The sequence below is a fragment of the Salmo trutta genome, chromosome 7 (assembly GCF_901001165.1).
Source record: "Salmo trutta chromosome 7, fSalTru1.1, whole genome shotgun sequence".
NCBI classification, from domain to species: domain Eukaryota; kingdom Metazoa; phylum Chordata; class Actinopteri; order Salmoniformes; family Salmonidae; genus Salmo; species Salmo trutta.
In genome coordinates, this window is record NC_042963.1 from 14,231,742 (window position 1) to 14,375,920 (window position 144,179).

The 144,179-nt window shown below is 42.5% G+C and overlaps 2 protein-coding genes across 2 annotated transcripts; both read right to left on the reverse strand.

Moving 5' to 3' along the window:
* Window positions 1-1,781: 1,781 nt before the first annotated feature.
* On the reverse strand, window positions 1,782-57,428 carry LOC115196979 (protein phosphatase 1H). The gene is made up of 10 exons (XM_029758064.1): window positions 56,775-57,428; window positions 38,992-39,163; window positions 32,964-33,323; window positions 27,923-28,035; window positions 27,755-27,839; window positions 27,150-27,268; window positions 14,792-14,855; window positions 12,646-12,753; window positions 3,542-3,693; window positions 1,782-3,046 (listed from the first exon to the last, which is right to left on the reverse strand). Exons 1-10 carry the CDS (start codon window positions 57,005-57,007, stop codon window positions 2,899-2,901), a joined length of 1,554 nt encoding a protein of 517 aa, XP_029613924.1. The 5' UTR covers window positions 57,008-57,428; the 3' UTR covers window positions 1,782-2,898.
* A 24,627-nt stretch (window positions 57,429-82,055) lies between these two features.
* Window positions 82,056-85,349, reverse strand: LOC115196981 (arg8-vasotocin receptor). The gene is made up of 2 exons (XM_029758065.1): window positions 84,300-85,349; window positions 82,056-83,609 (listed from the first exon to the last, which is right to left on the reverse strand). The coding sequence occupies exons 1-2, from the start codon at window positions 85,234-85,236 to the stop codon at window positions 83,314-83,316; spliced, it is 1,233 nt and encodes a 410-aa protein (XP_029613925.1). The 5' UTR covers window positions 85,237-85,349; the 3' UTR covers window positions 82,056-83,313.
* Between the last annotated feature and the right edge of the window lie 58,830 nt (window positions 85,350-144,179).

Below are 144,179 nucleotides of genomic sequence, written 5' to 3' on the forward strand. Positions count from 1 at the left end.
GCTGACATGTATTTGACATTCAGAAAAAATGCACAGGTGAAATAGGGACAAGGGATTGGATCTCTTGTTTAAAACAAACCAAAAGCATGAGGTAGATGTTTCACTATTCTGTATCAAATGTAGGGTTGCAAAGCTACCAGTAATTTACCAAAGTTACCACAATCTTCAGTAATTTTGATAATTCACAGAAAATCTTTCACAATCTATCATAACTTTGGTAATTGATACTAGAACTGTAAAAAAATATATCATATAGTATTAATTTATTTTATCTGTGTCCATATTGTGCAAGGGTTTCTAGTAGATAGATGTTATGGTTCAAGAGAAAATAGCCTAATTAATGAAAAAAAAGCATCTAATCAACAACAGAATTTTTTTCAATTATAAACTGGGCGGTTGAGCCCTGAATGCTGACTGGCTGGACGCTGTGGTATATCAGACCGTATACCATGGGTATGATTAAAAATAAATATTTTCTCTTCTAATTACTTTGGTAACCAATTTATAATAGCAATAAGGCCCGGTAGTGCTTTGTGGTAGAGTATATGGCCAAAATACCATGGCTAAGGGCTGTATCCAGACACTCTGCGCTGCGTTGTGCTTAAGAACAGCCATTAGCTGTGGCATATTGGCCATATACCACATCCCCTTGGGTCTTATTGCTTAACAATACCATGGCATTGTTGAATACTTGTTTCTGATTGGCATTCTAGAGCATGCGTCATTTCCCTATAAAAGCACGGTATATCAACACCGTAAAATTCAATGGCTATAGTTCACTCTTACATGTTGTTTTGTTTGAGCTGCTTTTGAAAGCAAAAGTCGAATTGAAAACATTATTGGCATTGTTGAATTCGATTTTCATAATAGCAAGCTAGGACTGATGGTTTGGTTAGCTAAACAAACAAGTCTGTTTGGTTATCACGGCAACTTGAACACATTTCTACCAGCAAATTAACACATTTCTGGCAAATGTGTTAAAGTATAGCTATGGTATAAAACGGATAATCAACTCGGGGCTCTATGCGTTGTCTGGGAAATAATCCAACTCCTTGGAAGGTCAGTTTACTCCGCTATCGCGTCGTGGACCACACCTTCCACGTTGTTCATTATTTTGCATAGAACGCATAGCCCTTCGTTGATTATCCCTCTGCAACTCTTCCAACTGACTTTTTTTCACAACTGACACCAGTTTGAAGCCAATAAATACATAGTAATTAAAATAAAAGTTTGTAAAATATTTTATAAAAATAAAGATATTTAATGCTGAAACCCTCATTAAAACACCAATGGTATTCTCCAAATGTATATTTAGGATAATGTTTTTACAGCTTTTTCATTCTATACTTTATCTTATTCAATTATTTTATATATTGTACATGTGATAAAGCCACACAGAGGGCCAGAGATTATTACAGACCCCTGTGATAATCAGATGTACCCAAAATGGCCACTTAATGTCTTGTGATGGATAGGATAAAATCCTTGAAAGATACCAAAAAACATAGAAAGTTCCCAGTAATATACATGCCGTTTGCAACCCTAATCGAGTGTGAAGATGTGTCCCTTCATATCCTTTAAGTAAATTCAGATTCAGGAGTACAGCAATGACAATAAAAATACAAACCGATCAAAATGGAGAAAAGGTAAACAGTCACTGGCAATAAAACCAGTCTGACTTCATTCATTTTACACTTGGAGAGGTACACCCAAACCATGGTTCTGAAAGCCATAGTATGTTTGTGGTAGGATTGTACAGTCTAGGTCAGAAGAATCAGTCATTTTGCTAGTCATTATTTTTTTTTAATTATTTCCTAGCTGTCAAAATGTGGTTCAAAAAAATTGTCCTCTATCCATCGTTTTTGGAATTTGATGCTCCCTGACTGTCTAGCTTTCATTTAGGTGATTATTAGCAAGTTGAACACAGTCAAGAAACTGTATAAAATGTAGGTCCATTATCATTTCTAAACATAAAACCGATTTTTACTAAAACCACCCTTAGGCCAGATTGTATGTTTGACACCCTTAGTCTAGGTCAGTGACTTATGGATGGTTGACCTTAGTCAGAAAAGACACACGGAACATCATAGGAACAAAACCGGTTCCATAACGTATACTGTACACACAACTCAAACAGGGTATATAACTGAAATCTAGATCTAAAATCCATTCATGTTTAAGCTTATTTACATGTTCATAATCAGTAATACATTAACAATACCTCATCTAAATAGGCTAAAAACCAACACCATAAAGCACTGCACTTCGAAAGACGGTTCCTTTGCCCTTCATTTAAAATTGTCCTATGCGATATCCAAACGAGTAGGATCACCTTTGTGAAAGCTATAGCCTTCCATTGTAACAGAAAATATTTGGCTATGCAGAAACCATAGCCTACTCAAAAGTTTCAAATACATGGCCCTTATAGGTCTTTGACTCCAGAATTGTCAATTTTTCATTTGCAGCACAGAAACAAAAGAAGAAACTGAAGGTACTGTATATTGTAACATCCTGAGAATTTCCTTTCACAAGAGAGAAGCACAATCACGCTACCCTGTACTGTACAACAACCAGGTGCCATTTTGCTTCCCCAGGAAAACAATCCAGGATTAAGCACTGTGTGAGAACCAGGGCATTGATTTAAGGAAAGGGGGGTTAGGATAGATGGGAGAGGGGGAGCAGCCTGTCTAGAGTCCCATGGTGGGTGGTTAGCTGGGCCTCAGCTAGGTCTGCCACTTGGGCAAGTGCCTAAAATTGCATCCTATACCCTATATAGTGCACTACTTTTTATGGACTTGGCTAAAAGTAGTGCAGTGCACTATATAGGGAATAGGGTGCCATTTCGGACACAGCCTATGTCTTGAGTCCCATGGTGGGTGCTGGCGAGCTGGGCCTGGGCTAGGTCTGCCGGTTTCCGTACATCAGAGGGATGATGTAGACAGAGATGTCATCTCCAGAGCCCAGCCGGTCGTTGGCTATCCTCCAGCCTCGGTCCTTCAGAACCCCCCGCGCCCTCATGACCAGGTCCTGAGCTGCCATTGTGTACCTGGGGCACAATGGAAGAGACAAAGGACAGTATACAGAGACATAAAGCAGACAGCTAGTTGTGTTAATCTCCAGTGTGTGTACAAATAGCAAGAGAATAATGACATGGCAACCTACCATTCAGAAAGTCTTTAAACGCTTCCACTAGCCACCTGAAGCGAACTTACTAATCCCCAAAATAAGAAAGCCTTGAAGGGGTAGGACATTTCGGAAACGATTTGAATGTTTTTCCTGTTTTGATTACTTAAATCAACCCCCATGCCATGGCATCCTCAAGAAAGGAATCTTTCCATTACTAGTCTCACAAGCTCTTCATCAACTTCAGAAAGTACTTATCCAAATGTTTAGAAAAGTGTGTAATTACGACAAGATAACAACATTCATCCTCTCCAAATAAGAGCAGGGTGAGTGGAAGTTCAGGCTTGTGACTACAATATTTATCTGTCTATCTGACTGGGGGCAGCAGCTGTGCTGCAGTAGAATGAACGCAACATGCCTATGCTGGTCATCAGGGTCACAGTTGGCCAGGAAGCAGGTGACTGCCTCGGCAACCTCCTGGTTGGAGAGAACGTCCCACAGCCCGTCTGTCCCCATCACCAGGACGTCATCCGCCCCGTGTTCGTACTGAGTCAGAGGGTAAACTTTGACCTGTGGATGGGCATAGAGGGAGGTAATGGTTATGTTATTCCAGAGAGAGGGTCACAGAGGCACATCCTGTCTGTAAATCATTTGTAACATGTCTCTACCACTATAAAATCAAAGTTTATTGGTCACGTACACAGTTCAGCAGATGATGTTGCGGGTCCAGCGAAATGCTTATGTTACTAGCTCCTAACAATGCAGTAAAATGTCACAGTACGCAATATTAAAACGTATACAAAAAAATTATCAAAATGTCAGAATAAATTCAATTAACAACTAAATAGCACTGTAACAGTAATCCAAATGCAATCTATACATACGATGTACTAAGAATAATATGTACAGCAGTAGATAGAGTGGGTTATGAATTCAGTACAGAAATAAATATGCAGTGTGTACAAACAGTGTAACTCAAATGCAAAGTACAGTAGTAGAAACATTAGAATGAGCTACAGTTGAAGAAGTCAGAAGTTTACAATACACCTTAGCCAAATACATTTAAACTCAGTTTTTCACAATTCCTGATAATTAATCCTAGTAAAAATTTTGTTGAGAACAAGTACTCATTTACAACTGCGACCTGGCCAAAATAAAGCAAAGCAGTGCGACACAAACAACAGCAGAGTTACACATGGAATAAACAAACACACAGTCAATAACACAACAGGAAAAAAGTATATGTACAGTGTGTGCAAATGAGGTAAGATAAGGGCAATAAATAAGCCATAGTGGCAAAATAATTACAATTTAGCAATTAAACACTTGAGTGATAGATGTGCAGAAGATGAATGTGCAAGTAGAGATACTGGGGTGCAAAAAACTGTATGGGGATGAGGTTGTTGGATGGGCTAATTACAGGTGCAGTGATCTGTGAGCTGCTCTGACAGCTGGTGCTTAAAGTTAGTGAAGGAGATATGAGTCTCCAGCTTCAGTGATTTTTGATCCAGTCATTTGTTCCAGTCATTGGCAGCAGAAAACTGGAAGGAAAGGCGACCAAAGGAGGAATTGGCTTTGGGGGTGACCAGTGAAATATACCTGCTGGAGCCCCTGCTACGGATTGGTGCTGCTATGGTGACCAATGAGCTGAGATAAGGCGGGGCTTTACCTAGCAAAGACAGGTCAGCTAGGATCACCACTTTATTTTAAGAATGTGAAATGTCAGAATAATAGTAGAGAGAAATATTAATTTCAGCTTTTATTTATTTCATCACATTCCCAGTGGGTCAGAAGTTTACATACACTCAATTAGTATTTGGTAGCATTGCCTTTAAATTGTTTAACTTGGGTCAAACATTTCAGGTAGCCTTCCACAAGCTTCCCACAATAAGTTGGGTAAATTTTGGCCAATTCCTCCTGACAGAGCTGGTGTAACTGAGTCAGGTTTGTGGGCCTCCTTGCTCGCATACGCCTTTTCAGTTCTGCCTACAAATTATCTATAGAATTGAGGTCAGGGCTCTGTGATGGCCACTCCAATACCTTGACTTTGATGTCCTTAAGCCATTTTTCCACAACTTTGGAAGTATGCTTGGGGTCATTGTCCATTTGGAAGACCCATTTGCAACTGATGTCTTGAGATGTTGCTTCAATATATCCACATAATTTTTCTTCCTCATGATGCCATCTATTTTATGAAGTGCACCAGTCCCTCCTGCAGCAAAGCACTCCGCACAACATGATGCTGCCACCCCCCTGCTTCACGGTTGGGATGATGTTCTTCGGCTTGCAAGCATCCACCTTTTTCCTCCAAACATAACAATGGTCATTATAGCCAAACAGTTATATTTTTGTTTCATCAGACCAGAGGACATTTCTCCAAAAAGTATGATCTTTGTCTCCATGTGTAGTTGCAAACCGTAGTCTGGCTTTTTTTAATGGTGGTATTGGAGCAGGGGCTTCTTCCTTGCTAAGCGGCCTTTCAGGTTATGTCGATATGGGACTCGTTTTACTGTGGATATAGATACTTTGTACCTGTTTCCTCCAGCATCGTCACAAGGTCCTTTGCTGTTGTTCTGGGATTTATTTGCACTTTTCGCACCAAAGTACGTTCATCTCTAGGAGACAGAACGGGACTCCTTCCAGAGCGGTATGACGGCTGCGTGGTCCCATGGTGTTTATACTTGTGTACTATTGTTTGTACAGATGAACGTGGTACCTTCAGGCGTTTGGTTGCTCCCAAGGATGATCCAGACTTGTGGAGGTCTACAATTTTTCTGAGGTCTTGGTTTATTTCTTTTGATTTTCCCATGATGTCAAGCAAAGATGCACTGAGTTTTAAGGTAGGCCTTGAAATACATCCACAGGTACACCTCCAATTGACTCAAATTATGTCAATTAGCTTAGCAGAAGCTTCTAAAGCCATGACATCATTTTCTGGAATTTTCCAAGCTGTTTAAAGGCACAGTCAACTTAGTGTATGCAAACCTCTGACCCACTGGAATTGTGATACAGTGAATTATAAGTGAAATAATCTGTCTTGAAACAATTGTTGAAAAATGACTTGTGTCATGCACACAGTAGATGTCCTAACTGACTTGCCAAAACAATAGTTTGTTAACAAGAAATGTGTGGAGTGGTTGAAAAACGAGTTTTAACGACTCCAACTTAAGTGTATGTAAACTTCGAAAACACATTTACTGGATGAACTAACAGAATTTTGGCAAAATCTTTTTTTATGTCCACATTTTCCAAAAACTCAAGATTCAATGATGTCTGCAGAAAAAAATGGGATGTCAGCTATGACATCAGCTAACAACTTTGAAAAAATATATTTTGGTTATTGAACTACAATAAGTGAAGTGGATGCTACTCTACACACTGACTATTATTTTAATGAGCTCTGCCCCCAAACAAGACCAAATTTGGTTGGTCCAGACCAAATCTGAACCATTCATAGATGTCCAAGTTTCACAAGTTTGGACATCAAAGTACAGCACAGTAGAGCTCAGTAGAGTACAGTAGAGTACAATATAGTGTACTCAACTCATGTGCTCTACTGTGCAGTACTATACTTAACTGAACTACACTCTACTGCGCTGTCTAAACTTGTGAACCCAAATGTGGTTTGTCGCTACTATGATTTCCCATTGTAGCCATTTCAATTGCATGAATTTTGGGAAATTCCATTACAGATTTGGTAAAGGAAGTGAGTTTTAAATCACTTAATGGTTGAAAAAAGTATATATGCCTTCATTTCTCACAAATATAGACTCTTAGCTTTCATTTGACACCCAATTTGAGATGCTCCTATGAACTTCACGTTGGTGCTCATGGGTCCTTTTACATGGAAATGACCATATGGTCTTCCTTTCCTTGAGCTTGATCTCATCTTTTATGATAAGACAGCTAGAGCCTGCAGGTTCCACAAAGAGGTCTTCTAACTGTATAGATCAGTGTTACTGTGCCCATTACCTCTGCTAAAGCACACTCTTTATGCATCTTCTGGAAAATATGGCGCTGACAGAGAGGGCTGCCTCGCTTCAAGTCCTTAGGAAACTTTGCAGTATTTCGTTTTTTGATGTATACATTGTTAGCCCAGAAAATCTTAAGTGTTATTACGTACAGCCAGGAAGAACCGTTGGATATCAGAGCGACGTCAACTTACCAGCACTACGAGCAGGAATACGACTTTCCCGAAGCGGATCCTTTCTCCGAACCACGCAGGGCATTTGAACTGATTCCAGAGGCTGACCCAAAACAACGCCGCCGAAGAAGAGGCCGACGGAGTGGTCATCTGGCCAGACTTCGGAGGCGCGCACACTACCCACCGCTTCCAAGTATATTACTCGCTAATATCCAGTCACCAGATAACAAGGCCAACGAAATTAAGGCAAGGGTTGCTTTCCAGAGAGACATCAGAGATTGTAGCATACTCTGTTTCACGGAAACATGGCTCTCTCGGGATATGCTGTCGGAGTCAGTACAGCCACCTTGATTCTTTGTGCATCGCGCCGACAGGAATAAACAGTAGGGCGGGGATGTATGTTTCATGATTAATGTCTCATGGTGTAATTGTAACAACATACAGGAACTCAAGTCCTTTTGTTCACCTGACCTAGAATTCCTCACAATCAAATGCCGACCATATTATTTCCCAAGGGAATTCTCCTCGGTTATTGTCACAACCGTGTATATCCCCCCTCAAGCCGATACCACGACGGCCCTCAAGGAACTTCACTGGACTTTATGCAATCTGGAAACTATATATCCTGAGGCTGTATTTATTGTAGCTGGGGATTTTAACAAAGCAAATTTGAGAACAAGGCTAACTCAATTCTATCAGCATACTGACTGTAGCACTCGCACTTGTAAAATACTGGATCACTGACACTAACTTCCGCAATATATACAAGACCCTCCCCCGCCCTCCTTTCTGAAAATCTGACCCCGACTGCATTTTGCTCCTCCCTTCCTATAGGCAGAAACTCAAACAGGATGTACCTGTGCTAAGGACTATTCAACGCAGATCTGACCAATCGGAATCCACACTTAAAGATTGTTTTGATCACGCGGACTGGGACATGTTCACGGGTAGCCTCAGAGATTAATATTGACATATACGCTGATTCGGTGAGTGAGTTTATAAGGAAGTGCATTGGATTATTAAAACGTACCCTAACCAGAAACCGTGGATAGATGGCAGCATTAGTACAAAACTGAAAGCGCGAACCACCGCATTTAACTATGGAAAGGTGACTGGGAATATGGCCGAATACAAACAGTGTAGTTATTCCCCCCCGCAAGGCAATCAAACAAGCAAAATGTCAGTATAGAGACAAAGTGGAGTCGCAATTCAACGGCTCAGACATGAGATACATGCGGCAGGGTCTACAGACAATCACGGACTACAAAAGGAAAACCAACCTCGTCACGGAACCTACGTCTTGCTTCCAGACAGCACGCTTTGAGAATAATACAGTGCCACCCGACGAGGCCCGCTACCAAGGACTGTGGGCTCTCCTTCTCCGTGGCAGACGTGAGTAAGACATTTAAGCGTGTTAACCCTCGCAAGGCTGCCGGCCCAGACAGCATCCCTAGCCGCGTCCTCAGAGCATGCACAGACCAGCTGGCTGGTGTGTTTACAGACATATTAAATCGCTCCCTATCACAGTCTGCTGTCCGCACATGCTTCAAGTTGGCAACCATTGTTCCTGTACCCAAGAAGGAAAAGGTAACTGAACTAAATTACTATCACCCCGTAGCACTCACTTCTGTCATCATGAAGTGCTTTGAGAGACTAGTCAAGGATCATATCATCTCTACGTAACCGGTCACACTAGACCCACTTCAATTTGCTTACCGCCCCAGTACTGTAGATCCACAGATGATGCAGTCACAATCACACTGCCCGATCCCATCTGGACAAGAAGAATACCTATGTAAGAATGCTGTTCATTGACTAAAGCTCAGCATTCAACACCATAGTACACACCAAGCTCATCATTAAGCTTGAGACCCTGGGTCTCAACCCCGCCCTGTGCAATTGGATCATGGACTTCCTGACGGGCCGCTCTCAGGTGGTGAAGGTAGGAAACAACACCTCCACTTCATTGATCCTCAACACTGGGACCCCCCACAAGGGTGCGTGCTCAGCCCCCTCCTGTACTTCCTATTCACCCATGACTGCCTGGCCATGCATGCCTCCAACTCAATCATCAAGTTTGCAGACGACACAACAGTAGTGGGCTTGATTACCAACAATGACGAGACAGCCTACAGGGAGGTGAGCTCACTGAGTGTGGTGTCAGGAAAACAACCTCTCACTCAACGTCAACAAAACAAAGGAGATGATCGTGGACTTCAGGAAACAGCAGAGGGAGCACCACATCGACAGGACAGCAGTGGAGAAGGTGGAAAGTTAAGTTCCTCGGCGTACACGTCACGTCACGACAAACTGAAATGGTCCACACAGACAGTGTGGTGAAGAAGGCGCAACTGCACCTCTTCAACCTCAGGAGGCTGAAGAAATTTGGCTTGTCACCTAAAACCCTCAAACTTTTAAATACACAATTGAGAGCATCCTGTTGGGCTATATCACCGCCTGGTACAGCAACTGCACCGCCCACAATCGCAAGGCTCTCCAGAGGGTGGTTCAGTCGGCACAAAGCATCACCAGGGGCACACTACCTGCTCTCTAGGACACCTACAGCACCCCATGTCACAGGAAGGCCAAAAAGATCATCAAGGACAACAACCACCTGAGCCACTGCCTGTTCACCCCGCTACCATCCAGAAGGCGAGGTCAGTACAGGTGCATCAAAGCTGGGACCGAGAGACTGAAAAACAGTTTCGATCTCGAGGCCATCAGACTGTTAAACAGCCATCACTAACACAGAGAGGCTGCAGCCTACATACAGACTTGAAATCATTGGCCAATTTAATATATGGATTCACTAATCACTTTAATAATGCCACTTTAATAATGTTTATATATCTTGCATCACTCATCTCATATGTATATACTGTATTTTATACCATCTATTGCATCTTGCCTATGCCGCTCTGTCATTGCTCATCCATATATTAATATGGATATATTCTTATTCCATTCCTTTACTTAGATTGTGTATTAGGTAGTTGTGGAATTGTTAGATATTGCTGCAGTGTTGGAAGCAGAAGCATTTTGCTACACTCGCAATAAGATCTGCTAACCATGTGTATGTGACCAATAAAATGTGATTTGATCTGGTATAATAAAAAAGGCATCCTGCTGCATGTCACACTCCGAGAGCACCAAGTAATGCCCCTGGCTTTGGTCTCCGGACAAAGTGCCATGGTTTTGATGTATTGTTGTTTCATGTGCTGGTAGAGGGAGGACTGTAATGGCAATGACCAGGGGCATTTTGCTATGTTGTTACTCCATAAGAGGCACGTCCTTCACCTCACAAATAGAGTACGAGTCAGTCAATGAACAAACACTGCATGATGACAGTGTTGTAAAAGTGGTTGTGAAAGAATCAAAGACTTATCGCTAATGTATCAATGGTCATCCGTGACATGTTGTTGACCTTATGATCACAAGTCAAAAAGCTATCGGCAGAAAAATAATGCCTCTGTCTGACTGGAATAACAACCAGTGGGAGAAACAATAAAGAATCTATTTCACAATATAAAAGAGAGACTCCGACATTGAGATGCCTTACTGTAAAACAATGATGACACTCCCACTAACCGCATCTTACTTTTGACCTACAAGCACCACTGTTTGAAAATATGATCAACAGGAAATGCCTTGAACTTGGGTTCACTGAGTCTGAAACTGCAGAAACCACTGATGACCGGATTCCATAGCAATTTACAACCTCCATCTTATATACAGTGCATTCGGAATATTCAGAGCCCTTTACTTTTTCCACATGTTATGTTATAGCCTTATGCTAAAATGGATTAAATCGCCCCCCCCCCAATCATCATCAATCTACACCAATAACCCATATTGACAAAGCAAAAACAGGTTTAGAAATTTTCGCAAATGTATAAAAATGTATATATATATAAAAAAAAACAGAAATATCACATTTATGTAAGAATTCAGACCCTTTACTCAGTACTTTGTTGAAGCACCTTTGGCAGCGATTACAGCCTTGAGTCTTCTTGGGTATGATGCTACAAGCTTGGCACACCTGTATATGGGGAGTTTCTCTCCTTATTCTTTGCAGATCCTCTCAAGCTCTGTCAGATTGGATGGGGAGCGTCGCTGCACAGCTATTTTCAGGTCTCTCCAGAGATGTTCGATCAGGTTTCAAGTCCAGGCTCTGGCTAGGCCACTCAAGGACATTCAGAGACTTGCTTCGAAACCACTCCTGCGTTGTCTTGGATGTGTGCTTAGGGTCGTTGTCCTGTTGGAAGGTGAACCTTCGCCCCAGTCTGAGGTCCTGAGCGCTCTGGAGCAGGTTTTTCATTAAGGATCTCTATACTTTGATTGGTTCATCTTTCCACCCCATGATGACTAGTCTCCCAGTCCCTGCCGCTTAAAAACATCCCCATAGCATGATGCTGCCACCACCATGCTTCACCGTAGTGATGGTGCCAGGTTTCCTCCAGACGTGATGCTAGGCATTCAGTCCAAAGAGTTCAATCTTGGTTTCATCAGACCAGAGAATCTTCTCATGGTCAGAGTCTTTAGGTGCATTTTGGCAAATTCCAAGCAGGCTGGCATGTGCCTTTTACTGAGGAGTGGCTTCCGTCTGGCCACTCTACCATAAAGGCCTGATTGCTGGAGTGCTGCAGAGATGGTTGTCCTTCTGGAAGTTTCTCCCATCTCCACAGAGGAACTCTGGAGCTCTGTCAGAGTGACCATCGGCTTCTTGGTCACCTCCCTGACCAAGACCCTTCTTCCCCGATTGCCAAGCTGAGCAAAGGCGGCCAGCTCTAGGAAGAATTTTGGTGGTTCCAAAGAATGATGGAGGCCACTATGTTCTTGGAGACCTTCAATGCTGTACAAATGTTTAGGTACCCTTCCCCAGAACTGTGCCTCAATACAATCCTGTCTCAGAGGCCAGTTGGTGGTTTTATTTGGCAAAAAAAATTTTTGTGAAATTTTAATTGTTGCACATAAGAAACTGTAAAAAAAACTAAGAAATCAGCTCCAAGTTATTTTAATTTAAGAAATCTATTCCCAAGTTATCCCATAAGAGAGACACACGACGTGACCGTATTCAAATGTAAGCAAGGTTTGAAATGATTATGTTTTAGTCAAACTGTTTGGGCTTTTTGTGGTCAATTTGCAGTCTACAAATGATTTGTAATTATGTTCCAGCCCCCCGACCAGCTGGCTGAATCTAGTTCATGATCCCTGATATAGAATAGTGAATAGGCTGCCCTTTGGAACACAGACGCAGTTTCCTGTCATTTGATCATGATGGTCTTGGTCAATAAGGTCTGATGCACTGTTATGGCACTATTACGCTCTCCAGGTTATTGATAGACAGGAAATAGAGAATAAGTAGTACTGTACTCTACCTCTGGGCAGCAGGACAAAAAGGGCTTGATGTAGATGTTGGAGTCATGCACTTTGAGCTCGTGGTCTCCCAGGCCCCTGGTGACCCCGATGGTAGCCAACACACGTGCCTGTGGAGGGATGAGACCATCAAAGAGAGGAACTATAAACATCACCTCCCTCTGACCCTATGATCCTCACTTCCCGACTGTTTTGGCAACAAGTATTATTTCAAACCAACGTTTGGGTTAATTTGATCCATTGAAGTCCTTTGATGTGTGTGGACCTCAGGGTCAGAGTCAATTCTACCGGTTTTTCAATTCTGTCAACTTCACGGCAGAGGGAATTTAAATTCCAACCATGAATTGAAAGAATCCTCTTTGAAAAAAATCTCCCTATTAAATACATGGAATGAATTTCAATTCACTGCTAGAATCGACTGAGTTTAAATTATATTTACCCTGGCCCAGATGAACACTACTCCCCGCTGTCATTTAGGGAAACATTTAAACTGGACCAATGATGGCCTCATGACTTTAATAATGATGACCCCCAATGATATCTCCCTGGAGACTGCTCTATGCTACAAGATACAGGACTACAAATCTTATCTTCATAAACACACACACACCCTAGAGGTTAGAGAGGCGAGTCAGCAACCGGAAGGTTGCCAGTTCGAATCCCGGGAAGTGAGCTGACAACCAGAGGGTTGTTGATATCTAATCCTAGATGCCATTGCCTGCTGTTGTGCCCTTGAGCAAGGTACTTAACCCCCCGCAACAACAGCTCCCTGGGCACCCAGTGTGGCAGCCCTCCGCACCTCTAAAAAAAAAAAATGTGTGTGTGTGTTTAGAAGGGGTTGGGTTAAAATTGGAAGTAAAATTACAGCTGGATCTTGTGTGCAATTGACCAATAAAGTAATTTTAATCTTCACACACAAACACCATTTAAAAATATAAAGGCAAATAAACACAAGCACCGCTGCATAATCCAAGTTGCCACCTCGAATGCAATGGAAGTGATTGTTCATTGTACAATGAAGCAAAGCACAACATCACGACATGTTCCGGTTCTGTGAATCCTTAATGATCTCTCTCCTCTCTACCTAGTCTGAGACACCGACGTTGTCTACGGTCTCCCTCATTTGTACACTGTGTGAAATTCCTTTTGATTCCTACTGTCTGCACATATCGCCTCTGCCTCTGAAAAGGGCTAGCTGCTTGGAGCTGGGGAGCAGTGCTAATTGTATAAGGAGCCATGTGAGGAGGAGAGAGAGAGAGGAAGGAGGGGGCGAGAGAGGAGAGAGGAAAAGGAAAGAGAGGAGGGAAGACAGAGGGGGCGAAAGAGTATAAAGGGGGCGAGGGGAGAGAGAGGAGAGAGGGGGGCGAGGAGGCAGTCGTACAGTCAGTTGGGCTGAACTGGGATCAGTATGCAGTGCAGATGCCGCAACAAGAGCGAGATGAGAGAGAGGGAGGAGGAGAAAAAGAGGAAGAGTCTAAGGGGTAAAGACAGAGATAAAGCTCCTCGGGCGGTGGAGAAACATCCTGGGATTAATTGTTGAGCGTAGGTACGGCCCCGACAGGCTGTGCCGGTCTTTGAAGTGCGGTGGTGTTTCTCCAGCACAACCCAATCCTCTCCCCTATCACTCTATATCGCTCTCCCCCTCACTTCAAAAGGAAGGACTCAGCTTGGCCTTCACTTGATGTCGTGGGCACAGCCGACTGTGATAGGAGGCTTACTGTGGTGTGGTAACAGACTGCACTTGGGTGACATCTGCCTGGTCCTCATCTAACGACACAGCCGACTACTGCCTGCATGTCAGATGAGTGGCAGAGGCCCTAATATGCAGGGTAGCATACGCTGATAACCAGACTTTGGCTTTGCATCTCAGGAACTACATTAACATGATATAGGCTAGCTATCTTATTGTGTGATCAGTGATACTGTTATAAAGATGGTCTGGAATGCCACCACAGTGAGCCTTCCTGCAGACAAAGACTGCTCCTTCCTCCACAGAGTGACAGTGGGCTGACTAATGGTGCCTTGGTGGAGCTGTGATTATAGCTCCTCAAAACAAGGCCGTGGGAGTAGCCCCGTCAACAGGCTGGGTCCGAGGCGGCTGGGTCCGGGGCGGCTGGGTCCAAGGCTAACAGGTGAGAGCAGTCTTACCTTCTTCCCTTCGCCATAGATTAGGGGAAACTTCAGGTCGTCGTCCTCAATGGTTTTATATGCCCTGCACACAGGAGAGGAGAGAAGACTAATGTTTTTGTTTGTTTTATGACAGCCAGGCAGGGAGGCAGGCAGAGGGTTCGTATGCAGTGTGCTATGGAGATACACCGCCTCATAGCCTCCCTCAGGGCCTGCAGCCTAGACGAGTGAGGAGACAGAGATGGGAAGAAAGGATCAGAGAAAAAAAACACACAGACAATACAGAAAAGGAGCGACGGATGGATTACTTAGCATATTTTTCTAGTTGATATTGTGAAAATATCCCCTTGTTACAAAATGGTAATTGCCAATGAATGTATGAGATGAGGTGTTACCGTTTCAGATTGTTTTGATATATATATATATATATATAGGGAGGGGTGATCTACCACCCTTGTATATTCCCCCATATTCTCATTCTGTGGGAGTCGATGAAGGTGCTACGGAAAGGTCCCAACATTCACATTCCATTTGAATCTGGGTATCTATAGTACATTAAATGTTAAAAAGTCCATACTGTCTCCAATGTACTTGTGAGTCATGAACACGACACTTACTTCCCATAATTTTTCAATGTAAACCTTCCACCTTCCTTGCTTAGCAGCAGTTATGACCATATCGGAAATAACCACCCGATTGCCACAAATATCACACCGTTATACTGACTAAAATGATTCTGGGTTTCCTACTCTAAATTCACACCTGCGTGTTAATGTGAAAAACACCGGCTTGGTAATGGAAGCAGTCTCTCCATACCTTGTCAGATGCATTTCAGCTGTGCTGGTGTAGAGAGAAGAGGGTTAGACAAGACTGGAATGGTTTTCGGATTACAGGTTCCACTCGGGGAGGGTAGACCATATGTTTCCACCCTAGGCCAGCAAGTTTCACACACTCAGCACTTTCTGCAGAGTGCAGAGCTAGAGCTGAGGCCAGGTTATCCAAATCATCCATTTGGCATTACATGAACTCTGCATGTAAGGCTGTGCACAGAAATGCTGTCATGCGCTTTAGCCCTTCAATCTATGGTCCTTTATGACTCTGCTGAACCAAAACTAGAATAGAGAATAACTATTATAGTATCATGCTGTAGTTCTTTTCATTCAAACATTTCATTCAACATTTTACCTGAATAAAATGCCTAATAATTAAAGAAAAACAGTGTAATTTTGAATTCTGTACAGTTAGCGTGGGAGAAGTGGAAAAATGATTGTTGTCCATCAATAGAGAGAAACCACATGGTATTGACAACTTAGATGGAAAACTACTGAGGATGGTAGTGGACTATATTGTCACTCCTGTTCGTCATATCTTTAATCTGAGCCTCGAGAAAAGTGATTGTCCTCAGACCTGGAGGGAAGCTAAAGTTATTCTGTTACCCAAGAAAGGTAAAGTGCTCTTTACTGGTTCTAACAGCCGACCAATCAGTTTGCTGCCAGGTCTTGGCAACAAAAAAAACAAACAAAAAAAAATGTTGGGACCAGATACAATGCTATTTCTCTGTGAACATATTAAACAGACTTCCAGCATGATTATAGAGAAGGGCACTCAACATGTACTGCACTGACACAAATGACTGATGATTGGCTGAAACGAATTGATAAGAATATTGCGGGAGCTGTATTGTTAGACTTTAGTGCAGCATTTGATGTTATTGACCTTCATCTGTTATTGGTAAAACGTACACTACCATGCAAAAGTTTAGGGTCACTTAGAAATGTCCTTGTTTTTTAAAGAAAAGCACATTTCTCGTCCATTAAAATAACATCAAATTTATCAAAAATACAGTGTAGACACTGTTAATGTTGTAAATGACTATTGTAGCTGGAAACAGATTATTTTTAATGGAATATCTACTTAGATGAACATAGGCCCATTATCAGTAACCATCACTCCGGTGTTCCAATGGCACGTTGTGTTAGCTAATCCAAGTTTATAATTTTAAAAGGCTAACTGATTAGAAAACCATTTTGCAATTATGTTATCACAGTTGAAAACTGTTGTCCTGATTCAAGAAGCAATAAAACTGTACTTCTTTAGACTAGTTGAGTATCTGGAAAATTAGCATTTGTGGGTTTGATTACAGGCTCAAAATGGCCAGAAACAAAGATCTTACTTCTGAAACTCGTCAGTCTATTCTTGTTCTGAGAAATGAAGGCTATTCCATGTGAGAAATTGCCAAGAAACTGAATATCTCGTACAACGCTGTGTACTACTCCCTTCACAGACCAGCGCAAACTGTCTCTAACCAGAATAGAAAGAGGAGTGGGAGGCCCCGGGGGCACAACTGAGCAAGAGGACAGGTACATTAGCGTGTCTAGTTTGAGAAACAGACGCCTCACAAGTCCTCAACTGGCAGCTTCATTAAATAGTACCCGCAAAACACCAGTCTCAACGTCAACAGTGAAGAGGCGACTCCGGGATGCTGGCCTTCTAGGCAAAGTTGCAAAGAAAAAGCCATATGTCAGACTGGCCAATAAAATTAAAAGATTAAGATGGGCAAAAGAACACTGGACAGAGGAAGATTGGAAAAAAAAGTGTTATGGACAGACGACTCCAAGTTTGAGGTGTTCGGATCACAAAGAAGAACATTCGTGAGACGCAGAAAAAATGAAAGATGCTGGAGGAGTGCTTGACGCCATCTGTCAAGCATGGTGGAGGCAATGTGATGGTCTGGGGGTGCTTTGGTGGTGGTAAAGTGGGAGATTTGTACAGGGTAAAAGGGATCTTGAAGAAGGAAGGCTATCACTCCATTTTGCAATGCTATGCCATACCCTGTGGACGGCGCTTAATTGGAGCTAATTTCCTCCTACAACAGGACAATGACTCAAAGCATAGCTTTAAACTATGCAATAACTATTTAGGGAAGAAGCAGTCAGCTGATATTCTGTCTATAATGGAGTGGCCAGCAGTCACCGGATCTCAACCCTATTGAGCTGTTGTGGGAGCAGCTTGACCGTATGGTACGTAAAAAGTGGCCATCAAGCCAATCCAACTTGTGGGAGGTGCATCAGGAAGCATGGGGTGAAATCTCTTCAGATTACCTCGACAAATTGACAACTAGAATGCCAGAGGTCTGCAAGGCTGGAATTGCTGCAAATGGAGGATTCTTTGACGAAAGCAAAGTTTGAAGGACACAATTATTACTTAAATGAAAAATCATTATTTATAACCTTGTCAATGTCTTGACTATATTTCCTATTCATTTTGCATCTCATTTCATGTATGTCCATTTTCCATTTTCATGGAAAGCAAGGACATTTCTAAGTGACCACAAACTTTTGAATGGTAGTGTGTGTTAAGGCTTTACATCCTCTCCCAACACCATGGGTTGAGAGCTATCTATCCAAAACAACAGAGGGTTTTCTTTAATGGAAGCTTCTCTAATGTAGTGTCCCAATCCTATCTATAGGCTAATCACGCTATCCTAAGGGGCCCCCGTGTTGAAGGTCAGCGTGGCGGATGTGTTGTTGCCTACCCTCACCACCTGGGGGCGTCCCGTCAGGACATCCAGGATCCAGTTGCAGAGGGAGGTGTTCAGTCCCAGGTTCCTTAGCTTAGTGATGAGCTTGGAGGACACTATGCTGTAGTTAACGAACAACATTCTCACATAGGTGTTCCCTTTGTCCAGGTGGGAAAGGGCAGTGTGGAGTGCAATAAACATTGCGTCATCTGTGGATCTGTTGGGGGCGATATGCGAATTGGAGTGGGTCCGGGATGATGGTGTTGATGTGAGCCGTGACCAGCTTTTCAAAGCATCTCATGGCTACAGATGCGAGTGCTACGCAGCGATAGTCATTTAGACAGGTTACCGTGGCGTTCTGTAGCACAGGGACTATGGAGGTCTGCTTGAACCATTACAGAATGGGTCAGGGAGAGGTTGAAAATGACACCCAGTGAAGTTAGTGTTTAGCGTGAACTCCCCCCGTCTCGGAGCTCGGTCTATCTCTGTCTTGCTGGAGATAAAGCATCTGTGACAACGTGACATACACACAGTCCTATTCTAATATCTGCTCCCACTCACACCTCTGGGACCGTCAGGAACAACACTTTAGTTGCTGCAAACAGCACCAGACATTCACAGGCTCATTTTCCGGACAAAGACACAGTTTGGCGTCAAAACGATGTCTGACTAACCAACCCCCCGGAGCATATACCAGTGTGTGGATTTATTTTCTGTCTGTCATTATTAGTTAAAGTAGACTGTTTTATTCATAGGATTTTTTACAACCACCACAGTGTGGTGTGTGACTGAGGGAGGGGAGGTAAGGTGGTGGGTGTAGCTGCTTGTCTGTATGCTCTCTGCTCTGCTGATGATGAGAGATGGGCAGGAGTGCAGTGATCTCAACTCTTATGAGCGAGCAGGGCCACACTCAGTGCAGAGGTGTGAAAGAGACATTAGCTCTGCGTGCTTAGAATCCTAACCACACACAATTTCTTACCTGGGCCACGCCAATCGTCGGTTGAAGGTGTTTTTTAGGACGCTAAAGGCGCGTTACGGGTACGGGGGTGGTAAGATAGAAAGGGGTGTTGTCACTGATACTAGGTGTCTAGCAGCCTGATCATCATGGTACTTTTTGGTAGTAAGTGAACAGGCATATATTATGGTAAGTATAATTTAAACTTGTATCTCATTATGGTAAGTGGTGAAATAAGTACAGCTAGTTATAATTGTAATGGCTTAGCAAATAAATAAAAAAAATACAAAATCAGTCTTTACATGGCTAAAAGGGAAGGAATATAATGTATATTGTTTAAAGGAAACTCACTCTACAATTACAGATGAAGTTGTATGGGAAAAAGGACTGAACACATTAGAACAAGTGGATGTATGTAGGCTTACAAATCCAGACATTCCACTAGATGTTGTAACATTGCTGTGGGGACTTGTTTCCATTCAGCCACAAGAGCATTAGTGAGATTGGGCACTGATGTTGGGCGATTAGACCTGGCTTGCAGTCGGAGTTCCAATTGATCCCAAAGGTGTTTGATGGGGTTGAGATCAGGGCTCTGTGCAGGCCAGTCAAGTTCTTCCACACCGATCTCAACATACCATTTCTGTATGGACCTCGCTTTGTGCCCGGGGGCATTGTCATGCTAAAACAGGAAAGGGCCTTCCCCAAACTGTTGCCACAAAGTTGGAAGCACAGAAATGTCTAGAATGTCATTGCTGTAGCATTAAGATTTCCCTTTAATGGAACTAAGGGGCCTAGCCCGAACCCAGGCCATTATTCCTCCTCCACCAAACTTTACAGTTGGCACTATTGAGGCAGGTAGCGTTCTCCTGTCATCCGCCAAACCCAGATTTGTCCGTCGGACTGCTAGATGGTAAAGATTGATTCATCACTCCAGAGAACGCATTTCCACTGCTCCAGGGTCAAATGACAGCAAGCTTTACGCCACTCCAGCCGACACTTGGCATTGCACATGGTGATCTTAGGCTTGTGTGCGGCTGCTCGGCCATGGAAACCCATTTCATTAAGCTCCCGACTAACAATTATTGTGCTGATGTTGCTTCCAGAGTGTTGCAAACAGGAACAAATTATTTTTATGCGCTACAACACTCAGCGGTCCCGTTCTGTGAGTTTGTATGGCTTACCACTTTGCGGCTGAGCAGTTGTTGCTCCTAGATGTTTCCACTTCACAATAACAGCACTTACAGTTGACCTGGGCAGCTCTAGCAGGGCAGAAAGTTGACAAACTTACTTGTTGGAAAGGTGGCATTCTATGACGGTGCCACGTTGAAAGTCACTGAGCCCTTCAGTAAGGCCATTCTACTGCCAATGTTTGTATATAGACATTGCATGGCTTTGTGCTCGATTTTATCTCTGCGGGTGTGACCGAATCCACTAATTTGAAGGGGAGTCCACATACTTTTGTATATATAGTGTACATGGAGAAGGCTTAATCAAGCTAGTGGTCTTGATTACTTTCTCGTATCATTTGCACTGGCACCAAAAGTAAAACAAGTTTTGATAGCGGTCAGAATGCAGTCGGACCATCAAATAATTGGCATCCACATTACTTTTACAGAATTTCCACGTGGGTGCAGATATTGACAACATGTTTTTAACCAAGACAAAGGATTTTATGTAGAGGTCGACCGATTAAATCGGAATGGCCGATTAATTAGGGCCGATTTCAAGTTTTCATAACAATCGTAAATCGGTATTTTTGGACGCCGATTTGGACGATTTCTTTTTTACACCTTTATTTAACTAGGCAAGTCAGTTAAGAACACATTCTTATTTTTAATGACGACCTAGGAACGGTGGGTTAACTGCCTTGTTCAGGGGCGGAACAACAGATTTTTATCTTGTCAGCTCGGGGATTCAATCTTGCAACCTTACGGTAAACTAGTCCAACGCTCTAACCACCTGCTTTACATTGCACTCCACGACGAGCCTGCCTGTTACGCGAATGCAGAAAGAAGCCAAGGTAAGTTGCTAGCTAGCATTAAACTTATCTTATAAAAAAACAATCAATAATAATCACTAGTTAACTACACATGGTTGATGATATTACTAGTTTATCTAGCCTGTCCTGCGTTGCATATAATCGCTTAGGTACACGTTGCTCCAACGTGTACCTAACCATAAACATCAATGCCTTTCTTAAAATCAATACAAGTATATATTTTTAAACCTGTATATTTAGTTAATATTGCCTGCTAACATGAATTTCTTTTAACTAGGGAAAATGTGTCACTTCTCTTGCAACAGAGTCAGGGTATATGCAGCAGTTTGGGCCGCCTGGCTCGTTGCGAGCTGCGAAGACTATTTCTTCCTAACAAAGACAGCCGACTTCGCCAAACGGGATGATTTACCAAAAGCGCATTTGCAAAAAAAGCACAATCGTTGCACGACTGTACCTAACCATAAACATCAATGCCTTACTTAAAATCAATACACAGAAGTATATATTTTTAAACCTGCATATTTAGCTAAAAGAAATCCAGGTTAGCAGGCAATATTAACCAGGTGAAATTGTGTCACTTCTCCTGCGTTCATTGCACGCAGAGTCAGGGTATATGCAACAGTTTGGGCCGCCTGGCACGTTGCGAACTAATTTGCCAGAATTTTACGTAATTATGACATAGCATTGAAGGTTGTGCAATGTAACAGGAATATTTAGACTTCGGGATGCCACCCGTTAGATAAAATATGGAACGGTTCCGTATTTCACTGAAAGGAAAAACGTTTTGTTTTCGAGATGATAGTTTCCGGATTCGACCATATTAATGACCTAAGGCTCGTATTTCTGTGTGTTTATTATATTATAATTAAGTCTATGATTTGATAGAGCAGTCTGACTGAGCGGTGGTAGGCAGCAGCAGGCTCGTAAGCATTCATTCAAACAGCACTTTTGTGCGTTTTGCCAGCAGCTCTTCGCTGTGCTTCAAGCCTATCAACTCCCGAGATTAGGCTGGTGTAACCGATGTGAAATGGCTAGCTAGTTAGCGGGTGCGCGCTAATAGCGTTTCAAACGTCACTCGCTCTGAGACTTGGAGTAGTTGTTCCCCTTGCTCTGCATGGGTAACGCTGCTTCGAGGGCTGCTGTTGTCGATGTGTTCCTGGTTCGAGCCCAGGTAGGAGCGAGGAGAGGGACGGAAGCTATACTGTTACACTGGCAATACTAAAATGCCTATAAGAACATCCAATAGTCAAAGGTATATGAAATACAAATCGTATAGAGAGAAATAGTCCTATAATTCCTATAATAACTACAACCTAAAACTTCTTACCTGGGAATATTGAAGACTCATGTTAAAAGGAACCACCAGCTTTCATATGTTCTCATGTTCTGAGCAAGGAACTTAAACGTTAGCTTTCTTACATGGCACATACTGCACTTTTACTTTCTTCTCCAACACTTTGTTTTTGCATTATTTAAACCAAACTGAACATGTTTCATTATTTATTTGAGGCTAAATTGATTTTATTGATGTATTATATTAAGGTAAAATAAGTGTTCATTCAGTATTGTTGTAATTGTCATTATTACAAATAAAATATATATATTTTTAAATAAAGAAATAAAATTAATGTTATTTTTTATTATTATTATTCTACATTTTATTTTTTGTATTTTTTTTTAACCCTTTTTTAAAATATTTTTTTTATTAAATCGGCTGATTAATCGGTATCGGGGTTTTGCTTTTTGGTCCTCCAATAATCGGCATCGGTGTTGAAAAATCATAATCGGTCGACCTCTAATTTTATGAGTGACTTTTTCCTACATAACGTAAGTAGAGCAGATCCAATTATTGTATGGGACACTTTGAGGTCATGCAATTCAACAATTATCTTTAAAACAAAAACTATTTAGGTAAAAATAGTTACAATCAAGTATAATCTATTATAGAAAATAAAGCGAATTGGATGGAAAATTATGAAAAATGTATCAAATTCCTTTTGAATCTTGAACATAGAAATGCTACCAAAAAGAGTCATCCATGATTCACCTAATTATGCTTTGAAAGATGAAGCAAAGTACTTTAAGCATACGTTCCCTTTTCAGTCTCCTCCATTTCCACTACTTGAAGGTAACTGTAAGGATTTTCCCCCCAAATAATAGTGTAAAATTAACAGGTGTACAAAAAGACTTGTGTGAGGGCCAAATTGCAGAGGAGGAACTTCTTGACGCAATTAAAGCCTTTAGGCCAGGGACAACTCCAGGGCTGGATAGCATACCAGTTGAGGTACAGTTGAAGTCGGAAGTTTACATAAACGAGTTTTAATGACACCAACCTAAGTGTTTCAACCACTCCACAAATTTCTTGTTAACAAACTATAGTTTTGGCAAGTCGGTTAGGTCATCTACTTTGTGCATGAAACAAGTAATTTTTCCAACAATGTTTTACAGACAGATTATTTCACTTATAATTCACTGTATCACAATTCCAGTGGGTCAGAAGTTTACATACACTGTGCCTTTAAACAGCTTGGAAAATTTCAGAAAATTATTTCATGGCTTTAGAAGCTTCTGATAGGCTAACTGACATAATTTGAGTCAATTGGAGGTGTACCTGTGGATGTATTCCAAGGCCTACCTTCAAACTCAGTGTGTCTTTGCTTGACATTATGGGAAAATCAAAAGAAATCACCCAAGACCTCAGAAGAAAAAAAATTATAACCTCCACAAGTCTGGTTCATCCTTGGGAGCAATTTCCAAATGCCTGAAGGTACCACTGTTCATCTGTACAAACAATAGTACGCAAGTATAAACACCATGGGACCACGCAGCCGTCATAGAGATGAACGTCGTAGAGATCAACGTACTTTGGTGCGAAAAGTGCAAATCAATCCCAGAACAACAGCAAAGGACCTTGTGAAGATGCTGGAGGAAACAGGTACAAAAGTATCTATATCCACAGTAAAACTAGTCCTATATCGACATAACCTGAAAGGCCGCTCAGCAAGGAAGAAGCCACTGCTAAAAAACAGCCATAAAAAAGCCAGACTACGGTTTGCAACTGCACATAGGGACAAAGATCACATTTTTTAAAGAAATGTCCTCTGGTCTGATGAAACAAAAATATAACTATTTGGTCATAATGACCATCGTTATGTTTGGAGGAAAAAGGGGGAGCCTTGCAAGCTGAAGAACACCACCCCAACCGTGAAGCATGGGGGTGGCAGCATCATGTTGTGGGGGTGCTTTGCTGCAGGAGGGACTGGTGCACTTCACAAAATAGATGGCATCATGAGGTAGGAAAATGATGTGGATATATTGAAGCAACATCAAGACATCAGTCAGGAAGTTAAAGCTTGGTTGCAAATGGGTTTCCAAATGGACAATTACCCCAAGCATACTTCCAAAGTTGTGGCAAAATGGCTTAAGGACAACAAAGTCAAGGTATTGGAGTGGCCATCACAAAGCCCTGACATCAATCCTATAGAAGATTTGTGGGCAGAACTGAAAAAGTGTGTGCGAGTAAGGAGGTCTACAAACCTGACTCAGTTACACCAGCTCTGTCAGGAGGAATGGGCCAAAATTCACCCAACTTATTGTGGGAAGGTTGTGGAAGGCTACCCAAAACGTTTGACCCAAGTTAAACAATTTAAAGGCAATGCTACCAAATACTAATTGAGTGTATGTAAAGTTCTGACCCACTGGTATTGTGATGAAAGAAAGTAAAGCTGAAATAAATAAATCACTCTCTACTATTATTCTGACATTTCACATTCTTAAAATAAAGTGGTGATCCTAACTGACCTAAGACAGGGCATTGGTACTAGGATTAAATGTCAGGAATTGTAAAAACTGAGTTTAAATGTATTTGGCTAAGGTCTATGTAAATTGCCGACTTCAACTCTACGTGTAACATTTTATGATCTACTCAAAGATCAACATGTTTTAACCACTCCTATAAAAATGGTCAACTATCAGGTACTCAGCAAGAAGGTTTGACTTCACTACTACTGAAACAGGACCCAGGTGGTAAATATAATATATACAGTCCATAAAAAAAAAAAAACTGGTGGCCCCTTACACTTCAGTGTTGTGATGCAAAAATTGTCAGATATTATTCATCCTAACCAGATATATATATATATTTTTTTTACATAGACAATAGTACTTGAAACAATAAAACACTATGAAAAATCTGGAAACCAGGCCTGGTATTCATAGCTGACTTTGAAAAGGATTTTGAAAAAATACGATTGGAATTTATATATAAATGCCTGGAATATTTTAATTTTGGAAAATCTCTTATACAATAGGTTAAAGTTAAGTATAGTAACCCCAGGTGCAAAATAGTCAATAATGGCTCCTTCTCAGACAGTATTGAACGGCCATTGAAATGTTAGCTATTAAAATCAGATCCAACAATAATATCAAGGGCCTAGAAATTCAGGGCTTAAAAACAAAAGGTGTCATATGCTGACGATTCATGTTATTTTAAATCCACAATTTGGATCCTTCCACAGTCTCATAGAGGATCTAGATACTTTTTCTAACAGTCAATTAAACCAGCCCAGAATCACTGTTCCCCATTCTCCACCCACCTTTTCTTTTTTCTCGCTTTATTTCTTCATTGCTGGCTGGTGTGCCTGCCTGGCAGCTGGGGCGTTTGAACATGCAGAACAGGCACGCTGCTAAACATTCATCAATTGAACACGACCCTAAAACACCACCGCCTCCCATGCTTAACAACCCCCCCATCTGCACTGTCAAGTCACAGCCCAGCTCACTGCCAACTAGGCGTGTGTGTGTGTGTGTGTGTGTGTGTGTGCGACAGAGAGCGCGACACAGAGAGCGTGACAGAGAGCCAGAGCGAGGCGGCGACACAGAGCGAGAGCAGAGCGACACAGAGCGAGAGCGACACAGAGCGAGAGCAGAGCGACACAGAGCGAGAGCAGAGCGACAGACACAGAGCGAGAGCGACAGACACAGAGCGAGAGCGACAGACACAGAGCGAGAGCAACAGACACAGAGCGAGAGCGACACAGAATACTGTAGTTATTGTTTGCTTTTCTAAAGTCGATCAACCTTGCCAGCTAATATACTGTAGTTAGAAAAGCTAGCTACTCTAACTTGAAATTACTTCTTGGTAGCAAGTTATGAGGTTGGGAACCTACAGTGTTTCTGGGCTAGCTAAAACCAACACCATGAATGTGGCTAGTAGTATTCTGAGGGGGCATGTGTCCCTGTGCCCCATATGGGCATGACAACACGCACACACATCTATTTTTCTCTGTACGCTCAGAGGCCAGTACTAAGAAAGGCCCACTTCACTGTAATATCAGTTCTGTTCCGAGTTCTGGACTAGTGAGCAGCACTGCCCTGTCCTACATCGGCACATCTGAACAGCACAGACAGAGAAAGAGCCAGCACTGATACATCTCCCCTTAATCACCACCACCGTCTCTGTCCCTCTCCTCAGTCTGCCTCGGTTCTCTATGCAGTGAATCAAAGACGCTATGATGGGCCCTAGTTATGTCCAGGGATCACTGATGAGCTGAACTGTCCCAGTCATTCACACAGATGACACAGAATGTCTGGGTCTATCAGAGCACTTCCTGTCAATCAGCTGGCACTCAGTACATTGATAAGAATGGGGGGGTTCAGATAGACAAAATGATTGAGGACAAAGGACATTATTTCAATAGCGGAGCGTAGTTGCGATAATGTGAAATTTCAATGACAAATCATGCAAAGATGCCTAACCTTGATTATCTCATGATTATGGTAAAATGGTAGGGGTATGATACATTCCTCAATGCAGCACCTGTCTGTAACTTATCACAATGAGAGGTCCAAGGCCCGTCATTAGTTGAGTAGCAGTAATCAAACAGATAGATGGATGGATACCCACCAGCCAGACATAGTGAAGTCCCTATAGAGCATCCTCTTCCCCACCTCCTTCCTCTGTACTCGTCTGGGGAACTCCAGATGTGTAAACTCTCCCCCTAACAGGTGTGGCTGCATGTAGGCCTTCACATAGAAAGAGGAGAGAGAGGAGCGTGAAGAGATTGTCTTCCTATCCCCTGGGAATGCCAGTCAATTAAACCAGCGTAGACACCAGGCAAAAGAGCAAAGCTTAGTAACTGTCAGTGAGAAACTGAGCAGACCTGGGTTCAAATACTATTTGAAATCTTAAAAATAGTAGTTTCTCTACTCTGATGAGATAAGTGGGGTTTGCTCTTTTTTGTCTATTGGTTCCATTGTGCCAGTCAGGCTCAATCAAGGCCAGCTAAAATATTTGAAATGATTTCAAATACTATTTGAACCCAGGTCTGGGACAGAGAACAGCCCAGGTTCACTGTGATTCAGGGGGTTGTGGTAGAGTTCATCCTCTTGCCAGGAACTGTGGGCATTATTTCACCAGCAGAGACCAGAAAAGCTAAGCATAGTGAATGTCTGAACAGGGAGGGGAGGTCATGCATTATGATACAGCGTCTGTTGAGTTCCTCCTCTTACCAGGAACTGCAAGCGCTGCCTCTCTGACTCGGGTGTGAACTCTGTAGACATGGGGATAACCTCTCCACCTCGGATAATGATTGCTCTGTGCAGGACAAAGCAATCCGTGTTAATTCAAACAGTTTGAGTGTTTATTGCAGTGTGGGCGTGTGTGTCTGTGTGTCTCACCTGCTGTCCCCGGCATTTCCAACGTAGAGCTTTCTGAGTAAAAAGAGCGCACACAGAGCAGTACAGCCTCCTGAGACGTTAAACACAGCCTTGTCTCTCTCAATCTGGGCATCCTGAAAACCAAACACAACACATAAATACACATATACACTGAGAGTACAAAACATTAGGAACACCTACCTAATAGTTCCACCCCCTTTTTGTCTCAGAACAGCCTCTATTTGTTGGGGCAGGGACTCTACAAGGTATCAAAAGCTTTCCACAGGGATGCGGGCCCATGTTGACTCCAATGCTTCCCACAGTTGTGTCAAGTTGTCTGGATGTTCGTTGGTGGGGGACCATTCTTGATGCACACGGATTCACCTGGTCAGTCTATGTCATGGTAAAGAGCAGGTGTTCCTAATGTTTTGTACACTCAGTGTACATATACACGTCATAATAACGCAACAACACATACATATATCATAAATACACATGAAAACATACACTACCAATCATAAAAGGAAACACTTTCCCCCCCACTACAATATAGCACATTAAGGACCTGCTATGGATCAAAATCCTTGCTACAGTAACGTACTGTACATAACATGAGCAGAATACGTCAAAAAGCGATAAAAAGAAATGGAAACCTAAAGACGAGGTGAAGTTTGAGGGAGTAATCCTTATTACACGGCTTAATTAGGTCGATTATTTTAGCAGTAATTAAACCAAGAGAATTATTTTAAAAAATAAAAAAATCTATGATATTAATTAGATGAATAATTCATCGGTCACTGAATTAATCAAAAAGCCAATATAAAAAAAGTTAAACCAACCAAGCTATAGCTCTCTACCTATACATTATGTACGCTCACTAGTTCACAAGTTAACCCTTCGTTATCTAAAACTATTGTAAAAGTGTCGCGGAAGAGTTGAATTGGTTTGAAGCGCAGCCGGAGCCTCTCTCATATTTCTGTAGCGTGAAGCAGCTTGATGTACAAGTACACCCCCTGGACAGGACGCTCGTCTATCAGGGTCAACAATCCTACTCTGAGACGTTGGCTGTATAAATACAGGCAGAGACCAGGAGGCGATGAGTAAAAACGTGTGTATCTTGGGTTATAGCAATGTCATGAGTCTCTAGCACAATGTTAAGAGTGACAAAATAATGTCTGCTAATTTACTCTGTCCCTAGCTTGTAGTCCCCTGTGGAAAACACACTCACGCTAGAGCACTCTGCCTTGCGCTCTTCTGCTGGCTATCAACTATCTGATGAAGCACACTGTGTGTGTTTCTGTGTAACAAGGCCCTAGCGACACCCCAGCACCCTCTACCCTGGCCCCACCACTGCTGTCACCTTGGAGGAGAAACACATTGCTCAGGAATGTGTGTGTGTGTTAGGGAGGGGGAACTTAGTGAACAAAATGTGTCCTTCACCGAGGGTAAGTTATGACTCTGTAGCAGTGCATACCTACGCATCCTGCTATCAAACGCCTGTGGCTGCAGGGGTAAGTTATGACTCTGTAGCAGTGCATACCTACGCATCCTGCTATCAAACGCCTGTGGCTGCAGGATTAAGTTATGACTCTGTAGCAGTGCATACCTACGCATCCTGCTATCAAACGCCTGTGGCTGCAGGGGTAAGTTATGACTCTGTAGCAGTGCATACCTACGTATCCTGCTATCAAACGCCTGTGGCTGCAGGGGTAAGTTATGACTCTGTAGCAGTGCATACCTACGTATCCTGCTATCAGACGCCTGTGGCTGCAGGGGTAAGTTATGACTCTGTAGCAGTGCATACCTACGTATCCTGCTATCAAACGCCTGTGGCTGCAGGGAGGAAAGGCTTCAATAATGAAAATGTCTGCATAAACAACTAGCTACACCCCCCGCCCTTACAAAAAATGTTTTTAACACCCTTGCCTATCTTGCACTAACACTCGCACTTGTCTCATCTCATAGCGCTGATTTAATGAGGACATTTTTGTTGTTTACTATGACTGGGATATGTAGTTGTCTCACCTAGCCACCTTAAGACGAATGAACTGTAATACAATGTAAATCAAAGTTCATGTGTCACGTGCACAGGATACAGGGTGTAAATGATACAGTGAAACGCTTACCGCAAGCTCTCCTCAACAGTGCAGTACACATTCAAATTGCTCTCATCTGCTAAATGATTAAAATAGGTGAATGCAAGACAACAGTTAGGATTATGGTTTGCACCCTATTGCAGGTTCATTTGACTACAGCTTTAGTAGGGTCTATACACAGTACGTGTCTTTACAGGGCGGGAGACTAGGCCAAAAATCGGATCTCCCCCAGTAATTTATGTCCTTCGCAATGTAAACAGTGTCGTCATCGTGAGCCACGTTTCTTTTTTATGTTTACACATCTCCGTGTTTATTAGGCTCTGGCAGCCTCCTCCAGAAACGGCCCGTGGGGGTGATTCATGTCAACCTGAGAACTACAATCAGAGCCAGTGGTTATCTCAGATGAGATAAGAGAGGGGTAAAACTAGTCTGAATTATGCACCACCATCACCCAAATCAGTGACAGATTTCACTTGAGAATGAGGTTCATTAAAAATAAGAAGCGAGATTAACGAAGAGATGGGGAGCAAAGCTCCAGACAAGAGCCAGAGGGGATGAGGAACAAAAAAAAAAAAAAAGGATGGGAGGGAGGGAGGGATACGAATTGCCTTGTGCCTGTGAAATAGAGTGAAGAGAGAGAGAGAGAGAGGCAGAGAATAGCTTTATCACGCTATGAAATCAAGTATAGGAATGAGCTGAATATACTGTGGAATATTATGGTGAAGGTTTTTGACTCTATAACAGACTGCTATTAGATCAAAAGGCAAAAATCTGCATGACATACACTCAACTGCATCGACGCGACAGTGAATGGCTTTTTGATGAAATTGTGCATTTATATATAGACGTTTAATCTTAAATCCTTGTACGTCACACAGTCATTACAACACAATCGTTAAGCATCGACAGTCTGAAATGTGCACAGGTGCATGGGAAATGGTGCATTATTACAGTTGATAGTTTGGGTTGACAGTCTAGACTTGGAAAATTACACCAACTCACTCAATGGATGGCCGCACACTGCCATCTAGTGGTGATGACGAGGAAAACAACAGCTACTGCTGCAGTACCCAGGTTTGTCTGAAGTTAAGCGAGTTATTGTAAGGAGTTGTGTGAAACAGATGAGACTAAAATGCAGTTGGCACTCTAAGTGATCAGCATTTCAGACTTAGATTGTATCAGTGGACTAGACACCAGGTGGTGAACTCTCTTAGCTCTCAAGAAAGGAAACACAACAGCAGAATTTAGCGAGTGCCAAAATTTGTCTTGAAGCCAAAGCCAGAATCCTCAATAACAAGATGAAACAATGAGGCTAATAACCAATGACCTTTCTGACTCCTCATTGGCCAAAGCCTGTCAAGACCACACTCTTTTGATTAGCTGTGTGTCCGACCACTGGGCCACTCAGTGAGCTAAGTCGAAGCCCACACATCCTCTTACAGCACCACAACCAGATGGTGAGCAGCTCTGAAACCTTTTTGGCCCTGCGGGTTAGAAGGGGAAAAAGTCCATAAATCATGCGGCTGTGGACTGACTGGCACCATATGCTGCTGATTTGAGGAACAGTCACAGATAATGGATTAGAGAGACTGGGAGGGGGGCAACATGCTGACGCTAAACGCAGCCTTATCACTGGCAGCCAGCTGTTAGACGCCACTCAACTCTGTGCCAAAGAGCTGCTGAGGAAAGCAGACACAGCTAAAGATCGAGTTAATTCAAATCAAACCTGGAGCTACGACCCATTAATCTATTTCAGACATACAGTTGAAGTCGGACGTTTACATACACCTTAGCCAAATACATTTAAATTCCGTTTTTCACAATTCCTGACATTTAATCCTAGTAACAATTCCCTGTCTTAGGTCAGTTAGGATCACCACTTTATTTTAAGAATGTGAAATGTCAGAATAATAGTAGAGAGAATAATTTATTTCATGACATTCCCAGTGGGTCAGAAGTTTACATACACTCAATTGCCTTTAAATTGTTTAACTTGGGTCAAACGATGATGTTTTGAGATGTTGCTTCAATATATCCACAATTTTCCTGCCTCATGATGCCATCTATTTTGGGAAGTGCACCAGTCCCTCCTGCAGCAATGCACCCCCACAACATGATGCTGCCACCCCCATGCTTCATGGTTGGGATGGTGTTCTTCGGGTTGCAAGCATCCACTTTTTCCTCCAAACATAACAATGGTCCTTATTGTCAAACAGTTCTATTTTTGTTTCATCAGACCAGAGGACATTTCTCCAAAAAGTACGATCTTTGTCCACATGTGCAGTTACAAACCGTAGTCTGGCTTTTTTATGGCGGTTTTGCAGCAGTGGCTCCTTCCTTGCTGAGCGGCCTTTCAGGTTATGTCGATAGAATTGTGTGGCCCATGGTGTTTAGACTTGTGTACTATTGTTTGTACAGATGAACGTGGTACTTTCAGGCGTTTGGAAATTGCTCCCAATGATGAACCAGACTTGTGGAGGTCTACAATTGGTTTTCTGAGGGCTTGGCGGAGTTCTTTTGATTTTCCCATGATGTCAAGCAAAGAGGCACTGAGTTTGAAGGTAGGCCTTGAAATACATCCACAGGTACACCTCCAATTGCATATCTTCAGAAAAAAAAAAATGTAATTGCCAAGATGCCGCTGATCAATGCATATCGGCTAAGCAGACAATGATGGGAATGAGGGGAGCGCTGCAATGTCTCTTACAATGAATGTGCAGTAATTAAATCGATGCTGCAGTGTCCCTTATATACTGTAATTAACGCATGATGGTTAGTATGTTCTTTCAGACCAGGGCTGAATTCACCAGGGCACAACATAGTGGAACGTTCAGATAGAAATAGATAATGTACAACAGACATGCCTGTCTCAGATGTAGAACAGGGAATCACATCGACTCTATTCATGACATTTCTATCTGCAACAATCCACAATGTTAACCTACTGAACATGGCAATGAACTCACCATCTCTTTGAAGGCATTCTCGATGGCTCCCATCACCAGGCTCTCATGATGGACCTTCTTCTCTGTGAAGAACCTGGTGGAAGGGGGGTGACTGGGGGAGCCGGGTGCCCCTGCGGCCCCCCGCAGTGAGGCTGTCCTGGTGATGCCCCTGTGGGTGGTGGGGGTGAGGTTGTGGTTGGTGGGCTCTTCCCCGTGGATGATGGGGACCAGCTGGGCCGGGTTCCTCAGGACATCCAGGACCTCTCGGAGGTGTTCTACGATGTGGTGCTGGAGCAGCTTAGACGCCACCACCGCCGCCCCTGAGCCCGCATGGCCGTCAAACAGCCCCCAGTAGTGGAAGGTCAGTCCGGGCACTGCATCCTGGACACACAAACACAGACATTTTGCAATGTCAAAAGCTGGCACGCAAAGACACACACAGGAGAATAAGTAGAACAAAACACAAACAATTAGCCAAACCAAAAAATATTTAATTTACAATGTTATATATAAACTCAGCAAAAAAAGAAACGTCCCTTTTCAAGATCCTGTCTTTAATAGATAATTCGTAAAAATCCAAATAACTTCACAGATCTTCATTGTAAAGGGTTTAAACACTGTTTCCATGCTTGTTCAATGAACCATAAACAATTAATGAACATGCCCCTGTGGAACGGTCGTTAAGACACTAACAGCTTACAGACGGTAGGCAATTAAGGTCACAACTTAGGACACTAAAGAGGCCTCTCCGAAAAACACCAAAAGAGAGATGCCCAGGGTCCCTGCTCATCTGCGTGAACGTGCCTTAGGCATGCTGCAAGGAGGCATGAGGACTGCAGCTGTGGCCAGGGCAATAAATTGCAATGTCCGTACTGTGAGACGCCGAAGACAGCCCTACAGGGAAACAGGATGGACAGCTGATCGTCCTCGCAGTGGCAGACCACGTGTAACAACACCTGCACAGGATCGGTACATCCGAACATCACACCTGCGGGACAGGTATAGGACGGCAACAACAACTGCCCGAGATACACCAGGAACGCACAATCCCTCCATCAGTGCTCAGACTGTCCGCAATAGGCTGAGAGAGGCTGGATTGAGGGCTTGTAGGCCTGTTGTAAGGCAGGTCCTCACCAGACATCACCGGCAACAATGTCCCCTATGGGCACAAACCCACCGTCACTGGACCAGAAATGAATGGCAAAAATTGCTCTTCACTGACGAGTCGCGGTTTTGTCTCACCAGGGGTGATGGTCGGATTCGCATTTATCGTCGAAGGAATAAGCGTTACACCGAAGCCTGTACTCTGGAGCGGGATCGATTTGGAGGTGGAGGGTCCGTCATGGTCTGGGGCGGTGTGTCACAGCATGACCCGACAGAGCTTGTTGTCATTGCAGGCTAACACTGTGTGTTACAGGGAAGACATCCTCCTCCCTCATGTGGTACCCTCCAGCATGACAATGCCACCAGCCATACTGCTTGTTCTGTGCGTGATTTCCTGCAAGACAGGAATGTCAGTCTTCTGCCATGGCCAGCAAAGAGCCCGGGTCTCAATCCCATTGAGCGAGTCTGGGACCTGTTGGATCGGAGGGTGAGGGCTAGGGCCACTCCCCCCAGAAATGTCCGAGAACTTGCAGGTGCCTTGAGAGTGGGGTAACATCTCGCAGCAAGAACAGGAAAATCTGGTGCAGTCCATGAGGAGGAGATGCACTGCAGTACTTAATGCAGCTGGTTGCCACACCAGATACTGACTGTTACTTTAGATTTTGACCTCCCCTTTGTTCAATTTCTGTTAGACACATGTCTGTGGAACTTGTTCAGTGTATGTCTCAGTTGTTGAATCTTATGTTCATACAAATATTTACACATGTTAAGTTTGCTGAAAATAAACGCAGTTGACAGTGAGAGGACGTTTCTTTTCTTGCTGAGTATATAGAGTTGAAGTTGGAAGGTTATAAACACCTTACTTTAAATGTATTTGGCTAAGTTTCACAATTCCTGACATTTAATCCTAGTAAAAATTCCCTGTCATATGTCAGTTAGGATCACCACTTTATTTTAAGAATGCGAAATGTCAGAATAATAGTAGAGAGAATGATTTATTTCATCTTTTATTTCTTGCATCACATTCCCAGTGGGTCAGAAGTTAACACACACTCAATTAGTATTTGGTAGCATTGCTTTTAAAATTGTTTAACTTGGGTCAAACATTTTGGGTAACCTTCCACAAGCTTGGGGGAATTTTGGCCCATTCCTCCTGACAGAGCTGATGTAACTGTGTCAGGTTTGTAGGCCTCCTTGCTCACACACACTTTTTCAGTTCTGCCCACAAATTTTCTATTGGATTGAGGTCAGGGCTTTGTGATGGCCACTCCAAAACCTTGACTTTGTTGTCCTTAAGCCATTTTGTCACAACTTTGGAAGTATGCTTGGGGTAATTGTCCATTTGGAAGACCCATTTGCGACCAAGCTTTAACTTCCTGACTGATGTCTTGAGATATTCCTTCAATATATCCACATAATTTTCCTTCCTCACGATGCCATCTATTTTGTGAAGGGCTCCAGTCCCTCCTGCAGCAAAGCACCCCCACAACATGATGCTGCCACCCCCGTGCTTCACATTTGGGATGGTGTTCTTCGGCTTACAAGCCTCCCCCTTTTTCCTCCAAACATAACGATGGTCCTTATGGCCAAACAGTTCCATTTTTGTTTCATCAGACCAAAGGACATTTCTAAAAAAAGTACGATCTTTGTCCACATGTGCAGTTGCAAACCGTAGTCTGGCTTTTTTATGGCGTTTTTTTAGCAGTGGCTTCTTCCTTGCTGAACGGCCTTTCAGGTTATGTCGATATAAGACTTGTTTTACTGTGGATATAGATACTTTTGTACCTGTTTCCTCTAGCATCTTCACAAGGTCCTTTGCTGTTGTTCTGGGATCGATTTGCAATTTTTGCACCAAAGTATGTTCATCTCTAGGAGACAGAACGCATCTCCTTCCTGAGCGGTACGATGGCTGCATGGTCCCATGGTGTTTATACTTGCGTACTATTGTTTGTACAGATGAACGTGGTGCCCTCAGGCATTTGGAAATTACTCCCAAGGATGAACCAGACTTGTGGAGGTCTACCATTTTTTTCTGAGGTCTTGGCTGATTTCTTTTGATTTTACCACAATGTCAAGCAAAGAGACACGGAGTTTGAAGGTAGGCCTTGAAATACATCCACAGGTACACCTCCAATTGACTCAAATGATGTCAATTAGCCTATCAGAAGCTTCTAAAGCCATGACATAATATTCTGGAATTTTCCAAGCTGTTTAAAAGGCACAGTCAACTTAGTGTATGTAAACTTCTAACCCACTGGAATTGTGATACAGTGAATTATAAAAGTGAAACAATCTGTCTGTAAACAATTGTTGAAAAAATTACTTGTGTCATGCACAAAGTAGATATCCTAACCGACTTGCCAAAACTATAGTTTGTTTTCAAGAAATTTGTGGAGTGGTTGAAAAACGAGTTTTAAATGACTCCAACCTAAGTGTATGTAAACTTCCAAGTTTAACTGTATATATCTGATCCAAACATAAATTCATACATTGTGCCTCTGACCTGAGAGGATGGAAGTTCAATATGTAGCTAGATGTAGTAGGCTAATGTTAAGTAGCTGGCTAAACATTGCCCATTAAAGGAAGTTAGGCTAGGGAGCAAGCATTTTAACCAGGTAGCCTAGGACAACAGAAACTAAAAGCGTGTACTGTATGACAGAATCATAGACCATTTCAGCAACATGAAAGCGAAGATGGCATTGGCGTTTCTCTACAAGTTTTTTTCTACTTACGTGCACACATACTATAGTTTACGTTGATTGGAATAAATTGTTTTTGGGATCGTTTAGTTGTCACTGTATTCGACTAAGCAAAGGTGATTTGATGATGTTGAAATGTTGAAGTTGAAATGGTACTGGAATAGCGGAGGAAGCACCTGTTTTCTTTGCCACTTGTGGTAACTCTCCGGTGTTCTAAGTCAATAGTCGTTTAGTTATCCGAAAATGTCGGAAACATTAACTTCATTGACCATGCTGTACGTCATGTAACTGTTTATTACACGCAACATGGTTTGTCAACTCCACCGGACGGCTGTTTCTCTCCGGTTTAGTGATGAAACAAAGCTGTGGTTGAATTTATTCTGCCACCGTATCTTGTAATTGTCGCAGCCTTAGGTTTATATATCACGGTGGAAAGGCACATGACCTAACAGGGTATAGAGCAAACAACGCAATTATCACAACATATCTTCTAATATGCCCCCCCCCCCGGCTTGGCTTCCCCAGTGATTGTGCCCACGCACCGCTATTGATGGTCAAGTGTGTTAGCACTGGGCTAGAATAACAGTCTACCCTGTGTGTTAACGCTGGGCTGGAAGGGATCTCAAAACTGGGCACACCGCACCCTGCAGCTCTCTTCAGAACCAGGGTTAGTGAACATTGCTGTAGCTGGAAGGCAGAGGACAGCAGCCTCAGCCTTGTTTACCAGGCTTATATGCCAGGCTGGGTAAAAGACTATGGGCTCTATTTTAACAAACCTAACACAACGGTCAATCTAAGTGCTGGCGGTAGTGCTATACAGTGCCTTCGGAAAGTCCCCTTGACTTTTTCCACTTTGTTACTTTACAGCCTACTTCTAAAATGTTAAAAATATATATTTTCCTCAATCTACACACCCATAATGATAAAGTGAAAACAGAACTTCTTCAGAAGTTGCATTGCATGCGTGCCATGGACATTCTCGCCATAAAACCAGGACAGTGAATCATTGTAGTAAGTTTGGGTTTAATAAAATTCTATGAAAAACAAGCAAACAATAAATACATGTAAAATGTAATGATATAAAATCTCCGGCATAAAAAAAAGAGACACGAAGCATTGCTGTTGAACCAGCCTTCGTTGTAGTAGGCCTAGGGTAAGGGTAGCCTACGGCGGGCTTGGGTTTTAAAAATGTGAAACGGAAAACCAAAAATTGTGATGAGGTTCACCAGTATTCACATCTCATGATGGGCATGGACGCATGTAGCCTACATCATGGAGGGGGTTTTAAGCACATCCAAAGCATGGCTAAAATAATGTAGGCCTGCCTACAATACATAGATTAAAAAGGGAAGGTCAGCTCACTGTTTTGCTCCTCTAAAAATTGATATTTTAATAAAGCCTTGGTGATGAAGATCTATTTTCAAGCCGTCTCACAAGCCAAACACTTTATCAACAGTCTTGACTAGCCTACTTGATTACATTGAGCAGGACAAAAATAAAACAGCCTTCATTGAGAGGAGGGGAGGCTATGCTTAGTTTTTAATCAAATTAAAAAAATTAAAAAATAGGAAAAAAAACAGTGTTTTATGTTTCCAAATACGATGTATACAGGCACCAAATCAGATCTTGTTTCATGCGCATATGGGCAGTATGCGTCACGGTTGGATAGACTGTTTCCGTTGTAAAATTCATGCCATAACCAACTGTGTTACCGCTATAACCAGCTTTTGGTTGGTCTTAAATATCCCTACCAGCATTGCCTAAAATTAGCATTTTGGATCATCTTTTTAAGGACACCCCTCAAATATTTCCACCCCTCTCATCTGAGCGCAAGCCTGCTGATGTTAGACAGGTAAATTGCCAAACCTGGCATTAGGGTTGGAAAATGCCAGTGAGACAGTTTTTACATGACAAAATTGCAAACTAAAGTGCATTTGACTCTAGTGCCGCCATAACGCTAGACGAAAATAGAATCCTATGACAGATGTGAGGCTGGGGAATAAGGGTTAGGTTGGTGACCACTACAGTAGCTGAAAGGCAGTACTGTAGCCTGACACTTGTTTACCAGGCTTATAGGCTGTGCTGGGGAATAAACTATGACTGATATGAGGGAAGAGAAGAATCGACAGGTCCTGATGTGACAGAATGGGTGGGGGGGGGGGGCCCAAGGGGTTAAGACTAGGTCTGGAGTGTGTGTGTGTGTGTGTGTGTGTGTGTGTGTGTGTGTGTGTGTGTGGGGTACTCACAGCTTCCTCCCTGAGCCCCAGTCCCTCTCCATTGGGCAGGGAGGACCTCCTCCGTGTGGTGGGGGTCATGTTGGGGGTGGAGTTGCCCCCAGCATTGGGTCTCCTCCTCACTACCACCACCTCACAGCATGCCTGGTCCTCGTTCAGAAGGCTCTTCCCTGCATTGATCACCCTATAGAAGGAGAGAAGAGCACAAGAATGTGAGGAGCAGAACCAGACACACGCTGTGGGAAAGGTATAGCAGATTTCAATGTAACAATGTGTGGTTTGTGACACCCTACTACAGAATTTCCCAAACTCATCATTAAGCTTTGATTATTTTAATCAGATGTGTATGTGTGGCAAAAAAACGAAAACATGCACCCCTCGAGTTTGGGAAACGCTGCCCTAACATATACAGTGCATACGGAAAGTATTCAGACCCCTTGACTGTTTCCACATTGTTACGTTACGGACTTATTCTAAAATGGATTAAAGTGTTTGTTTTTCCCTCATCAATCTACACACAATACCCCATAATGACAAAGCAAAAACAGGTTTAAAAACTGAAATATCACATTTATATAAGTATTCAGAACCTTTACTCAGTACTTTGTTGAAGCACCTTTGGCAGAGATTACAGCGTCAAGTCTTCTTGGGTATGACGCTACAACCTTGGCACACCTGTATTTGGGGAGATTCTCCCATTCTTCTCTGCAGATCCTCTCAAGCTCTGTCTGGTTGGTTTGGGGGCGTCTCTGCATAGCTATTTTCAGGTCTTTCCAGAGATGTTCAAATGGGTTTTAGTCCGTGCTCTGGCTGAGCCACTCAAGGACATTCAGACTTGTCCCAAAGCCACTCATGCGTTGTCTTGGCTGTGTGCGTAGGATCGGAAGGTGAACCTTCAACCCAGTCTGAGGTCCTGAGCGTTCTAGAGCAAGTTTTCAGCAAGGATCTCTCTGTACTTTGCTCTGTTCATATTTCCCCTAGATCCTGACTAGTTTCTCAGTCCCTGCCGCTGAAAAACATCCCCAAAGCATGATGCTGCCACCACCATACTTCACCGTAGGCATGGTGCCAGGTTTCCTCCAGACGTGAGGCTTGGCATTCAGGCCAAAGAGTTCAATCTTGGTTTCAACAGATCAGAGAATCATGTTTCTCATGGTTTGAGAGTCTTTAGGTGCAATTTCGCAAACTCCAAGCATGCAGTCATGTGCCTTTTACTGAGGAGTGGCTTCCGTCAGGCCACTCTACCACAAAGGCCTGATTGGTGGAGTGCTGCAGAGATGGTTGTCCTGGAAGGTTCTCCCATCTCCACAGAGGAACTCTGGAGCTCTCGCAGAGTGACCATTGGGTTCTTGGTCACCTCCCTGACCAAGGCCCTTCTCCCCCGATTGCTCAGTTTGGCCGGGCGACCAGCTCTAGGAAGAGTCTTGGTGGTTCTAAACGTCTTCCATTTAAGAATGATGGAGGCCACTGTGTTCTTGGGGAACTTCAATGCTGCAGACATTTTTTGGTACCCTTCCCCAGATCTGTGCCTCGCTTCAAGAAAAAATAAAAAGAACATCTAATGCTATAGACCATAGCAGGAAGCAGAAAGCATCAACTGAATGTTAAATGTGTTTCCTGTCAAGTATTTTAAAATTGTCTGTATTGTCTACTTGTTGAATGTTTGTGAAGTCTTGATTTGTGGTTGTTTGTAATATCTTGTTAATTGGTGTTGGACCCCAGGAAGATTAGCTAGCGTTACAGCATTAGCTAATGGGGATACTAATAAAAATGACAATCCTGTCTCGGAGCACTACGGAAAATTCCTTCGATCCAATAGCATGGTTTTTGCACTGACATGCACTGTCAACTGTGGGACCTTATATAAACAGGTGTGTGCCTTTCCAAATCATGTCCAGCAATTGAATTTACCACAGGTGGACTCCAAGTTGTAGAAACATCTCAAGAATGATCAATGGAAACAGGATGCACCAGAGATCAATTGAGTCTCATAGCAAAAGGTCTAAATACTTAAAGTATTTGTTTTTTTGTTTTTAAATGAATTTGCAAACATTTCTAAAAACCTGTTTTCGTTTTGTCATTATTGTGTGTAGATTGATGAAAAAAATAATTTTTAATCCATTTTAGAATAAGGCTGTAACATAACAAAATGTGGAAAAGGTCTGAATACTTTCCAAATGCACTGTACATATACAAGACCTGGGCAAATAATTTCCCTCGTACATGAAGGACTGGGCCGCAGGCAAATCTGAACTAATGGATACATTTTGTCTGCTTTTGTCCAGTCTAGACTCCAGTGTTACAAAATATGAACATTTATTTTTCACATGCACTAGCCTCGGCTTCCATTGCAAATGGAAATGAAAACATTCATGCCAGGGTATGTACATTAGTTGTTAGATAATCTGTACTTGAGGGTTTGTTATAATGAACTGACTGATAGGAGAGACAAAGCAGGGCTCCACTCTCAAGTCTCCAGCTGAGTACAGACACACTGGAGTTAACAGGACATTGCCAGGCAATTGGCAGGAAGAGAAGCTGAAATTCACACAGTCAGATCACTGATAATTGGATAATTAGACTCAAATCATAGAGCCCTCACAGTGGCAACAGACCTGTAGTAAAGTGAGAATTGGAGCACTAACTGTTTTCATTGGTAAGCACTGGTGCGCTCCCAATTTAAAAAGGCGAAGAGCACCAAACAGTATAGGAGCAAGAGACTAGGCTTAAAATATTAATCCTACCTCTGAAACAAATATCCTAGCTATCCAATTATTTTCTTTCAGTGCCATTTTAAACCATACTGGTGTAGCTCCCTCCAGTAACCACGAGCACAACCGTTCCTTGATTTTAACTGCCGGCTTTATTCTGTAGTTTTAGTCAGAATGATCACCTTCCGTGAGAACTATAAAGTAAATGAAAAGACAGTTAAGCACACTCTTACAACCTTCTTGTCTTACGAGTGATTTATTAGCTTGATATAACTCTGAAGTGCTTACATGCATAAACAGTTTAGCCTGAGCTATAACAGTATGAGATTAAACACATGAAAAGGAAAAATACCTAAACGGCTGCTTATTATAGAAGGGAGAAAATCAAAAATTGACATTTAATATTCCTGGCATGAATTCACGCTTCATCCTTAATTATTATAACGTTACCATCCTAACATACACACTTCAACCTTTACTAACTACACCCGAAGACAAGAAAATGTAGCTAACACAGCGCGGGATCGCCTTCACTCCAAAGGTGTGTTGCTACGATAATGATCCCCGTTACAACAGTTATTAGCCACGTAGTTCCGCTTGTCTTATCATTTCCCCCGCATAGCGAACACGTAAACAATTCAAACAAAAAACATAGACTTACAGGTTAATTGTCAGTTACACTGGGCAAGTTACCATGTTGTTAGAGCCCATGATACTAGGTTTGAATAGCTAAGTTGGTGCGCAGAGCTTGATTCAATGGTTTAATTATTGTATGGGCCATATACAGTGTAGGGTTTAAGTGTTTGCTAAATTACCATACACCTGTTTCACATTGAAACTCACCCAACACCTTCATCAAAGTGACACTGGTCTGATACTTGCAATAAAAGGCCTAACCTTTCGTTAGTCTGAAAATCAGTTTAACCAGAAACTGTCCTATTGTCAGACAGACACACAGACATGTTTGGCATTGAACTGACATCCACCTCAGCAGAGTTTCCCATAGCGGAATAGAGAATATACGGTAATGAATGATCCCTTTGTGTTTGAGCCCAGACTGTCTGAGGATGAGCCGGAACCCCGACCACAACAAGTGTTACACTTGAGCGTTAAGAAGTCTTTAATCTCTGATCTGAGTGGAATGGGCAACCATGCCCTGGCCTAAGAGATGAAGCGTTTCAAGTTTATTCATCACACGCGCAGGATATAACAGGTGTAAAACAGTAGTGCCATTTTTACCTTAAGAGCTCTTTCCCTAACAATGCAAAGATAATAATAATAAAATTAAAGAAACATGAGAACGCAAGTATATAAAAAGGTAAGTGCCAGTACTTTATTCCATGTGCAGGGGTACTGGAGAGGTTGAGGTGGGTTTATACATAAAAAATAAATACAAACTGGCAGTAGAATATACAAATAAACAGGGCTGAAAAGTGACTGGTAACAGGAAAATATACATTTTGATGGTAATATAGTAAATGGTAATATATACACTACCGGTCAGAAGTTTTAGAACACCTACTTATTCAAACTTTTTTCTTTATTTTTTGTATTTTCCACATTGCAGAATAATAGTGAAGACATCAAAACTATGAAATAACACATATGGAATCATGTAGTAAGCAAAAGAAGTGTTTAACAAATCAAAATATTTGAGATTCTTCAAATAGCCACCCTTTGCCTTGTTGACAGCTTTGCACACTTGGCATTCTCTCAACCAGCTTCACCTGGAATGCTTTTCCAACAGTCTTGAAGGAGTTCCCAAAAAGCAGCAATTGTTGGCTGCTTTTCCTTCACTCTGCGGTCCAACTCATCCCAAACCATCTCAATTGGGTTGAGGTCGGGGGATGGTGGAGGCCAGGTCATCTGATGCAGCACTCCATCATTCTCCTTCTTGGTCAAATAGCCCTTACACAGCCTGGAGGTGTGTTGGGTCATTGTCCTGTTGAAAAACAAATGATAGGCCCACTAAGTCCAAACCAGATGGGATGGCGTATCGCTGCAGAATGCTGTGGTAGTTATGCAGGTTAAGTGTGCCTTGAATTCGAAATAAATCACAGACAGTGTCACCAGCAAAGCACAACCACACCATATATTTTAATTTGTTAAACACTTTTTTGGTTACTACATGATTCCATATGTGGTATTTCATAGTTTTGATGTCTTCACTATTATTCTACAATGTAGAAAATAGTAAAAATAAAGAAAAACGCTTGAATGAGTAGGTGTCATAAAACTTTTGACAAGTAGTGTACATGTAAACAGGTGTAATAGTGACCAGTAGCAGGATAAATAGTTAATAACGAATGGCAATGACAATCAATAATCATTGGACAGCAGCGTAATGGAGTAATACATCTAATCAATATTCATTTTAGCAGCAGCATAGGTTGTGTCTGAGTGGGTAGAGACCTATAGATGGGCATAGTAGAGTCAGTCAGTGTGGATAGACTGTAGGAGAGGAAGAGCAATAGTTGTTAGCCATTTAATAGCCTTATGGCCAGGGGAAATTATTTAGGTGTCTGTTGGTCTGAGCCTTGGCCTTGATGCACCGGTACCGCCTGCCAGACGGGAGCATGGAGAACAACCTTTTGTTAGACGGCGCCAGAGAAGATGGCTGACGTTTTACGTGCTCCTAACCGATTGTGTTTTTATGTTTGCTTTTTTGTGTTGTTTGTAATTATTATTATTTATTTTTTTATACATATTTTGTACATTAGGTTGCTGCTACCATCTCTTATGAACAAAAATAACTTCTGGACAGCGATTACTCACCACAAACTGGCAGAAGCTTTTTTTTCCATTAACGAGTCTGACGAGCCCGATGTGAACGACATACTCCTTTCCCCCGAACAGGCCCAAATCCCCGTCATTTGCTTCAAGACGATGAGAAGATAAAAACGAGGTCAAATCAAATTTATTTGTCACATACACATGGTTAGCAGGTGCTAATGCAAGTGTAGCGAAATGCTTGTGCCTCTAGTTCCGACCATGCAGTAATATCTAACAAGTAATCTAACCTAACAATTTCACAACAACTACCTTATACACACAAGTGTAAAGGAATGAATACAAATATGTACTTAAAAATATATAAATGAGTGATGGCCGAACGGCTTAGGCAAGATGCAGTAGATGGTATAGAGTACAGTATATACATATGAGATGAGCAATGTAGGGTATGAGAACATTATATAAAGTGGCATTGTTTAAAGTGGCTAGTGATACATTGAATTACTTCAGATGGCAAGATGCCGTAAATGGTATAGCGTACAGTATATACATGAGATGAGTAATGTACGATAAGTAAACATTATATAATATAAAGTGGCTAGTGATTAATTGATTACATCAATTTTTCCATTATTAAAGTGGGTGGAGTTGAGTCAGTATGTTGACAGCAGCCACTCAATGTTAGTGATGGCTGTTTAACAGTCTGATGGCCTTGAGATAGAAGCTGTTTTTCAGTCTCTCGGTCCCCGCTTTGATGCACCTGTACTGACCTCGCCTTCTGGATGATAGCGGGGTGAACAGGCAGTGGCTCGGGTGGTTGTTGTCCTTGATGATCTTTTTGGCCTTCCTATGACATCGGGTGGTGTAGGTGTCCTGGAGGGCAGGTAGTTTGCACCCGGTGATGCGTTGTGCAGACCTCACTACCCTCTGGAGAGCCTTCCGGTTATGGGCGGAGCAGCTGCCGTAACAGGCGGTGATACAGCCCGACAGGATGCTCTCGATTGTGCATCTGTAAAAGTTTGTAAGTGTTTTTGGTGACAAGCCGAATTTCTTCAGCCTCCTGAGGTTGAAGAAGCGCTGCTGTGCCTTCTTCACCACGCTGTCTGTGTGGGTGGACCATTTCAGTTTGTCCGTGATGTGTACGCCGAGGAACTTAAAACTCTCCACCCTCTCCACTACTGTCCCCTCGATGTGGATAGGGGGCTGCTCCCTCTGCCGTTTCCTGAAGTCCACGATCATCTCATTTGTTTTGTTGACATTGAGTGTGAGGTTATTTTCCTGACACTACACTCCGAGGGCCCTCACCTCCTCCCTGTAGGCCGTCTCATCGTTGTTGGTAATCAAGCCTACCACTGTAGTGTCGTCTGCAAACTTGATGATTGAGTTGGAGGCGTGCATGGCCACGCAGTCATGGGTGAACAAGGAGTACAGTAGAGGGCTGAGAACGCACCCTTGTGGGGACCCAGTGTTGAGGATCAGCGGGGTGGAGATGTTGTTACCTACCCTCACCACCTGGGGGTGGCCCGTCAGGAAGTCCAGGACCCAGTTGCACAGGGCGGGGTCGAGACCCAGGGTCTCGAGCTTAATGACGAGTTTGGAGGGTACTATGGTGTTAAATGCTGAGCTATAATTGATGAACAGCATTCTTACATAGGTATTCCTCTTGTCCAGATGGGTTAGGGCAGTGTGCAGTGTGATGGCAATTGCGTCGTCTGTGGACCTATTGTGGCGGTAAGCAAATTGGAGTGGGTCTAGGGTGTCAGGTAGAGTGGAGGTGATATGGTCCTTGACTAGTCTCTCAAAGCACTTCATGATGACGGAAGTGAGTGCTACAGGGCGGTAGTCATTTAGCTCAGTTACCTTAGCTTTCTTGGGAAAAGGAACAATGGTGGCCCTCTTGAAGCATGTGGGGACAGCAGACTGGGATAAGGATTGATTGAATATGTCTGTAAACACACCAGCCAGCTGGTCTGCGCATGCTCTGAGGACGCGGCCGGGGATGCCGTCTGGGCCTGCAGCCTTGCGAGGGTTAACACGTTTAAATGTTTTACTCACGTTGGCTGCAGTGAAGGAGAGCACGCAGGTTTTGGTAGCAGGCAGTGTCAGTGGCACTGTATTGTCCTCAAAGCGAGCAAAAAAGTTGTTCAGTCTGTCTGGGAGCAAGGCATCGTGATCCGCGACGGGGCTGGTTTTTCTTTTGTAGTCCAAGATTGACTGTATACCCTGCCACATACCTCTCGTGTCTGAGCCGTTGAATTGCAACTCTACTTTGTCTCTGTACTGACGCTTAGCTTGTTTGATTGCCTTGCGGAGGGAATAGCTACACTGTTCGTATTCGGTCATGTTTCCGGTCACCTTGCCCTGATTAAAAGCAGTGGTTCGCGCGTTCAGTTTTGCGCAAAAGCTGCCATCAATCCACGGTTTCTGGTTGGGGAATGTTTTAATAGATGCTGTGGGTACAACATCACCGATGCACTTGTTAATGAACTCGGACACCGAATCAGCGTATTCGTCAATGTTGTTGTTCGCCGCAATGCGGAACGTATCCCAGTCCACGTGATCGAAGCAATCTTGAAGTGTGGAATCCGATTGGTCGGACCAGCGTTGAACAGACCTGAGGGCGAGAGCTTCCTGTTTTAGTTTCTGTCTATAGGCTGGGAGCAACAAAATGGAGTCGTGGTCAGCTATTCCAGCTGCCTTCTGAGAATTCGTAGGCGACCGAATAAACCCCCCTCCTTCCGTTCTACTAGCTAACGTGTAATCATTGGGAAATAAAATCAACGACCTACGAGGAAGATTAAACTACCAAAGGCACATTCAAAACTGTAATATCTTATGCTTCACGGAGTCTTGGCTGAACGACAACATAATCAACATACAGCTGGCAGGTTATACGATGTATCGGCAGGATAGAACAGCGGCGTCTGGTAAGACAAGGGGTGGCGGAAAATGCATATCTATAAACAACAGCTGGTGCATGATATCTAAGGAAGTCTCGAGGTTTTGCTCGCCTGAGGTAGAGTATCTCATGATAAGGTGTAGAACACACTATCTACCTAGAGAGTCATCTGCATTTTTAGTAGCTGTCTACATACCACCACAGACCGATGCTGGCGCTAAAGACTGCACTCAATGAGCTGTATTCCGCCATAAGCAAAAAGGAAAACGCTCATCCAGAGGTGGCGCTCCTTGTGGCCGGGGACTTTAATGCAGGGAAACAAATCTGTTTTACCAAATTTGTATCAGCATGTTAAAATGTGCAACCACTGGGGGGGGAAAGCTCTCGACCACCTTTACTCCACACACAGAGACGCGTACAAAGCTCTCCCTCGCCCTCCATTTGGCAAATCTGACCATAATTCTATGCTCCTGATTCCTTCTTACAAGCAAAAATTAAAGCAGGAAGCACCAGTGACTCCGGCAATAAAAAAAAGTGGTCAGATGAAGCAGATGCTAAGCTACATGACTGTTTTGCTAGCACAGAATGGAATCTGTTCCGGGATTCTTCCGATGGCATTGAGGAGTACACCACATCTGTCATTGGCTTCATCAATAAGTGCATTGATGACGTCGTCCCCACAGTGACCATGCGTACATATCCCAACCAGAAGCCATGGATTACTGGCAACATCCGCACTGAGCTAAAAGGCTAGAGCTGCAGCTTTCAAGGACAGGGACTCTAACCCGGAAGCTTATAAGAAATCCCGCTATGCCCTCCGACGAACCATCAAACAGGCAAAGCGTCAATACAGGACTAAGATAGTTGTACTACACCGGCTCTGATGCTCATTGGATGTGGAAGGGTCTGTAAACCATTACAGACTACAAAGGTAAGCACAGCCGAGAGATGCCCAGTGACACGAGCCTACCAGACGATCTAAACTACTTCTATGCTCACTTCGAGGCAAATAACACTAAAACATGCATGAGAGCACCAGCTGTTCCAGAGGACTGTGTGATCATGCTCTCCGCAGTCGATGTGAGTAAGACCTTTAAACAGATCAACATTCACAAGGCCGCAAGGCCAGACGGATTACAAGGAAGTGTACTGCGAGCATGCGCTGACCAACTGGCAAGTGTCTTCACTGACATTTTCAACACCTCCCTGTACGAGTCTGTAATACCAACATGTTTTAAGCAGACCACCATAATGCCTGTGCCCAAGAACACGAAGGTAACTTGCCTAAATGACTACTGACCCGTTGCACTCACATCTGTAGCCATTAAGTACTTTGAAAGGCTGGTCATGGCTCACATCAACACCATTATCCCAGAAACCCTAGACCCACTCCAATTTCCATACCGCCCTAACAAATCCACAGATGATGCAATTTCTATTGCACTCCACACTGCCCTTTCCCACCCGGATAAAAGGAACACCTATGTGAGAATGCTATTCATTGACTACAGCTCAGCGTTCAACACAATAGTTCCCTCAAAGCTCATCAATAAGCTAAGGACCCTGGGACTAAACACCTCCCTCTGCAACTCGATCCTGGACTTCTTGATGGGCCACCCCCAGGTGGTATGGGTAGGTAACAACACATCCGCCACACTGATCCTCAACACAGGGGCCCCTCAGGGTGCATGCTCAGTCCCCTCCTGTACTCCCTGTTCACTCATGACTGCATGGCCAGGCACGACTCCAACACCATCTTTAAGTTTGCCGATGACACAACAGTGTCATCTGATCACAAACAACGATGAGACAGCCTATAGGGAGGTCAGAGACCTATCCGTGTGGTGCCAGGACATCAACCTCTCCCTCAACGTGATCAAGACAAAGGAGATGATTGTGGACTACAGGAAAAGGAGTACCGAGCACACCCCCATTCTCATCGACAGGGCTGCAGTGGAGCTGGTTGAGAGCTTCAAGTTCCTTGGTGTTCACATCACCAACAAACTAACATTTTTATTTATTTAACTAGGCAAGTCAGTTAAGAACAAACTCATTTACAATGACAGCCTACCGGGGAAGAGTGGGTTAACTGCTTTGTTCAGGGGCAGAACGATAGATGTTTACCTTGTCAGCTCGGGGATTCGATCCAGCAACCTTTCGGTTACTGGCCCAAAAGCTCTAACCACCAGGATACCTGCATTTGGAACCGTCCGTGTCCTTTCACACCAAGACAGTCGTGAAAAGGGTACGACAAAACCTATTCCCCCTCAGGAGACTGCAAAGATTTGGCATGGGTCCTCAGATCCTCAAAAGGTTCTACAGCTGCACCATGGAGAGCATCCTGACTGGTTGCATCACTGTCTGGTATGGCAACTGCTCGGCCTCTGACCGCAAGGCTCTACAGAGGTAGTGCGTACGGCCCAGTACATCACTGGGGCCAAGCTTCCTGTCATCCAGGACCTCTATACCAGGCGGTGTCTGAGGAAGGCCCTAAAAATTGTCCAAGACCTCAGCCACTCTAGTCATAGACTGTTCTCTCTGCTACTACACGGCAAGTGGTACCGGAGCGCCAAGGCTAGGTCCAAGAGGCTTCTAAACAGCTTCTACCCCCAAGCCATAACACTCCTGAACATCTTATTAAATGGCTACTCTGACAATTTGCATTGCTCCCCCTCCCTTCTTTTACACTGTTGCTATTATCTGTTACCTATGCATAGCCACTTTAATAACTCCACCTACATGTACATATTACATCAATTACCTCGACTGGCCGGTGCCCCCGCAAATTGGCTCTGCACCGGTACCGCCTGTATATAGTCTCGCTATTGTTATTTTACTGCTGCTCTTTAAACTACTTGTTACTTTTATTTCTTATTCGTATTTTTTTTAACTGCATTGTTGGTTAGGGGCTTGTAAGTAAGTATTTCACTGCAAGGTCTTCACCTGTTGTATTCGGCGCATGTGACTAATACAATTTGACGTCTCGGGTGGCTGGAGTCTTTGGTAATTTTTCAGGCCTTTCTCAGACACCGCCTGGCACGCGATTGTTGCATTTGGTTTGTTACCTCGTTCCACTTCCTCTACATTTGGGCCTCACTTGCTCTGTCTGACCTTAATAGATCCTAATGCATTTGGAACCGTTCAGTGTCCTTTTGCTTGGTCCTAATAACGGGACATTGGATCTGTTCCAATATCCACAGTCCACACTAGCATAGCAGTAGCACTTAGAAACAAGTCAATGTATTGGACACTGCTAAGTGGTGCGCTAGTGCGGATATGGGAACGTAGCCAGTGATGCTCGGGCCTTGACAGTTAGGCAATAGAATACTACAACCAATGTGCCTGTGAAGGGTGTGATTATTGTGCAACCACAGTCATTGTCAGAAGCCAGCCAATACAGTGCAGAGAAGAGCAAATCACCAGCCCTGAAATTTCCATCTGAGGAGAAGTATGATTCTCTCATCACCAGTAATCTTACCTCACAAGCAGACATTGATCATTAATCAGAATAGACATCTCTTACAAGTCCTCTCTTATAGACGCGGTAAAGAGGACAATGGAACGTAGACTGTGGGGGAAAGAAGGAGGATGCCAGATTAGGGTTGGGCGGTATCCAGATGTTCATACCATCCTTCTCTCATCCCTGGATTTACGGTATTTGGGCTCCTCCAAAAAAAATCTAAAGCCTATTGGGTTGCATGAAACTAAGAAAATTAGCAGAAGTAATAGAGAATTTCTATGGAGGCTGCTAGCTAAATATGCTAAAGAGTGCAAATGAAAATAAAAACAAATTCATAAAGCTAGACATATAGGTAGGAGCTACCGAAAGTCATTTTTGGTGACTTTGGACATTTACAATCGAATGTGAATGAGAGACATTCTGCAAATGAACAAAGTTCAAGCATGCTTGTCTTAAAATTAAGGAAGAACAGTAATAGCTCTGAAGCAGCATGTGTACATGCTGTGTCTGTGTGGAGTCTGGAGCCGCAGCTTCGGAGAAGAGGGGGTAGGAGATCAGAGAAGAGAAAAAAAACAAGGAAATCAAGATAGCTGTGACAGCTGCACAGATAACTCATCCAAAAGGCTTTGACTTCTCAAAGATGACAGAAAGATAACACTATATGATGCCTCGTCTCCTTGTTAATTCAGCAACTTACTTAGATAACTAGCAAGTTAAACTTAGGGGTCGCGTTAAAACCTTAGGAAATGTAGCTGGATTCATTCTATAATAAACATTAGAAACACCCCGTGTATACAAAACATTAGGAACACCTTAATTTATTATTATTTATATTAGTTTTTTTGGGGGGGTAGATCAGCTTTAATATTGCAGATTGTGGCTTCTATCAATCTATGTAATCATCTGCCTCATTTCCAATCCCCCATTTATATATTCTCCTTTATTATTTTCCCCTAAAACTAAAACCCCTCACCTAATTGGGGTAAACTAGAGGGGTTGGGTTAAATGCGGAAGACACGTTTCAGTTGAAGGCATTCAGTTGTATAACTGACTAGGTATCCCCCTTTCCACTTCCAGCTTATACATACATTTCACAGACAGTATATTTTACATTAGTTATCTTTTGTTTGTTTTTAGTCCCAGACTTGAGCTACCCTCAGCCCCTCCCATCTATCTCTGAAGACCATCCATTTCTAGCTGCCATATATTTTCCACTGTGCTGTTTCACAAAAGTCGTTTCTATTCTCAGAGTTACTACAGATTCTAAATTAAAGAAACACCTGCTCTTTCCATGACAGACTGGCCAGGTGAATTCAGATAAAAGTTATGATCCATTATTGATGTCACTTGTTAAATCTACTTCAAATCAATGTAGATGAAGGGGAGGAGACAGGATAAAGAAGGATTTTTAAGCCTCAAGACATTTGAGACATGGATTATGTATGTGTGCCATTCAGAGGGTGAATGGGCAAGACGAAAGATTTAAGATCCTTTGAATAGTGTATGTTAGTAGGTACCTGGCAGTTTGTGTCAAGAACTGCAACCTTGCTGGGTTTTTCCACACTCAACAGTTTCCTGTGTGTATCAAGAGTGGTCCACCACCCAAAGGACATACAGCCAACTTGACAACTGTGGGAAGCATTGGAGTCAACATGGGCCAGCATACCTGTGAAATGCTTTCGACACCTTGTAGAGTCCATGCCCCGACGAATTGAGGCTGTTCTGACGATGCAACTCAATATTAAGGTGTTCCTAATGATTGCCGTGCATCATTTTTGTAAAAAAATACCTTGCTTTTCATTGTAAGCTCTTTTACTTGTGGCTGCCAGCTAAATAGCGTTGCACTTCAGTTGTCATCCGATGAAAATGAAGCTATTTTCTGCCGAATGTGTTGCACTACTGTATTTTCTGTGAAGTAAAAATGTGGTTGCACGCCTCTGATCACTCTATATAAAAAAAAAGTTATACAAAAAATTGACTTTCAATATAAAAACATCAATACTCATCTGCTCCTGCTTTTTACAAATAAGAACATTTATTGAAAAAGAAATAGTATTGAAAAACCATCCCGTGGCCATTTCCAAATACCCCGGTATACATGGAATACCGCCCAAGCATATGCCGGATTGGTGCACATTCAACAAATCTGATCTAACAAAGTGGATTTTTGTCAAATCCATCATGATTGATGTATTGTAACAGGTCTACAATCTAATTAATAAAGTCCAATTTTGATATATTTGGTTGTTCTTCAATGTATAAGATTTAGAACACGGATTTAGAACACCCCAGTCCTCGGGGGCCGGAGGTGTCACTTTTCCAACATCCCTAGCAAACACAGCTGATTAAACTAATTGCATTCTAAACTGAAGATCATGATTGGTTGATTATTCGAGTCAGGTGTGTTAGCTAAGGCAAAAGTGTGACACCAATCAGGCCCCCGAGGACTGAAGTTTTGTATCTCTGATTTAGAAGTGGTCCCTTTTCAGGTTTAGAAGAAATAAATGCTAATTGCTAACTCCCGTTCAAATAAGCTGGTAGCATAGAGAAAACGGTGGTGGAAGTCATTTAACTGTAATGTAGTTGATTGGTGATGATGACATGAACATGTATTGGGGTTGACATCCATAAAAGCAATACACTCCCGATTTTCACCTCAACATAGTGTGTAATACACAAACAAAAGCCTAAATGTAAGCACATTTTGTTGGGGGCAATGAGGCGATTCGGGATCTTTCCATTGTTTTTGGTCAAGTTCCATCTCTTACATTCTGATTACGTTGTCAGGATCTGTTTATGACAAAAAGGCACAATTGATTGATCATTCTAAGCCGACGTAAGCGAGTGATCACATTCAAATCATTATATTAGGAGAAGAGAACATATGACACTGATCCAGTTCCTGTGTATGGTCGACAATATGAACTGAAACCACTCATTTCCTTGTGGCCATCGAAGTTACCCTGTTACTGGCCCCCTTACAAGATAGAAAGACAAACACGTGCTACTACATCATGTGATTGCCCACTATCCAAGCGTGTACAGTGATGTGCATGTGTACTTCTCTGTGACATTCACTTAGATATGCATGTCTGCCACCCCACCAGTCGTCACATTAGCAGTGTTCATTCTACACAGACACATATTGACTGATGTATTGATCCTATTCCATTCAGTTCATGAGTACTATGTAGGTGCAGGACAGGAAGGGGGAGGGAGGGAGGGGCAGAGAGAGAGGGAGGGGCAGAGAGAGCCATAGTGACAGATAGACAGTCATATAAAAGGGGGCGAGCAGACTTCATGTAGGCTAGCAGGTCTACGGAGGGGAGCATGAGTAAGAGAAAGAGCGGTGGGGACATAGAGAGAGCAGGACTCTCTGCCCTTCTGAAATGTTGGCGCTCACAGGACCTGACAGCAGACCAGGAGAAAGCGTACAAAGCGGCCAGGTCAGGGGAGGATTGCTGTAGAGCCACTTCTATTCTTCCGCCACCCATCGCCAATCTGTGAAATACAACAGCTCGAGACCAGCTCTTATAACGCAGCCTCTGACTATGTTATATCACAGTTAAGAGGGTGATTCCTTGGCATGGGACACTGTTCTCAGTGGAGATCACATCATCTTAATATGGGCCTGGCTGCCGGCTGAGAGGGGAGGGAGGGGACAGATCTCACCACAACAACAGAGCCTGCTGGTCAACCAGCTGTTGACAAATCCACAGCAGTGTAGCAGTGTCATTCCTACACAGACAGCTGGGAGAAGCATGTTAGCCATAGCCTCACACGGACTAGATTGCAAGCCACTCTGAAAATAAAAGCAATCTAGTGCTGTGCTGCATACATGCTGAGTAGGTGCTGAATGACCATGGTTGTCCAAATATAGGCTGCTAGTCCTTTTTTCATTCTTGTGATGGAAGCCTGAGGGAATGCACATATATATCTGTGCCGTCTGTTCCTAGGCTGTCATTGTAAATAAGAATTTGTTCTTAACTGACTTGCCTAGTTAAATAAAGGTTAAATAAAAATGATCACCGTTAACATTCAACGGTCGAGGGATGCAGACTGGAAGGTGTTTTAGTGTTTGTTTAGGAGGAACACAGCAGCCCCACTATAAAACCTTTTTTTAGTATGAAGTTCAAACCATGACCATCTTCAACATCGCCACTGTGCGGCAGATCCGAAAGGTCACTGGTTCGAATCCCTGAGCCGACTAGGCGACAAATCTGCCGGTGTGCCCTCGAGCAAGGCACTTGCAATTAGGGTTAAGAGTGTCTGCTAAATGACTCAAATGTAAAATGTTAGGCAGCATCTTGTACTTTGCTGCACTGGGAGAAAACGTTATGCTCATTTGTGACACGTAGGTGGATTTGTGCCAGTATCCAACTTGAGATGGAGAAGCACGTGCACATCTAAATTGGGTTCATCGTCAGGACACGGGAGTTAAAGTTGTAACAACAGATGCAGAGCGAGAGCGCTTCTTCCTGCACAATGTATACTTGTATTGCTAAATGTATCCTATTATCACAATGTGATATGTCATTCTACCAGAGCTGAGAAATGACTAAGAAACGGAAAACTGAGGAGGATCGATGGACAGATTAAGCTTGAGGAAAATAAACAAGTATTTAATGGCTGACAGGGAACAGAACGGACTTCAAGCTCATTTTTCCACTTCCCATCTTGGCACAATCCACACCTGTGTCTCTCTGTGAACACATAATGTCTCATTTAGGTGGGTATGAAACTGCAGTGTCCTTCACCAATCAATGTAAAATATAGCCGCTTCAGAGGAATGACATGCGCATAACGTGTGTTGCAAGTTATTCTCAATGCCTTCTCCTCCACACAATTAGCATTTCAATGGCATTTGAAATAGTAAAAACATTTCATGATTTGTTAAAAAAAATAAACACATTTAATAGCAGCACAGACTACTCTCTTCATTGAAGCACTGAACAAGTTAGCTTTTTCATAAGTCAACCTGCAGCAGTAACTGTTGCTTTTACAGTGTGGTTTAACAGTGTGTGCAAAGGAAAGTGTTTACAAACCCATGTCCTCAAACTACTGATAGAATCTGCCTGTGCACTCGAAATGGGGCATGCATAAATAATGAAACTGAAGGGAAGTGATAATCCATCATCCCCTGACACACACAACGATGTATAACATGGCAAAGCAACTATTGAATTCCATTATAGTTCACATGTAGGCCTAACTCAATGGTACTGAAACTACAACTAGTTGCACTATATCTATCAGAATATTTTAGCCATGATGCACAATGGCATGCAACAGTATATTGTAGGTCTAGGTGGTGTAGCAGACAGCAGGTATGGTATGGGTAAATGCTATAGCAATAGGATACTAAAGCACCTTTCTGTTGTTGTGTCACAACAACATTTCCATGCAAATGTCATTTAGTAGCCTAAATACAACCGTATTATTCGCTGTTTGCGTTTCATACATCAAGGGGCAACTTTTGCACCCACTAGTGAGATATATATATTTACTGTTCATTTTTGTTTATTTAACTTTTGTATATTATCTACTTCACTTGCTTTGGCATTGTTAACATATGTTTCCCATGCCAATAAACCCTCTTGAATTTAATTTAATTTAATTAGAGGCTATGCTGACAGACCGTATAGGCCAGGGATGGGCTACTCCAGTCCTCGGGGGGCCGGGGAGCTGTCACCCTTTTCCCCATCCCTAGAAAACATAGCTGATTAAAGGTAATTACGTTCTAAACTGATGATTAGTTGATCATTGGAATCAGGTGTGTTATTGGGTTTGAGGCAAAAGTGTGACAACAATCAGGCCCCCGAGGACTAGAGTTGCCCATCCCTGGAATAGCCCACTCACATGGAAATAAATGGCGCACAATAATTATTATGTTTATGCTTCTGACTCTGGTCCAGGGAGCGTGCTGAACCTGCCGCTTTAAATGCTGCTGATGCTATAGCTTGCTACGACTTAAAGATGGACGCATACTTACTCTGCATAACCAGTGGCCCATGGCAGCCTCTTCGTCTCTTTCAGAATGAGGATCGGCCGAGAAATATGATCCGCCGAGCACTCGATTTCATCCGGTGACAGTCCCAGAAACTCCGGTCTTGTGTACGGATATTTCAGCGGTAAATCTGAGCCACCGAAATGGTCAACGTTTGAACTGCCAGCCATCATACCTCCCATAAAATTGGCCACAACTGATTTCATCCGTGTGAACATGTTATTGCCGCAGCGTGTCCGAGCGACGGTAATTTGCGGGTCCCCTTGCCCGGAATATCACCTTGGCTCGGCGGCGCGTTTTGCGGACCGCAACAGTTCAGATATGCGCCTCTCTCTCTCTTTCATTCAGACGCGGAAACAAACTCATGATGAGCACAGTCATGTGACAAACTGGTTGTTTTCTGGATTTGGTTGCACAGCTATCGCGCTGTGATCAGTTTAAACGATTAGCAGCACGTCAGGCAGTAGGTCAAAGGTAGGCTAGTTGTTATCCTGGAATGCCGTCCAGTGTCATCGGCAGGTATACTACAAAAGCATATAAGGAGTCGCCTACTTGTAAGCGAGTCACTTCAAATCCAATGTTTGCTTGCCCTCTGAAGTGCTCCTTGCTCATTCCCTCGAAATAGGGTAAGTGCAGTCAGCTGACACCTACATCCTCTTTGGAGTGGCCTAGTCAGTCTCATTTTCTGTCTGACAAAGAATGTGAAATAGAATTTTCAGTTCATTCTATCTCCCACATGCCCTTCTCAGACATGTCCAAGTTATCGCATTTGTGTATAGGAATAGAACTTCCAATTACAGTAGGGACTGTGCCTATGTGTCAACTGCAGTGGAATAACCTAACCAGAAAATGAGGGGTATTTCACACCAAATTGTTTTGGAACCAGGTCAGTTCGTTTGGACTGGTGTGAACACCCTATCCGCACTCCGGAGCGCAATAAAAAAACACACCGTGGTTCGCTCAAAAAGGGTGGTCTCGGTCCCATTCCATACCTACAATGGTGCTTTTCCCTGTAGGTAAGAACAGTCTGGACCAAACACAGGAAACCCACCTAGCAAAATGTTGAAAACACAACTATGCCCCATATCCAATCTATGTTCGGTTTTAGTGGAATGTGAAAGTTTAAAATGGGTATTCAAAACAACTTAATTTCAATGTACTTGCAGCCTATACACATGGATGCAGTATAACAAATTGGTCTATGATTTTTTTAAAGTTAACATTCATACATCCCTCAGGTATTTACACGCAGTATTTATTTTCAACAATTCAAGTGCTAGTTGTCTTTCTATTCCACTACTGAAGAACCATGACTCAAATCATCATATCTACTCATATTTCACATTTTGAATGTCCAGCAGGACAAAATATACATTTTTATTATTCCATACCTCACCATTAAGTGAAGTTTTGCCAATACATATTAACAAAAGGTTTTCCATTAGGTTTACATACACTTAGGTTGGAGTCACTGAATCTTGCTTTTCAACCACTCCACAAATGTCTTGTTAACAAACTATAGTTTTGGCAAGTCGGTTAGGACATCTACTTTGTGCATGACACAAGTAATTTTTCTAACAATTGTTTACAGGCAGATTATTTCACTTATAATTCACTGTATCACAATTCCAGGGGGTCAGAAGTTTACATACACTAAGTTGACTGTGTCTTTAAACAGCTTGGAAAATTCCAGAAAATTATGTCATGGCTTTAGAAGCTTCTGATTGACTCAAATGATGTCAATTAGCCTATTGATGGTGTATCTGTGGATGTATTTCAAGGCTTACCTTCAAACTCCTCTTTGTTTGACATCATGGGAAAATCAAAAGAAATCAGCCAAGACCTCAGAAGAAAAATTGTAGACCTCCACAAGTCTGGTTAATCTTTGGGAGCAATTTCCAAACGCCTGAATGTACCATGTTCATCTGTACAAACAATAGTACACAAGTATAAACACCATGGGATCACGCAGCCATCATACCGTTCAGGAAGGAGTCGCGTTCTGTCTCCTAGAGATGAACATACTTTGGTGTGAAAAATGCAAATCAATCCCTGAACAACAGCAAAGGACCTTGTGAAGATGCTGGAGGAAACGGGTACAAAAATATATATATCCACAGTAAAACGAGACCTGTATTAACATAACCTGAAAGGCCACTCAGCAAGGAAAAAGCCACTGCTCCAAAACCGCCATAAAAAAGACAGACTACGGTTTGCAACTGCACATGTGGACAAAGATCATACTTTTTGGAGAAACGTCCTCTGGTCTGATGAAACAAAAATAGAACTGTTTGGCAATAATGACCATCATTATGTTTGGAGGAAAAAGGGGGAGGCTTGCAAGCCGAAGAACGCCATCCCAACCGTAAAGCACGGGGGTGGCAGCATCATGTTGTGGGGGTGCTTTGCTGCAGGAGGGACTGGTGCACTTCACATAATAGATGGCATCATGAGGGTGGAAAATTATGTGGATATATTGAAGCAACATCTCAAGACATCAGTCAGGAAGTTAAAGCTTGGTCGTAAATGGGTCTTCCAAATGGACAATGACGCCAAGCATACTTCCAAAGTTGTGGCAAAATGGCTTAAGGACAACAAAGTCAAGGTATTGGAGTGGCCATCACAAAGCCCTGACCTCAATCTTATATACAATTTGTGGGCAGAACTGAAAAAGCGTGTGTGAGCAAGGAGGCCCACAAACCTGACTCAGTTACACCAGCTCTGTCAGGAGGAATGGGCCAAAATTCACCCAATTTATTGTGGGAAGCTTGTGGAAGGCTACCCAAAACGTTTGACCCAAGTTAAACAATTTAAAGGCAATGCTACCAAATACTAATTGAGTATATGTAAACTTCTGACCCACTGAGAATGTGAAGAAAGAAATAAAAGCTGAAATAAATCATTCTCTCTACTATTATTCTGACATTTCACATTCTTAAAATAAAGTGGTGATCCTAGCTGACCTAAAACAGGGATTTTTTAGGAATTACAATTTGATTTGATTTTAATATGTTTTGGTTTTAAAAGGAAGCCTGGATAATTTTCTCTACTGCTGCCAGATGTTTTTATCAGACAGATGAAATATGAGGCTGCAGTATTATGAGAAAGTATAAGGAAATAACCATGCAATACCAGATTGCCGAAGGTGATATGATGTTGACGATGAAAATAATTAAATTATGAAATAAATGATTAAGGACTTGTGTTGTTTGCTAAATGAGCCTAAATCAATCAAGCTCTTCTTACCTCTGACAGACAAGTAATGAAAGTCAGAATCAACCCAGTCAACTCACTCATAATGATTGCTGAATATAAAGTCTAAGCTTCTTCAGTATTATTGTTTCATATTTTATGTTTCTGCTCAGGGCTGTAATGCTGTGACGGAGAATAGGGTATATGCAAGTACACAAATATGCTAGAGTTTGGGGCATACACCCTTGACTGGGTCAGTGTTAACTGAGATTTACCTGAAATGAATGTCAATGTCTGCTGTCTCCCAAATATATGGTACGAAGTCACCAAGAGAACCGGCATGGAGTAGAATGAATGAGAGAAGAATGCCTGAAACAGTTTGATGTGTGTGATGGAGAGGAGTCAATTGCTTGTAGCTCCTATGTAAGCTAGTAATGGTGTTTGAGGTTTGTTATAGAAGTTAGCTACAGTACAGTAGTAGATTTGTACAAGGGGTTTACGGTTGACCTCCTGGCGTTATGGGTGAGTGTGTGTTATTCCAAAGGGAAAATAATAATGTTGCTACATCACTGTTCTCCCAAGCTGCATGAACAGAAGGCTATACCACAGAAATGTGTTGGTTTCAACAATAAAGATTAATTTTTAAGTCCTCTTTCATTGTTAATAGGGATAGGCGTCCCGCTAGGACAACTTCCGGTGAAACTGGAGGGCGTGCAATTCAAATAAATAATCATAAAAATGATGGATATTAAACATTTAGGTACATATATCTTATATCGGCTGAAAGCTTAAATTCTTGTTAATCTAACTGCACTGTCTGATTTACAGTAGCTATTACAGCGAAAACATGCCATGTGATTGTTTGAGGACGGCGCCCACATCAAAATATTTTTCCACCGGCACAGGTTTCATACATTCACAAATAACGATTAAATATTCACTTACTTTTTGAAAATTTGTCATCCAAAGGATCCCAGCTATAACATCTAGTGTCGTTTTGTTAGATAAAATCCTTCTTTATATCCCAAAAAGTCAGTTTAGTTGGCACCATCGATTTGAGTAATCCACTCGTTCAACATGCAGAGAAAGGAATCCAACAATCTACCCCTAAACTTTGTTTCAACAAGTCAAAATATGTTTCTATTTACTCCTCAGATACCCTTAAATGTAATCAAACTATAATATTTCTTACGGAAAGAAGTATGTTCAATAGGAAACAGGTGCGTACTATAGCAGGTGCGTACTGTCTTCATGGCGTGCGCAAACACGAATTTCCAGGACTGTGTCCATGTACTAAAACTGATATTTCTTATTTGTTTTTTAAGTTAACTGACTGAAACCTTGAACATAGACTGCTGACACCCTGTGGATGGGAGCTAATTTTCTATATTACCTTACTATTGCATTTCTAAGAGGATGGTCTCCCTCAAAAAAAAACTATCTGGTTGGATTTTCTCCTACCATATCTATTGTGTTATATTTTCCTACATTATTTTAACATTTCTACAAACTTCAAAGTGTTTTCTGTCCAATGGTACCAATTATATGCATATCCTGGCTTCAGGGCCTGAGCAACAGGCAGTTTACTTTGGGCACGTCATTCAGGCGGAAATTGAGAAAAAAGGGGCCTAGCCCTAATTTAAGCAACAGTGGCTAAAAATGTTCCTACATTTTACATTGTAGTCATTTAGCAGACACTCTTATCCAGACCAATGATTAGGGACATGACTGACAATCAGCTGGGTAATTAGTCAGGCAGCTGGTGTTGTGTTGTGAATAGTCTAGCTGGCTGTGACGCCATCTCCGCACTAGAGCTTTATTCTGGTCAAGCAGAAGCGGTTCTTGTTTTTTGGTTTTTTTGCAAATGTTGCAGGAATTACCATGACAGTATTAGACTGTATTGTCACAACGAGAGATTCTCTAGAGGTTTTGAGAAAATACCTTTGGCTAGACCTTTTATTGTATTGTAAACTTGTGACGACACCTACGCCACCTCCAGAGGTCGCGGGCGAGCCTTTTCCATGTAATAATTTGCCTGATATTGATGAAAAAAAGCATGATTTGTTCTAAATTATACAACTCATACAAATTATACAAAAAATTATCCATCTGACTGCGCAATCCACTGTCTTATTAGCCCAGCCAGGCATTTAATAAACCTTTACAAACTTGATCTCCATTGTAAAAAGCATCAAGACATTATCTCACATTTCTTTAAGACTAACATTTTGTTTTCAACAGCGGAGATTTGTATAAAACTTGCTGTCTTTCTCTCCGACATTTGCAACATTGCTTCAATATTCAAATTCGAACTCAGTTGGGACGAGATAGACAGGCAGCGTTTCTCAGCCAGTCGAAATCATGAATCATTTGGCATAATTTTTATGGATATTTATGGACAAGTAATGTCAATTTTAAAAGGTAAAATGAAAAGAATTGCAGCTAGTTTGCAGTCTTTCCAGATTCAGTTTGAAGTGATTGCGTTAGCTGTGTTGTTGGCTAGCTCCTCTGATCAACAGTGTCCTGACGAGTGACCACATTTTCTATTCTAGGTGAAATCGCGCCTCATTAGCTCATTGTTATCGATGTATCCAAATAAATAAATAAGTAAACAGCTTAAACAAATGCAAATGCAGCTACTTTGCTGTTATTCTGGCTGAACTTTTTGATGTGACTATCAGGGTAAGGTAAGACCCAGATGCAGATAGTGTCGAAGTAACAATGTTTATTACAGGAACAGCAACAGGGGCAAAGGTACAGGATGGCAGGCAGGGTCAGGGGCAGGCAGAGTGGTCGGGCGGGCGGGTTCAGGGTCAGGACAGGCAAGGGTCAAAACCAGGAGGACGCGATAAGAGAGACTGGGGAAAAGCAGGAGCTGATACAAAAACGCTGGTTGACTTGACAAACTGGCAACAGACAAACAGAGAACACCGGTATAAACACACAGGGGATAATGGGGAAGATGGGCAACAACTGGAGGTGGGTGGAGACAATCACAAAGACAGGTGAAACAGATCAGGGTGTAACAGCTAAAGTAAGCTACCTATCAAGCAAGGGATAAGAACGTTGCCAGCCAGTATGGCAATGGAATAAAAAGACTGAACGTCTGGGTTGCGTCTCTGGCAACTGAACTGATAGAAATGTTAGTCTAAAATAAATGTGAAATAATGTCTAGAGGCATTTTATAGTGGAGATCAAGTTTATAAATTGCTTGGCGGGGCTGATGGAACAGAGTAAATTGGAATTTTAACGTCATAGATTTTGCCTGTGGTAACTTGTGGAATAGACACTTGCTGGAATGCGGTTTTAACCAATCAGCATTCAGGATTAGACCCACCCATTGAATAATATATTAATAAAATGCACCATTCTGTTACCAAGTTGGTAACAGAATGACCACAAAATCACTAACAGAATGACCGCAACTGAATTGTTTACAATGAGAATTCATAGTAGTCACAAACCACAGTTGGGTCACATGTTACTGTCCTCCCTTCCACTGGCATACTGTTATGTTCAGCTCAATGTTTTCTCTCCAGTTAATGTCACCTCTCCAGGCTCTTTCCATTTACTTTCACCAGCCCTCTCGCCCATTGAGCACCGACCAACACTGGATGTCCATGGACGTTGAAAAGTATTTGAAATTGGCGTTGGAAAATCCTTTATGCGTAAATATTGATATATTATAAACTGGGTGGTTCGAGCCCTGAATGCTGATTGGCTGACAGCCATGGTATATCAGACCATATACCATGGGTATGACAAAACATTTATTTTTACTACTCTAGTTATGTTGGTAAGCAGTTTATAATAGCAATAAAGCACCTTGGGGGTTTGTGATATATGGTCAATATACCATGGCTAAGGGCTGTATTCACGCATTCTGTGTTGCGTGGTGGCTAAAAACATCCCTTAGCCATGGTATTTTGGCCATGTTCCACACCTCTGGCTTTATTGCTTAAATAACCATCATATCGAAGTAAACTCTGTGTGTGTGTGTGTGTGTGTGTGTGTGTGTGTGTGTGTGTGTGTGTGTGTGTGTGTGTGTTTGAAGGGAGTGGAGGTGGGGCTCGTAATTAGCCCACATGGCCTGCAGATGAACGGCTCACAGATGGAACGACAGACTGTCGCCCCCTCATTCAAGGGGCTTCACTACACTATTGGATTATCTATGGGCCTTCAAGGTGGTGTGTATGTGCGTTCCTGTGAGTGTGTGTGTGTATATGGCTATCATGATAATGGTAATGACTCGACAAAGCTCAGAGATTTGTACAGTGCTTTGTTCAGCTGATTAGTGGATCTGAGCAGTGCGGCATTAAGAAGAGGAAGAACTGGTAATGAATCAGATTACCAGGATCACACTGATCACACTACCAGGATCAATGCTTCCAGTAGAGCCTAGGCCTACAGTATCAGTTAGTGAAATCAGGGAATTTGTTGGCAAAACAGTTGTGTAAATAATATCAGGGATAGTGTTAAGGGACAGAGACTTCTGTCTGGTATAATCTGGAACACCTTTTATTACCGTCTGGGCTATCTTCAAGTGAACTCTTCCTGACTGTCCAGTTTTGCTCTGAATCACAGGACACACTTACTGATGCTTGCTGGCCACAAGCAAAATACCTTTTTTTTCATACTCCAGCACGCACGATTTTACCTTTGCACATTTATTGTGGTCGACATTTCGGTAGCTTTTTCAACCCTGACCCTGTAACCTCAAAAACAAAAGCAGTAGTATACTTTTGGTGGGTAGTTGTTACATTCCAGTTTGACCACCAGATGTCACTAGATCACTCAGAATCCTAGGAGATTGTTGACGCACTCATCTGGCTTCAATCACACGAGAGATCTCAGTAGTGGACAGAGTGAGACCCACTCAGTAAATTTGTTGGAACTGGTATAAGCACTGAGGAACTTCACAAACAACCCCTTTGAGACTTTATTTTTTAGCTTTTTATAGTCCTTGATGTCTTGTCTTTACCGATAGGGCCCTTTGAAGAATACGACTGAATGAGTATGTTTAGTAAGTGTGGTTTTTTTTCATCACACATGACATACTGCTGTGCAGCTACAGAGGTCTGTAATGGAGACAAGCTATGAGTGTTGATGGAGAGATTTATATTAGCAAACAGGCCTAGATTCCATTCCCATCTGCTGAGTTTCAGGGTTAAGCTGTGTTCTGACTGACTTATCAATCGTCGATCCAGCCCTGGGCTATTTATTATTTTTATTACTGTGAGCGTGTGTGTGTGTGTGTGTGTGTGCGTGTGCGCATAAGTCTGTGAGTGTGCATGAGTCTGTGAGTAGTTATGTGACTCACTCTCTCTGTCTTTGGAAAACTGGAAAGGGAAAACTCCACTTTTCACACACTGTTAGAAGTTGCAATGTTGTATGAACAGAGGAAAACATGTATTTTCTGAGAACACGACTAAGTATTCGAAGAACAAGAACTCAACAAAAAACGGAATTAATGTGTCACATTCTGAGTCTCATCTCAAAACTGCCTTGTCACTAAGCAGAGGATATCGGGGATCCAAGCCTTGACTGCACTGTCTATGGACAGCCACAACGGGGCAGTGAGTTACTGAGTCTCCGTGGAGGGTCAGTGGAGAGAAGCGTTGCTATACTTACATTATGACCCTGATATTACATCTTCTCAATGCCACTGTATATGCTTCATATTCAAATGTATGCATGTTCTGGGAAGATAATCTCATTAATATTCATCTTTATCAGGCCTAATCCCTATTTGACACATTACGAAAGGGAAAATCTAAATTCAGCACATGCAAATGTCAAATGTATTTCTCATGGAGGGATGTCACACATTCTGTGTGTGGGTGAAGTGTGTTGAATGGGGAAGACATTCCCCAATAAACCCATTCCTATCCTGAAAGAAAGAAATTATCTCACTACAATATATTTTAATAGAAAGTTAGCAAAAATAGATAAGATCTTGCTACCATAGAGAGGAAAATACCTTTCTTTTTGTGGAAAAATCACCCTGATTAACTCTTAAGTCATATCCCAGTTTACCTATTTGCTTATGGCCTTAACCTAGCGACTTGTTTTTAAATTATATGAGCAAAAAAAAATATTCCATTTTATTTGGAACGGCAAGCCAGACAAAATTAAACGGGCCTATTTAAATAATGAATATGAATTCGGAGGGCAGAAAATATTAAATATTAAAGCCTCTCACTAAAGGCTTCAATCATACAAAAGTTTTACTTAAATCTGAACTGCTTCCCTAACAGATTAGTAAGAATGTTTCACCCCATGTTCAAGAATGGCCTTTTCCCCTTTATTCAGATTACAACCTCTAACTTTCATATTTTTGAAAATTAAATAATCTCCAAAATATCGCTATTACAGTGTAGGCATTGTTAATGTTGTAAATTACTATTGTAACTGGAAACGGCAGATTTTTTATGGAATATCTCCATAGGCGTACAGAGGACCATTATCAGCAACCATCACTCCTGTGCTCCAATGGCACATTGTGTTAGCTAATCCAAGTTTATAATTTTAAAAGGCTAATTGATCATTGCAATTATGTTAGCACAGCGGAAAATTTTTGTCCTGATTTAAAGAAGCAATAAAACTGGCCTTCTTTAGACTAGTTGAGTATCTGGAGCATCAGAATTTGTGGGTTTGATTACAGCCTCAAAATGGCCAGAAACAAATAACTTTCTTCTGAAACTCATCAGTCTATTCTTGTTCTGAGAAATGAAGGCTATTCCATGCGAAAAAATTGCCAAGGAACTGAAGATCTCGTACAACGCTGTGTACTACTCCCTTCACAGAACAGCGCAAACTGTCTCTAATCAGAATAGAAAGAGGAGTGGGAGGCCCCGGTGCACACCTGAGCAAGAGGACAAGTACATTAGAGTGTCTAGTTTGAGAAACAGATGTCTCACAAGTCCTCAACTGGCAGCTTCATTAAATAGTACCCGCAAAACACCTGTGTCAATGTCAACAGTGAAGAGGCGAATCCGGAATACTGGCCTTCTAGGAAGAGTTCCTCTGTTCAGTGTATGTGTTCTTTTGCCCATCCTAATTTTTTATTTTTATTGGCCAGTCTGAGATATGGCTTTTTCTTTGCAACTCTGCCTATATTATATATATTATTATAAATACAGTACCAGACAAAAGTTTGGACACACCTACTCATTCCAGGTTTTTCTTTATTTTTACTATTTTCTACATTGTAGAAGAATAGTGAAGACATCAAAACTATGAAATAACACATGTAGTAAACAAAAAAGTGTTAAATGTAAATCATCTGGTTTACACTTAGTGGGAATATCATTTGTTTTTCAACAGGACAATGACCAAAAACACACCTCCAGGCTGTGTAAGGGCTATTTGACCAAGAAGGAGAGTGATGGAGTGCTGCATCAGATGACCTGGCCTCCACAATCACCCAATCTCAACCGAATTAACATGGTTTGGGATGAGTCGGACCGCAGAGTGAAGGAAAAGCAGCCAACAAGTGCTCAGCATATGTGGGAACTCCTTCAAGACTGTTGGAAAAGCATTCCAGGTGACTACCTCAGGAAACTGGTTGAGAGAATGCCAAGAGTGTGCAAAGCTGTCATCAAGGAAAAGGGTGGCTACTTTGAAGAATCTAAAATATTTTGATTTGTTTAACACTTTTTTGTTTACTACGTGATTCCATATGTTTTATTTCATAGTTTTGATGTCTTCACTATTATTCTTCAATGTTGAAAATAGCGAAAATAAAGAAAAATGTGTTAATGAGTAGGTGTGTTCAAACTTTTGACTGGTACTGTATATATATATTTACGGAAAAAAATATATGGGGGATTGGAAATGAAGCAGACAAATACATTGATGGAAGCCACAATCTATCTGCAATATTAAAGCTGATCTAATATCAAAAAGAAATTAATCAAATAAACTCGTCTGGAACACTAATACTAGGGAATCTTGGCTGCGTCACATCACATCCGGCCATGATTGGGAGTCCCATAGGGCAGCGCACAATTGGCCCAGCGTCATCCGGGTTTGGCCGGGGTAGGCCGTCATTGTAAATAAGAATTTGTTCTTAACTGACTTGCCTAGTTAAATAAGGGTTAAATAAAATGAAAAAATGTAATTGAAATAGCCCAGATAATCTCACTGCCACACTATGGCTGTGTCCCAAAATTGCACTCTATTCCCTATATAGTACACTATTTTTGACCAGGCCCCATAGAGCACACAAAGGGATTAGGGTGCCATTCCAGACACATATATGTGATGTACCCAGACCGTAGGGTATGATGCTTCTGCTTAGTGCTCACAGCTGTGTGTCTCTCGTAAGGAATTCACAGTTAGAATCATAGTGATTCATGCTAGACTCCTTCAGACCCCAGTTAAACCAGCAGATAATGCCTGCCAGACAACTGTCAGTTGTACCTTTTGAAAGCCTTGAGCAACTACAGAGAGAAAATTTTTGGTGACGTCCCAATGGATTATACTTAGTTTTTCTTACGGTACATATTTTAAGTAGACTGAGCAGGTGAAGGTGGACTGGACATTGAGTAACTCATTGGGGTTGCCCCAAAGGAGATGTCCTGATGGATTGCATTGTTTCCAATGGCAGTCATGTTGCTTTGACGATTTGATACAGTCATTTTTGGGGTCAATTCTAGTCAATTCTGGAAGTACACTGAAGTTTCAATTATCTTCAATGCTTTTCAATGAGGAAAATTTGGAAGAGGAATTTGGTTTACATTCTGAATTGAAATTAAATCAGCAGCAGTCGTTGCCGTTTATGATGAGGGAGGACGATTATTGTTTTTATGAGCATGGCCTTATTTCTATTACAGCATATTGGATGACTGTCATTCATATTCCATTCACCCAGTTCAATGTAACATCGATAGGTTTAGGCTACTATATTATACAAAAATTTTCCCTATACCCATTATAAGGTTGCTACAACCTAGCCTATGAATGAAAGTTTACAATGTAGGTGCACACAGGTCGAGAGAAAGATTTGACATGATAGACATTGACACATGGACAGACAGTGACACGTTCAATACCGGCTTGAACACAATTGCCTGCAACTAGCTGATCTATGCTGTAATAATTTGTCCAACAGTTGCAAACGAGAGTTTCTATTGGACAAATTTAGGTATGTTTATCTCCTTTCCGTTTGCTTCTGTTTAAAAAACGTTTTTCAACAGAATCGGCGGAATGAATACACGCAAACAGTTCACTTTAATAGCCACATACAAACAGTTTGTTGTGTTCCTTGTCGCATCTACACGCTCTCCTCCTCTCATCTTTTCCCTTTGCTTGTGGACTTCAATGCACAACACATCAGCTGTCTGTGACCAGGCGAAAAAACCTTTCCAAGCCAAACCTTCATATCATAACCACTACACACAGCCTACATCGTTGACAACGTTGTCACCATATTAGCTAAAGTAACGTCATAGACAACATAACTAATAGAACTTACGTGTTAGTAAACCCGCTACAATCATGCAGTACAGTGTTCTGTCAATTAGCAGTTTAGCAGTTACACCGGTGGGTCCCGGTGGCAATAAATTAGTAAAACCAAAAGCTTATCTTGACTTGGAAGAGTTCCAGTGTTGGATAGTCAAGTGAAAAAAAAGAAATCAGCATAATATATATATATAGCTAGCTAGCTCTCTCTCTATTTCTCTTTCTCTTGCTCCTCCTTCATTTTTGAAGAAATACATTTGTTCAAAACTTTTCAACATTGTCTTTCTCTCTCTTTGAATCAACTATTCACCACATTTTATGCACGCCAGTGCTAGCTAGCTGTAGCTTATGTTTTCAGTAATAGATTCATTCTCTGATCCTTTTATTGGGTGGACAACATGCCAGTTCATGCTGCAAGAGCTCTGATAGGTTGGAGGATGTCCTCCGGAAGTTGTCATAATTACTGTGTAAGTCTATGGAAGGGGGTGAAACCTATGAGACTCCTAGGTTTTGTATTGAAGTCAGAGGAGGATGGTGATATGCCTACAGAGTGCTGTTGAGGCTACTGTAGACCATCATTGCAAAACAGTGTGTTTTAATAAATTATTTGGTGACATGTGAATATATTTTGGATAGTTTTATCTAAACAGGATAACTTTTTAAATGTTTCACTTTTTATTTTTATTAAATTCACTGAGGAGAATGGTCCTCCCCTTCCTCTGAGGAGAAGCCTCCACTGAATGAAATTCACCCTAACCCTGTTCATATTTACATTTGATTATGCCCATTAGTTTTAATTATGCCCAGATATACATGTGCTTGTTTTTTATGGTAAAAAAAAATAATGTAAGTGAAGACATTCCTGCCCTATAACTGTGTGTAGAACACAATGCTATGGTAACCCACTCACTGTACTGCAGACATGTCTAACACAACAATGTTCCCCCAGAGAATGTGAAGGTTAGATCAATTAGATTAACCACATCCTTGACCTGCCTCTCATTCTTCTGTAAGCCTTTTAACAATCAACTTTTCATTTTATCCTCAGATTTTGAGATCCTGTAAAGTAAAATGCAGGCATGCTCACAATATGTCACAACAATATGGAAAAAGATCATGTAAATGATTATGATCCCACACAGGGGGGGAATTGAATAGATAATCTGGCCTAATGTCCCTTACATACCATACATTTCAACACATATGGACGGTCAGGGTCTTTTCCAGTGAACTGTTATGACACATACGACGTCATCAACTATGAGAACTAACACGGAAAGAATAACAGCAGAACAACACCTTGTCATTCCCTCAGGTCCAATTAATGTTGACAGGTTGAGTTATTCCATAGTTACTTGTATCACTGTTTATTGAAACTGTTAGATAAAAAGCTGGAAGGCTTGTCTGTTTTGCTGTGTGTCCCAAATGGCACCCTAGTGTACTATATAGGGAATAGGGTGCCATTTGGGATGCACAGTGGTGTAGTGGAGGTTGTACAGAGGTATACACTCTATACCCACTTTTTTGTGGGTATTGCATATACTCAATTCTTCATCCTCACGATCTGTATCAAAGTGGTGTAGTGGAGGTATACGTCATATCAATTATTAAGGCTGATGAAACAGATCAGAATGTTTCGCTTAAAATGTTGATAAACTATTATTTCTTCATATTTTAAGTACAACAATGTACACAGCGGTATGCCTATGTCCAAATGTTCCAAAAACCGCTGTTCTAAAATATCCCCACATGCAAGCAGTTTCATGGACAGAGATCTCATGTGAGCTACAGAAACACTGGCAACCAAACAACAGTGCTAGGTGCCTGCACAGTTGAATTAAATGGTAACTACACGCAAACATCACGTTTTCTTTGATCTTTCCCAGAAGTAACAAATGGTCTCCTGATGTGGTTTAAGCATTGTTGTGGACTTAGAACATCCACTGTTGTTGTTTTTCTATTAAAAAGTATGACTTTGACAGTGAAAACCTGAACAAAAAAGGGGACAAATCTGAAAACTGTGAATTTCTGACTCAGTTGACAGTCTCATTTATCTATTTCAATAATATACCTGCTATTAGCTTACCTGCACAGTACAGCTTGGGTTGGCTTGACTGTGAAAGACCAATATGGGATTCATCATTTTAGGTCGTTCAGAGTGTATGTTCACTGTTTGTCACTGAATTTTTCACACAGGGTGCCTTTCCTTCGCCGGATGGGCCGTAGAGTATACCCACTTCCCCAGGCACCACTGCACCATTAGGGACACACACTCAGTCTGTTTATGAATCATTAGCGAGGACATGACAATTGTTGGGGTTCCAAGCAACCACAGAGCTGTGGAGGAATGGGATTTGTGTGTGTTAATGTGTCCTGCAGGTTTCCCTCTGGTACTGCTGAATGCATGATGACCTCCCGGAATGTTGCGTTGTTTATCAATTGTGTCGCTTTGACAGGCTTGAGTTACTGTTTATCAGAGTTGGGTTCACTTATCCTTCATATTACGTCTTGTGTATTCCGTAGGTTCTGTAAAGTGAGATTCTTGTAAATATGTGTCTAAAATCAATAAAAAATATTATTTTCAGTAATTTGATGGAAATGAAGATACTCCTCACTACATATTTTCACTTGAAAACTGCACCTTGTCATAGTGCTGAGGACTTGAACATAGAAATAGAATGAAAACAGTAGAACAGGCTTGGGACCTTTAACTTTGGCAACCTTGGTAAACACATGGTATGCTCGCAATGGCTGCCTGGTACAGTATGTGATCAGTATGCAATCATTTCCATGGCAATGTAGAATGTTCATTCAAATGATGCTTCTGTTCATGCAATGGAATGTATTTTTTGTAATGTCATTTGAGTTGATTCAACAAATAACAGCACAGATTGATGGGTAAACTTCCTGCTTTTAATTCCTGTTTTGCTCCTATGGGTACACTCGCATGGCGGCCAGTCCACCAATTATGCCATAAATGACTTGAATGGGGACGCCCGTTTTTAACATTCTATTTCTATGGACTTGAATACTGCACCGTGTCATAGTGCTGAGGCACCGTGTCATAATACTGAGGAGGATTTGAATACTGCACCGTGTCATAGTGATGAGGCACCGTGTCATAATGCTGAGGAGGATTTGAATACTGCACCGTGTCATAGTGCTGAGGCACCGTGTCATAATGCTGAGGAGGATTTGGATACTGCACCGTGTCATAGTGCTAAGGCACCGTGTCATAATGCTGAGGAGGATTTGAATACTGCAATATGTCATAGTGCTGCGGAAGATTTGGCATTAAGCCAACCAGCCAAGTGAAGATCTGCTTTAAGTCTTTAGGAAGTTACTTTGTTTCCAAACTTCTATTCCAGCCCTTCGGTTAGGCAGGCTATCTCTGGCTGTGTGGGCCGAAGGAGGGCCTGGTAGACTCTGTCTCACCTTCCTGGCTCTGCCTTTGATTCCTGGCCTCCTGCCTGGTCTCTGAGCTCACTGAGAAAGACTATCCTCTGTCTATCTCTTTGCGAAATCCACAGGCCCTCGCCATGTGATCCCAGACACATCAAAGTACCTCTGATTAATAAACGTATGATTTGGCATTTTACTCTACCTGGAATTCCTCTGTGAAATTCACGCCTTTGCCATTTTCAAGGCCCCCGCAAACAAAAGTCAAACCACCATGGACAACTATAGGTTTTACTCTCTAATTAACTTATGTTCGATATTATTTTCAAGGTGATCCTGATCTTAAGAAATGGAGAATGGTTAGTTTCACAACAACGGCTTGTTTTGAGGAATCTCTGAATGTATTTTTCTCCTCTCATGCAGTGTCCATGTGTGTTACAGGAAACAGCAGTCTGACAGCAGCTGTGTTTCTTTGGAGGTTCTTTGAGTTCCAAGAGGTCATTCCTACCAAACATTCCGACCCACAATTCTAGGAACAGATGACTTATGGGAATTTAGTAAGCTGACTTAAAAACATAACAGTTTTTGAAACTGGTTGTTTGAATCCGGGATGCTAATTGGATGAGCAGTGTTCAAACCCGTGCTGTATTGGCCATCACATACACACCTATGCCTGCTAACAGTTCCATCTGAAAATGATCACTGCGCCTCCATAAGAATATCATTAAAGACCTATGCCTGTCTGACCTCGGAAACAATGTTTCACTTTTTAACTTCGATCTCCGTAGTACCATACATAGAGTTAACGGTGCCCAGAAGAGACGAGACAACTTGCAAATAATCCGGGTAGCCATTTGATTACCTGTTCAGGAGTCTTATGGCTTGGGGGTAAAAACTGTTGAGAAGCCTTTTTGTCCTAGACTTGGCACTCCGGTACAGCTTGCACAGCTTGCACTTTGGTAGGGTCTTTGACAATTGCTGGGGTCTTTGACAATTTTTAGGGCTTTCCTCTGACACCGCCTGGTGTAGAGGTCCTGGATGGCAGGCAGCTTAGCCCCAGTGATGTTCTGGGCCGTACGCACTACCCTCTGTAGTGCCTTGCGGTCAGAGGCCGAGCAATTGCCGTACCAGGCAGTGATGCAACCAGTCAGGATGCTCTCGATGTTGCAGCTGTAGAACCTTTTGAGGATCTCGTCCCAAATCTTTTTAGTTTCCTGAGGAGGAATAGGCTTTGTCGTGCCCTCTTCACGACTGTCTTGGAGTGTTTGGACCATTCTAGTTTGTTGTTGATGTGGACACCAAGGAACTTGAAGCGCTCAACCTGCTCCACTACAGCACCAAGTGGCTCCCTATTCCCTGTATATTGCACTACTTTTGACCAGATGATCAGAGCCCAATGGGCCTTGGTCAAAAATAGTGCACTAAATCACTACATTTTTTTGGAGAGATTGGAAACCCTAATTGGTTTACACGGACAAGTTCTTGCCTGGTTTATATCTGTGAAGGAGCATTTTATGTTTGTGGTTTTCTAATAACCAATTTCACTGAGTTCATGCAAGTGACTGATCGTTCCTGGGAGCAATACTCACTATTAGTATAAGCAATTTGTCAGTGCGCCCAGAACATTGTTTTGAGAACCAAAAAGGGTGTCTCAGTTTCAAGGTCTCAGCTTAGAGAGAAGAAGTCTTGTGAGGTATTGGTCGGTCACATGCATGAACCAAACGTTAATGATGAATGAATTATGGATAATAAATAAGCTAAATCATGCAAATATAACTTGTCTGTGTATGTAACGGATGTCGTCGGATTTAGACCAAAATGCACCGGGGAAATGTGCACTCATCTTCTTTATTATAAACGGACAAGAAGAACCAAAACAAACACAAAGAAACCACAACGACTAATCACAGGCTGGTAAGGCACAAGGCTATACACAGAACAATCTCCCACAAAGTACTCAACAAACACATTCCTATATATAGGACTCTCAATCAGAGGCAACTAGAAAACACCTGCCTCCAATTGAGAGTCCAACCCCAATTAACAGAACATAGAAATACACTAACATAGAACAGTGCCCAAAAACCCCCGGAATACATAAATCAAATAACCTACTAAACAAACCACCACCCCGAATCACATAAAACAAATACCTTCTGCCACGTCCTGACCAAACTACAATAACAAATAACCCCTATTACTGGTCAGGACGTGACAGTGTAAGCAGTATATAAGAGAACTAACGGGACTGCCCCAGGGGAGCTCCCGAACGATGTGTACTATGGTGCATTGAGTTTGTTTGAACCTCTCCAACTTGCTGATAATGAAGAATGATTAATTTAAGATTGACTTCAGGTGTCCCTGGTGGTAATTTCCACGAAGGATCTCATCTGTCGGAAAGATATCAGCTTGTCTCTGTGGCTGGTTTTCCCTCTGACAAATCAATAGTAATTTTGTGTTCCTCAAGGCTCCATTTTAGGACCACTATTGTTTTTCACCTTCCTAATATTGAGTTGCACCCCCTTTTGCCCTCAGAACAGCCTCAATTCATCGGGTCATGGACTCTACAAGGTTTTTAAAGCATTCCACCAGGATGCTGGACCATGTTGACGCCAATGCTTCCCACAGTTGTGTCAAGTCGACTGGATGTCTTTTAGGTAGTGGACCGTTCTTGATACACATGGGAAACTGTTGAGAGTGACAAAACCAGCAGCGTTGCAGTTCTTGACACACTCAAACCGGTGCACCAGGCACCTACTACCATACCCCATTCAAAGGCACTTAAATCTTAAATATTTTGTCTTGCCCATTCACACTCTGAATGGCACACATACACAATCCATGTCTGAATGAGGCATAAAAATCCTTCTTTAACCTTTCTCCTCCCCTTAACCTACACTGATTAAAGTAGATTTAACAGGTGACATCAATAAGGGATCATAACTTTCACCTGGATTCACCATCAGTTTATGTCATGAAAAGAGCAGGTGTTGCTAATGTTTTGTACACTCAACATATGCTAACTCTTGGTGATGTCATTCAGAAACACAATGTCAACTTTCACTGCTATGCAGATGACACACAGCTGTATATTTCAATGAAACATGATGAGCCCCAAAATGGCCTACTCTGGAAGCCTGTATTTCAGAAATACGGAAGTGGATGGCAACAAATGTTTTACTTTTAAACTCTGACAGTTTTAGGTCCCAAGAATCAATGAAATCTGCTATTTGATTTAACAATTAATCGTGATGGTTGTACAGTCGTCTGAAATAAAACTGTGTTGGACCTTGCCGTTACTCCGGATCCTGATCTCTCTTTTGACGAACATATCAAACTTTTTTCAGCTTTTTCTAATCTATGCTTTTGTTACTTCCAGATTACATTACTGCAGTGCTCTACTCCTGCTATTCGGATAAATAACTCAATAAACTTCAGCTAGTGCTAAATACGAATGCTAGAATCTTGACTAGAACCCCAAAATGTTATCATATTACTCCAGTTCTAGCCTCTACACTGGCTTCCTGTTAAGGCTAGGGCTGATTTCAGGGTTTTACTGCTAACCTACAAAGTATTACATGGACTTGCTCCTACCTATCTCTCCGGTTTCGTCCTGCCGTACATACCTACACATACGCTATGGTCACAAGACGCAGTCCTCCTTATTGTTCCTATAATTTCTAAGCAAAAAGCTTGAGCAGGGCTTTCTCCTATAGAGCTCAACTTTATGGTATGGTCTGCCAATCCATTTGAGAGACTCAGACTCGGTCTCAACCTTTAAGTTTTTACTGAATACTCACCTCTATAGTAACTGTGATTATTATTTGACCCTGCTGGTCACCTACGGTATGAACGTTTTAAAATCCTGAAGAACGATCTGGTCAGAAGAGGACTGGCCACCCCTGAGAGCCTAGTTCTTCTCAGGTTCCTGCCTTTCTTGGGAGTTTTTCCTAAGCACTGTGATTCTACATCTGCATTGCTTGCTTTTTGGGGTTTTATGCTGGATTTCTGTATAAGCACTTTGGGACAACTGCTGATGTAAAAAGGCTTAATAAATACATTTGAATGATGGATTGATTGTTTGAATAGGGTGCCATTTGGGACACAACTCGTGGTTAGGTGAAGACACTTCCTTTACAAGTGAAGGGCTTGTGAAAAATGCACTCCCCTTAACGTTACTACCTAACTTTCAGACTGAAGTGTGTCAGAGGCTTATCTTTCTGTTTAGCTCCTGTAATAAAATAAAAAATGGATTTAAACTATATCCATTAAGAAAATCTACATTGTTATTACACTGCATTGTCTATTTTGTATAATTTAATCATAATGAGGTGATCTGCCACACACCTATTAGGCTCAGAAAAGGGGCAGGATAAATGTGTAGTGAAAAAGTAGTCTCCACACACTGCAATGCAATCAGATGCAATTTCAGGGTTTTAATTTGATACACTTTCAGTCTGTGATGACCTTTGTCTAAGCAGTCATTTGATAATTGAAAAGAATATGATTCAACATTTTGTATAAATAAAAAGGGGATTTTTATTTGTGTGTACACTACCTTTCAAAAGTTTGGGGTCACTTAGAAATGTCCTTGTTTTTGAAAGAAAAGCACATTTTCTGTCCATTAAAATAACATAAAAGTGATCAGAAATACAGTGTAGACATTGTTAATGTTGTAAATGACTATTGTAGCTGGAAACGACAGATCTTTAATAGAATATCTACATAGGCGTACAGAGGACAATTATCAGCAACCATCACTCCTGTGTTCCAATGGCACGTTGTGTTAGCTAATCCAAGTTTATCATTTTAAATGGCTAATTGATCATTAGAAAACCCTTTTGCAATTATGTTAGCACAGCTTAAAATTGTTCTGATTAAAGAAGCAATAAAACTGTCCTTCTTTAGACTAGTTGAGTATCTGGAGCATCAGCATTTATGGGTTCGATTAGGGGCTCGATATGGCCAGAAACAAAGAACTTCCTTCTGAAACTCATCAGTCTATTCTTGTTCTGAGAAATGAAGGCTATTCCATGCGAGAAATTGTCAAGAAACTGAAGATCTCGTACAACGCTGTGTACTACTCCCTTCACAGAACAGTGCACACTGCCTCTAACCAGAATAGAAAGAGGAGTGGGAGGCCCTGGTGCACAACTGAGCAAGAGGACAAGTACATTAGTGTGTCTAGTTTGAGAAACAGGCGCCTCACAAGTCTTCAACTGGCAGCTTCATTAAATAGCACCCGCAAAACACCAGTCTCAATGTCAACAGTGAAGAGGCGATTCCAGGATGCTGGGCTTCTAGGTGTATGTGTTTGTGTGCGTGCATGTGTGTGTTATTGGTGTGTGTGTGTCCAGTCAGACAGTGAAGATAATGGAACATGCTTCCTGCTATGAAAACACCATCGGAGGTTATTTATTTCCCTGAGTAACAAGGAAACAAATTGGCCGATGAGTTATCTCTACATAGCACATGATGATCAAAAGGACTCTTAATCTGAGGGACCCATCAAGACCCCTCCTATTTATCTCTGAAAACTCTGCGGACAAATTTGATGATCATCCGTAACATATTATGTAAGATTATGATATCAATAGTTTATTCCCTTATCATTTTCTTACCAATTGAAGCATGTATGGTGGAATTGAGACACAAACAACAAGTTCTATCACATAATGTTTTTTAGTGCGATAAGAGCGCAGCTATAATAGAGCAAACTGTGTATCTCTCTGAACTCTCCTGGATAGAGGACACTGTTTCTGGTGTCTCTGTGCATTGCATGGTATACACAGTGCATTCTGAAAGTATTCAGAACCCTTGACTTTTTCCACATTTTGCTACGTTACAGCCTTATTCTAAAATGCATTACATTGTTTTTTACCCCTCATCAATCTACACACAATACCCCATAATGACAAAGTGAAAAGAGGTTTTTAGAAATGTTGGGAAAAAAAGAAAAAAAAGATACCATACAGATATCTTATTCACATACGCATTCAGACCCTGCTATGAGACTCGAAATTGAGCTCAGGTGCATCCTGAAGATGATGCTATAACTTGGTTGGAGTCCACTTGTGGTAAATTCAATTGATTGGACTCTTCCTAGAGCTGGCTCCCCGGCCAAACTGAGCAATTGGGGGAGAGGGCCTTGGTCCACCAATCAGCTCTTTATGGTAGAGTTGCCAGATGGAAGCCACTCCTCAGTAAAAGGCCTCTCAGACCATTAGAAACAAGATTCTCTGGTCTGATGAAACCAGACCAGAGCACTCAGCACCTCAGACTGGGGGCGAAGGTTCACCTTCCAACAGGACAACAACCCTAAGCACATAGCCAAGACAACGCAGGATTGGCTTCAGGACAGGTATCGAATGTCCTTGTGTGGCCCAGTTGGAGCCCGGACTTGAACCCGATCGAACATCTCTAGAGAGACCTGAAAATAGCTGTGCAGCGACGCTCCCCATCCAACCTGACAGAGCTTGAGAGGATCTGCAGAGAAGAATGAGTCAAGGGTCTGAATACTTATGTAAATGTGATATATATATATATATTTTTTTTAATAAATTGGCAAAAATGTATTAAAACCTGTTTTTGCTTTGTCTTTTTGTCTTTATGGGGTATTGTGTTTAGATTGATGTGGATTTGTATTTATTTTCAATATATTTTAGAATGCGGCTGTAACGTAACAAAATGTGGAAAAGTCAAGGGATCTGAACACTTTCCGAAGGCACTGTAAGTAAAAATCCCAGAGAAACCATGGTCTGGAGGATATTATGGCACGGGTGTTGTATGGCCCGAGACGAAGTCGCTGTGGTTATATCTGCGAGACAGGTGGGTTTAGGGTCATGAAATGTGTGTACGAAGGGCAGGTGGCTGGATTCAACACTGGCAAAACGTGTTCTATAGAAACATACATTCCAGTCGTACAGTATATTCTGTATATACAAATTGAAAACCTTTACTTGAGATTTTATATTTTACATCAGTATTTTCCTTTTAGTACATTCTTATTTGGTCTGGCAATGAAATGTCAGTCACATCCTATAGAATACATTGATATGAATTTACAGCAAATTGTGTAGCCTGGTGTTGAATAAAGAGAAGCAATATATTAAAAATTCATAAATGTACCATTCGTGTGCAATTCATATCTATAGGCTACACTGAGGTTTTTATTTCATTATTTTTATCTGGCATTAGTGCATAGCCCTTATTCTAAGCTTTACCCTACACTCACCAAATACACGCCAATTACCAAATACTTTTAGGAACGTGGTCAGAAAAAGTGAACATTGATCAACTGAGTCAAAAAAGACAATGTCGGAATTTAATTCAATAAGAGAAAAGCTATGAAATGGAGAGTTGAAGAAATTGAGGATTGAAAATAAATAGGAGCGAGGACCAGAATAGTAGCATAATGTTTGAAAATGATTTGAAGTTATTTGGGATGATTGTGAGGTGCTATACAAATGTAACAGTCACAAGAGTACTTCAAAATACCAGGTCATTGCCTAATATAGCCTAAAATTAACTCTTACAGAATAAAGCGTTGCAGTAAAATGGTACACCAAATGTCAATTTTTACTTGGGAAAAGGAGTGCCGAAAATATGATTTATTTATTTATTTCAACATCTTGAGAGAATGCATGCTCGGTTTGTCACAGTCTGTAATGGTTCTATCTTTATCAGCAACATAAAAGCTGACAGTAGCCTGTTTCAACCACATAGAGTAAAACATGCCTCCAAGCCGAAAGATGTTGGGTAGTTTTCACATCTGCATAGGCCTACTGTATTATAGACAAGTTGATTAAGCAGAAACATAGGCCAATCTAAAAGGCCTGTCCAAAAAAAATTGTTCTACCATCTCTGACTGTATAGCACATTTTCTATATTTCAGGGTTAGGGTCAGGTGAGAGTCTCAGATTTTCACTTTATCACATATAGTCAGGTGGTTGGGGTGCGGGTGAACAAACAGCTGACCCGCACACCACTAACCCTTTTCCTGATATAGGGCACTAGCCTACTTTAGACCTAATTTTGAGCCCTATGGGCCCTGGTCAAAAGCAGTCCACAATAGGGAATAGGGTGCCATATCAGACACATCACAGTGTTCCCCTTCTCCTGAGTATACAAAAAGTGGCTCCTTTGCTACTTATTTTAAAAAGAGACAGAGACATTACATATTTTGTATAGAATATTTATTTTATATTTTCGGCGATATGTATTGTCTTTACAATGTGTACAAGCAAGAGTAAATAGATACAAAGTCACATTACACACCTTTACATAAATTATTCATATAGATAACTTCAGCACTGGCAAAACACGTGTTCTATAGAAACATACACAGTTGTATAGTATATTCTGTATATACAAATTGGAAAACCTTTACTTGAGATTTTATATTTTACTTCAGTATTTTCCTTTTAGTACATTCTTATTCGGTCTGGCAATGTCAGTCACATTCTAAAGAATACATTGGCATGAAATGTACAGCAAATTGTGTAGTGTGTTACAATGTGGGCTGTGTCCAGAAGCGTGTCTGTGAGTTTTTAACCAGTAGCCCATGTTGTGGAAGGTGTATTTTTTCAAATGTTGCAGATTTTTTTTTTTTTTTACCTTTAGGCAAGTCAGTTAAGAATGAATTCTTATTTTTGATGACAGCCTAGGAACAGTGGGTTAACTGCCTTGTTCAGGGGCAGAACAACAGATTATTTACCTTGTCGGCTCAGGGATTCGATCTTGCAACCTTTCGGTTACTAGTCCAACACTCTAAATACTAGGCTAAGTGCCGCCTGATGTGGAGGATATGGGAGGATCTGTGACACACATATATATATATATATATATATATATATATATATATATATATATATATATATATTCAGTATGGCTTATACAGAACAGTAGGCTCTATTCTTCTCAAACGGACCCTACTATTTCACTCACTTCACCCCCCTAAACATACATTCATACACAGTTCATCTCATCCACCAGACAATTGTCTCTCTGTAGGAAAATACCATGGGGATGAGGTTAATGCATACATAGTACATAGCACAGCCAGTTAGTTATTCTCAAACTGAGGGAGGCAGTCACATCTGGTCTCTCAACATTGTCCACAGATGCTCCAGCCACGGAGGCCAGTGATTTAACTAGAGGTTATTTAAAAAATATATATATATTTCACCTTTATTTAACTAGGCAAGTCAGTTAAGAACACATTTTTTATTTACAATGACGACCTACAATGATGGCCTTAACGACATTGGTGTACTGTATAAACTAGATGACTAATGATGATGTCCCAATGGACATTTAGATTAAGGTCATTTTTTTAAGGGTTCTAAATGCAGCAGAAACAATTTCTCATAGATTTATGAGCTACGAGGCTCTATGGAATTGTTTTGGGAAATAGTCACTGAAGAAAAGGATGGAAAATGGTCCAGTGGGAGGTAGAATTGAGATCCTGATTTCAACACACATGCAGCTTTTATCCAGAATCCATTTATCTTTGGTTCAGGCTTGAAAAACAAGGATGCATAATAGGATGCAAAACAGTAGTTGGGAGATACGTGACAAAATAAGGTCAGACACTTCCAAGAGCTGATCCTCTTGGTTACTAGAAGACGTGGCTAATGGAAGGGCCATTCTGACCACAACACACCATGGGGGTCTGTGTAGAAGTCAACCAGGCCGGCAGACAGGCACCTCTGTTACTTTGTAAACAGTCAGGGCCAAATGTATTTAATTTCACACTGAGAGATAGGCTCACTGGACATATATGGCCAACACATAGTCACACACAAACAAACAGCAGGCAGCCTTAACTGTTATCAAAAAAGTGCATTTACTTTTAATAGCATGACTGTGATCATCTAATCCATGTATCTTGGTCACACATCTGTAATTTGTCATCTGAAGTGGTCTGGATTTTGCTGTAGAAATTCCTAGGCTGGATCATATCACCTCAGAATACATAGAAAAGAGGACTCTGGAATGCGGAATGTTATAGGAAGTAAAAAAAAAAGAACTCAGGTGATAGAGCTGTGGCTGTTGGTATTTAAATATGTTCAGATGATCTGCTTCTTTTCCACTGTACATTTTCAAATTCAGATCTGACATAGCCTAATTCAGTCATTATAAACAATAGTAGACTCCAGAGAATCAGGTTTGGAACCTGATGAAACACTGGATTGTATACGGCACACATACATAATGTTCACATAATAATGGTTTATACCAGAATAAATAGTTTATCACTTTGACGTTATCAAGACTGGCATACCAGACAATAAACCCCAGAACCACTTCATAATCACAAATATATTTTAGAGACACATGAAATAATCAATCAGTGTCTATATCTCAACAGTTTTAAGTGGTACCTTAAAAGTTGTATAATTGTCAAGTCAATAAGAGTGAACTATAAATCATCACTGTCGTGTGTTTGTGCTTTTAACGCGCTGTGTTAGGTCTCCGTTTGGATAGATGGAACGGAGGACTTGGTCCAGTTGTCAGGGTCTTTCCATGTGCCCGAACTGCATGTTGGGCTCGGGTTGGTCATTTTACTCAATAGCGTATTTCTCCGGAGACTGTTGTCAGAGTCCTCTTTCTTGAACTTGTGGAGTAAGTTATTACAGCACGGGAAACAGAGAGTAAAGTCGTGTAGGAGATGCCCGCTGAAGATCATGTATATCCACGGGTTACAGCAGCTGTTAAGACTCGCGAGGAGCGCGGACAGTGAGACAGCCGTGTTCTCAGACTCTGGATGGAAAGGGTAAAAGCAAATGACCAAAAGAGAATTAGTCCAATAGCTGGGGTAGAAATCAACGGTGCAGTGAAGTTCACAAAACATTTGCTTGTAGGCATTACATAATTGCATGGCACAATCAATTACAGGCAGATCTACAGGCCTATTTAAACACCTGATATTAACATGAATTCGTCTATTATGTCACCACACCGTATATGTTATGCTTATTTAGTTATATTTAATTTCGATTCTATACAGTCTTTATTTTAATGCAGGGCGCTCGGTGCTCAAAGGATTATGCAGAATTCGATTTTATTTCCATGACAAATATGGATTCATTTCTATACGGCTTCAAATGTATACGTAGCCTACTCCTCGTCAATTCTCATTGACATTTATAAAAAAAAATTATGCATCCCAGTTAAAGCATTAAAGCAATAGGCCTAACATTTTGGCACAGAATAGATACATCACTAAATGTTTTGCGCAACCCCTTATACAGACTATGGCTTCCACAGTAGCTATTTGTAGAAGGAGAGAGATCATTGAGTGAAGATATTTCATGGAAATGACGTGGAAACAACGTTGATTCAGCCATTGTGGGCCCAGTGGGTCGTGTTATTTATTCTATACCAAGGTTCACCCTTTGATTTTGTGTGCGCAATCCAATATTTTTCTCCCAATACACTGAAGTCCCTTACCATCCCATGCGAAGTTCTCATCCCAAACCGACCACATCTGTACTATGAAGAAAGGTGACCAGCAAATAATGTACGCCAGAACGATCACAAAAGTCATTTTGACCGTTCTCAACTTCGCTCTGGATATAGTGGTGACGCTGCTAACCGAGCTCTTGCCCATGAGACCGTTTTTAGACGCACCTCCCACGGGTGTCTTCTTGGTCTTATACTTGATATTTTTCCATATGCTGTTGCAGATGAACCCGTAGAATATCATCAGAATGAACACCGGGATGAGGAAGATGCTAACGGTTATCCAGGTAATGTACGCTTTTACGCCCCACGGTTCTATGAAGTGGCCCCAGCAGTCGTAGACCTCCGAGCCGTTCTTGATCTCACTCAGGGAGAAGATAAAGTACTGCGGCATGCTGAGGACCAGACTACTCATCCAGGTGCTAATGATCATGATGTAAGACCGCTGGGTGGGCTGCTGGAGGGTCTTCAGAGGGTGACAGATGGCGATGTAACGGTCCAGGGTCATCATCACCATCATGTAGGTGGAGGCGAACATGCCCATCACCTGGAGGTGCTTCACTATCCTGCACAGGAAATCTGGTCCGTAGAAGCGGAAGGTGATCTCCCAGCATAGCTGCGGAAGGACCTGGAAGAAGGCGACCACTAGGTCAGCGATACTAAGGTGCCGGATGAAGAGGTGCATTCTCGACGTCTTTTTCTTGGTGTTGTACATGGCCAGCAAGACACTGACGTTCCCAATCACGGCCACCACAAAGGTGATGCTCAGGACCGTGATCTCTATTTTGGCGACCTCTTCGTTTCTACCAAAAGGATCGCTCCCGTTCGGGAGGACGGTGCCATTGCCAAGAATCCCCATCATCGGATCACTCGTAGGACTGAAAACCAGAGACTGGTTGACTCCGTTAATAAGAGAGGAGTGCATGTACGGGAGTGTGCATAGCACAGCCCCCCCTGTGTGATCCTTGGCCCTAGTTACAGTGCTAGAGGGGCAGAGTTGAGTGCCTCTCTTTATAAGGAGCTACCTGAAGCTGACGGGCAAAGGGCTCCAACGAACTCTTCTCGGTTTCTGAGCTGCTGGGCCTTTTAAACGCGAATCAAATTTCAGCCACCACACGCTGAGCTGTTATAGCCATACCCACCTCTGTATTCTATGGCAGCCAGTCATATTGCGCAAAACTGGACACAACCCCCAACATCACCAAATCGCCTGCCCACAACCTCTAATATTTTGAAGACTCTCTTTGAAAAATGTATGTCTTGTGTGACAAAATGAGCACATTGGATCTGGAATTACGCAAACAAATTATGTAACTTTTTAATCGTCAATAAATTCGAAATGTAAAACATTCGATTGCTAAAATACATTTTCAAATATAAAATGTATTTATTATTGTTTCCAATCTATTATTTGAGTCATGTTTCTCGTGCCATTTAATAGCTTGAACAATTCCGCAATGCGTAACGGATGCACCTATCCGTTACTACACCTCTGATAGCGAATCAAGTCCTACTCAGATTTTTGTATAAAATACTGTCTCAATAATTAAGATACAACGTTTTACAAATTGAATACAGAACGAAATCAAGAAAATTGCCTCATAGTTACACATAATGCGTAAACTGTTTATTTTCATCTACTGAGAAGCTGGCGGAAAGAAGCTCGGATGAGCGACATTTTTGGTTTTCTTGATGGGAACGTGACACTACATAACAGATAAATAACAGTTGAAATGGAAGCTGGAATGATGGCTTTGGAGCAGTTCAATTCACATCAGCTGTGGTTACCTCTGTGTAATCAAGACACTGATGAACTGTTTCAACTTTGTCAAAATCGATGATCTTGAAATTGTGTTATTGTGGCTATGTTTAAACTTAGATTGTTGGTGCTCTTGAAGTTGAAATGCTTTATGTGAATACTTGTTAGATGAATATCCAAATCCACGTTGTGCCAGAAGTCAACTTCAAAGACCAAACAAGGTTCTCAGCTGGACAAAACCAAAAAGAAGCATGATATTTCAATATCAGATATTTCATAATAGGTATGAGGGCTGTACAGTCTGTGTGAATGCTCCTCAGTATAGATATGTGAGAATAAAGAAATCAGACATAAATTGTATTTTCACAAATATGTACTGAGTGCTGATATATTGTTTTATTATGTTAGTACTGTATTCCTCTACCTCTCTCTGTCAAACTCTCTTTCCTCTTTTCCCGACTGCCTCTGTAGACTTTCTGGCTGTTCTTACCAAAGTACGATCTTGCACTTGCTCTACCTCCCTCAGTGACTATTCACCCCCTCCCCCAGCCTTGTTTGGTCTTGGAGTCTTGTCATTGTGCAATTGTTTAGAACTCCTATTTATCTGACAATTATTGTGACGCAGGTGTGGTTTTGAAGTGACCCCTAAAAATGTCGAACGCAATTAACAACTGCAGCCCCTGAAAAGTGATTACAAAAACCGCGGTGGTTATTCAACAGTAATTTGTCGGTCAAACCCATCTGGTCGTGATGATTATGATGTTACTAGACATGTGCCTCTATTGGCATCCTACCACACGACACTGTAGTTTCACCAATGTCTCAGCGGAAAGAACTCTGGCTGTGGTCAGTGATGAAACCTGATTCTCCGGTTCACACAGGAATGTCGTCTGAATTGCGTCTCAGCTAAATTGGCTTACTGGAATCATCAAATGTTCCTGCTAATCCTCTGCCATAGTGCACAAATTTTCCAATGCAACATAATCACTAAGAGGACCAACAATGTTGCCACGGGGCTGCAGACCGCAGTCCCATAGAGATAAACATCTCTTTACCACAAACTCCCTGTGGGGGTTCCTCTTGTTGTGGCTGCCCTGCTGGAGGGGCTCTGTTGTTTACTCGGACTGTCCTCTCGGACCTCTCTGGTTACCTCTTAGCTGCGTCATGTATGCTGCCTAAGGCTAGTCCAGCGGATGGGTCCTGTTAGTTTTAAGCAACTGATTGCTGTAGCTGTAATCCTGCCCTGCTTGGGCCGCTGTGTCCTCTTTCTGGGGGTTCATAGGGGAGGTGATGATCTGTTATTACGCTCCAGGCTCTGTGTTTCATAAGCAGTGGGAACCGGTGGTGTCTGTCTGCTCAACGTCCTCCACACAGACCACCTTCCCTCCCTCCTTCCTGGAGAACAGAGAGAACCCGAGAGAATGTGAGTTGCGTCGACGGCAGCCTGAATGGAAATTCTGAATCACCTCAAAGACAGCAGAAATTGCTCCTTGGCTTATAGTTTATTAGGGTTCTGCTTATACTTGCAACGTTGTGGATTTTTTGTCAGCCTCCTTTTTTTTTTACCAACGTCATACACTACATGACCAAAAGTATGAGGACACCTGCTCTCGAACATCTCACTACAAAATTGTAGGTGTTAATATGGAGTTGGTCCTCCATTGCTGCTATAACAGCCTCCACTTTTCTGGGAAGGCTTTCCACTAGATGTTGGAACATTGCTGCGGAGACTTGCTTCCATTCAGCCATGAGCATTAGTGAGGTCGGGCACTGATGTTGGCCTGGCTCTCAGTCTGCGTTCCAATTCATCCCAAAGGTGTTCGATGGGGTTGAGGTGTTGAGGAAAAATAGCCCCATACAATTATTCCTCCTCCACCAAACTTTACAGTTGGTGCTATGCATTCGGGCAGGTAGCATTCTCCTGGCATCCGCCAGACCCAGATTCGTCCGTCGGACTGCCAGATGGTGAAGCTTGATTCATCACTCCAGAAGCGTTCCACTGCCTCAGAGTCCAATGGCGACGAGCTTTACACCATTTCAACTAACACTTGGCATTGTATATGGTGATCTTAGGCTTGTGTACGGCTGCTCGGCCATGGAAAAACATTTCATGAAGCTCCCGAGGAATAGTTATTGTGCTGACATTGCTTTCAGAGGCAGTTTATAACTCGGTAGTGATTTTTTTAAATTGAATATTACAACATACATACAATCTACTTGCAGTGAAGCCGCTAAACATTTACATTACATTTAGTCAGACTCCCATCCAAACCGAGCCACAGAAGCAACCAGGGTCCACGCCCTGCTCAAGGGCACGTCGAACAGATCTCCCACAAGGTCAAAAATGGGGACCTGAAACAGCAATCTATCAGCCACAGGCCCAAGCTCCCAACTGCCAGGCCACCAGCCCTCCAAGATCCCCCCCACAGTTCCCCGAGAGCTGCCCCTTGTCGTGGAAAATGATAGAATTAGTCATGCTATACTGTGTTTTACTGTTTAAAGAATAGTCTCTTGTTATATGCCAGTGTTTTTTCTAACCTGATACAGGTTGTGTGACTTAGTCATAAGACTGGGCGTATAGCTAAGATCCGTTTAGGTTCGACCCCAGCATGCGAGACATCCCGTGGGTTTACTACCTGCAGGAAGTCAGCTGTGTGGAACCTTGCAGGGAGGAGCACATTATAGTGTGAACTGTGACATAACCTGTTTAGGATAGGGGGCAGTATTTTCACGTCCTGAAAAAAAACGTACCCGATTTAATCTGGTTGTTACTCCTGCCCAGAAACTAGAATATGCATATACTTAAAACTGTTTGAATGGTGTCTGTGAGTATAACAGAACTCATATGGCAGGCCAAAACCTGAGAAGATTCTATATGGGAAGTGTCCTGTCTGACCATTTCTTGGCCTTCTGTAGCCTCTTTATCGAAAATACAGGACCTCTGCTGTAACGTGACATTTTCTAAGGCTCCCATTGGCTCTCAGAAGGCGCCAGGACGTGGAATGATAACTCTGCAGTCTCTGGGCGAAAAACAGTAGGGGTTTTGGAGAGTGCTCCTTCTGAGAACGATGACACTGGCGCGTGCGTGCATGTGAAGACTCCATTTTCTTATTTCAGTGTTTGAACGGATACAACGTCTCCCGGTTGGAATATTATCACTATTTTATGAGAAAAATCGCATAAAAATTGATTTTAAACAGCGTTTGACATGCTTCGAAGTACGGTAATGGAATATTTTGACATTTTTTGTCACGATATGCGCCGGCGCATCACCCTTCGGATAGTGTCTTGAACGCAAGAACAAAACGCAGCTATTTGGATATAACTATGGATTATTTGGAACCAAAACAACATTGGGTGTTGAATTAGAAGTCCTGGGAGTGCATTCTGACGAAGAACAGCAAAGGTAATCCAATTTTTCTTATAGTAAATCTGAGTTTGGTGAGTGCCAAACTTGGTGGGTGTCAAAATAGCTAGCCGTGATGGCCGGGCTATCTACTCAGAATATTGCAAAATGTGCTTTCACCGAAAAGCTATTTTAAAATCGGACACCGCGATTGCATAAAGGAGTTCTGTATCTATAATTCTTAAAATAATTGTTATGTCTTTTGTCAACGTTTATCGTGAGTAATTTAGTAAATTCACCGGAAGTTTTCGGTGGGTATGCTAGTTCTGAACAAAACATGCTAATGTAAAAGCTGTTTTTTGATATAAATATGAACTTGATTGAACAAAACATGCATGTATTGTATAACATAATGTCCTAGGAGTGTCATCTGATGAAGATCATCAAAGGTTAGTGCTGCATTTAGCTGTGGTTTTGGTTTTTGTGACTTATATGCTAGCTTGAAAAATGGGTGTGTGATTATTTCTGGCTGGGTACTCTCCTGACATAATCTAATGTTTTGCTTTAGTTGTAAAGCCTTTTTGAAATCAGACAATGGGGTTAGATAAAGGAGAGTCTTGTCTTTAAAATGGTGTAAAATAGTCATATGTTTGAAAAAAATGTTGAATTTTTGAGGTATTTGTAATTCGCGCCACGCTATACCATTGGATATTGGTGAGGCGTTCCGCTAGCGGAACATCTAGATGTAAGAGGATAACACAGTTATACAGTTGAGCCCTCATGCTATGTTAATCTGCACAGACAAACCAATCGCTTTTTACACTATGTTTCCACTGTTTCCACACATCTGCTAAACTGCCACGTAGACAAAAGAGGTTGTACTTTCTCTATAAAAGCAGAGATCCGGCTATGTTTGTTAAGCTTTCAACTCTGAACCGTTCTTGGTGATGGTTGATTGCTTCATTTTTGCAAATCTCATAATAAAGTTGTTTGAAGAAACTACAGTCTCTCTCTTATTTAGAAATTCCCCCACACCTTCAACCATCCGAGTGCGCCCCCCCCCCAGAAAAACAAAATCCTAAAATATAATAATTCCACCCCCCCCCCATGTACCAACAACCAAAACAATTAACAAAGGAGAAAAAAGACAAAGGAAAACAGAAAACAACAATGCAAAAAACAACAGACACCAGGTTCAACAAAAATCATAACAGCAAGTCCAACTGAATACATTTGAGTGCATGCATGGCACTATTTATATGTGTGTGTGTCTGTGTATGTGCACGTGTGTGCATTTGAATGAGAGTGTGTGTATATGCATGTGTTCACTTGTACAAACACATGAGCGGCATCAGCCTCAGGCAAACAATCATTAGATGTAACAACGTTGCTCCTGTGTCATTCAAACGTACTTTTTGTTTTGTATTGAGTGCTTCAGCACTCGCCGGTCCGTCTGTGAGCTTGTATGGTCTACCACTTTGTGGCTGAGCTGTTGTTGCTCCTAGATGTTTCCACTTCACATTAACAACACTTACAGTTGACCGGGCAGCTCTAGCAGGGCAGAAATTTGACGATCTGACTTGTCGGAAAGGTGGCACCCTATGACGGTGCCACGTTGAAAGTCACTGAGCTCTTTAGTACGGGCCGTTCTACTGCCAATGTTTGTCTATGGACATTGCATGGCTGTGTGGTCGGCTTTATACACCTGTTAGCAACGGGTGTGGCTGAAATGCCAAATCCACTAATTTGAAGGGTTGTACACATACCTATATAGTCTATATAGTGTATCTTGAATGGAATAATTTTGGTGTATTGTGTTATTTTATTTATGCCACTAATGTGATTTATCCCATAACAGTTAAAAAAAAATCCCCAAAAATCTTAGGATGCACAAAATACGTGAGGATGTTTATGGGGTGGTCCTGAGGGGTGCTAGGCCCCCTGTCTGGAAGTTGGAGAATTGTGCATTAAAGAATAATAATAAAAAGTAACACAATAAGAATAACAATAACAAGGCTATATACAGGGGGTACCGGTACCGAGTCAGTGTGCGGGGGTACAGGTTAGTTGAGGTAATTTGTACATGTTGGTAGGGGTGAAGTGACTATGCATAGATAATAAACAACAAGTAGCAGCAGTGTAGAAAAGGGAGGAGGGGTGTCAATGTAATAGTCCGGTGGCAATTTTATTAATTGTTCAGCAGTCTTATGGCTTGGGGGTAGAAGCTGTTGAGGAGCCTTTTGGTTCGTGACTTGGCGCTCAGGTACCGCTTGCTGTGCGGTAGCAGAGAAAACAGTCTATGACTTGGGTGACTGGAGTCTCTGACAATTTTATGGGATTTCCTCTCACACCACCTTTTATATAGGTCCTGGATGGCAGGAAGTTTGGCTCCAGTGATGTACTGGGTCGTACCCACTACCCTCTGTAGCGCCTTACAGTCAGATGCCAAGCAGTTGCCATACCAGGCGGTGATGCAACCGGTCAGGATGCTCTCGATGGTGCAGCTGTAGAACCTTTTGAGGATCTGGGGACCCATGCCAAATATTTTCAGTCTCCTGAGGGGGAAAAGATTTTGTCAGTTGTTTGTTTCCTGTAGTCCACAACCTTTCTGTGTTTGCAAACATTGCTGCACGAGGGCGATGCGCACAAGTTGGTGTCAGAACAAGGGGAGTTTTTATAGAACGCCAGCAGAAAAAATCTATATTTACATTTTGCTTATGAGTGCATTTCACACTGCTTTTGGATTATAATTGGATTTTTAAGGCTCGTATGAATTTCCTGCTCAATATAATGTTTGTGTCGTCACAAATCAACTGCATTATACTTAAAAAACACTTCAACTTCAACCAGTAAAATGGCTCTTTGGCTAGCTTTTGCTACAGCGTATATCAATGAGCATTAGCATTATCACTAACATCTGCTGCATCCAAAATAGTTATTTTGCAAAGATCACAACCAATATAATCTTAGTGACTGTTCAAAAATAATCAAAACATCATTGTAAATCCCAAAAGTTATTTTGTTTAGAGGTAATAAAAACGTATATCTAAGCTATGTTTAATTGACGCAGATAGCGATGGCTTTCTTACTGCTGCCAAGAATCGCGTGCATTTGTGTGTGATTGTAGTGTATTGTGTACTGGAAAGGGGTCTTTGATTATTGATTATATATATAAGCAAACCTCTTGAGCTGTCTGTATCCTCATGACTGGTGTTTATTTGGTTTAAAGAAACTAAATATGCATCTCTGCTCAAATCAGGGTAAAAGATTGGAAGGAATGTGAGTCTTATTGAGTACATCTAGGTATTGCCTGCTTTTCTGAAGTATACCAACCTTGCCCGTTAATAATGTTTACATATCTTACATTACCACATTACTCATCTCATATGTATATACTGTTCTATACCATCTACTGCATCTTGCCTATGCTGAATGGCCATCGCTCATCCATATATTTATATGTACATATTCTTATTCATCCCTTACATTTGTGTGTGTATAAGGTAGTTGTCGGGAATTTGTTAGATTACGTGTTAGATATTACTGCATTGTCGGAACTAGAAGCACAAGCATTTCGCTACACTCGCATTAACATCTGCTAATCATGTGTATGTAACCAATAAAATTTTATTTGATTTGTACAAAGGTTGAGTATTATTACAAGGGATACAATAATCCATTATACAGTTAATTAAATTAGTATGGCCTTGGGAACAATACAATTATCTTACATGCAGCTAGCTCTGATCGTAGTGTAATGACATGGGTAGGGAGAGGGAGCTCATCAAATCACATTTTATTAGTCACATGCGCCAAATAAAACAGGTTACAGTGAAATGCTTACTTACGAAATCTGTGGTGGTTGGCGAACCCTCAACCTTTTGGCCCGTAGCCCTGCGTGGCATCAACTGTGCCACTAAACCATGCTGAAGTGGTCAAGTCAATATCCACGTTTATGAACACAGGGTTGCTACAGTTCATTTTGAGTTAATTTTATCAGGGGGAAGGGTGTGCAATTTATAATGGTGGGGAGGGGGGTTCATTTTTATGACACTTCAATTTCAAACTCACTTGTTCAGGATTTCATAAAATAAATCACTACTTGTATACAGCGAATGTCTAGAAACCCAAAGGTTGTGAGTTAAAATCTCATCATGGACAACTCTAACCAATTAGCAACTTTTCAACTACTTTCTAATTTTAATCTACTTTACAACTACTTAGCATATTAGCTAACCCTTCCCCTAACCTTTTAGCTAAATCCTAAACTTTACCCTAACCTTAACCCCTAGCCTAGCTAATGTTAGCGAGCTAGCTAACGTTAGCCATCTAGCTAGAATTCGTAACATATACATTTTTCAAATTCGTAACATATTGTACGTTTTTCAAATTCATAACATATCATACTAAATGGAGTGTCTTGGATTTACATACAGAATAATACAAAATTCTCTGAGACCAGGTTGCAAACTGCAAACTGCATCCTGTTTCTTCTGGCTTGGAGGCTTGAATCTGTGAAGCCTGTGTACTAAAGGAGTACCTTAAAACTCTTACTAAGAGGTATGCTACACAATGGTTGCTCCACAAGCCAGCCCAATGTAGTAGTTCAATTAAAAATATTTCATAGTCTGCATATGACACCCACGCCTTCTGAAATTTCTCAAAACAACAATAACTCGCTAAAGAATATTAAAGTGTAAAACAAGAGGACAAGAGCTGCCTCCTGAAGGTCAAAGGCCAGTGGGCAGCCTACTTCACTTTCAGTCCCTGGAGAAATCAATTTTCTATTACTCTGTATATGTTGCCCTCAAATGAAATTATAATTATACATAACATCAGCAATTAAACTGTGTCTTCAAATCTAAAGTCTAAATCAAATAGGAAATGCAACTTAGGTTTTTTCGAAAGTCCACAGACTTAGAGAAGCGGACTGACCAAACGGCACTCTTGTTGAGGCTGCCACTTATAAATGATGGGTTACGTATGTTTTATATACTGTATGTGTTCTAGTTTGCCCTCCAGGTGCTATATGGATGCCTCAGCAAAAATGGCATTAGGTTTTTAACCATAGGAAGATATACCTGCTGCCTTACACGTCACACAACCTAGAGTCCACTGACATCAGGAAGAATCCAGTATCATGAACAGCCTCTTTTATTTAAATCCACTGGCTTCTCTGTATGTTTAAAATTTACAAAGGTCACAGTAACTGTCAAAGTATATCCAAAACGTGTTTAATAACTGCAAATGGTTACATAACTGTGATTGGACAGACAAGGGGCATCGATTAAATGAAGATCTAAGCTAGACAGCGGTCATATGCTGGACACATTTCACAAGGGTTTTGGTGTCTTTGTCAACTTTACAGTAATTGTCACACCCTGATCTGTTTCACCTGTCTTTGTGATTGTCTCCACCCACCTCCAGGTGTCACCTGTTTTCCCCATTAGTAAATGGGTGCTTATTCCTGTGTTCCCTGTTTGTCTGTTGCCAGTTCGTCTTGTCAAGTCAACCAGCATGTTTTCCGTGCACCTGCTTTTGCCTTATCTCTGTTTTGCTAGTCCTCCTGGTTTTGACCCTTGCCTGCCTTGACTCTGAACCCGCCTGCCTGACCATACTGCCTGCCCTGACTTTGAGCCTGCCTGCCACTCTGTACCTCCTGGACTAAGAGCCCTTGACATTTTCACATTTTGTTACGTTACAGCCTTATTCTAAAATTGATTCAATAGTTTTTTCCCCTCATCAATCTACACGCGGTACCCCATAATGTCAAAGCAAAAAACAGGTTTTTAGAAATGTTTGCTAATTCTTTAAAAATAAACTGAAATATCACATTTACATAAGTTTTCAGACCCTTTACTCAGTACTTTGTTGAAGCACCTTTGGCAGCGATTACAGCCTTCAGTCTTGGGTATGACACTACAAGCTTGGGACACCTGTATTTGTGGAGTTTCTCCCATGCTTCTCTGCAGATCCTCTCAAACTCTGTCAGGTTGGATGGGGTGCGTTGCTGCAAGACTATTTTACGGTCTCTCCAGAAATGTTTGATCAGGTTCAAGTCCGGGCTCAAGGACATTGAGAGACTTGTCCCGAAGCGAGTCCTGTGTTGTCTTGACTGTGTGCTTAGGGTCGTTGCATTGTTAGGTGATGGAAGGTGAACCTTCACCCCAGTCTGAGGTCCTGAGCCCTCTGGAGCAGGTTTTCATGAAGGTTCTCTGTACTTTGCTCCATTCATCTTTGCCATGATCCTGACTAGTCTCCCAGTCCCTGGGAGCCATCCCCACAGCATGATGCTGCCACCACCATGCTTTACTGTAGGGATGGTGCCAGGTTTCCTCCAGACGATCCGATTGGCATTCAGGCCAAAGAGTTCAATCAGGCCAAAGAGTTCAATCTTTCGTCAGGCTAGAGAATCTTGTTTCTCATGGTCTGAGTGTCCTCCAAGAGGGCTGTCATGTGCCTTTTACTGAGGAGTGGCTTCCGTCTGGCCACTCTACCATAAAGGCCTGATTGGTGGAGTGCAGCAGAGATGGTTGTCCTTCTGGAAGGTTCTCCCATCTCCACAGAGGAACTCCAGAGCTCTGTCAGAGTGACCATTGGGTTCTTGGTTACCTCCTGACCAAGGCCCTTCCCTCCCGATTGCTCAGTTTATCCGGGTGGCCAGTTCTAGGAAGAGTCTTGGTTCCAAACTGATTCCGTTTAAGAATGATGGATACCACTGTGTTCTTGGGGATCTTCAATGCTGCAGAAATGTTTTGGTACCCTTCCCCAGATCTGTGCATTGACACAATCCTGTCTCGGAGCTCTACGGACATTCCTTTGAACTCGTGGCTTGGTTTTTCCTCTGACATTCACTGTCAACTGTGGCACCGGTGTGTGACTTTCCAAATCATGTCCAATCAAATGAATTTACTCCAGGTGGCTCATGTTTCCTGGCCCAAGAAAGTCTCTTCCTCTTATTGGCGTCCTTTAGTAGTGGTTTATTTGCAGCAATTAGAACATGAATAATAAGAGCTTCTGCTAAATGACGTAAATGTAAATGTAAATGAATGCCTGATTCACACAGTCTCCTCTGAACAGTTGATGTTGAGATTTGTCTGTTTCTTGATCTCTGTGAAGTATTTATTTGGGCTGCAATTTCTGAGGATGGTAACTCAAATGAACTTATCCTCTGCAGCAGAGGTAACTCTGGGTCTTCCATTCCTGTGGCGGTCCTCATGAAAGCCAGTTTCATCATAGCGCTTGATGGTTTTTGTGACTGCACTTGAAGTAACGTTCAACGTTCTTGAAAATGTTCCATATTGACTGACCTTCATGTCTTAAAGTAATGATGGACTGTTATTTGTCTTTGCTTATTTGAGCTGTTCTTGCCATAATATGGACTTGGTCTTTTACCAAATAGGGCAATCTCCTGTGTACCCCCCTACCTTGTCACAACACAACTGATTGGCTCAAAAGCATTAAGAAGGAAGAAATTCCACAAATTAACTTTTAAGAAGGCCCACCTGTTAATTGAAATGCATTCCAGGTAACTACCTCATGAAGCTGGTTGAGAGAATGCCAAGAGTGTGCAAAGATTTTATCAAGGCAAAGTGTGGCATTACCCGCAAGGGGTTCACACAATGCCGTCGGGGGTACGCCAAATAAAAATGTGTGGCCTTCCCTGTGGCTCAGTTGGTAGAGCATGGTGTTTGCAACGCCAGCATAGTGTGTGCAACGCCAGGGTTGTGGGTTCGATTCCCACGGGGGGCCAGTACAAATGCATGAAATGAAATGTATGCATTCACTACTGTAAGTCGCTCTGGATAAGAGCGTCTGCTAAAATGTAAACAGTCCATTTATGTTTTCCAACGGGGCTATACATTTGGGTGAGGTTTTTTTCTCGCCTGAGTAGCCTCGTTTAACTGCCCAAAATAAAATTCAACCATCTAGTGTTCAGCGAAATAACAACACAATGTCAAATACAGGTAGCCTAGTCAAATAATTAACATCCAATCACATTAACCGTTACTCTCTTACGGGAATTCCACTAACGGTCCGTATGTAGTGAAACGTAGCTGCTGCTCATTCCGTTTGCTCGAAAACGGACAAATGGTTAAAAAAAGTAAGGCCTGCATCCATAGAGACACATACCAGCTCTACTGGTAGTACTGCTACTACCAGCAGTACTACACCTGCACCTGTTGACGACACAAGTTGTTCTGCTCCCACGAGCAAATCCAATGCTAGCATCAGTAATTCTCCATTTGTTGTTAGCCCAGCTAGCATGGACACTGACAGTTGTGAATCTGATGCAGCCGAAGAGCTACTGCCCCTTTACCCGGGAAAGCACCAAACAACAGACAGGGACGATGGACCATCGAAGAGGTGCAAATATGATGATGATGAGAACTACATTGATTTGGGGTTCACTTATATTGGGAGTAGTGCCTTTCCTCAGCCACAGTGTGTTATATGTGCAAAAGTACTATCTCACAACTCGATGAAACCTTCACTCTTGCGCAGACATTTAGAAACAAACATGCCAATTTGAAAAATAAGCCACAGGAGTTTTTTGAGCGAGAATTAAGACAACTTTCGAGTAGTAAGACGTATAAAAGCAACAGATACCATTAATAAGAAGGTGCTAGAAGCGTCTTAAATGGTGAGCTACCGAGTGGCTAGGACAGGCAAGCCCCATACTATTGTGAAGGACTTAATTATTCCCACTGCAACGGATATGGCTGGGGGAAAAGGCCCAAAAAACATACAAACAATGCCTTCATCAAACAACACTGTTTCACAACACATCAGTGACATAGCAGGAGATGTCCGTTATGTTTATGGAGGGTCAATTAAGGAAGACATCCTCTTCTGCAAACCACTGGAAACCAGGACAACAGGAGAGGATATTTTTAAAGTACTCGACAGCTTTGTGACATCAAATGGACTTTGGTGGTCAAGATGTGTTGGTATCTATACTGATGGCGCAAAAGCCATGACAGGGAGACATGGTGGAGTGGTAACATGCGTACAAGCTGTTGCTCCCGATACCACTTGGGAACACTGCAGCATCCACCGAGAGGCTCTTGCTGCCAACTGCTGCCAGCTTGAAAGACGTTTTGGACATTACAGCGAAAATGGTTAAGTTTGTTAAAGCAAGGCCCCTGTATTGTGTATGTTCTGCACTATGCAATGATATGCGCAGCGACTATGTACCGCTTCTACAACATACATAAACGCGCTGGTTATCAAAGGGCAAAGTATTGACACGTTTTTTTGATTTGAGAGACGAGCTTAAAGATTTCTTTACTGACCATAATTTTCACTTGTCTGACCGCTTGGATGATGACGGGTTTCTCACACGACTGGCCTATCTGGGTGATGTTTTTTCTCACCTGAATGATCTGAATCTAGGATTACAGGGACTCTCTGCAACTATATTCAATGTGTGAGAGAAAATTGAGGCTACGATTAAAAAGTTGGAGCTCTTCTTTGTCTGCATTAACAAGGACAACACATAGGTATTTCCATCATTGTATGATTTCTTTTGTGTGCAAATGAACTCAAGCATACGGACAATGTCAAATGTTATATAGTGAAGCACCTGAGTGAGTTGGGTGCGCAATTACGCAGGTACTTTCCCGAAACGGATGACACGAACAACTGGATTCGTTATCCCTTTCATGCCGTGCCTCCAATCCACTTACCGACATCTGAACAAGAGAGCCTCATGGAAATTGCAACAAGCGGTTCTGTGAAAATGTAATTTAATCAGAAGCCACTGACAGATTTCTGGATTGGGCTGCGCTCAGAGTATCCTGCCTTGGCAAATCGTGCTGTTAAGACACCGATGCCCTTTGCAATCATGTACCTATGTGAGAGTGGATTCTTGGCCCTCAATAGCATGAAAACTAAATACAGACACAGACTGTGTGTGGAAAATGATTTAAGACTGAGACTCTCTCCAATACAACCCAACATTGCAGAGTTAGGTGAATCCTTTCAAGAATACCATTCTCATTAACCTGTGGTGAGTTATTCACAATTTTCGATTAACAAATACAGTTTTATATGTAATATGGCTAAATAAAGAGCAAAATGATTGATTATTATTTGTGCCCTGGTCCTATAAAGGCTCTTTGTCACTTCCCACGAGCCGGGTTGTGACAAACTCACACTCATTCTTATGTTTAATAAATGTATCGTATAGTGTGTGTGTGTGGCAGGCTTACAATGATGGCAAAAAAACATTTGAGAGTGCGCTATCCCTGGTGCTAGAGGGGGTACGCAGTTGAATGTTTGAAGGACAATAAAACGTTTGGGAACAACTGCTCTACAGGATTGGTGGGTCCCCCGCAGGACGGTTGAGCTAACGTAGGCTAATGTGATTGGCATGAGGTTGTAAGTAAAAAGAACATTATGTCCCAGGACACACTATAGACATATCTGATATTGTCAGAAAGCTTACGTTCTTGTTAATCTAACTGCACTGTCCAATTTACAGTAGCTATTACAGTGAAATAATACCATGAAATTGTTTGAGGAGAGTGCACAGTTATGAACTTGAAAAGTTATTAATAAACCAATTAGGCACATTTGGGTAGTCTTCATACCAAATTTTGAAAGAAATACAATGGTTCATTGGATCAGGCTAAAACGTTGCACATACACTGCTGCCATCTAGTGGCCAAAATCTAAATTGCACCTGGGCTGGAATAATACATGATGGCATTTCTCTTGCATTTCAAAGATGATGGTACTAAATAAATAAATAATAAATAATTATTTGTATTATCTTTTACCAGATCTAATGTGTTATATTCTCCTACATCCATTTCACATTTCCACTATCTTCAAAGCGTTTCCTTTCAAATGGTATCAAGAATATGCATATCCTTGCTTCAGGTCCTGAGCTATGTCATTTTAAGCGAAAATTGAAAAAAGGGGTTTGATCCTTAAGAGGTTTTAACACTTCTGATTACTACATGTGTTATTTCATAGTTTTGACGTTTTTACTATTATTCTACAATGTAGAAAATAGTAAAAAATAAAGATAAACCCTGCAATGAGTAGGTGTGTCCAAACTTTTGACTGGTACTGCATATCACACACTCTTATAAATAAGAGTATGGTTATGATACAATGCTGTTCCATGGTGTAGAAAAAGGTCAAAGGTACACAAGGTACCTTCAGAGATAGACATAGTGTCACACGCTGATCTGTTTCACTTGTCCTTGTTATTGTTTCCACCCCCTCCAGGTGTAGCTTGTTTTCCCCAATGTATTTATCCCTGTGTTTCCTGTCTCAACCAGCAGTTTTTCCCATACTCCTGCCTTTACAATTCTCCTTTTTCTAGACCTCCTGGTTTTGACCCTTGCCTGTTCTGGACTCTGTACCCGCCTGCCTGACCATTCTGCCTGCCTTGACCTCGAGCCTGTCTGCCACTCTGTACCTCCTGGATTCTGAACTGGTTTTGACCTTTTGCCTGTCCACAACCATTCTCTTGCCTACTCCTTTTTGGATTATTTAACATCTTAAAATCCAACCATCTGCCTCCTGTGTCTGCATCTGGTACATGGTGCTGTCCGGTACCTTTTAGCGTACCTGTGCGGATAATCAAGGGTAATGGTACATTTTTCTACCCAGTATATTAAATGTAAAGCTGTGTTCGTAACTATGTGGAAGGTGAGAATTTATCAATTTTGAATCCGTAAATACCACTTGGATGCTCTGAAAATCTTGAGAATTGGCTAATGGTCAACAAGCTGTGTCAGCCATAAACTAAAAGTACAGTTGCTTGTAAACAAATGATATAGTTCAAAAAACCGTATGAATAGATAGCTTTTTCATAAATAATGTGTTGTTGTATTTAACTGCCGAAAATGCTGTTATCGATATTATTTCCTTAGTAGGTGACGTCAGGTCAGAATGTGGGAGAAGTCGGAGGTCATGGAAGAAAGACGTAATTATGAGTTGGAGGGCTGTTCAAGTGGATTTTTCCCAGTTGTAAATTCCCACTTCCCACTTGGTTACGAACGCAGCATTAAGTACAATCATTACTGCACTTTGAAATGTATGTGGGGGAAATGTGACTGCGTGGGCTCATTAGTATATTTGGGGGCATGGTCTAAAATATGTTGTATTTGTGCTAACTGTCAGTGAAAATATTGTTCCAGTTTAACTGGTTTTATCGTTATGTTAATGATGGTGTACTACTTTAACATCGCCAGCTATCCAATCTTTGTTAGTGCTTGTGACAATCAAGCGCTGCGTTTACTGTGGATTTTCAAGTAGATTAATAGCAGCTGGTTTACAGGAAGTTAATGTTACATTTTTTAAACTTACTTTCTAGTTAAAAGTGGGTTATTGTAAAATTCACAAACGTACTATAGCAAATCCATCACACTCCCTGACCAGATGGTCTGGTAAGTGAGTATTAGAATTACATGGTGACTAGCTAGTAATTATTGTATGGTTCTTTGGTATCACATTCAGTTACTTTAAGATGACCTTCTCCTTATTAAAGGTCATGGACAGTCAAAATCATGTTTTTCATGAAATTGGAAGGAAACCAGGTTAAAGTATGATGACCAAGGTCTGAACATTTACTGTTGCTTCTACATTTATAAAAGTCTGATCATAAAGTTACTGGTCCCTTCCCCCATGTCAAACACTTTGATTCATTATTAGGGGTCAAGGTGTATCACCTTAACTCATTTTAATACACCAATAGTGTACGAATCTTGGCGCATCGTAGTACCATTAGGTGCAAAAACTCGACGTACCCAGTTGCGGCCTACTTTATTGGAAGCAACCCACTCACTCTTGTCTCTACGTTATATCGGCATCGAACACGTCACCCTCCCTAGGAGAAAGGGATGACCTCGATAATTATTGAATAGGTGTTCTAAAACTTTTGACCGGTAATGTATGCTTCCCCTTTCATCTGTGTTTGGTGTTAGTTAGTTACTGGCTAGCTAGGTCTTTAGCAAGCATGGAACAAAATGGGTGGGGAGGGTCGTTCAAAACTCTGACGCAGTTGTCAAGTCAACACATCCTTCAGTGCTGCTGTGAACTGTGTCACAAGAGACATGCCAAACGGGAGATGTATAAAAAAAGATAATCATTGATGCAATTTCAATGTTTGACTTGCTTTGTATATCACCAAAATGTCTTGATGATTTTACTGCAACACTGCATCCAAATTGCTTTACATAGGTGTTTCAAAGAGCTGTCAGTCAAGGCAAGCTCATGAATATAAACCCCCGCCCAGTCAGCCTGTCTTTTCAAACTTCCTGGTAGTTAGCCATGAGAGAAGATACTTTTCAGAATGACTGTTCAGGACCTTTTAAGAGGTGCAGGTTGATGTTTCATTTAGTCATTCATCTTGTTTTGGATGCAGCTCTGCAGAGTGGTCACTAGCTGGCACAGTCTGATTTTAAACCTAACCCTACCCCGAACCCCACTGCTAGCCCAAATGCCTAAACTGAAATTAAGACCAAAAACAAAATATTGGTTTTCATACATTTTCACAATATAGCCAATTTTGCAGCTATCCCATCTAGTGGAAATCGCTCAGTTCTGTCTCAAGGACAAGACTAAAGCCAAAATGAATATAACAAATTGAACAACATCTTAAAGGATTGCAGGATAAATGATTCTTAGAATTTACATAGCTGGCCATAAATGGATGTTGCATTTTACTTTATGGGTTGGTGATGTAGGCTTCTTCTAACCCATCACTTTGTAACACAGACAATAATACGATTAGGCTATATCGTTACATTAAAAAAAAGGTTTCCGTAATGAATACACCACTGGTCGCAAAAACAATGATTGATAGGCAGCTTAAACTTCTTCAAATCAACCATTATTGGGTTACAATACACATACAGTGTATTTGGAAAGAATTAAGACCCCTTGACTTTTTCCACATTTTGTTACGTTACAGCTGTATTCTAAAATGTATTACTTTGAATACTTATGTAAATAAACTATCTGTTTTTCATTTTTAACACATATGCAAAAAATTCTAAAACCTGTTTTCGGATTGTCATTATGGGGATTTGTGTGTAGATTGAGGGAAAAAATGATTTAATCAATTTTAGAATAAGCCTGTAACATAAAACAAAATGTGGAAAAAGTCAAGGGGTCTGAACACTTTCCGAATGCACTATATACTGTATGCCTACATTTGTGGATAACCACCCACAACAACCACAATCCGTACGGAGCAAATAGCAAAATGAGACAGCAGCAGGCTATCTAGGCTACACATCAATGTGTAGATAGGCTATCTAGGCTACACATCAATGCGCTATGTAGCCTAGATAGCCTATCATTTATTATTGATATCTGTATCGGCCATAGCCTACACCACTGCTGTCGTCCTTACCTCCAAGTGTTTGTTCAAGTTGGATAATCTTTGGATGCCGAGAGCAGTCGCACCATTGGAAGACAGCTTGGACTGTAGTATATACAAAAGCCTGTTCCTTTTCTTTTCCTGTGATTCATGAAACACATTTTGTGTGTCATCATAGTGGTCTCTGACTTGTGGTCAGACTCGCTCAAACTTAAAATTGCATTTTTTTTTTAATGCTGATTTGATTGTCATTGAGAAAACAGAAAGGTGTTTTTTTTCTTTTTTGCAAACATCCTTTCTGAATTTAAAAGTAATCCTAGAAGTAATCATGTCGTTTTTTTGATTACGATATGTTTGCTGGTAAGGTAAAAAATGACAATTCGTTTTTTATTTGCAATCCATTACTCCCAGTGGCGACCCATCATTCAAGGTAGGCAGGGCAGAGCCCCACCTGTTTTGAACCCCACATTTTTTTTGCATGTTATTTTGGCATTAATACATGTCAAATATCAGTTTGCAAACAATGTGAAAAAATTATAATCATTGAGTTAATAAAGCCTCCATACAAACATGGTCTCTTTTTTGTTTTCTTGAGTAGGGCAGCTCCAAAATGCAGGCGTTTCAGCCTAGCACAGTGCTTTCTGTGGTGGTGGGGCAGCCAGTGGAAAATACGGAGCGTAGGGGTTGGTAATGTTCTCTAGTTGTGCCGTGATTGGCTCAGTGTTCTGTCACTCATGGGGACACTATGTCATTGTCAAACCTAGGGGTAGAGCTCGAAAATTCAAGCCCCTTGCGTGCTGCCATAGTTACTGTCACGCCCTGTTCTCTTTCACCTGTCCTTATGATTGTCTCCACCCCCCTCCAGGTGTCGCCCATCTTCCCCATTATCCCCTGTGTACTTATACCTGTGTTCTCTGTTTGTCTGTTGCCAGTTTGTCTTGTTTGTCAAGCTTACCAGCGTTTGTCCTGTTCAGCTCCTGTCTTTTCCCAGCCTCTCTTTCTCGTCCTCCTGGTTTTTGACCCTTGCCTGTCCTGACCCTGTACCCGCCTGCCTGACCACTCTGACTGTCCCTGAGCCTGCCTGCCGTCCTGTACCTTTGCTCCACCTCTGGATTACTGAACTGTGCCTGTCCCTAACCCTGCCTGCCGTCCTGTAACTTTTCTCCTACTCTGGATTATCGACCACTGCCTGCCCTGACCTGTCGTTTTCCTGCCCCTGTTGTTACATTAAACATTGTTACTTCACACAGTCTACACTTGGGTCTTACCTTGATACCTGATAGTTACTTTAGAAGTGCCCATCCAAGAAGGCTCAAGGTCATTGGCCACAGATAAAATTACATCAAGTCATGTTATATCTACAGTAGCTTTGAGTGGGCTGATCATGTCAACATCATACTTTCAAAATCTTAGCTAGCAGTCATCATGAATCAAGTCGACAATCTACTGGCAAATCCTTTTTAATCCTTGTCATATGAAGAGAAATTATAGATAAAATGTATCAGTGCTCATCGGCCATTGGACATAGACAATACACAACAACTTGGAAATTGCAAATTCAACAAAGAGTGGTTTGGAAGCATTGTGTCATAAATGTTGAAGCCGTGTTGAATGGACCAAACTGCAGGTGGAATGTGGATACTCATCTTTTAATGTAAAGAATAATAAATTAAAGCAAAGTATACACAGGAAAACAATAAACACGAAACTCACGACAGGCTTACTACAAACAAAAAGACTAGCAGTGTTAGCACAACCACCCACAAACCCAAGTGACAAACATACTCCTAAAAATATGACTCCCAATCAGGAACAACGATCCCCAGCTGTTCCTGATCAGGAGTCACAAGACTAACACAGAAACAGACATACTAGACAACACAGACTTCTTCTGCCACGTCCTGACCAAAATATTACACCACTACTCCCTCTGCTGGTCAGGACGTGACAGTACCCCCCCTAAAGGTGCAGACCCCGGAATGCACCTTAAAAGAAAACACAAAAATCCCCAATACCACAACAAAAAATAATACCCCCTAAACAAAAAAAAGGGAGGGAAGGGAGGGTGGCTGCCATCAACGACGGCACTGTGCTACACCCTCCCTCCCCAACCCACCTATCCTGGAGGTGGCTCTGGTTCCGGCCTCCTGCCCTCCAGGTTGTAGGCAGACTCCTTGGGGTCCGGGTCGTAGACAGACTCAATTTGTTGTGGCTCATGGGCAGGTTCCCTCATTTCCACGCTGTAGGCAGACTCATTTACAACACAGTTAGTCACATTCAGTTCTGGGTCGCAGACAGGCTCCCTCCGGTTCCGGGTCGCAGGCAGGCTCCCTCCGGTTCTGGGTCGCAGGCAGGCTCCCTCCGGTTCCGGACTGCACACTGGTGCCGGATACTCTGGACTGCACACTGGTTCCGGACACTCTGGACTGCACACTGGTGCCGGACACTCTGGACTGCACACTGGTGCCGGGCTCTTGAGGCTGGGCCGACGCACTGGAAGCCTGGTGCGTGGAGCTGGTAGAGGTGGTACCAGGCTGAAGATACGCACCCTAGGGCTAGTGCAAGGAGCGGGAACAGGCTGAATAGGACTAGGCCGACTCATGGGAAGCTTGGTCCAGGTTGCTGGTACTGGTCGTGCCATACTGGAGGTACTCACTTCCGGGATAGCACGAGAGGCGGGAACCGGAAAGACTGGGCCATGGAGGCGCACAGGTGGCCTTGACCGCACCGCCTGCACAACCCGTCCTGGCTGGATGGAACTAGCAGCCCTGCACGAGCAGGGTGCTGGTACAGGGCGCTGGTACAGGGCGAACTGGGCTGTGCAGGGGCCTGATGGTTGCCGTGGATAGAGCGGGAGTAGGGTAGCCTGGTCCTAGGAGGCGTACCGGCGACCAGATGTGCTGCGCAGGCATCCTCCTACCAGGCTGGATGCCCACTCTAGCACGGCATCTGCGAGGGGCTGGAATGGCGTGCGCCGGACTGTGCGTGCGTATGGGTGAGAGTGCGCACCTCAGCAAAACACCGCGCCCTCCACTCCATACGCTCCTCCACATAATCACAGGTAGCTAGCTTATGGCTCTTCCTTGGCCTAGCCAAACTACCCGTGTGCCCCCCCCAAAAAAAATCTTGGGGGTGCCTCTCCGGCTTCCTCGCCAGTCGTGTACCCCGGTAGCGTTCCCGGTCCTCACCAGCCTTTCCTCCCTCTCTCTTTCCACCTGTCCCCATGGAAGGTGATCCTTTCCAGCCTGGATCTCCTCCCAAGTGTAGGAGCCTTTTTCCTCCAAGATCTCCTCCCAGGTCCATTTCTCACCATAGTCCATGTACTCAGCGTTCCTCTCCTTTTTCCGCTGCTTGGTCTTGGTTTAGGTGGGTGGTTCTGTCAAATGTTGAAGCCGTGTTGAATGGACCAAACTGCAGGCGGAATGTGGATACTCATCTTTTAATGTAAAGAATAATAAATTAAAGTATACACAGGAAAACAATAAACACGAAACTCACGACATGCTAACATGCTTACTACAAACAAAAAGACTAGCAGTGTTAGCACAACCACCCACAAACCCAAGTGACAAACATACTCCTAAATATATGACTCCCAGTCAGGAACAACGATCCCCAGTTGTTCCTGATCAGGAGTCACAAGACTAACACAGAAACAGACATACTAGACAACACATACAGACTTCTTCTGCCACGTCCCGACCAAAATACTACACCACTACTCCCTCTGCTGGTCAGGACGTGACACATTGCAAAGCAAACACTAGCCTGCTATTCAGTGAGTGGGTGTGTGGTCCCAATTCCCGGTTTAAAGTTCTCTCTTCCAAGATTAAAATGATAAACATTCAAAATTGGCCATGCTGTCAAATCCAGCATGATTTCTATCGTGCTCAAAACTATTGTTAACTGGGAAATCTGACTTCAGTGAGTTCAAGACAACTGGGAACTCAGGGGAAAAAAGATCTCAGACTGGGAAAATACGTTTTGAACGGTCATCCAATTCAGAATTGTAAGTCAGGAACTGTGCCCTCTTTCTAGAGCTACGACCTGAAGATCACTGGCATCATCGTGATTCGACCTTGTTTTTATCAGAGAGTTTGCAGTTGTCTTGAAAGCACCATAAATGCAGAGAATGCCAGACTTTGATGACAAAATTTGCCCACGAAGGACAAATGTTGTTCAAGTGAGTACAGCACAACAAGGTGATTCCAAAAATGTATTGTATGCTCCTGCATACATGATTTAATATGCCAGGGAGATATGTATACTGTAGCTAAGAAAGTAATACTAAGTGTATGTTGTGTAGCAAGCTGTTAGTAGCCCATGTGCATCATCCTAATAATTTGGTCTATTTTCCCGTCTTAATTTCGCCTACTGTTCTGAATTGGTGGTGCACATGAAGACTATAACCTGTTTTAGAGAAACGTAATCATCCAATATTGCAAGAGCTTTCATTGTCTGCATATATGCCCCCTTTATCTATACCATGGTTCTGACTTGGTGTACAGGGAGAACACTAAGAGTGGTCCATGTTCTGAATTCTGTCGCTGTTCATTTAAAAAAAGCTGAATAAATACTTATATTAATATGTCCTTCTTAGCTCGCTCATTGTCTTAATCGAAAATACGGATTGCCTCTTATCCGCTTGTCGTCTCCTTATGCAATAGTTTGAACATCTCAATTGTGAGTAGAAACCACATTTGTTTAAGCAAGTCAGCCATATCAGCTATGATTTTTTTAAAGGCAGTAAATGAGGCTGAATGAACTGTTTCGCTGCCAGACAAGGCTCCGCTGATAGCCAGGTGTAGCAGTGGTAAGGTGTTGGGACTGCTGTTGGGATTCTGCTGTTGGGACAGCTTTATGTAGGCCCTAACAGGTTGTGTGCACAATTTGTCACCGTTATAGTTCAATTAATGTATTGTTTAGTGTTGTGTTGTGTAGTGGCTTTGCTGGCATGCATCCCCCAACCCCAAAAAATAGTTTTCCCCACCAAAATGTACCATACTAAAATCGGCACTGATTACGCCCCAACCCTATTTATTGGCAACATTTGCCAGTAAGTTATTGTGACTTTTACAATAACTTGCTGACAAGTAGTTTAAAGTTAAGAAATAACAAATTCACAGTGTAGCTCATTACTGACAAATTAACTTTATTTGCTTAACAGACTGTCAAAGAATGTGCTTTATTTGCATTGGCATAACCATTGATGTGTTCGGATTTCTAAACTTTATATATTGTTAATCATCAGTTATACTAGAGACATGAGAGTTGCCACAGGCTAGGGTCTACACCAGAAGTTAATGGTTATCTGTAGGAGAAATGTATATGGTAGAGGAAATGAAGCTTGGAAAGTACTGATTGAAGGAAAGACGATCACATCTTGGCAGGCACTGATAAGGGTGGAGAGATGTGGTTTAGTGAGGAAGGGGGCCGAGGTCAGGTCAGGTCACGTTAAGGGAGAAGGAATAGTTTTTTGCCCGCGTCACTTAACTTTCTGCCTAGCAACAAATATGTGATGTTTAGAGAGGAGGAGGAGATTCCACACCAAATTGGGGTGTATATACTACCACTGGTGGAACCATGTCTTTGTCTTATGCAGCTGTATGACCCAATGGGGGAATAAACTTGGTTTGAGCTTTATTAAGCGTCCGTGAGTTTTAATAGGTTAATTTAGAACCTAACACCATCAAACACTTAAACTGCTACAACACTTCCCCTGATGGTTGACATAGATACATACAGTTGAAGTTGGAAGTTTACATACTCTTATGTTGGAGTCATTAAAACTTGTTTTCAACCACTCCACAAATGTCTTGTTAACAAACTATAGTTTTGGCAAGTCGGTTAGGACATCTACTTTGTGCATGACACAAGTTATTTTTCCAACAATTGTTTACAGAGATTATTTCACTTATAATTAACTGTATCACAATTCCAGTGGGTCAGAAGTTTACATACACTAAGTTGACTGTGCCTTTAAACAGCTTGGAAAATTCCAGAAAAATATGTCATGGCTTTATTAGCTTCTTATAGTCTAATTGACATAATTTGAGTCAATTGGAGGTGTACCTGTGGATTTATATCAAGGCATACCTTCAAAAAACAGTGCCTCTTTGCTTGACATCATGGGAAAATCAAAAGAAATCAACCAAGACCTCAAAAGTTTTTTTAGACCTCCACAAGTCTGGTTCATCCTTGGGAGCAATTTCCAAACGCCTGAACGTACCACGTTCATCTGTACAAACAATAGTACGCAAGTTTAAACACCATGGGACCACGCATCCGTCATACCGCTCAGAAAGGAGACGCATTCTGTCTCTTAGAGTTGAAGGTACTTTGGTGTGAAAAGTGCAAATCAATCCCAGAACAACAGCAAAAAACCTTGTGAAGATGCTGGAGGAAACAGGTACAAAAGTATCTATATCCACAGTAAAACGAGTCTGATATCGACTTAACCTGAAAGGCCGCTCAGCAAGGATGAAGCCACTGCTCCAAAACCGACATAAAAAAGCCTGACTACCGTTTGCAACTGCACATGGGGACAAAGATCGTACTTTTTGGAGAAATGTCCTCTGGTCTGATGAAACAAAAATATAACTGTTTGGCCATAATGCCCATTGTTATGTTTGGAGGAAAAAGGGGGACGCTTGCAAGCCGAAGAACATCAGCCCAACCGTGAAGCATGAGGGTGGCAGCATCATGTTGTGGGGGTGCTTTGCTGCAGGAGGGACTGGTGCACTTCCCAAAATAGATGGCATCATGAGGCAGGAAAATTATGTAGATATATCGAAGCAACATCTCAAGACATCAGTCAAGAAGTTAAAGCTTGGTCGCAAATGGGTCTTCCAAATAGACATTGACTCCAAGCTTACTTCCAAAGTTGTGGCAAAATGGCTTAAGGACAACAAAGTTAAGGTATTGGAGTGGCCATCACAAAGCCCTGACTTCAATCCTATAGAAGATTTGTGGGCAGAACTGAAAATAGAGTGTGCGAGCAAGGAGGTCTACAAACCTGACTCAGTTACACCAGCTCTGTCAGGAGGAATGGGCCAAACTTCACCCAACTTATTGTGGGAAGCTTGTGGATGGCTTCCCAAAGTGTTTGACCCAAGTTAAACAATTTAAAGGCAATTCTACCAAATACTAATTGAGTGTATGTCAACTTCTAACCCACTGGGAATGTGATGAAAGAAATAAAAGCTGAAATAAATAATTCTCTCTACTATTATTCTGACATTTCACATTCTTAAAATAAAGTGGTGATCCTAACTTACCTAAAATAGGGACTTTTTAGTAGGATTAATTGTCAGGAATTGTGAAAAACTGAGTTTAAATGTATTTGGCTAAGGTGTATGTAAACGTCCGACTTCAACTGTATATATTTGACCATGCCCCAAATATGCTAAAGAGTCCCACGAGGACATTGCCCCCACCTATAAAAGATCATACCTTTATATATATATATATATATATTAGTATTGGGTAGAAAAATATCCCATTATATCTACAAGGTACTAAACTGTACCATGTGAGTTCATATGTGTACTTTCGAAGTGTAGTTTTGACCTTTTTGTACCCCAGGTAACAACACTGTAGTGTACTCCAACCGTACCCTTGTTTTTTTTGTGTGTGTTACTAAGCAATTAGTATGATCCTGGTAGCACAGCAGAAACATCACAGCACTCGCGATCAAGAGGTTGCGAGTTCAAAGACTTAATGAACAGTCCATGTCAAGTGTCCGTGAGCACTGCTAGTTTTACATTGGTGGTGATAATTGGACAATTATTTACTTGTTTCTGGGCAGCTTTTAGCAAAGTGTGAAATGTATTCTTGCCAATTAGTCTGTGGCATATTGCTTTCACACTCACAGATCTGGTGGTGTAACTGCACTGTAGAAGGACATTTCAGGTTTCTAGTGACCAAGTGGTTGATTTTAAATCCCATTTAATGCTAAGTTACAGTACAAGATTTTACAGTAATTTAAATCAGAATATGTAGAAATTATGTTGAATATAATAAACTACATTTATTAATCTGACTCAAATATTATGTGAATAAATGCAACAGGCCCTGTTTGTCTCTAGAGGATCTGGTCAAGGTAGCGAGCCTTACATCACCTCTCAGTATGAATATAATTTGTGTCTAACTTGCACCGTTATGCAATTATTAAGAGACTAGATAGAAATAGCTCATCTTGGTGACCAGTGTTCTAGCATTAATTTATTGAGGCATGCAGATCAGGGATGTCGAGGTGATCCCCAAGTATAGTGTACTGTACTGTATATAACTAGAAATAGACCTACTGAATTGTAAGTGCATAGTCAATCAAAGAATTTCTCTGTAAACGAGGAATGCATTTACATTTAATTGTTCGGGTTTCTAACGCAGTTCCATAGCGTGCAGAATTTGTCCATTTTCTGCATTTGTCATCACTTTCCCAGTTCTCTCCACCTGTCCCTTTATGTCTACCGTGTCCTGCTCATGCTTCAGCTGTGCACTGCGGTATTGGACCGATGCCAGTGTTGGATGGCAAGACATCAGGGCAAAACTGGAGAGAACCTTTTACAAGGCCTGCGCCCGATGGTTGATTTTGGAGAGTGTTTTTCGCGATCCCTACTGTTTTTCAGCTACTGGCATAGTTAGGGTTGGTATCGCTGCTGAGGTCAGAGATAAATCATTTTATGGGTGAGGTTTCACTAATTAGCAGCTTGCTATTAGAACATTTGAGAGGAGAGGACAAAAAATAAAAACACCAGTATTTTTTTGTCCTATTTTTCCAAAGTTTGGTTTTGGAATACGTTGGAAGCGCTGCAACAACATTTTTAATCTATTTATAGGCGTTAATGAACCATCAGTACTTTACCAGTAATGTGGGAGTTGGACGTGAATGAATTTGCAAAAGCAAATTGAATTGATTAGTCAATGATAATGATCAATCATAACTGGATAGGCTATCTGGGAATTCAAACTTTAATTAACCTGAGAAGTTGGTTCATCTAAGTTAATATTAAGTTTAAAATGTCTCATTTAATTGGAAGAACCTGAAAAGGTATGTTCGACAATTTAACTATTTAAATTGAATGAGACCATGATATCCAATCAATTGAGATTGTCTGGATTATCATAAATGTAACCAGTAGAGCAAATGTTATGGTACATTCACCACCAGGTTCACTTATCCCTAAGCCCGAAGCCACATGGTATTCCCGCTGGAGTCGGGACTTCATTCAGTACTGGGTAATCCTGAATGAGCTTTGCAAAAGCAAATTTTACTGACTTAATCAATGTTAATGATAAGTCAAACCTATATAGGCTATTTGGGAACTAAACTTTAATTTAACCTGAGAAGTTGGTTCATCTAGGTTAATATAGGAAAAGTTTAAATTGTATCATTGTAGAAAACCAATAAATTTGAATAATATTTAAAAGATCCAACTGAAAAGGTAAATCTCACAATTTTACTTATTAGTTCAATTGAATGAGACATCGATATCCAATAATTTGCGATTGGCTGGATATCATAAGTAACCACTTGTTAAACGTGATCCACGTTTGGGTGTCACCTAAACTAATTATTTTTAAAGAAATGTACTGGTGATTCTTCACAACTAGTGGTCACTGATCACACAAAGCTGAACTCAAACGAAAGTACAATGGCGAAACTCTTCTGTCGCCCAAGATGGAAGAGTTTAGCAGTGACACAGGAAAACAAAATGGCTGCTATTCCTTTGTTAGCTGTAGCATCTCGTGCCAGCTAGCTATTCTTATACTGTTCCCACAGCACAAACGATTCCATACAACATGGAAAGGGGGTTTACTAGTGACGTCTCACATTTGGCATACTCTTCGCAAGTAATATATCACCGACACACGCGGTACATAAAAACAGATATGCTTGTGGCCTACCCACGTTGGCTCAGCGTGATAGGCGGACAGATAACGCTTCGGCGTTACCCGCCTGCCTGACCATTCTGCCTGACCATTTGTACCCGCCTGCCTGACCATTCTGCCTGCCTTGACCATGAGCCTGTCTGCCACTCTGTACCACCTGGACTCTGATCTGGTTTTGACCTTTTAGCCTGTCCACGACCATTCTCTTGCCTACCCCTTTGGATTAATAAACATTGACTCCAACCATCTGCCTCCTGTGTCTGCATCTGGGTCTCGCCTTGTGCCTTGATAGGTTCGGTCACTGAACAGATCTATCCTCAAATTTCTAACATTACTGGATCTATGCCCTCGCTCTAGAAATGAATATTGATCGACAGAATTAGTACCGTTTGGCCTAACGGACTAAATCTGGAATTGAACAACTCATAAGACACTCTGACGTCATTTGATACGCGACACCGGGACAACTATATGAGCAACACACCACATGGCTATATTCGTATCTAACGCAGTCTGTTTGTACAGAAATCTGTTTGCACAATTAATAAATACAGTTGAAGTCGGAAGTTTACATACACCTTAGCCAAATACATTTAAACTCAGTTTTTCACAATTCCTGACATTTAATCCAAGTAAAAGTTCCCTGTCTTAGGTCAGTTAGGATCACCACTTTATTTTAAGAATGTGAAATGTCAGAATAATAGTAGAGAGTGATTGATTTATTTCAGCTTATTTCTTTCATCACATTCCCAGTGGGTCAGAAGTTTACATACACTCAATTAGTATTTGGTAGCATTGCATTTAAACTTTTTAACTTGGGTCAAACGTTTTGGGTAGCCTTCCACAAGCTTCCCACAATAAGTTGGGTGAATTTTGGGCCATTCCTCCTGACAGAGCTGGTGTAACTGAGTCAGGTTTGTAGGGCTCCTTGCTCGCAAACTCTTTTTCAGATCTGCCCTCAAATGTTCCATAGTATTGAGGTCAGGGCTTTGTGATGGCCACTTCAATACCTTGACTTTGTTGTCCTTAAGCCACTTTGCCACAACTTTGGAAGTAAGCTTGGGGTCATTGTCTATTTGGAAGACCCATTTGCGACCAAGCTTTAACTTCCTGACTGATGTCTTGAGATGTTGCTTCAATATGTCCACATAATTTTCCTGCCTCATGATGCCATCTATTTTGTGAAGTGCACCAGTCCCTCGTGCAGCAAAGCACCCCCACAACATGATGCTGCCACCCCTGTGCTTCACAGTTGGGATGGGGTTCTTCGGCTTGCAAGCCTCCCCCTTTTTCCTCCAAACATAACGATGGTCATTATTGCCAAACAGTTGTATTTTTGTTTCATCAGTCCAGAGGACATTTCCCCAAAAGGTATGATCTTTGTCCACATGTGCAGTTGCAAACCGTAGTCTGTCTTTTTTATGGCGGTTTTGGAGCAGTGGCTTTTTCATTGCTGAGCGGCCTTTCAGGTTATGTCGATGTAGGACTCATTTTACTGTAGATATATATACTTTTGTACCTGTTTCCTCCAGCATCTTCACGAGGTCCTTTGCTGTTTTTCTGAGATTGATTTGCACTTTTTACACCAAAGTACGTTCATCTCTAAGAAACAGAACGGTCTCCTTCCTGAGTGGTATGACGGCTCCGTGGTCCCATGGTGTTTATACTTGCGTACTATTATTTGTACAGATGAACGTGGTACGTTCAGGCATTTGAAAATTGCTCCCAAGGATGAACCAGACTTGTGGAGGTCTACAATTTTTTTTCTGAGGTCTTGGCTGATTTCTTTTGATTTTTCCATGATGTCAAGCAAAGAGGCACTGAGTTTGAAGGTAGGCCTTGAAATACATCCACAGGTACACCTCCAATTGACTCAAATGATGTCAATTAGACTATAAGAAGCTTCTAAAGCCATGACATCATTTTCTGGAATTTTCCAAGCTGTTTAAAGGCACAGTCAACTTAGTGTATTGTAACTTCTGACCCACTGGAATCGTGATAAAGTGAACGGTAAGTGAAATAATCTGTCTGTTAACAATTGCTGGGAAAATTACTTGTGTCATGCACAATGTAGATGTCCTAACCGACTTGCCAAAACTATAGTTTGTTAACAAGAAATGTGTGGAGTGGTTGAAAAACGAGTTTTAATGACTCCAACCTAAGTGTATGTAAATTTTCAACTTCAACTGTATACTAAATTCAAAATAAATGCCTCATCTTATTTTAGATTCATAAATGTTGTGTCTTTACTATCATTAACAGAAGTTGTGTTTAAGAAGCTAACATCTGGAATTGTTTTAAGATGGTCATACCAAGGATCACTTATCTATTTGATTTGGATATTTAGGACCCCTTAAAGTATCCCCCCCAAAAAAATGTTTTCATGGAATTTGGCCTTACTGCTATTAGCCCATAGAAACCTGTTGAATAACTGCTTCATACATGAATAAACAGATAGTAAAAAAAACATTGTCTGTCCTATATCTTTTTTACATAACCCCTTATTTTAGGCACTAAACTATCTCCATATATGTAGTGAATATATATATATATATAATTATTGTGACAGTGAATCATTTTTTCTTCTTCTTTTGGTTCTATACTCCAAAAGTTTTGATTTGAAAACAAACAATCACTATGAAGTTCGTATGCAGACTGTCAGCTTAATTTCAGGGGGTATTTTTGTCCATATCGGGTGAACCATTTAGAATTTACACCACTTTTTGTACACAGTCCCCCCATTTTAGGGGAGCAAAGCTATTGGGACAAATTCACTTATGTGTTTAAGTAGTAAAATGTTAAGTATTTGGTCCCATATTCTTACCATACAATGACTACATCAAGCTTGTGACTCTACAATGCATTTGCTGTTGGTTTTGGTTGTGTTTCAGATTATTTTGTACCCAATTAGAAATTAATTGTTTCATTTTGGAGTCACTTTTTTGTAAATAAGAATATGTTTCTAAACACTTCTACATTCATGTGGATGCAACCATGATTATGGGTAATCCTGAATAAACAGTGAATAATGAAGGGTGAGAAGTCACAGACACACAAATATCATACCAAGACATGCTAACCTTGCAATATTGCAATAACGGGAGGTGAGCAGTTTTTCGGGGGTGGTATGACATTTGTGTCTAACTTTCTCACTCATCAGATCGGCTGTATAGAACACCATAGTGTTTGTGAGAGTCTCATCTTTCCATAGAGGCCAAACCGCTCGGACGCTACAGACCGATGAGAAGACCGTTTTACGGGACGTCTCATGGTCTGACAAACACCGCTCTAGCTATGTCACCTTTCACCTCAGATGTGGAAGTGCGACATTGGCGGACGCAATGGTTTGAGACACATCCAATGCGAAAAAACAAACATATGTCTAGCTTAAACTGACAGATTTGTAAGGGGATTTTTGTAGTATGCATTGCTCCTGTCAAATAAATCCTACTGAATTAAAGTAAGTACATTTTAAGTCAAGGGCATATTGCACTTTTCATTATGCATTTTCTCTCACAACGCTGGTGTAAACAACATACAGAAGTTACCTCCATAGATGTTTTCTGTTGAATCCTGAACATAATTTCCTCCTTTCTTCATCCGCACTTCCTGTTCAACAGCATGTGTGTCTCTCTTTGAGGTGTAAGTGAAAAAGCATTCCACATACCCTTTACTGCCCTTTGGCGCTGAACCGTAGCAGTGTTTCACACAGGAAAGAGGAACGGAGAGCAGAGCACCCACTGCCTGTGGACTGCTCACCTGACTAAAATTGTTTACTATCCTTTCTGAGAAGATAGTCACGAGGAGATCCCCCTGCCTAGTTAGCCAATGGAGACTAGACACATAGGGGTTAACCAGTTGACCCACGTTACATACCCCAGATGTACAAGGGAAGATATACAGTATTGCTGTGCTTTGATAGGATGTTGTTGGAAGCAGTGTGATCCAACAGCTGAAATATTTGCATAATTTTGCTCTATTGCTCAATGAGTCATGTTTCATGAGAACTGTGAAATTCCATGAATGGATTGCCAGAATCTTGCTCCTTGTTTCCTACCAGTGCTGGTCTGTGTCATGCTCTTACATCATAGAGAATGGTCTTGCAGAGACAGATTCTTGCTTGAGAAGGTGGTGGTAGTTCAAGGTCTACCTGAAAGAATGGGGAGGGATGTGTCTAAGTTTATAGAAGGCAAAATATATTGGTTTGAAATTTAGAATCGAGAAACAGGTCATATACAAAGTACAGTACAGTATTTGAGCTGGCTTGCGAAAGCAGATTATGTTGGAATGTTCACTTGCTTGATAAGTCAAGCTTTCAGTTTTTAAGTTTCCCTGTCAGAAGTGATTTTGATATTCTGTGAGAGAGGATTTAATTTTCCACAAGTATGAGGACCGCTTTCTGTCCACTCTCCTCACAACTGTCAGCTCAGGTTTCCATCTGTATAAGTAGGAGGAGGTTTCCCTAGACACTGACCCTGGGTCAGTTTTGCATTTCCCCCACTAATGGTTAAGGTCATTATTGGGGTAGGGGAAGCTCATCCTAGATCTGCACCCTGGTGTTCCTCTGTCACTGGAGGGGATGTTTGAACTGAACTGAAGCCATGATGGAGGTGAGGATTCCCAGGTCCCTTAGGACTGCGCTAGGGGATTATCCACATAGAGGCCCGAGTGGATGGTTTACAGTGAGGGAAAAAAGTATTTGATCCCCTGCTGATTTTGTACGTTTGCCCTCTGACAAAGAAATGATCAGTCTATACACTATACACCTACACTTGGCGCTTTGGTACCGCTTGCCGTGCGGTAGCAGAGAGAACAGTCTATGGCTAGGCAATTTTTAGGGCATTCCTCTGACACTGCCTGGCATAGAGGTCCTGGATGGCAGGAAGCTTGGCCCCAGTGATGTACTGGGCCATACGCACTACCCTCTGTAGGGCCTTCCGGTCGGAGGCTGAGCAGTTGCCATACCAGGCAATGATGCAATCAGTTGATGGTGCAGCTGTATAACTTTTTGAGGATCTGAGGACCCATGCCAAATCTTTTCAGTCTCCTGTGGGATAATAGGTTTTGTTGTGCCCTCTTCACGACTGTCTTGGTGTATTTGGATCATGATAGTCTGTTGGTGACTTGAAGATCTCAACGTGCTCCATTACAGCCCCGTCGATGACAATGGGGGCGTGCTCGGTCCTCTTTTTCCTGTAGTCCACGATTAGCTCTTTTGTCTTGCTCACATTGAGGGAGAGGTTGTTGTCTTGCCACCACACTGCCAGTTCTCTGACTTCCTCCCTATATGCCATCTCATCGTTGTTGGTGATCAGGCCTACCACTGTTGTGTCGTCAGCAAACTTAATGATGGTGTTGGAGTCTTATACAAACTCTTATACAAAGACACCAACATGTTGCACTTCCTGAAACAGCTGAGTGTAGCTGTGTGGCTACTGTATGTCAGGTTTTACAGCATACTGTAAGGGACTTGAAAGTGAAATGACTTCTCAGGTGACAGCACTGTATTTGAGGAATTCTTGAAAGTCGGGATAATCCTTGTCCTGCAGGGAAACTTTATTTTGTTGTATTACTTTATCTTAAAAGTTACATTGAGGGGAAATTTATAAGAGGAAATATTTGCTTTTGGAATAAATATTTAACATTTTCCATTTCCATGTCGACTCTATGCCGAGAAATACACTTGTCCGGAGCAAAGGATCCCAAACTCCCCCCCACCCCAATTTTTTTTTTATAACAATATTAACTGAAAAATGATTGTGCAGTGAGGGGAAGAAGTATTTGATCCCCTGCTGATTTTGTAAATTTGCCCACTGACAAAGAAATGATCAGTCTATAATTTTAATGGTAGGTTTATTTGAACAGTGAGAGACAGAATAACAACAACAAAAAATCCAGAAAAACACATGTCAAAAATGTTATAAATTGATTTGCATTTTAATGAGGGAAATAAGTATTTGACCCCTCTGTAAAACATGACTTAGTACTTGGTGGCAAAACCCTTGTTGGCAATCAGAGGTCAGATGTTTCTTGTAGTTGGCCACCAGGTTTGCACACATCTCAGGAGGGATTTTGTCCTACTCCTCTTTGCAGATCTTCTCCAAGTCATTAAGGTTTCGAGGCTGACGTTTGGCAACTCGAACCTTCAGCTCCCTCCACAGATTTTCTATGGGATTAAGGTCTGGAGACTGGCTAGGCCACTCCAGGACCTTAACGTGCTTCTTCTTGAGCCACTCCTTTGTTGCCTTGGCCGTGTGTTTTGGGTCATTGTCATGCTGGAATACCCATCCACGACCCATTTTCAATGCCCCGGCTGAGGGAAGGAGGTTCTCACCCAAGATTTGACGGTACATGGCCCCGTCCATCGTCCCTTTGATGCGGTGAAGTTGTCCTGTCCCCTTAGCAGAAAAATACCCCCAAAACATAATGTTTCCACCTCCATGTTTGACGGTGGGGATGGTGTTCTTGAGGTTATAGGCAGCATTCCTCCTCCTCCAAACACGGCGAGTTGAGTTGATGCCAAAGAGCTCCATTTTGGTCTCATCTGACCACAACACTTTCACCCAGTTGTCCTCTGAATCATTCAGATGTTAATTGGCAAACTTCAGACGGGCATGTATATGTGCTTTCTTGAGCAGGGGGACCTTGCGGGCGCTGCAGGATTTCAGTCCTTCACAGTGTAGTGTGTTACCAATTGTTTTCTTGGTGACTAAGGTCCCAGCTGCCTTGAGATCATTGACAAGATCCTCCCATGTAGTTCTGGGCTGATTCCTCACCGTTCTCATGATCATTGCAACTCCACGAGGTGAGATCTTGCATGGAGCCCCAGGCTGAGGGAGATTAACAGTTATTTTGTGTTTCTTTCATTTGCGAATAATCGCACCAACTGTTGTCACCTTCTCGCCAAGCTGCTTGGCGATGGTCTTGTAACCCATTCCAGCTTTATGTAGGTCTACAATCTTGTCCCTGATATCCTTGGAGATATCCTTTGGTCTTGGCCATGGTGGAGAGTTTGGAATCTGATTGATTGATTGCTTCTGTGGACAGGTGTCTTTTATACAGATAACAAACTGAGATTAAGAGCACTCTCTTTAAGAGTGTGCTCCTAGTCTAAGCTCGTTACCTGTATAAAAGATACCTGGGAGCCAGAAATCTTTCTGATTGAGAGGGGGTCAAATACTTATTTCCCTCATTAAAATGCAAATCAATTTTTAACATTTTTAACATGCGTTTTTCTGGATTTTGTTGTTGTTATTCTGTCTCTCACTGTTCAAATAAACCTACCATTAAAATTATAGACTGATTATTTCTTTGTCAGTGGGCATACGTACAAAATCAGCAGGAGATCAGATACTTTTTCCCCTCACTGTAGTGTTGAGTGCTTACTCACTCTTCCATCAGAGACATGCAGTAAGAGCAGGCACGTGCACAGATAGAGGTCTACCAGTGCCCAGACAGGAGAGCATTACAGTGTCAAGCCTGCTTGTAATAAAAGCCTGGATGAGTCTCTGTATCAGCCTGAGAAAGAAACGGGCACACCTTGGTAATGTTTATCATGTGGTAAAAAGCTGTTTTGATCACATTCCTGATGTGTGACTCAAAATTGAGTTCAGAATCTAAAATAACATCAAGGTTTTTTACCTGGTGTTTTATCTTTATTGCCTGTGAAATAAAAATGTGTAGACAGATTCTCTCTCAGTGCTTTGGCTCCATCAATAAGCACCTCGGTCTTGTCTTGATTTAGCTAGAGGAAGTTGTGAGCCATCCAAGTATTTAAATCACTAATACAGTCTAATAATTTATCCGTGGAGCTAAAATCCTCTGGTGACACAGAAATGTAAAATTGTGTATCGTCTGCGTAGCAGTGAAAACCAATGCTGTGCTTTCTGATAACACTGCCAAGGGGTAACCTATAGTACTGTATATAAACTAAACAGTACCGGACCCAAAATCAAACCTTGTGACAAAAAAACTCTTGACCGGTTAAATAGGTCCTAAACCAATTTAGAACTGGACCGGAGAGGCCAACCCACCTCCTTCTGGACAGCCAGTCTGTCCTGGCCAACAGTGTCGAATGCAGCAGTTAAATCCAAGAGTACAAAGACAGAGAGCTGTTTGGCATCTGTGTTGGCTTTAATACAATTTATCACTTTAACTAAGACTGTCTCTGTGCTTTGGTGTGCATAAAAATGAGATTAGAATTTTTCCAAAATACAGTTGTCACTTAAAACATTATTTAGTTGTTTGAAAACCAATTTCTCCACAATTTTGCTTAAGAAAAGAAGGTTGGAGATTGGCTGAAAATTGCTAAGAGCTGAAGAATCTACATTATTTTTCTTCAGAAGGGGTTTCATCATAGCAGATTTTATTGCAGTGGGGAAAGTGCCTGTGAACCGGGAGAGAATAGCTTGCACTTCTTCAAAACAGTTTTTAATTGCATATCTGAAGAAGGTGGTGGGGATATGATTGAGAAGGCAGGTAGAAGGCTTAAGTTGTGATATCACTTTCCTGATCATGTCTGTGTCAAAAAGGGAAAATGGAAATTAAATCCATAGTGCCTTTGCGTGGTAGGCTAGGGCACATATCATCAAAATTCTCAGCAGGTCTTGTTTGACTGATACCCAGCCTAATGTTTGTTATCTTATCGCTGAAATATGCCGCAAACTCATCACATTTAGATGTGGAGGAAAGTTCAGTTAGCTTTGCGGGGGTAGGATTTAATGGTGGAGAAGAGCACTCTCTAATTATTCTGATTATTAGGGATCAAGTTAGTAAAATGAGCCCGTCTGGCATTTCTAATTGCCTTTTTATGTATGCCAAGTTGCTCTCTCAAAATATCATAATGGACCTGCAACTTTGACTTTCTCCACTTCCGCTCTGCCTTTCTGCAATTTCTCTTGAATTGATTTAATTTCCTCACTCATCCAAGGGGCTCTCTGTTTGGATGTGTCCTTTTTCAACTTTACTGGAGCTATGGCATCAATGGTTGCCCTAAATTTGCTATTAAAGTTGTCAACTAAATCATCACAACGGGAACACAGAATAGGTGATGGAGTATTGTTCATACGTTCAATGAAATCTGTAGCAATTTCAGAGGTAAGATAGCGTTTTTTAATAATGGGTTCAGTGTAACCCTGTGCTATGGGAAACAAGGTAATACAAAATACACAGAGGTGACCAGGTAAATCAACATCAACAGTAGAGTATCTAAAGAGGGTAGTGCGTACGACCCAGTACATCACTGGGGCCAAGCTTTCTACCATCCAGGACCTATATAATAGGCGGTGTCAGAGGAAAGCCCATAAAATTGAAAGTAGGGCAGTGCTTTGGTGGCCTATACAGGGTTATGGCCAGCACTTATTGTAAATTCACAATAAGTAACGATAACTTGGCTATATACACGGAGTACCAGTACCGAGTCAATGCGCAGAGGTGCGATAAAATTGAGGAAAAATATGTATGTACATTTAACTAGGAATAAAGTGACTAGGAAACAGGATATATAATAAACAGTAGCAGCAGCATATGTGATGAGTCAAAAAAGTGAGTTAAAAAAGGGTCCATGCAGATAGTCTGGGTAGCTATTTAGTTAACTACATAACTAACTATTTAGCGGTCCTATGGCTTGGGGGTAGAATCTGTTCAGGGTCCTGATGGTACCGCTTGCCGTGCAATAGCAGAGAGAACAGTCTATGACTTGGGTGGCTGGAGTCTTTGACAGGTTTTAGGTCCAAATGGAGTTGGGTTTGATATCGTAATGGTAGGATACAATAGTGCAAGATTTGTGACCAACCGCCTCGATTCTGTCTTACGTAGCGAAATTGTGTTTTTTACATTGGATAAAAGTACTGACTCAGAGCTAGAAAATTGTATATCACTGTCGTGTCTTTGGCATCATTAAATTGAAGACTGTTATTTTATCAAATCAATTCTCTGTAATTATTATTACGTGATTAAACCAATCATGTAAATGTAATTAACTAGAAAGTCAGGGCACCAAGGAAAATCTTCAGATTAAAGTTATCATTTTCCTAATATAACTTTTCAGATATTTTAATATCTGATCAATTAGTCTTCTAATTAATGAATTATTCTTTACCTCACGTTAATCTCATTCCAAACGTCATCAGTTGTTGATTATCTGCACGAACCCAGCCTTCACTATGAATCATCCATACATCAATTGTCTTAATCTGGGAGCCCTTTTGGTGCCTTTTGGCAAACTCCAAGTGGGCTGTCATGTTCCTTTTACTGAGGAGTGGCTTACGTCTAGCCACACTGCCATAAATGCCTGATTGTTGGAGTGCTGCAGAGATGGTTGTCCTTCTGGAAGGTTACCCCATCTCCACAGAGGAACTCTGGAGCTCTGTCAGAGTGACCGTCAGGTACTTGGTCACCTCCCTGACCAAGGCTCTTCTTCCCCTATTGCTCTGTTTGGCCGGGCAACCAGCTCTAGGAAGAGTCTTGGTGGTTCCACACTTCTTCCATTTAAGAATGATGGAGGCCACTGTGTTGTTGGGGACCTTCAATGCTGCAGACATGTTTTGGTACCCTTCCCCAGATCTGTGCCTCAACACAATCCTGTCTTGGAGCTCTACGGACAATTCCTTTTACCTCATGGCTTGGTTTTTGCGCTGACATGCACTGTCAATTGTGGGACCTTATATAGGTTGGTGTGTGCCTTTCCAAATCATGTCAATCAATTGAATTTACCCCAGATGGACTCCAATCAAGTCATATTAACATCTCAAGGATAATCAATGGAAACAGGATGTACCTGATTTTTGAGTCTCAAAGCAAAGGGTCTGAATACTTAAGTAAATAAAATTGTTTTTTATTTGTAGTAAATTTGCAAACATTTCTAAAAACCTGTTTTCACTTCGTCATTATGGGGCATTGTGTGTACTGTAGATTGATGAGGGGAAAAAGTAATTTAATTAACTTTAGAGAAAGGCTGTAACATAACAAAATGTGGAAAAAGGGAAAGGGTCTGAATACTTTCTGAATGCAGTAAGTTGGTGGTTTGCGGATATCCCTCTAGTGGTGTGGGGGCTGTGCTTTGGCAAAGTGGCTGGGGTTATATCCTGCCTGTTTGGCCCTGTCCGTGGGTATCGTCGGATGGGGCCACTGTGTCTCCAGACTCTTCCTGTCTCAGCCTCCAGCATCTATGCTGCATTGGTTTATGTGTCGGGGGGCTAGGATCAGTCTGTTATATCTGGTGTAATTTTCCTGTCTTATCCGGTGCCTGTATGAATTTAAGTATGCTCCCTCTAATTCTCCCTCTCTCCCTCCCCTCTTGGAGGACCTGAGCCCTAGGACCATGCCTCAGGACTACCTGGCTTGATGACTCCTTCCTGTCCCCAGTCCAACTGGTTGTGCTGCTGCTCCAGTTTCAACTGTTCTGCCTGTGGCTATGGAACACTGACCTGTTCACTACCTTGTCCCGGACCTGCTGTTTTCTACTCCCTCTCTACCGCACCTGCTGTCTCGAACTCTGAATGCTCGGCTATGAAAAGCCAACTGATATTAACTCCTAATGGACTATATATATATATTTTTACAATAGCCTATATGAGAACTTACAATGAACAAAATAAAGCTAGATAATCAGGCCCCCATTATGTTTTATCATAAGAACACAGAATTAGCCATGTAAAAATGCATAGAATTGCAAAATAAAATGCTTTACAACTGTAACATTGTATTCCGCTCCATGGCAAAATGTGTAGAATTGCATGAAATTAACTTTAAAACTACACAATGTTATTTCAGCTCGTTTCAGCTCCATGGCAAAATGTATCGAACTGCAAGAAATTTGGTCTGTGTATGTTTTTTCACCGCTCAACCCTTATGGTGGGCCGTAACTCAAAAGACACCTCAATTGGTCAGTCATGAAGCATACAAGTTTGGGAACCCCTGCTCTAGCCCATTGGGACACTGATTTTACATGTAACCCTGAGATTCTGAGAGATTTAGGGTCAACTAAACACTTGAACTAACCATTCACTTTTTAATGGCTGCTGTTAAATTTACATGACTGGTACGAACAACATAATAGGCAATTGTAGTTGCAGTGATATAATTTCAAGCAACTTTGTTGATACATAGAGCAATTCAAATGCAACTGTATTTGCATGCAACAGCCAATGAAATTGAAGTTGCTTTGTCATTTTATTCCAGATTGGTTGAGAATTCTTAACTCACCTAGTGTCATCTGCTGCATTTACAGGGGCATCAGTTGGGTATGGCAGTCGCTATACTCTAGCTCAATACTAAAATGTTTATGAAGGCTAAAGAAAAATAGGCAAAAATCATCCCAATCCTAATTCAAATGCAACGATGTTTTGCGTATTGATTTACTGGCTTTAGGACCATGTGGAGCACATTTTTGCCGGTCAGCTGTTTCGACAGTGTGCCGGTTGCTTTGAATTTGATGTTAGTATTTGAACTCGGCCTTGTAAACCTTGTTGCAATCTGATAGCCAGGGGTTACTTTCATTTGGAATTGGGAGGTGGCGGAGCCCTCCTTTTTGGTGACCATTCGAAACCAAAAGCTATTTTATTTCTATGAAAATATGGGTTGTGATAGCTGTAGGCCTAATTTATATTTTCATTCATTCACCCAGTAAGCTTGTGCTATTTTTGTTTCATGTATTGGTATCAAAATAAACACAATTAGAGCATTTCCCCAAAATATTGTTTTTGGCTTCAAAGACAATAACAATTGTAGGCTATCACAAATGGCCATCATGCAGTGACAGAATTATAATTGAGATAAAGCAAATCCTTAATGATTACTTAGTTGGGCAAACTTTTTGAACTTCTTACTGTAGGCCTACTTCATCATCATCCTCTGCCTCCATCCCTAATCCCTACCTGCAGCCTAACTGCCTCTGGTATAATGCATTTCCACCTCACTCTATCAGTCTTCCTTGTCCATGTTCCTGAATAAAATATTTATATTCTAACAAATCTTTCTGGCTAAACATCATTCAATGTTGCAAAGTTATATAGCTATAGTGTGGATGTAGGGCTGTTTTAAAAAATATATATTTATGAGCACCCAGATAAACGACTGGGCAAGAAACATAATAATACCAGACAGATGCAAGGTAGCCCAGGAAATATTTGCGGGAGCCGCCCCCTTGTTGGCTATTGTTGCAATATCAATAATGTCAGAGTCGCCTTGTTGATACAAAATGTTTAAATATTCTCAGAGCCACCTGATTGTTCATTGATACAATGTTTAAATATTCTCAGAGCCACCTTTTTGAAACAATCCTTCATAGAATGTTTCCTTTCCCTGTCAAATAATGCAGACAGGCAAAACAAATCTGAAATGAGCAGGAAGTGCACAAGACAATGACACTATAATCTATCATCGTACACTGTATGCACCGTTCCACAAGGGTGGCTTCACATAGCATACAGCAGTGGGTCTGAAAACTTTTTCCTGTGGAGTGCCACTTTTTCAATTGATCCTACCTTTTCTAAAGATCTGCGTACCAGTTATGATTTTCATATACATGTTGTAGAATACCTAACTGTGCCCCAAAATTATTACTCTGCCCACAAACAGAATAATTCTACAGCTGGCTACTAAACAGAGGCGCTGTCCATTCAGCACCATGACACGGAGCTTGACTATGCCTACCTGTACAGAGGCGCTGTCCTTTCAGCACCATGACACGGAGCTTGACTATGCCTACCTGTACAGAGGCGCTGTCCTTTCAGCACCATGACACGGAGCTTGACTATGCCTACCTGTACCGAGGCACTGTTCATTCAGTTGTGTTGGGCGTGACCTTAGAGTAGCTCCCTTTAAACCCCTTAAAGTCGATTGACGCTCCACAGCGCCAAACAGTGGTCATTTTGAATCTTGAATATCTCCCCTTGTGTTTATGCTAAAGACGTACTGTTTCGTGTAGAGGCTGCAGCTCAATCCCCTCATTGTGCCATTATAAACACAGTGTGAGCTACAAACTAATGTCACCAACATCGAAAGGGGAGACTCTCATGAACATGACAGTGTCGGTTGTTTGACTCTACAACATCCGCATGCTTTATGGCATTTGTCTGAACTCTGTCATGGACATCCTGACTTTGAAGAGGTCTTCTCACAAAACTGACTGTCCAGACCAAACAGTTGGAGCTACAAAATAACATGTCACCAATAACGAAAGAGGAGACTCATGAACCCGAAGGTGTTGGTTGATCTGCTCTACAACCCACACAAGCTTCAGGGGAATCGTCTGAAGGTAACCCAGGACCAGGCTGTACAAATTAGCAAAAAGAACATAGCAAAACATGTGTCTAAAAAAATATGTTTTGCTTCCTGAGTTTTCTTATATCTCTCAGATATAGGACAGACACTTCAAAACCTGGTTCTTTATGATGAATTGTTTGAATGTCTGTTTTGCCATTTATGAATGTAATGGCTTCGGTAGTCGGGTAGGAGGAATGAGGCGCAGGAAGCAGCGAACACAGGGAGTGGTGTTTTTAATAACACTGGATAAACAAAAGTTCCCAACCATAGGGAATAAATACAAAATAGACGACCAGGTAAAGCCGACGAACAACATGTCGTCAATGAACAAAATTAATCCCGCACAAACAACGGACGGGCCAGCTAAACTAAATACCCCCTCTAATAGCTAATTGGCCACAGGTGCCCAAAACCAAAAAAGGGAAAACCAAAAAGGGGATCGGTAGTAGCTAATAGGCCGGTGACGACGACCGCCGAGCGCCACCCGAGCAGGAGGGGGCGCCACCGTCGGTGGGAATCGTGACAATGAATGTGTTATTCAATGCGTTTGTATGGGCTATAGCAGGAAAGGCCATATTCAATGTTTCATCAAATCATGTTTTCATATTTTTTTTATACAGCGGTCCTACAATTCAAAATGAAATGGCTAAATGATACATTTTATGACCATCTTATTAAAACAATTCCATACGTTACCTTAGTAGATATTGCGATTTAAGGGCATAGACCTACAGGGTTAAAAAGGCATGTGTAAATTTTCCTTTAGTATTTTGTGATTTGTCATTCTTTGGTCGAATTTGTTTATCTTCATGCCCCCTTGTCAATTGTAGGCCTAAGAAAGTCCTTTGATGTATTATTTTTATTTCAATGCACGCGTGGGATTTATCTAATTCGCATTCGTGGTCAGCTGTTTTATGCACCGGTTACTTTCACATTGATTTCAGCATTTGAAGTCAGCCTTGTTGTGACTTGATAGCGTGTAGCCAATTAGGCATCTAATCCACGTTGCACCGTTCCATAAGTAAATTAGTCATGATGAGGTTGAGTCAGGGGCGCAACTTTGGTTTTAGGGGGTACATAACCTGGGGGTCATCACTCAGTATTTGTTTGGGCATCTAAAGCTCATTTCCTACATTTCTTCTCAATCTAATATGACCCTTTTAGGGTTATTTTGCGGTCACTTTTATGGTAAATAAGAATATAATAATGTTTCGAAACACATCTACATTAATGTCGATGCTACGATGATTTTGGATGATCCTGAATGAATCGTGAATAATGATGAGTGAGAAAGTTAGACGCACAAATTTTATATGCCCTCCATAAATGCTAACCTCCACTGTTCAAATATTATTTGTCACATGCGCCGAATACAACATGTGTAGCGCTTACAGTGAAATGTTTACTTACTAGCCCCTAACCAACAATGAAGTTTTAAGATAAATAAGTGTTAAGAAAGTATTTAATAAAATAAACTGAAGTAAAAAATGTATAAATAAAAAATTGAAAAGAGAAAAATAATAAACAATTAAAGGACAACAAAAAAATAACAGTAGCGAGGCTATATACAGGGGGTACCGGTACAGAGTCAATGTGCGGGGGTACAGGTTAGTCAAGGTAATTGAGGTAATATGTACATGTAGGTAGAGGTAAAGTGACTATGCATAGATAATTAACAGAGAGTAGCAGCAGCGTAAAAATGGGGGTCGGGGGGGAAAAGGCAAATAGTCCGGGTAGCCATTTGATTAGCTGTTCAGGAGTCTTATGGCTTGGGGGTAGAAGCTGATAAGAAGCCTTTTGGACCTACACTTGGCGCTTTGGTACCGCTTGCCGTGCGGTAGCAGAGAGAACAGTCTATGGCTAGGGTGGCTTGAGTCTTAGGCAATTTTTAGGGCCTTCCTCTGACACTGCCTGGCATAGAGGTCCTGGATGGCAGGAAGCTTGGCCCCAGTGATGTACTGGGCCATACGCATTACCCTCTGTAGGGCCTTGCAGTCGGCGGCTGAGCAGTTGCCATACCAGGCAATGATGCAATCAATCAGGATGCTCTTGATGGTGCAGCTGTATAACTTTTTGAGGATCTGAGGACTCTTGACAAATCTTTTCAGTCTCCTGAGGGATAATAGGTTTTGTTGTGCCCTCTCACGACTGTCTTGGTGCATTTGGACCATGATAGTCTGTTGGTGACTTGAAGATCTCAACGTGCTCCATTACAGCCCCGTCGATGACAATGGGGGCGTGCTCGGTCCTCTTTTTCCTGTAGTCCACGATTAGCTCTTTTGTTTTGCTCACATTGAGGGAGAGGTTGTTGTCTTGCCACCACACTGCCAGTTCTCTGACTTCCTCCCTATATGCCATCTCATCGTTGTTGGTGATCAGGCCTACCACTGTTGTGTCGTCAGCAAACTTAATGATGGTGTTGGAGTCTTATACAAACTCTTATACAAAGACACCAACATGTTGCACAACTGAAACAGCTGAGTGTAGCTGTGTGGCTACTGTATGTCAGGTTTTACAGCATACTGTAAGGGACTTGAAAGTGAAATGACTACTCAGGTGACAGCACTGTATTTGAGGAATTCTTGAAAGTCGGGATAATCCTTGTCCTGCAGGGAAACTTTATTTTGTTGCATTACTTTATCTTAAAAGTTACATCGAGGGGAATTTTATAAGAGGAAATATTTGCTTTTGAAATAAATATTGAACATTTTCCATTTCCATGTCGACTCTATGCCGAGAAATACACTTGTCCGGAGCAAAGGATCCCAAACTCCCCCCCACCCCAATTTAAAAAAAATAATAAAATTAACTGAAAAAGGATTGTACAGTGAGGGGAAAAAGTATTTGATCCCCTGCTGATTTTGTACATTTGCCCACTGACAAAGAAATGATCAGTCTATAATTTTAATGGTAGGTTTATTTGAACAGTGAGAGTGTCACGTCCTGGCCAGTATAAGGGTTAATTGGTATTGTAGTTTGGTCAGGACGTGGCAGAGGGTATTTGTTTTATATGGTTCAGGGTGGTGTTTTTGTTGTAAGGGCATTTGATTTAGTATTCCGGGGTTTTTGGGCACTGTTTGAGTTTCATGTATTCTATGTTGAGTCTAGTGTGACTGTTTCTATGTTTGGGTTCATTGGGGTTGGGACTCTCAATTGAAGGCAGGTGTTGTCTGTTTGCCTTTGATTGAGAGTCCCATATATGAGGGTGTGTTTGTGTTTGTCTTTTGTGGGAGATTGTTTTTGCACTGCGTTTGTGAGCCTGCAAAACTGTCATTCGTCGTGCTTATTGTTTTCTTGTTTTCTCGTGTTCAACGTTCTTTAATAAATTAAGAAAATGAACACCAACTCTAATGCGTATTGGTCCACATTCTCAGACGACGATTTCTCTATTTCTTCTGAAGACGAAGAATGTTGTGACAGAGAGACAGAATAACAACAAAAAAATCCAGAAAAACGCATGTCAAAAATGTTATGAATTGATTTGGATTTTAATGAGGGAAATACGGAAATACGCAAAACATGACTTAGTGCTTGGTGGCAAAACCCTTGTTGGCAATCACAGAGGTCAGACGTTTCTTGTAGTAGGTCACCAGGTTTGCACACATCTCAGGAGCGATTTTGTCCCACTCCTCTTTGCAGATCTTCTCCAAGTCATTAAGGTTTCGAGGCTGACGTTTGGCAACTTGAACCTTCAGCTCCCTCCACAGATTTTCTATGGGATTAAGGTCTGGAGACTGGCTAGGCCACTCCAGGACCTTAACGTGCTTCTTCTTGAGCCACTCCTTTGTTGCTTTGGCAGTGTGTTTTGGGTCATTGTCATGCTGGAATACCCATCCACGACCCATTTTCAATACCCTGGTTGAGGGAAGGAGGTTCTCACCCAAGATTTGACGGTACATGTACCCGTCCATCGTCCCTTTGATGCGGTGAAGTTGTCCTGTCCCCTTAGCAGAAAAACACCCTCAACGCATAATGTTTCCACCTCCATGTTTGACGGTGGGGATGGTGTTCTTGGGGTTATTGGCAGCATTGCTCCTCCTCCAAACACGGCAAGTTGAGTTGATGCCAAAGAGCTCCATTTTGGTCTCATCTGACCACAACACTTTCACCCAGTTGTCCTCTGATTCATTCAGATGTTAATTGGCAAACTTCAGACGGGCATGTATATGTGCTTTCTTGAGCAGGGGGACCTTGCGGGCGCTGCAGGATTTCAGTCCTTCACGGCGTAGTGTGTTACCAATTGTTTTCTTGGTGACTATGGTCCCAGCTGCCTTGAGATCATTGACAAGATCCTCCCGTGTAGTTCTGGGCTGATTCCTCACCGTTCTCATGATCATTGCAACTCCACGAGGTGAGATCTTGTATGGAGCCCCAGGCCGAGGGAGATTGACAGTTCTTTTGTGTTTCTTCCATTTGCGAATAATCGCACCAACTGTTGTCACCTTCTCACCAAGCTGCTTGGCGATGGTCTTGTAACGCATTCCAGCCTTGTGTAGGTCTACAATCTTGTCCCTGACATCCTTGGAGAGCTCTTTGGTCTTGGCCATGGTGAAGAGTTTGGAATCTGATTGATTGATTGCTTCTGTGGACAGGTGTCTTTTATAAAGGTAACAAACTGAGATTAGGAGCACTCCCTTTAAGAGTGTGCTCCTAATCTCAGCTCATTACCTGTATAAAAGACACCTGGGAGCCAGACATCTTTCTGATTGAGAGGGGGTCAAATACTTCTTTCCCTCATTAAAATGCAAATAAATTCATAACATTTTTGACATGCATTTTTCTGGATTTTTTTGGTTGTTATTCGGTCTCTCACTGTTCAAATAAACCTACCATGAAAATTATAGACTGATCATTTCTTTGTCAGTGGGCAAACGTACAAAAACAGCAGGGGATCAAATACTTTTTTCCCTCACTGTATATAGTTTTTTGCAATAGCCCTCTCTGACTAAAGAATATTCGCCTCAAAACTGATTCCTAAAAAATGTGTCCCGAGATTTGGTCAACTCCGTCAGATTCCTCTGAAATCCGAAATAAATCTGAAATGAGCAGGGTCAGCTATACCATCAGGATCCCTTCTTCGTGGCCTCATTACATGTCATGGTCGGTACAGTTCTCTACTTTTGATAGAATTAAACAAATAATATTGAAATCACCATGGTCACAACCATAAACTGTCAACTCCATCTCTCTAAAAGATTAAGATAGGATATTAATTTTGGTTCAAATGTTTATTTTAATTAGGTTTTAGAGTCATAAAGCAACTGGAGAAAAACAACATTTCTACTTTGTATACCACTTGAATTATAAAACGAGCAATTTTTGTCAACTCTGTAAAACATCAACTCCGTCAGATTTCCCTCTAACGTCAACTCCGTCAGAGTGCTGATAGATCTGATAGAATGGTTATGTTTTTATTGGGGATTTTTAAATGGATCATTTTCTATATTTTTGCAAATGTTTGTATTGAACTTTTATTTTGTCTGTTTTGAGTATTTATTGTCAACTCCATCAGTGGCTTGTCAACTCCATCACAGATGGCTAACCCCCTTAATTAAGATCACTGTTCTGCAACATATGCTTAAACTATTGAAGTATTTGCTGTGCTAGATCATTTTGTTTTACGTTCTGTATCCTGACTGAAGTTTATCAATGTCCTAATTCTTTTGGACACTCCTTGCAGTACAACAGTGGTTCCCAAACTTTTTATAGTCCCGTACCTCTTCAAACATTCAAGCTCCAGCTCTGTACCCCCTCTAGCACCAGGGTCAGCACACTTTCAAATGTTTTTTTTTGCCATCATTGTAAGCCTGCACTCACACACTATACGATACATTTATTAAACATAAGAATGAGTGTGTTTTTGTCACAACCCGGCTCGTGGGAAGTGACAAAGAGCTCTTACAGGACCAGGGCACAAATAATAATATAATATTAATCAATCATTTTGCTCTTTATTTAACCATCTTACATATAAAACCTTATTTGTTCATCGAAAATTGTGAATAACTCACCACAGGTTAATGAGATGGATGTGCTTGAAAGGATGCTCAAAACTCTGTAACTCTGCAATGTTGGGTTGTATTGGAGAGAGTCTCAGTCTTAAATAATTTTCCACACACAGTCTGTGCATGTATTTAGTTTTCATACTATTGAGGGCCAAGAATCCACTCTCACATAGGTACGTGATTGCAAAGGGCATCGGTGTCTTAACAGCACGATTTGCCAAGGCAGGATACTCTGAGCGCAGCCCAATCCAGAAATCTAGCAGTGGCTTCTGATTAAATTACATTTTCACAGAATCGCTTGTTGCAATTTCCATGAGGCTCTCTTGTTCAGATGTCGGTAAGTGGACTGGAGGCAGGGCATGAAAGGGATAATGAATCCAGTTGTTTGTGTCATCCGTTACAGGAAAGTACCTGCGTAATTGCGCACCCAACTCACTCAGGTGCTTCGCTATATCACATTTGACATTGTCGTATGCTTGAGTTCATTTGCACACAAAAAATCATACAATGATGGAAAGACCTGTGTGTTGTCCTTGTTAATGCAGACAGAGAAGAGCTCCAACTTCTTAATTATAGCCTCAATTTTGTCCCGCACATTGAATATAGTTGTGGAGAGTCCCTGTAATCCTAGATTCAGATCATTCAGTCGAGTTAAACATCACCCAGATAGGCAAGTCGTGTGAGAAACTTGTCATCATGCAAGCGGACATACAAGTGAAAATTATGGTCAGTAAAGAAACCTTTAAGCTCGTCTCTCAAATCAAAAAAACGTGTCAATACTTTGCCCCCCAGCGCACTTCTGTATATTGTAAAAGCGTTACATGGTCTCTGCCCATATCATTGCATGGTGCAGAAAATACATGAGAGTTCAGGGGCCTTGCTTCCACAAAGTTAACCATTTTCATTGTAGTGTCCAAAACATCTTTCAAGCTGTCAGACATTCCCTTGGCAGCAAGAGCCTCTCAGTGGATGCTGCAGTGTAAACTTTTTACATTTTAGTCATTTAGCAGACACTCTTATCCAGAGCAACTTACAGTAGTGAATGCATACATTAAATACATTTTTTTCCCCTGTACTGGTCCCCCGTGGGAATCGAGCCCACAACCCTGGTGTTGCAAACACCATGATCGACCAACTGAGCCACACAGGACCACAAGTGGTGTCAGGAGCAACTTCTTGCACACGCGTTACCACTCCACTAGTGTCATGGCTGTTGCGCCATCAGTACAGATACCAACACATCTTGAACACCAAAGTCCATTTGATGTCACAAAGTTGTCCAGTACTTTAAAAATATCCTCTCCGGTTGTCCTGGTTTCCAGTGGTTTGGAGCAGAGGATGTCTTCCTTAATTGACCCCCCAAAAAATGTAATTGTAACGGATTGGCAGTCGTGGTGAAGGAATGAGGCACAGGAAGCAGCGAGCACAGGGTAGTGGCGTATTTAATGTAGACTCACTACTGAAACAAAATATTCCCAAACACAGGGGAGAAAGTACACACGGCGTAGACTAGCGCCGACACGAACATGAAACGTTAACATGAAATAATCCCGCACAACACGGAAGCGGACCAGCTCACATAAATAGCCCCGCTAATTAACCACACTCAAACCAGGTGCACAAAACCAAAAAAAGGGAAAACCAAAAAGGGGAATCAGTGGCAGCTAATAGGCCGGTGACGACGACCGCCGAGCGCCACCCGAGCAGGAGGGGGCGCCACCGTCGGTGGGAATCGTGACAGTACCCCCCTCCTGACGCGCGGCTCCCGCAGCGCGCCGACACCGGCCTCGAGGACGACCCGGAGGGCGAGGCGCAGGGCAATCCGGACGGAGGCGATGGAAATCCTTCAACATGGATGGGTCCAAGACGTCCTCCGCCGGCACCCAGCACCTCTCCTCCGGGCCGTACCCCTCCCAGTCCACGAGGTACTGCATGCCCTTCGCCCGGCGTCTCGAGTCCAGAATGGCCCGTACGCTGTACGCCGTGGACCCCCCGATGTCCAGAGGGGGTGGAGGGACCTCCAGCACCTCACCTTCCTGCAGGGGACCAGCTACCACCGGCCTGAGGAGAGACACATGAAACGAGGGGTTAATACGGTAATAGGAAGGGAGTTGTAACCGATAACACACCTCGTTTATCCTCCTCAGGACTTTAAATGGCCCCACACACTGCGGCCCCAGCTTCCGGCAGGGCACGCGGAGGGGCAGGTTCCGGGTCGAGAGCCAGACCCTGTCTCCCGGTACGAACACGGGTGCCTCACTGCGGTGGCGGTCAGCACTCCTCTTCTGCCGTCCACTGGCCTCCTTTAGGGAGTCCTGGACGGCTCTCCAGGTCTCCTTGGAGTGCTGTACCCAGTCCTCCACCGCAGGAGCCTCGGTCTGACTCCGGTGCCATGGTGCCAGGACCGGCTGGTAACCCAAAACACACTGAAAGGGTGACATGTTAGTAGAGGAGTGGCGAAGTGAGTTCTGGGCTAACTCCGCCCAGGGAATGTACCTCGCCCACTCCCCTGGCCGGTCCTGGCAATACGACCTCCTGGTTCACCCTCTCCGCCTGCCCATTGCTCTCGGGGTGAAAACCGGAGGTCAAACTGACCGAGACCCCCAGCCGCTCCATAAACGCCCTCCAGACCCTGGATGTGAACTGGGAACCTCGATCAGAGACAATGTCCTCCGGCACCCCGTAGTGCCGGAAGACGTGGGTAAATAGGGCCTCCGCAGTCTGCAGGGCCGTAGGGAGACCGGGCAATGGGAGGAGACGGCAGGACTTAGAGAACCGATCCACAACCACCAGAATCGCAGTGTTCCCCTGAGAGGGGGGAAGATCTGTCAAGAAATCTATAGACAGGTGCGACCATGGCCGTTGTGGAACGGGGAGGGGCTGTAACTTCCCTCTCGGTAGATGCCTAGGAGCCTTACTCTGAGCGCACACCGAACAGGAAGAGACATAGGACCTCACGTCCTTAGCCAAGGTGGGCCACCAGTACTTCCCCCTGAGACTCCGCACTGTCCTCGCCACACCAGGATGACCCGCCGTAGGTAGCGTGTGCGCCCATCGAATCAAACGATCACGAACACCGAGCGGCACATACATGCAACCCACGGGAACCTGCGCAGGCGCAGGTTCCAACACTAATGCCCGCTCGATGTCCGCGTCCACCTCCCATACCACCGGTGCCACCAGCCTAGATGCTGGAATGATGGGAGTTGGATCGATGGACCGGTCCTCCGTGTCATAGAGACGGGACAGCGCGTCGGCTCTAGTGTTAAGGGAACCCGGTCTATAGGAGATAGTGAACCTAAACCGGGCGAAGAACATGGCCCACCTTGCCTGACGCGGATTCAGTCTCCTCGCTGCCCGGATGTACTCCAGGTTTCGGTGGTCGGTCCAGATGAGAAAGGGGTGTTTAGCCCCCTCAAGCCAGTGCCGCCACACCCTCAAAGCTTTTACCACCGCTAGCAACTCCCTGTCCCCCACATCATAGTTACGCTCCGCCGAACTGAGCTTCCTCGAAAAGAAAGCGCAGGGGCGGAGTTTCGATGGCGTACCCGAGCGCTGTGATAGCACGGCACCCACCCCAGCCTCGGATGCGTCCACCTCCACTATGAATGCTAGAGACGGGTCCGGGTGCGCCAACACGGGTGCGTCGGTGAACAGGGTCTTCAACTTCTTGAAGGCTCCCTCCGCCTCCGTCGACCATCGCAAACGCACCGGCCCCCCCTTCAGCAGTGAGGTAATGGGAGCCGCTACCTGGCCAAAACCCCGGATAAACCTCCGGTAGTAATTGGCAAAGCCTAAGAACCGCTGCACCTCCTTCACCGTGGTTGGAGTCGGCCAATTACGCACGGCCTTAACGCGGTCACACTCCATCACCACCCCCGTGGTGGAAATGCGATAACCCAGAAAGGAAACGGCTCGTTTGGAAAACACACACTTCTCAGCCTTAACGTATAGGTCATGCTCCAGCAGTCTACCAAGCACCTTGCGCACCAGGGACACATGCGCGGAGCGGGTGGCGGAATATATCAGAATGTCATCGATATAGACTATCACGCCCTGCCCGTGCAGGTCCCTGAGAATCTCGTCAACAAAGGATTGAAAGACGGCTGGAGCATTTTTCAACCCATACGGCATGACGAGGTACTCATAATGGCCCGATGTGGTACTAAAGGCTGTTTTCCACTCGTCTCCCTTCTTGATACGCACCAGGTTATACGCGCTCCTAAGATCCAGTTTTGTGAAGAACTTTGCTCCGTGAAATGATTCCACCGCCGTAGCGATGAGAGGTAGTGGGTAACTAAACCCCACCGTGATAGCGTTTAGACCTCTGTAATCAATGCACGGACGCAGACCTCCCTCCTTTTTCTTCACAAAAAAGAAACTCGAGGAGGCGGGTGAGATGGAGGGCCGAATGTACCCCTGTCCCAGGGATTCAGTGACATATGTCTCCATAGCCGCTGTCTCCTCCTGTGACAAGGGGTACACGTGACTCCTGGGAAGTGCAGCGTTAACCTGGAGGTCTATCGCGCAATCCCCCTGTCGATGGGGTGGTAATTTAGTCGCCCTCTTTTTACAGAAGGCGATCGCCAAATCGGCGTACTCAGGGGGAATGCGCACGGGGGACACCTGGTCTGGACTCTCCACCGACGTGGCACCTATGGAAACTCCTAGACACCTCCCTGAACACTCCTCTGACCACCCCTGGAGAACCCCCTGTTTCCACGAAATACGGGGATTGTGACCAGCCAGCCAGGGGACCCCCAGCACCACCGGAAACGCAGGCGAATCAATAAGGAAAAAACTAATGCGTTCCTTATGATTCCCCTGCGTTACCATGTCCAGTGGCACCGTAGACTCCCTGACTAGCCCTGACCCTAATGGTCGGCTATCTAGGGAGTGCACGGGGAAGGGGGAATCTAACGGCACCCGCGGAATGCCCAGCTTAATGGCAAGTCCACGATCCATAAAGTTCCCAGCTGCGCCTGAATCGACTAGCGCCCTATGCTGGGAAGAGGGAAAAAAATTAGGAAACAAAACAGGTAAGAACACGTGACCAACAGGGGGTTCTGGGTGAATCTGGTGCCGACTCACCTGGGGTGACCGAGAAGTGTTCTGCCTGCCCTCTCGACTCCCAGACTGGCTCCTCCAGCACCGGTCGGCCGTGTGTCCTCTCCGACCACAGCTGGGGCAGGAGGAGCCAGCTCCTCCGGTGTCCCTTGGCACGGCCCCCCCCACCTCCATAGGGGTAGGGGCGGGGGTGCACAAAAGTGGAACGGGCAGGACCCTCTCCGAACGCCCGCGGGCAGCCAGCAGATTGTCCAAACGAATGGACATGTCGATGAGCTCGTCCAGGGATAGAGCTGCATCTCGACAGGCCAGCTCCCTACGGACGTCCGCCCGGAGACTGCATCTATAGTGGTCTATGAGGGCCCTGTCGTTCCACCCCGCCCCAGCAGCCAAGGTCCTGAACTCCAACGCGAAGTCCTGAGCGCTCCTCGTCTCCTGCCTGAGGTGGAACAGCCGTTCACCCGCCGCTCTTCCCTCCGGAAGGTGATCGAACACGGCCCGAAAGCGGCGGGTGAACTCTGGATAATGGTCCCTCGCCGAGTCTGGGCCATTCCAGACCGCATTAGCCCACTCCAGAGCTCGGCCCGTCAGGCAGGAAACGAGGGCACTCACGCTCTCCTCTCCCGAGGGAGCAGGTCTGACGGTGGCCAGGTACAGCTCGAGCTGGAGCAGAAATCCCTGGCACCCAGCCGCCGCCCCATCGTACTCCCTCGGGAGCGCCAGACGAAGCGCGCCTGAGCCAGACGTAGTGGGAGGAGGAGGTGGCTGCATCGGAGGAGCCGGAGGTGGAGAGAGGAGACCACTTCTCTCCCATCTGTCCATCCTCTCCATCATCTGGTCCATCGCGGATCCTATGCGGTGGAGGACCGTAGTGTGGTGGAGGACGCGTTCCTCCATCGAGGGGACAGGGGTGGCCGCTGCTCCTGCTGATTCCATGCCTTTTTAGGTGGTGCGGGATTCTGTAACGGATTGGCAGTCGTGGTGAAGGAATGAGGCACAGGAAGCAGCGAGCACAGGGTAGTGGCGTATTTAATGTAGACTCACTACTGAAACAAAATATTCCCAAACACAGGGGAGAAAGTACACACGGCGTAGACTAGCGCCGACACGAACATGAAACGTTAACATGAAATAATCCCGCACAACACGGAAGCGGACCAGCTCACATAAATAGCCCCGCTAATTAACCACACTCAAACCAGGTGCACAAAACCAAAAAAAGGGAAAACCAAAAAGGGGAATCAGTGGCAGCTAATAGGCCGGTGACGACGACCGCCGAGCGCCACCCGAGCAGGAGGGGGCGCCACCGTCGGTGGGAATCGTGACAGTAATGGACATTACCAGGAGCTGTGCCAGTCCCGCCACGTCTGCTGTCTCATCCAGCTGTAACGCATAGCTGGCTTGTATGCACTGGCTTGTATGCAAAGCAGTAATTGTTTCAAAACATCTCCTGCCATGTCACTGATGCATCGTGAAGCAGTGTTGTTTGATGAAGTCATTGTCTATATAGTTTTTTGGGCCTTTTCCTCCAGAATTGTCCCAGCCATATCTGTTGCTGCAGGAATAATTAAGTCTTCCACAATAGTATGGGGCTTGCCTGTCCTAGCCACTCGGTAGCTCATCATATAAGACGCTTCTAGCCCCTTCTTATTAATGGTATCTGTTGCTTTTATACATGTCTTAGTACTAAAAATTCGTCTTAATTCTTGCTCAAAAAACTCCTTTGGCTTATTTTTCAAATTGGCATGTTTTGTTTCTAAATGTGCGCAAGAGTGAAGGTTTCATTGAGTTGTGAGATAGTACTTTTGCACATACAACACACTGTGGCTGAGGAAAGGCACTACTCCCAATATAAATGAACCCCAAATCAATGTAGTTCTCATCATATATGCACCTCTTCGATGGTCCAATGTCCCTGTCTGTTGTTCGGTGCTTTCCTGGGTAAGGGGGCAGTAGCTCTTTGGCTGCATCAGATTCACAACTGTCAGTGTCCATGCTAGCTGGGCTAACAACAAATGGAGAATTACTGATGCTAGCATTGGATGTGCTCGTGGAAGCAGAACAACTTGTGTCGTCAACAGGTGCAGGTATAGTACTGCTGGTAGTAGCAGTACTACCAGTAGAGCTGGTATGTGTCTCTATGGACGTGGGCCTTACTAAGTGGACTGTTTGAAAATGTGAAGAATTTATATTATTCATTTATTATTTACAAAAAAAATGAATCACATTTGTATTTGGCGTACCCCCGACGGTATTGCGCTGTACCAGTGGTCTATTTCCAGAACCATCATTAGAAATCAGTGTCCTTTCTTTAAATCCACTTTTTGGGGCACTTGAAAATTGTGCCGTGATTCTTCATCAAAAAGGATTCCAGATGATTTATATACATTTTATTTTGTTAGATAATGGAGGATGAGGATTTATCCTCTGTTGCCTACGCTGTGTCCTCCTGCCCCTTCCTAACAAAGAAAGGGGAGAGTTTTCACGTCTTCATCAGCTACAGCAACACTGACTGGTGCTGGGCCCACTCCCTGGTCAGCAGTCGGGAGTCCTATGGCCTGCAGGTCTGCTACCACACTGCAGGCTTTGTCCCCGGTCGCACCGTGCTAGAGAACATGTCCAACTGCATCCAGGAGAGCCAGAAGGTGCTGCTAGTCCTCAGCCCAGAGTTTGTGAGGAGCCACTGCAGCCGCTGGCTGACCCAGACATCACCCTGGTGACAAGCCAACCAAGTCTGGAAATGATCTGATCCCGTTTCACTTTCCCTGCAGTGTGTCACCTCTCTGCTTAATTTCCTGAATCCCTTTACTGAATATTGTAAAGGCAGTAAATATTGACTCAAATTGTATGGCACATCGTGGAGCTTGAGCTTGTAAATAGGTCTCTGTTCCAAATAAAATGACCACAGAAGAAAAATACAGTTTTTGTCAAACGAACTGCAGATAAGGGAACTCCACTCTTCATCATCTTAAGCTGTTTGTCTCGCACCACATTGAGGTGTTACCAATGACTGTATTTATGAATGGTCAAAATCAAATTAGCTTTCAAACTGCAAAAATGTCTATGCCCCATGGCAAAATGAGTAGAATTGCATGACATATTTTATAAAATGTCAAAGATTTCTCTCCGCCCATGTCAAAATGTGTAAAACTGCAGGAAATTCACTTTCTCTCCACAGTTCAAGGCCCCCCCCTTGGTGGTGGCCCCTCCCAGCCAAATCTCTCTTAGGCCCCCCAAAAGGCTAGAACCGGCCCTGTGTAAGGGCTGTCGTGAGAGAGAGACCAAGGTGCAGCGGAAGATGTGTTCATCTTCAGGAATTTATTAAAGAAAGAACACGTTAGACAAAAACAAGAAACCGACAGCCAAAACAGTCCTGTCAGGTGCAAACACTAAACAGAAACAATTACCCACAAAACCCAAAGGAAAAACATGCTCCTTATGTGTGACTCCCAATCAGCAACAACGAGCTTCAGCTGTGCCTGATTGGGAGCCACACACTGCCCAAATCAAAGAAATACAAACACATAGAGAAAGGAACATAGAACGCCCACCCAATGTAACACCCTGGCCTAACCAAAATAAAGAACAAAAAACCCCTCTCTATGGCCAGGGCGTTACACCCTGTCTGTCCTCCATCCTCTCTCCTCAGTGACCCAGAAACTGATAAGTGGTCCAGGAGTGTATACATTTGTTAGTAGGCAAATGGAAGATGGTCCTTCCCTCCTCGATAGCCTCCCTTTGGCGAGGAAGCACAGTTGTATCCTACCTGAGTTCTTTGCGGAAGAGTTTTGAAATCTGCCACACCCTTTGAATCAGCTATTGTTTTCTCAAAGGAGAAAAACATGAAAACATTTAAAAAACGATATGCTACTTATCATGTTATCTAAACATGTATTGCACAACTACCTACATTTGTTTTTATCACTTTATACATTTATATTTGAGGAGTCTCATTTCATAAAAGCGCATTTTCGTCCACTTTCCCTCTCCTCACCCCAAGAGAGAATGGAGTTGTTGAGCAAATCCAATTGAGAAAAGGATGTTACATGCAGTTTGAGCTACGCCAGGAAGTGATGTTGCAGGCTTGCTCAGTGCTGCCCCCTCTTATTGAGTAACTCAAGTTGAAGGCCAACCGGGGTACTGCAGGCTGCCCTTAGCAACTAAATTAACCTTATAACTTCTTCTGTGTGCAATATTTAAATAATCGGATCAAAGACATACATCTGGTGTATTCAGAGGGTGAATGGGCAAGACAAAATATTTAAGTGTCTTTGAACAGGGTATGGAAGTGGATGCCAGGCGCACCAATTTGAGTGTGTCAAGAACCGCAATGCTGTCGACACCTTGTAGTCCATGCCCCGTTGAATTGAGGCTTGTTCTGACGGCAAAAGGGGTGCAAGTCAATATTAGGAAGGTGTTCCTAATGTTTTGTACATTCAGCGTATATCATTCATGACATTTGGACGGGAGCTATAATCCAGTTCTAATACAACAATTCTTTAAACTATGTGTGTCATTCTTGCTTGAAATCAGCCTTGGCTGCACTGCTTTCAATGAGGAAAGATTGCTTCTGTACGCCGCTCGTCCCCGCTTGTGTGAATTTCATTGAAATCGTCACTTTGCCGTGTAACCAGGTCTGTTTGTGACATTGTCATGGTAAGTAACAGTTCAGTTCCCTAGGTATTTCAAATGGCTTCCCACTCTGCCCCTGCTATGACCACTCCCCTCTGCTCAGCTGCTCGGAGACATACAAACTGGCAGAAGCACACACCTACCTCTAGGTGGCCCTTGCAGATGGGTTGGGGAAAAGGGCCATTTCTCTTGGCCAGACAGCAGGTGTATCCTGATGAGAGGAAGTGCACAGCTTGCTGGAACATCTCGTCAAGACAGGCCTGCTCCTGGAACGTGTCTGAAAACTCTTGCCTACAATTATCAACAGACACATAGACTAGATAGAGTTTGGCATTGGACAGAGAACCCATCAACACTTTCTCCTCTGAAAGTGGTAGGTTTGCCTGTCCGACAGCTTTCTGCATCTCAAGTCTGATCTACTTTTCCGCGTCCTTCTTCCAGTGACAAAGATGGACAATCAATCCGAAAGGCACAATGAAAAACAACACAATCCATATGGGTTACGTTTGGTTCCTGACATTATTCAAAGCATTCACACTAATGATTAATTCAATTG

What these genes read in the sequence shown, in the direction of transcription:
- LOC115196979 (XM_029758064.1), bottom strand. Translation starts at nt 57,007, where the DNA reads ATGTTCACACGGATGAAATCAGTTGTGGCCAATTTTATGGGAGGTATG. An exon ending in GGAAATGCCGGGGACAGCAG is followed by an intron (nt 27,840 to 27,922) that starts GTGAGACACACA and finishes TGTCCTGCACAG; the next exon opens with AGCAATCATTATCCGAGGTG. An exon ending in GACTTCACTATGTCTGGCTG is followed by an intron (nt 14,856 to 27,149) that starts GTGGGTATCCAT and finishes TCCTGTGTGCAG; the next exon opens with GGCATATAAAACCATTGAGG.
- LOC115196981 (XM_029758065.1), bottom strand. Translation starts at nt 85,236, where the DNA reads ATGCACTCCTCTCTTATTAACGGAGTCAACCAGTCTCTGGTTTTCAGT. An exon ending in TGAGAACTTCGCATGGGATG is followed by an intron (nt 83,610 to 84,299) that starts GTAAGGGACTTC and finishes CTTTCCATCCAG; the next exon opens with AGTCTGAGAACACGGCTGTC.